General features: G+C 41.2%; 3 protein-coding genes and 1 long non-coding RNA gene across 5 annotated transcripts in view; all 4 read left to right on the top strand.

Annotated features, from left to right (window-relative positions):
- The window catches only part of LOC121135946, a 14,378-nt gene extending 5,497 nt beyond the window's left edge, over window positions 1-8,881 (top strand). The window contains exon 3 of the long non-coding RNA XR_005873062.1: window positions 5,541-8,881. This is a non-coding gene — a long non-coding RNA (uncharacterized LOC121135946). The remainder of the gene's footprint in view (window positions 1-5,540) is intronic.
- A 29,974-nt stretch (window positions 8,882-38,855) lies between these two features.
- On the top strand, window positions 38,856-82,683 carry LOC121135945 (carboxylesterase 1E-like). Its single transcript, XM_040735351.1, has 14 exons — window positions 38,856-38,995; window positions 42,483-42,690; window positions 45,189-45,336; window positions 54,533-54,666; window positions 57,345-57,498; window positions 59,123-59,227; window positions 59,881-59,985; window positions 61,019-61,057; window positions 62,761-62,901; window positions 67,806-67,886; window positions 68,497-68,644; window positions 81,011-81,142; window positions 82,032-82,104; window positions 82,318-82,683. The coding sequence occupies exons 1-14, from the start codon at window positions 38,944-38,946 to the stop codon at window positions 82,493-82,495; spliced, it is 1,698 nt and encodes a 565-aa protein (XP_040591285.1). The 5' UTR covers window positions 38,856-38,943; the 3' UTR covers window positions 82,496-82,683.
- Window positions 82,684-101,220: 18,537 nt separating this feature from the next.
- On the top strand, window positions 101,221-123,610 carry LOC121135922 (carboxylesterase 1E-like). Of its 2 annotated transcripts, none has more exons than XM_040735313.1 (14): window positions 101,221-101,386; window positions 102,554-102,758; window positions 105,302-105,440; window positions 108,078-108,211; window positions 110,870-111,023; window positions 112,647-112,751; window positions 113,421-113,525; window positions 114,564-114,602; window positions 116,624-116,764; window positions 118,339-118,419; window positions 119,031-119,178; window positions 121,945-122,076; window positions 122,959-123,031; window positions 123,245-123,610. In XM_040735313.1, exons 1-14 carry the CDS (start codon window positions 101,335-101,337, stop codon window positions 123,420-123,422), a joined length of 1,686 nt encoding a protein of 561 aa, XP_040591247.1. In that variant the 5' UTR covers window positions 101,221-101,334; the 3' UTR covers window positions 123,423-123,610. The 2 variants fall into 2 exon arrangements, with proteins under 2 accessions (XP_040591247.1, XP_040591246.1); XM_040735312.1 differs by having other exon boundaries at window positions 102,551-102,758.
- A 12,520-nt stretch (window positions 123,611-136,130) lies between these two features.
- LOC121135938 (serine/threonine-protein phosphatase 2A 56 kDa regulatory subunit gamma isoform-like) lies at window positions 136,131-137,780 on the top strand. The gene has a single exon (XM_040735331.1). It carries the CDS (start codon window positions 136,134-136,136, stop codon window positions 137,661-137,663), a length of 1,530 nt encoding a protein of 509 aa, XP_040591265.1. The 5' UTR covers window positions 136,131-136,133; the 3' UTR covers window positions 137,664-137,780.
- The last annotated feature ends 6,399 nt before the right edge of the window (window positions 137,781-144,179 follow it).

Raw genomic sequence — 144,179 nt, 5'->3', positions numbered from 1 at the left:
CCAGCAAGCAGGATGCTTAAAATATGAGGTAATATCCCACAAATCACCTGGAAAAGCATAAATAGAAATATGGGTTAATTTAAGAGTTTGCTAGAAATGAGCCTGAGCAATTGGCCAAACATTTATAATTCATATTCATCCTCTGAGCTGGTTTTCTGGAACGGGGCAGTTGGGACAGGAAATGTCTGTTTACAGGAACCCAGCTTCTTCCATTGTCATTATATAGGCTTCTAGTAAAAGGTTTATGAAACAAATTAAAGGTGTGCCTTTCAGTCTCAAGGCCTGTATTACAGGCATATGCATTCCAGCCTCAAAATCCAGATCAAAGGCATGTTGTCTTCTTTTCTCAAGACATTCATCACTCCATCCTCAATTATAGCTCATTCCAGATATAGTCAAGGTGACAACCGAGAGCAACCCTCACAGTATTGGAGCAATCATCCACTACTCCCAAGTCACAGAGATAGGTACCTTTATCATTGTTTTCCCAAAGGCTCCAAGTCACAGAGATAGGTACCTTCATTATTGATTTCCCAAAGGCTCTTGACTTTTTCTTTGGATATGGGATGGTTCTGTTGTTGTTGAGACAGGGTCTCTCTAACTAGCTGCGACTGTTCTGGAATTCACTATGTTGACCAGGCTAGTCTCAAACTCACAAGGCTCCACCACTTCTGCCTTGCAATTGCTGGCATTAAAGGCATGAGCCATTAAGTCAGAGATTTATTTTTTGACGTTGTGGACATAGGATACATTTTTTAAATGTTCTTTTCTTCATTTCCTTGGTAGGCTTTTCTTTGGAGGAATCGCTCTTTTCATACTTTATAAATTATATGTATGTATGTGTGTCTGTGTGGGGGTGTACACATGAGTGATGGTTTCTCCTGAATGCTCTGGTACTAAAGTTACTGGTGGTTGTGGGCTGCCTGATATTGGGTGCTGGGAACTGAACTCAGGTCAGTGTGCACTGGTAAACATTGGGCAGTTTCTGTTGCCACTCCCCCCACCACTTTTAAAGCTGATATACTACTTTGTTTTTATCTTATTCAGTTTTGTGACATGCATGATTATTTCTGGCCACCCTTATGTTTCACTTGTTAATGTATTCTTGTACCACTACAAAACTGATTAATGACTATACTTTCCTTCTTCTTTTGAAATATGTTCTCTTGTAACTGAGGTTATCCTGGAACTCTGACCATGTAACCTGAGATAACTGAGCTCCTGATACATTTGATCCCCACCTCCTTGGTGCTGGGATCCCATACATGCACCACTGTACCTTACTTGTAATAACTCTACATTCATTGGGTAAATTTTTCCCTCACTGTCCTCTTTCCAAAGTCTCTTGGGGATCTCAGTTCTTTCTCTTCCTAATGCATTTAATTACTGCTTTCTCATGACACTTCACATAAAACTAGTATCTGTGTTCATGCTAGGCATGACCACAACCAATGTGTTACAGTTCCCAGATCAGAATGCCTACCAGAGTCTATTCCCTCTCATTAAAAGTCATTGGCCTTTTGGCCCTCCTGGTCTCCAGAGCTAATTCCAGGACAGCCTCCAAAACAATACAGAGAAACCCCGACTCGAAAAAACAAACTAACAAAAAAAGTCATTGGCCTTTTGACTAAGACAGAAGGCAGTGTAGTCAACTAAGGGGCAGTTTGCATTTGTGTGGTTGTAGTTCTTCCTCTCCATGGTATGAATGTCACCATGATGGTAATTATTTAAATTATCTCACTATAAAGTTTAAAATTTCATATGTTTCTGTTCAAATGATTTCATGACCCACTCTTTCTCACTAATGTTCATCTGATTTCTTTGAAGATTTTTTGTGCTTTTTAAAAAGGAGATTTGTAGTCTCACCATATGAGGTACACAGCTGGTATTTCAGTAGTTTGGAGGCTAAATCAGGCCTTTATGAGCCTGAAGCCATCCTGGGCCACATTTCAAGACCACCCATACCAAGTAGAAAAAGAAAAGAAAGGGAGTCGACTCTTGCTTATAGATGATTTGAGTTTCCACTCTGTCAGTATTATCATTTTGCTGAGGGTCATACAATTATATCCCAAGTCCCATGATATGGTTACTTTGGATTCAAGTAATCTTTCCTTCCCAAGTACAGGGAAAGGCCTTCTGACTGAGAGAATATGCAGAATATGCCTTCCCAGGAGGAATTGGGATGGAATCCCGTTAGCTAGGCAAGACTGGCTTTGTAACAGATGCTGAAAGGCTGTCCTCTTGGGCACCCACCCAGACTTTTCATGTGAGCTACTGATGACTTCCTAAGAAGTTTATCTATATTAAAAAACAGTATTTGTTCACCTCTGTGTTCCTCTGCTCATCTGTCTCATAGCTTCTGGTTACCTTCTACATTTCCAATCTTTATTCCAATCTGTTGCTGTGCATGGCTTTGTTTATACAATGTGCCTTGGAAGCACAGAATTTGTATATCATTCCCATGCTGTTTATTTTTCTTGGACACATTAATATGTTCTGTTAGGGTTTCATGCATGCTAAGCGAACAATATGCCAACTAAACTATATCCCTAGACTGCATCATAAACCTTAAAAATGTTTCATCGTCAATGCATAGTGGCCTATATTTATATTACAGGAGAATATGGTATTATAAAAATGTATTTAAAATACACTAAAATTGAACATATTCTTACAATATAGCCTTTTGAAACTGAAGAAACAGAAAGTGTGAACAATCCTATTACAATTGTATTAATCTTTATGTCGCTATAATGAAATGCCTCAGGCTGGGTATTTTTATGAAGAAGATAAATTTATTGATCTCACAGTTCTGAAGGCTAAAGCATTAGTACCTTTACTGAGAAACTCATGAGGAAGGCATCACTCTAGGGAGCAGATGTCAGATAGGAAGTCAGAAAGATAAGATGATTTGCTTCTTGTCATAACTGTTTCTCAGACACTAACTCAAAGTAGGTCTCACAGAGGTGTCTCCAATGATCTTCCATTAGATATCAGTTCTACCAAGTCCACACACAGCCATACTGGGATTCACCCTTGCATGGTGCATGTAAAATATACAGCTCACATGATTTCCCTTGCAAGGCTTGGTAGAGAATGCTCATTGCTTAGAATTGACCGTCCCTTCTGTTTCCTCTTCAGCATTATAGACAGGATTACCTTACTGATGATGTGGTATGGAAAGTGGTTTGCTTGCAAATGTCCTTTGGAATGACAGTTTTCATAGAGTAGTGTTAGTTAATGAATGCCTTCACATTGTTAGTGCATTTTCCCTGAGCATCTGCTGCAATTGCTCTTTTCATGGTCATGAGTACTTCCAAACATGTACCCAGTCTTCTGTATTTGAAAGATTTCTAGACTGGCTTTCTTGAGAGCCTTTGTTATACACATCTGTCTGTGTTCTTTAAATATATAGTCCATAAATTCTATATTTAAGCCAGAAGCATATTTTAGTTTTGGTTGGGCATCTCCTTTATGCTGAAGTTCCTTTGGCTCAGATAATGAAGGAATGTACAAAGAATGTTTTGAGCTGTTTGGCACACTATTTTTGTTGATTTCTCTATTGCCCTACATATTTTGGATGTCTTTAGCAATTTCTAAAGAATGCATTCCATGTTCAGATAAGGTAGAACTTTCTACAAGAAGGAAATTTCACAAGGTTTATACCTGTTTCTAGAGGACAATAGCTCAGACTAAAACCTCAGGAACAAGATTTCTAGAATGGGAATCCTGGCCCAGTCTCTCTTCAGCAGTTTAAGCTTGTGTACCTTCCCTATTCTGATCTCAAATCATGAAGAGAATACCTACTCTAGAGTATTGTTGAGAAAATAGATTGTTAATAGCCAAACTGGCTAACTGTATAAAATATTGACTGTCTCGCCAAGCTAATGAACTATGATCCTGGAAGCAAGGTAACAGTTTTAAGTTTACATAAGTCTATGTGTCAGAGGAATATGCTGAGGGGACTACGTTTCTCCTGCATCCTAGATGGGATCCTGGGGTAGGAATAAACTGAAGGACAGACATACAGAAATGGAAAAAAATTTGATGTCTGTGCTCAAATGTCCCATATGTATAACATTTTTATCCTCTGGTTTCTTTCTCTTTTTATTTCTTCTTGTTTCCTCCCCTTCATCTCTCATCCCAAACCTCCTCTCTTTCCTTGTTACTGTTTACTTGTCTGACATGAGCCCATCTATTGAAAAGTTTAGAAGGCCAGTCTCTAAAATTTTCACTCACAATTCAAAGAAAAGATCCAAGATAAGCAAAGGAGCTAAAAATCTACGGGAAAGAGAATCTACATACAACATGATCCATGTCTATCCTTGTCTCTTTATAGTTCTCCATCCCACAACAAATGTTTCCAGGTTATATATGCTTACAACCAACAATTTCAGCCCTAGTGGTGTCCAGGACTAGAATTCTTATGCACAATAAAAGGCAGATAATATTCTTCACATGGGGGAATTCCTAATTGTCAACACAAAGGTAGGATTGTCTAGTGAGCTTCCAATAAACTGCTTAAGAGAGAAGAAGGTTAGCGAAGAGATTAAATAATCAAATTTCTATAAAGGCACACTAGTGTGCTACACTATATTTTTAGGTGGTTAGATAAAGAGCTAAAAGTTTATATATAGTCAAAATCTTGAGTAAGGCAAAGATTGTCTTTTTATTCAGCAGGCTCCTTTTCTCCCAGCATTGGGAGACATTGTAAAAACGTCCTCACTTTTGGTTAAATTCATATATTAATATTGATAGAATCTTATCTTTAAATTTGTTTTATATTCTCAACATTTAAAACACTAAACAGTCTTTTTCAAACAACAAATACCTACTGCAGAAAATAAAGGATGTACTAAAATTAATTCTCAAGTAAGAAACTGTGAGCAATGGTGTAGAAGGTCTTATTTCAGAGATACATTATTTGATCCCGAAAATGACTTGAAATTCATAGTTCCTCAACCATGAAGTTTAGTATACTGTGAACAATATTTAACCCCTCCACAAACATAGGACAGTCAGTCACCACAACAGAGGGAACATGGTTTTGGCTGTGGAAGGATCAGAATCTTAGTTGTAAGACAAAGTGTTCATATGCATCTCAGACTGGCCCCACAGTAGTCACACTCTTACCTTCTCCCCAGAGAGCTGGGATCAGATGTAAGCCACAGGGTGTAGATTTGCTATGACTCATGTGTTATGACATATTGTCATAGTGCTCAGAGGTATAGGAGAGAGGAAACAACTGTCTAACAAGTGAAACCCGTCTTAGCTTTCATCTGGATGCTTTTATATGCCGTATATATACATAGAGAATGGAAATGACCTGTTCCCTCTGCTTTCTTCTCTTCTCCAATCATGTAAAAACTCATTTTTCTATGTGGTGTCATGTTTACTTTTGTACTTCAATGGCTGAAATGCATATATATATATTATACATATATATATGTTATTAGGTGATATTAATTGGTTTCTCTGTTGCTGGGGTGATACACTGACCAAATGCACTTGGAGAACCACAGTTTTTATTTGGCTTACAGGTGATATTTCATCATCCAGTGAAGCAACTGAGGAACCTGAAGGCAGAAGTTGAACCAGAGACTGTGAAGCACGCTGCATGTTGTCTTGCTCCACCACTGAGTAGAGCACCATTTCAATTAACACAGTTACATCCTTCATCTTATCTTCCCTATAACTGTTCTGATTCACTCACATGCTATCTAAGGCTATGTCTGGGTTCTCGGTCTTACTGCAACTGGGGACTCTGTTGATGTCCAAGAACCATGTTGTCCCTAAGGCCATATGGATGCCTGGGATTTGGTCTACTACCTGAGGTTATTTTGGTGTCAGACGGCCATGCCACTGTTGGGGCCATGCTGATTTGAGTGGCCAGTCCTGCTACTGGAGGACATGATGACTCCGTGCCTGGGCTGCTCCCAAGGGGTCATAATTGGATCCATTGACCTGCAGTAGCCAGGGTCTGAGGTGATATCTGTGGCTCCTGTCTCTACCAAACTCAGTGAAGATGCCTGGATTCTGGACAGCCACCAGGGGCCCAGTTCACCACAAATTCTAAGTATCCTGCCTCCATTAGAAAGGGGTGGTTCATCACATCAAGTTCATCCTATTGGGTCATGCCTGTTCTTAATGAACCTTTCGCCTCCACCTTCTGTCACATAGGAGTTTCAGTGGAACTTTCATGCTCATCTCAAAAATATCAGGTATTTTCTCTACCTATGAATCCAGGTAGACAAAGTTCACTTTGTCCTCATGTTTTTGTTTTAGAATCAATAACAAGCATGCTCCTTTGCACATCTAGATGAGTTGGCACTATAAAAAGTTCCTTTGCAAAGAGGTTCACTCCCTGGGTCCATCTTTTGACTAACTTCATCCTCAGACTTTAATTTTGTGGAAAAGAAGGTACTAAATGCCTGAAGTTGGGGATATCCCTGTGTTTTGCTCCTTTGTGTGAGATGATTCATGTAAATTTGATGACTTCACTTTTCGCCAATGAGCATCTTTTGGTGTCCACAAGATGACTCCTTCTGTAATTCACATGTTGAATGCATAACTTAAAATCTCATCTATGGCCCTAGGCCTTAATTTCTCATATTCTCTTTTGCATTTGCAGTGACAGTAGGGCTCTGGCGTTTTCCTCTGCCCATCTCTTGATCAAGAATGCCTTTTCCTTGCCTACATGTATTGGTTTTGAGATGCTGTAGTTCAGCATTCCATTGCTGACACTGTCTATGCAGACCGGGCAAAAGGTTCCTCTCAAAAATTCAGGTTGGGTGTTAGGTTCCCTTTTGATCATTTTCTAGGATCATCCTGATGTTCTTCTATGTATCCAAATTTTTATCTTCTGTACCTCTCTTTTCCCTTTTGACTCATTAGTTATGTTCCCTTGTGAACAGTACAGGCAGATTGTTTTAACTGAAATTGAACCTGCCACAGTCTTTGGTCTTCTCATAAGTATCTACAGGACTTATGTGAGGTCTTTGAGCTTCAGAGTCTACATGGTCACCAGTTAGAAGTTGTTTCAGCATTCTTAGTTACTTCTCCTTGTGGTGTTTTTGAACACATTCCCCTGTGTCATAGGACCATTGATATCATGCATAAATGTCTCCTTATTATATCCTCTTCCTGAGAGTCTTTGACACCCTCTTGCAGCTCTAGCTGTAATCAACATTCTTCCTGGGGTTCCAGGTATTTTTCTTCATACCAAATCTATATTTCATCCTGTTTCTGTTTCAACCTCTTCCAAAGCTTGGTTGTCTCATGAGACTACACATAGATGGCTTGCTCTTCCTGGAGTTTTCTCTTTTGTCATTTTCCTGCAGTGTCAGGGCTCTTGATTTCATGATGCAGGTCTACACATGTGGCAACTGTGTAGAGTGACTATTGAATTGCTTTGTTTTGGTGTCTGCTGTTTGCTGTGGTGTGGATTTCTGATTTTCAAGTCAATGTGGCAATCAGGAAGACTCTGGTGGGTGCTCTTGTGTTGTTGTCCTCTTGATGGTTGAAGTATCATTTAATCCCCCAAGGATATGTTTCATTCACACTGGACATGTTGGTTCCAGTTCAGGAACAACTGGGTAAAGAGCTCAGAGTTCCTCTTTATCTGTGGAGTTTGCTTCTGTTTCTTTTCAGCATCAGCCACTACTTTTCTTTTGGTGAATCTATCAATTTAACCTTGTCTGTAAAGTGGCAAAGGAACAGAGCCAATATAGAAAACTACATGGAGTTCACACACTGGGTTTTGTTTTTGGGAGAAGTGAGACTCCAGGGCTACTGTAGATTCTAAAATTGTGAAATCACACTGAACTTTGGAGCCAGTGTTCTGAGGAAACCAGATGCTGGTATTCCAGAAATGAAATTGGGCCATTCTGCAGTATGCCTCAGCTGTTGCCCTGGTTATAGCCATCCAGGGTTTGTAGCTAGTTTTGATGCAGTTTCATAGTTCATGATAGCATTTTATGGTGAGTTGTTGCCCTGTACACTATTATCCAGGTCTAGGGTCTTGAAGTTTTTTTCCCATCCCTGGAGTTCCAGTGGGTCTGAGCCTGTCCAAAAGGCCGGAAAAAAACCCAAAGTCAATCAGAAGTCAAGTAGCAGAAGTAGCACTCATTCTCCAGGAAGGGAATAAATATTGGCAAGAACAGTGGACACACTTCATTTTATTCTTCTGAAGTATAATCTAGGAATGAGGTAGGTACCCTTGCAAGGATTCATACATGCCTCTTGTCTTCTCCTGAACAGAGAATTCTCAAAGAGATACATTTCTTCTTTTTTCCTTTCCTCTTGTGGTTGTATTTTCATGAAAATAGATCCTCCTCTTGTGGTCTTAAAAACTGATGATGGTAATAATATTTTATTACCTCAGTTGTCCCTACAAGGCAATGGGTCCAAAGATGAACAGTTTAACTACCAAGTTGTGCTTTGGTGTGAAACACTTGCTTACTAGGATGACTGTGTCCTATGCTGGACATTTGTTACAAAGTCAACCTTTGCCCATACCCAGGAAGCATAAAAGACAAGATGGCTCACCAAAATTATGTCTTTGTTTGTTTTTCCATTTTTAAGTGATCTGTTTTTACTTTATGTGCATTACCGTCTGGCCTGAATGTATATCTGTGTGAGGTTGGAAGATACCATGGAACTGTAATTGCAGGCAGATGTGAGCTGCCACATGGGTGCGAAGAATTGAATCTGTGTCCAGTGGAAGACCAGACAGTGATTTTCACTGCTGTGTCATCTCTCCAGCTCAGTTTTTGCCTTTATACTCCTTGGGGTAAGAATGCCCTGGGCCTTACCTAGCAAATTCTCTCTGGCTTGGTCCTAGCCAGTCTCATTTTAATAAAAGCCCTAACAAAAATCAAAACTTGAGTCACACTGGTGAATTTCTGAATGACCCCAGACCTTCAACATTTGGAGGCTCCAGTGAGATCTGGGCAGTCACACAGTTGCTGCCAGTTTTTTTTCTGACTGGCCTTGGTTCTCTGGGGACTCTCAGCCAAGGGGCTTATGTATTGGAAAAGCCTAGTTTGGGGGATTGTTGGGCAAGTCCCCAATACCTAAACTTCATAGAGGAGTGAATATTCAGGTCTTAAGGACTTACAGTCTGGAACAAAACATAGATCAGAGAGTCCAATGCTTGTGGATGCTGCAGGTGAATTCCTGGTCTGCGGCCCTAGAAATGTGAGAGGCCAAGTACTTGCACGATTCAACAGCAAGTTTTCAAATGCGAAATTTGTAAAAGGAGGCATCTGAAAGCCTCTGGAATTCTAGGTAATGATCCTGTCTGTGCTAACATGGAGTATTGATGCTAGTAGAAAAGCTGGAAGCAGCATTATTTCTAGACTCATAGGGACCCAGAGGACTCTGGGACTCTTGGATGGGTCTGGGTGATCAATTTTGGGAGAAGGGATGGCCTCCATTTGTAGTACCTTGTCTGTAATCTCTGTGTTCCTTTGCTTTTCTTAGTGTTACTTATTATTTTTTTAAAAAGTCAGAAGTGATGTGTCATAAGTTTTCACTCAGGAGATCCCGCTGACCCTGGTGAATCCTCACTTTAAGGAGTTCTAGAGAAATACTCAGAAGTATGGAAACAGGTCTATGTTAGCAAAACAATTACCTTTTGTTCCTTTGATTGGCCTTCTTTCCATGTGTCTATCCAGCTGCAGGGTTGTTCAGCCTTTCTTATTTACGGGTCACAACCTGTAGATTTTAGTTAACTAGGACATTTGGTGAACGGCACTATATTCTGACCCGAATGTTTATGTTAGAGGATTCCCCATCCATGATAAGGAAGTAGCAGTCAATTCTCCCCTAATGCTAACCCTTAATTTCAGAAGAAATACATGAAATTGAAGGGTAGGACAAAGTGTATTCCACAGTATTGTCAATCTCGCCAGAAGAAGAGGAAATGCTACCACCCTATACACTTGAAATATTGGCCACATAGAAACCATCCAATTGAGACACTCTCTGGCCCTTCTCACTTTCCCCAGTCACTTGTGAAGTCACCTTATTCCCCCAGGGCACGGATATGGTGGAGATATTTACCTCCAGAGTCAATGCTGAGCCTTGTGCAGTCAAGGAGCAGAATACCCTATCATCCCCAGTCTCCTGGCCATTGACTTCCATCTGACTGTAGGTTTCAGTGTCCCTCAGATTTTCTGTCAATAGCCTCATTCCCACCCACACATTTGTAATAGATTTTTCCAGGTCTACCCCTATAGAGGCATGATCCACTGCCCCAGGTATGTTTCAGCAGCATGTTTCCCTTCTTGTTCCTAATGTGCTTCCCCAACATGGGTCCCTTGATCCAGACACTGTCCTCTTGAGAGAAGCTCTGTCAGCAGAGACAATCCAGAGGGACAGGGGTGATATGAGAGAAATCAACAGTTATTGTTGAAACATGTGGTTATCCAAGAAGTTTTCTCTGTCCAACAGCTGGGATGGGACCTGAGTTCTGGTGAAGGTAGTGAGTCTTTCAACCACGGCCACCAGACTCTGTTAGGGGGATGTCTCTAGGTAACACCAAGATAGCTCACAAATTTATCTAAGGTAAGCCAGGGTTCAGATGAGTCCCATTTGCTTTTCCGAAGTGCCTCCTAGAGATCTTTCAGAGTTACACCCCAAATGACCTGGAGGTCATAGGAAATCAGAGGTCTATTAATATGGCCTTTGTTTCCCAGTCTGCGCCAGATAGAAAATAGGAAGTCAATTCAGAAAATAAAAGGGTTTCAAGAAATTTATTGTCAGAATTAGTTGAGATTGTTTCCTGTGTGTATAATAAGAAAAATACTCCAGAGGACAGACAGACTAGGAAACCAGCTATGGTGTGGTTGGCCACCTGCCAACCACAGGATAAGGCTTTGGGAAAAGGTACGAATGATGGTAGCAGACATAAAGAAAGAGAACACTTTTGTGGAACAAGCAATGTGCACAGGGTGAGGAGAGAGGCCATTGGAAAGACGAATGTCCAACATGTAGCTGATGTGCATGCCGTTGGGAAATGTTCTATTGGAAAATAAGTGCCTGAACTGAGAACACAGGTCTGCATCTGTGTTCCAGGTAGGGACAGAGACAGACTGATGCGGTGTGCGCTATGCCACACCCGGCTCCCAGGATTAGTCTGAGAGAATGGCTGAGTGCTCCCATTAACTTTCTGGATGACATGGGAACACTTGCTCAGTACTAGAACAGACAGGCAAGCCCATAAGTATGGACCATGGGGAAAAATCTGCTGATTTATACAAACCATTTACAGATCCTTAGAGGAAATTTGGCTATGCATAAAAACTACCTCATAGGAGGGGAAAGACTCTGCATGGAGGCAGTCCAGGGTTTCTGTTCTCATTATCTGGTTGCTCTTGGCTGGAATCTGTACTTTTCAATGTTGCAGGACCTCTAGCCCTACTGTTCCTTCTGATACTGTTGACTCTGCACCTTTAATGCCATGACGAGGTACATAAATTCATGCTTAGTAGCCAATAGGCTGAGGGTTCTTTGATCCCAATATGAACAGGTACCCACTGTAGTCAAAGATCTGACAAAATATCAGAGTAAAACTTTTATTTGACTTTGGTTCAAACTTCATCATGATAAATCCATCATGACATGACATATTATAAGTCTAAAATGCACTGTATCCATCTAATCTCATGAGCATTATCGCTTTACCTGGTCTGCCTAAAATAACTGAAGGATACTTTCATTAGACTAAAGTGGGACAAAAAGTCTAACACTGTAACAGAGCCTCATACCTTAGCACAACTGACTCCATGATGGAAGTATCATTCAGGGCCATACTATTCAGTATATGTTCACCAAGTGCTACAACAAAGCAAAAAGACTTAATCCATCATGTCCATATTTCTGGGAAAGCCTCTAAATGTATTAACTTGCTTTTTGTGTTCTGTAGTTCCACAATTAACTAACTGCTCTTGTACCTGAAGCATATCGACCCAAGCACTCGGGAGGCAGAGGCACGTGCTTAAAAACTCACCCTGAGAAAGACTGGCAGCTACTTTGGGATCCTGAATACCCAATGTGGTTACTAGTCAGGTAATAAATTCATTCTATATGTGTGAACCTTTGTCTGAGTAATTTTCTCTTGTGGATAGCTCACAATACAGAGACTATATTATGAGTAATTTTTATTTTAAATTATCATTCTTTGTGTGTGTGTATGTACACATATGCATGTATGTGTCACAGCATGTATTTGTGGATTCAAGATGAGTACATTTTTATTTGGTTTCATGACAGGGTTTCCCTGTGCAGTCCTAGCCATGCTGGAACTCATTTTGTAGACCAGGCTGGCCTAGAACTCACAGAGAACCACGTGCCTCTGTCTCCCGAGTGCTGGGGTTAAAGGCGCGCATCACCGCCAACCAACAGGATGTCAACTTTTATGAGCTGGGTCTACCATCCACTATGGACATGAGGGGTAGAACTCGGGTTCGTAGGCTTACCTGGCAAGCACTTTCATGCTAGCAATCCTGTTCCCCATATGACTTTTCTCCAATAAGGTACAGAATGGTTAATTCACTGAATGGAATACTGAACATGAAAAATAAAACACAGAGCTATGAAGAAACATGGGAGGAATAAGATGCTCCTGTGTGGTAGGCATGGTTGAACTTGTACTTCCAGGTTTCCCCTTTCACTGTCTTTTACTCTATTGTAACATTTGTGGGAAAGGTCTTCCTGCTCAGATACTTCCTTTGTGTCTAAATAGAATCATTATAAAAGTAGCCAATGAGGGTAGAGAGATGGTTCAACTGTTACAAGCACTTGCTGCTCTTTCTGAAGACCCAGGTTCAGTTCTCAGAACCCACCTCACGGCTCACAAATTCCAAGTTAACTGATGTCCTCTTCTGGATTCAATGAGCAGCAGGAATGGATGTGGTGCACAGACATGCATTCAGGCAAACACCCATACACATAAAAGAAAAAGTTAAAGATATGTTAAAGTAGACAACAGTCTTTTCCCATCTCATTATTACTTCCATTATTTTAAAGACAAGAACAAAACACAAACCATCAAAGTTCAAACATAGGGCCTACAGCTAAGGCCTGTCTCTAAAGGTCCAAATTCTGAAAACCACAGTCACCATAAATTACCATTTCTTCCATAGTTTCTTTTTTCAGTGATAAAACTAAACATTTATTAGAGAAAGTTAGTACATGTTACAAATCAGGTCACACAGTCTGGTAAAAGTGCCATCCTGTGTTCTAATACAGATGCTAAAAAAATTATCCAGGAAAATGCAACAATATCCTGGAGACTATCAGTTTACCAATTATATAACTTAATTATAAGGGAGAAGCACACCCCCCAAATATCTTAGGCAGTTTTCATGTAGTGAATAGCACTAAAACCAACAGTAACCAATTTCTAATTACCCAAGTCTTAGGACAAAAAGGAACAGCTTCCAAAGTACTTACAGTGGCTACTTTGGGAATGTGGCATTTCTGAATAAATGCTACTGACTCAACCATAGACAGTAAGTATTTTAAAATAGCATATTTTTAAAACAACTATTCAAGAAAGTAAGCTTCACAAAGGAATATTGTTTTGCTGTTGCTGACCTGTGTCCAAAATGATGCCTGGCTAATAGTGAGGGACCCGGTAGCTGTTGAATGAGTGAATTCCACATGAATTTCCCTTAAGTACGTAAGTTACAGTAAAACCAGGCTTGGAACATGTCTTACTATTTTAGGGAGGTCAGGGCTTAAGGCAAAGTTAGAGGTCTGAAATTCAACTGCTGGAAATCCTCTTTATTCAAGAAGTCTGTAGTATTCGGGAATCACTCCAGAAAACACATTCTTGACATCTCGGCAAAGCAGTCAGGACAAGACGTACATGAAGACTAATAACATCAGGTCAAAAAGGGGGAAAGAGCTAGAGATCCTTCCAGTGAATTTTAGACATAGAGCAAAAGATTAGCAGCCTACAACCCACACTGCCAGAGAAGCTAGGAAACAAGGAGGACCCTAAGAGAGACATACATGGTCCCCCCGGAGAGGGGGAAAGGGACAAGATCGTCTGAGCTAATTGGGAGCATGGTGGGAGGGGAGAGGGAGTTAGGAGAAAGAGAAGTGGAAAAGAGAAGGGGAAAGAAGGACATGAGGGAGCAGGAAGATTGAGTCAGGGGAAGAATAGAGGAGAGCAAGATAAGACATACCATAATCGAGGGAGCCATTATAGGTTTAAAAAAGAGAAATCTGGCACTAGGGAAATATTCAGAGATTAACAAGGTTGACCCCAATTAACTGACAAAGCAATAGTTGAGAGGCTACCTTAAATGACCTTCTCCAATAATGAGATTGATGACTACCTTATATACCATCCTAGAATTTTCATCCAGTGGCTGATGGAAGCAGAAGTAGACGCCCACAGCTAAACACTGAGTTGAACTCTGGAATCCAGTTGCAGAGAGGGAGGAATGATGAGCAAAGGGGTCAAGACCAGGCAGGAGAAACCTACAGAAACAGCTGACTTGAACAAGGGGTTGCTCAAAACCCAGATTGATAGCTGGGAAACCAGCATAGTACTGTTCCAGACCCCCTGAACATGGATGCCAGTTTGGAGGTCTGGTTAATCTATGGGTCCTCTGGTAGTGGATCAGTATTTATCCCTAGTACACCAATGGATGTTGGGAGCACACGCTACATAGAGGGATACTCTCTCAGTCTAGACGCATGGGGGAGGGTCTAGGCCCTGTTCCAAATGATAAGACAGACTTTGAAGATGCCCCATGGAAGGTCTCACCCTCCCTGGGGAACAGAAAAGGGGTGGGATAGGAGGTTGGTGGGCAGCAAGGGAGGAGGGGAGGTAGAACTAGGATTGACATGTAAAACAAGCTTGTTTCTAATTTAAATTAAAAAAAAGAAAAAGCCATGAGCCTCAATCATGTGTTACAGGTATGAGATGAAAGAAGGCAGATCTGTTTGACTTTGAAGTGTGGAAAATGAAACAGATGATGCTGATCACATGCATGAACCTCTGACGAAGCAGCTTCCAATCAAACGAGGTTTAAAGTCCTGGATATTTTAGCTTTAAATACTTTTCCCTTAACATCATATTCAAGGTTTTGGAAGGAGAACAGTGCTCAGACATCCAGTTGAACATTTAGAATAACTATTCCCTTTCTTTCTGTCTTCTCCTTTCCCCTAATACAGTCATTTCCTTTTCTTTCTGTCCTTTCCTCCTGTCTAGAATCAAGTCTCCTGCTCTGCTAATGTAAAACATCATTTGAAGTCCCTTTTTGCTTCATCCTGTGTTCCTGTCTGCCTTGGAAAAGTCGTCAGAATGCTGGGGAAAGAGTTCTTTAGAGCTTGTCCCAAAGGCAAAGAAACTATATTTATAAGATTCATTTCATCATGCTTCTGTTACTCTGACCTAAGTTCCTTTAAATGGGAGACTTATATTGCTGGGCTGACCACCAATCTGCTGACTGGTTGGATAAGCATGCTGGACAAATCCTGCCTGAGAGAGTGGGTTTGCTCTAAATCTGAACAGGGACCAAGACAACTCTCATCTCACTAATCTAAAGATGGTCTTAAACACTTCAGTTGGATTATAACAGACAATGAGTGATGGGTGTAGATGGTGTTTCTGTCCCACCTGGTCCCACCGCTGTTTAGCCCCAAATAAACACACTGAGGCTTGTATTAGAAACTGTTTGGGCAATAGCTTAAGCTTCTTACTGGCTAACTCTTTCTCTTAACTATTAACTCATTTCTAATAAACTATGTATTGCCATGAGGCTGTGAGTTACCTATAATCCGGCATGTTACTCCTTTGGCAGCTACATGGCATCTCCCTGTGGACTTCTCTCTCTGCCTAACCCCCCCTGAATTCTCCTACTCATAGCTCCACCTATACTTCCTTCCTGGTTACTGGCTAATCAGTGTTTTATTCATCAACCAATAAAGAAACATATATACAGAAGGACATCCCTCATTAGATGGGATCATAGTTCATAAGGCTGAACTACATGATACTATAATTCCTATGTTCAGAAATAATCAAGCATCAGGAGTACCATGTGGTTTAGTCTCATAACTGCCCAATAAATATTGTTGATTTGAATTGAATTAAAGAAGCTGGGCTTGGTGAGCAACATTTCTCATCCTTGCCCTTAGGAGGCTTAGGTACGATGATTGCTACAAATCCAAGGATACTCTAGACCACACAGAAAGCAACTGGCCAGTCAGAGTTACATAGTTGCTCCCAGTCTTACACCCAACAACAATAAGACAACAGCAAGAACAAAAACTAGCTCCCTGCTCCAAGGCAGCAAATATATTTTCTTCTGTAGAATATATGAAATGGCATATAGGAAAGACAGAACAAACTATAAAACAACCACATTATACCAATCAGTTTTCAACCAACACAGGAAGTTCCAAGATGAAGACAAATAGAATAGTGGAGCAGGCTCTGACATCTTGTAAATCAGCAGTGTCTGTTGTGGAAGTCCAGGCCTTAAGCTTCTTTTTGAGCATAGTCATAATGACACTGACTACAGCAAGTGTTTAGTATGTGGCACACTCCGTGATAATGTGTTTGGGTCTTTGTTTTTATTGTGAAAACTTTTTTATTAATTTACTTTTGTATTCCAATACCATTTCCCCCTCTCCCTCCTACCCTCCCGTTCCCGCCACTGCCCCTCTCCTTCCATCTGCTTCATGGAGAGGGTATGTCCTCCCCCAGGAAGTCTACTAAGTTTGTCCCATCATCCAGTTGAGGCAGGACCAAGGCACCTCTCCACCCACGACACCCCTGTGTCTAGGCTGGGCAAGGTATCTCTCCATATAGAATGGGCTCATCTAAGTCAGTTTGTGCATTAGAATTAGGTCTTGGACCCACTGCCACTGGCCTCATATATTGTCCCTGTCACACCATTTGTCAGCTGTATTAAGGGAATCTAGTTCAGTCTTGTACAGGTTCCCCATTTGTCAGACCTGAGTCAGTGATCTCTCACTAGGTCAGCTCAGGTCAGTCAGACCATGATGTTTCCCCATCATGGTCTTGATTCCTTTGTTCATATTATTGCTCCTCCCTCACTTCGATTGTACTCCAGGAGGTTGGCCCATTGGTTAGTTGTGGATTTCTGCATCTGCTTCCATCTGTTTCCCGAAGAGGGTTCTAGCTTCTCTGGGGTTATGGATTGTAGGCTGGGTATCTTTTGCTTTATGTGTGGTATCCACTTATGAGTGAGTACATATTATATTTGTCTTTCTGATTTTGTGTTACCTCACTTAGGATTTTTTTCTAGTTCTATCCATTTGCCTGCTAATTTTAGGATGTCATTGCTGTTTGAGTCTTACAAGGTGAAAAGGTGAAAATGAAAAATTTACCAAGGAGCATTTAGATTCACAGAGACACATTAAATGAATAAAGCCTTGGCAACATCTTCACTGTTATTAGAGTAACCAAATTCATAAGTATTATCTTTTAAAATCCTTTACTTGTGAGCAAACATTCACAGGAAGAGATCCATCTTTAGGCTTTCTTCCCATTCAATTGTCAGATTTTAAGGTTGCTTTGCTCCTCAATATAGCTTTTATGACAGCCTTCCTGACACGACTTCCTAGGAGCTCATTAGAAATTCAGAATCTCAGGCTTCCATCTAAAGGCATCAGCCATGCATTAAGAGAAGATTTCCAGGTGGCTCGTGTGCACATTCAGTGTGAAGCAATGTGTCTGAATTATAAACAGATTCTAAAGCAGTGATTTTCAGCCTCCTAACACTGTGACCCATTCATACAGTTCCTCATGTTGTGGTGAACCCAGTCTTAAAATTATTTCATTGCTATTTCAAAATTATAATTTTCCTACTGTCATGAATTATAATATAAATATATGGTATATAGGATATTAGGTATAAGATACCCAACCCTGAAAGACTCCTTCAATGCCCTCCTCCCAAGTGTCAAGACTGACAGATTGAGGAATGCTCATCTAAATTGATTCGGATATTGCTGATCAATATTTTTAGTAATAATTTTTTTTGGTTTTTCGAGACAGGGGTTCTCTGTATTGTTTTGGAGGTTGTCGGTCCAGCCTGGCCTCGAACTCACAGAGATCTGCCTGCCTCTGCCTCCTGAGTGCTGGGATTAAAGGCGTGCGCCACCACCGCCCGGCAGTAATAATTTTTTATTTAACTTTTTTTTGGTTTTATGAGACAGGGTTTCTCTGTATTGTTTTGGACGCTGTCAGTCCAGCCCGGCCTCGAACTCACAGAGATCCGCCTGCCTCTGCCTCCCGAGTGCTGGGATTAAAGGCATGCTCCACCACTGCCTGGCCTTTATTTAACTTTTTACACATGTTACTTCCAGTTCCCTCTCCCTCCCATCTACCTCCCAGTTCCCCCAACTCCTCCTCCCCCACTCCATCCCCTCCCCTGCTACCTAGGTTGGGTAAAGCCTTCCATAAGGGATTTTCAGAGTCCATCATGTAATCCCAGTCAGGGCCTAGGTCCTCGCCCATGTGTCCAGACTGAGAGAGCATCCCTCCATGTAGAATGCTCCCAGAGTCCATTTATATGCCAGGAGTAAATACTGATCTACTATCCAAGGTCCCATAGATTGCTGAGGCCTCCTTTCTGACACCCAGGTTCAGGAGGTGTCTGGATCAGTCCCATGCTGGCCTCTCAGTCTTCAGTCTGGGGTCCATGAGTTCCCCCTTGTTTAGGTCAGCTGCCTCTGTGGGTTTCACCAGCTGGGTCTTGATTCCTTTATCACTCCTCTTTGCAATTGGGTTCCAGGAGTTCAGTTCGGTTTTTAGCTGTGGGTGTCTGCCTCTGCTTCCATCAGCTACTGGATGAAGGTTCTAGGATGGCATATAAGGTAGTCATCAATCTCATTATCAGGGGAGGGCATTTAAGGTAGTCTTAATGCCAGTTGATGTCATTCTTGTAGATGTCTGAAAATCTCACTAGTGCCAGATCTCTCCTCCATCCCATATGGCTCCCTCTATTGTGGTATCAACATTAAGACCACACATTTGAAAATGTCCCAGGAATGACTCCAAATTACAATGCACTGTAATTAAAGGTAAAGAACAGATTGAGAAGTCAGTGGCCTTGAGTCGTCCAGACAATACAGTATGGATGTTCAGAGCAGTCTGTGTCCTGATGCTATTACCCAATCAAAGAACATAAACTAGCATACTGGCAGATTTTTACCTACTTCATTCATTCAAAAATATAGTCTTTCATTTAAAGGGACTCTCAGATTAGTCCACATTGGATATGAAATTCATTGAAGCCAAAAGTATATCCAAAAATGGACTTGATATTCAATACCTTGGAAAGATGTTTCACAGTCTGGGATGAAGTATCAGTTGATGAAGTATCTAGTATAAAAGCATGAAGATCTGAGAATCGATCACCAGCAAACATGGAAAATTCTCAGTGTTATGGTGACTGTCATCTCACTACTGGGAATGCAGTGTCAGGAAATCACTGGAGCTTAATTAATCTAACCCAATGTGTGTGACAGAGAGAGACCCTTTGAAAGGGATTGAGGAAGACAGCTAATGCCAGCCTATTTCTTCCACACTTAGAGGAACACAAACACATCCCTTCCCCCACAGACACAGTGCAATAATTTTCCGCAGACTCAGAGTGATAACTCAGTAAGTGAGGTTTTGTGGCTGCCAGGCACCTGGTGAACACTCCTATTTGCTCCACAAGTAAATGGTCAGATGGTACATGAAGTTCTACTTTTAGAAACTAGGGCAATTCAGAAAGGGCAGGAATCTCACCATCAGGCACTCGTCTTATAAAATACCTCTGGAGACTGAAAAATATGTAAATTATATGTGAGTGGACAACAACATAGGGCTAATAAAACAGCCATCACTTGGTGGAACAAAGTCACAGCATAACTGTGAGAATCAAAGTTCATGTGTCCAATGGAAACTCGGTCACCATTAATTTCTGGTCTTTAAGTCTCAGACATTTGGAATGACCAAATTGGAGAATTAATTTGGCTTATATTTATATATGAGAAAGACAATTACAGTGAGTAAGAAGATGAGATACAAGACCCATTGATTTACAACCAGGATTAGTAGCACTCTTCTTGCAGTATGTGACCCTGGCAGCCCAGTCAAGAGATTACAGGCATGCAGGGAATAGATAATGGAAAGAGGAGTGAATCTGGAAGCAGGAAGACGTGCTCTGGAATTATCTCCTTGTTAGACCTCAGATACTGAACATTGTGTCTCCACATTCTCATTTGTAACATTAAGGCAGTGGGATCCACCTTCTGTGGTTCTTGTGAGAATGTGTGCAGAATGTTCACCTTAGAGAGTAATACTTAATTGTAGTGATATTAAGTCATGAACTCTCCACATATTATATTGACTTCTGCTTGGACACTGTAATAGTTAATGGTGTCCTTGCTAGAATTCAGAATAACCCAGGAGACAAGGCTCTGATCACTCCTATAAGCAAATCTGTAGATTAGGTTAATTGGAATGGCAAAGCTCACCTTAACCATGTGTGTCTCTATTCCATAGTCTTGGATCCAGGACTGAGCAATATGGTAAACAAACCTAACCATGAGCATTCATCTCTCCCTGCCTCTCTACAGTGGATAAAATACCCCAGTCTCCTGCCGTCATTCCTGTCCTCAGAATGGCCTGCTGTCCATTGGAAAGCCCCTCTGTTGAAAGTCAGAATAAACCCTGATGATGGAAGTTTCAGTACTGTCTTTACCCTTTAGTCCCAAATAAAGTGCTTCTTCAGTGGCTCAGTCTTCTTATTGACTAGCTCTCTCTCAAGTGTTAACCTATATCTATTAATGTATGAATTTCCATGTGGTCTTAGGCAGCTACATGGCCTCTCTTACAACTCCTTAGTGACTCCTCTTTGCCTTCCTCTTCCCTAAATTCTCTTAGTCGGGTAGCCCCACCTATATTTCCTGCCTGGCTACATCCTGTCTATCCACTGACCAAAATAACTTATTCATCAACCAAGAAGAGAAATACATATTCACAGCGTACAGACAGACACCCCCTATCAAATCCTTTATATCTTTTGATGGTTTTGTCATCATAGCTTATCACAATAGCAAGATAAATCTGTAGTACACATTCCATGGTGAAATCAGATATTTGTATGAAATTCTCTATGACTTTTACAATGTATTCTGTTAAAGTTGATTAAAACTGGGAATATTGCCATGAGTGTCAGGACAGCTGGGCCGCATAGCAAGACTCTAAAAACAAGAACCATAACAGATCAGCTAACTAGAAAAAACTATCATGATGATACCATGTGCTTGATCTGGCTGTTGTTAGTGATGTAGGCAGGGGCTTCCTCGGGTACCCAGGGTGGTCCCCAACTCCTGTCAGAAAGCAATTACACCCTTCCTTAATCCCCTTGATACCTTAACTCTTAGCCTGTGGTAATTTTAATGCAATTGATCTCATTAGGCTCTTCGTTTTGAATGCTTGGTCTTCTGTCTAGCCTTCTGCTATATTTTACTTCTTGTCTCAAATTTTAAGCTCTCAGCTGCTCTTCTAGACCCATCACTGCCATGACGCTAGCTATCAGGATGGTCATGGACTCACCCTCTGAAAAGTAGGCAAATCTCTAGAGCAATGCTTTCTTTTATACATTGTCTTGATTCCTGTTCACCTTTCTAGCAATAGAAGAGTAACTTGAGAAAAAGTCTAAACCACAGACCCTTTTGTTAAGTAATTTTAAAGCATTATCTTAATAAGAAACTCTCGTATTTTAGGGATACAGGGACTAACACATTATGAAGATGAGGATATTGGGGATTATGGAGGAACAGTGATTCTCTCTCTCTCTCTCTCTCTCTCTCTCTCTCTCTCTCTCTCTCTCTCTCTCTCTCTCTCTCTAAAGATGCAGTTGTGCCAGTACTCACCATTTAGCCCTCTATCTGCAGCTCAATTCTAGGCTCAGATATCAATTCATTTCTGGTAGTTCAGTCTCTTCTGCCACATTGAATTTCTTAACTACAAAATGGAATAAACTCCAACAGCTCCATGGGTAATATGAATCCCAGTTAGATTTGAAGAAATCTCATTAAGTGTGACCCTGATTGCCAATCACACTGTGTCCCTGCCTCTGTTCTCACTCTATGCAGACTGACTCATCCTGCTTCTCTGCCAGTTTTCCTGACAATGCACAAATCTAAGGATGGTACTTCTCGACCTCAAAGGATCCCCACAGTTCAAGGACTTTGTCCACTAGCTCAGCATGGCAAAGAGGTCTATGCCAGCTGTCTTTGGCATTCCTGTGAAGCTTCTGCTTTGGACATTCTGGAGCTCATTGTGTACTGCTTCCTTAGTCAGGTGTACCTATTGTCAGGGCAGCCCAGACCTGAGCCCCAGACTCAGAGGGCTCAGTGGTGAGTCCTACCCCACTGCTTCCTTAGAGTCAGAAAATCACAGTCCAATCTCCTGTGCAGAAAAACAGAACCAAATCCTTTGGGCTGGAGCTCAGCTGGAGAGTGCTCAGCTGGAAGGCACTAAACCCAGTCTCCAGCAGTGCAGGAAAATAGGTGTGGGCCATCTTCCTATAATCTCAGCAATTGGTGGTGGTGGGGGGTATAAACAGGGCCATCAGGAGTTCAGCATCACCCTTATCAACATAGAACATTGGAAGTCAGCTAGGGTTTCATTGCCATAAATAAATTAAAATAATGAAGAGAATTCAAGGCCAACATGGGTTACATGAGACTCAGTGTCCAAAATAGCAGAACCTTCCTCTTACCTAGTATGTTGGTATAAAACAGAACATTGCTAAACAACTGCATTGAAATAACAAACAATTTGAAAAATACCCATCCACTGGATAGATATGAGTTGTGCATATGTGTAAAAATTTTAAAGTATTTTTCACCTGCTAGTGTACCTAAAAATTGAGTGGACTTTTGTAAATATATTTGCAGTCACCCAGAATGAAATCGTTCTTCTCCCTGGAATGCTTCTGTTCTTTCCAAGTCAGATCACCAACTGCTTACTATTCAACCTGTAATTTCAGTAACTTGAATAGGGTTCAGGGACTCCTTCATCTATGAAGTCTTTGGCTAAGTCTCCATTAATGCAAACTAGCCCCCAGTTATTGTTGTCCTATTATTCTATGATTTCTTACTTTCCAAGTTGAATGATGCACATAGTTCATTTTTTTCTTCCTTCTATCTCCCCATAGCCCTATATTTGAATGAGAAATTTTACCTACAGCCTGTCCACACCTCCTGTAATTACTTAAATATACAATATATGGTGATGTCCTTTAGGACAGGCACCTAATGATGATCCCCTCCCTCTCAGCATGTGTTTGGTTAGCACTAAAAACTTGTTCATCTCTGACTTCAGGAGTGAGTGCTCAGAATATAAAAGTCTCTATGAACTTAAAATGTTGAAGTGGAAACATTTTGCATTAGATATGAGATTTTCTTATCATTTTGATAAACCAGGTCCAGAGCTTTGGGGAAATATTTTGAGAGGATCCAGGAAAGGCCCTAATGGTTAGACAGAGCTGAAGAAAGCCAGCACCATTCTAAGTGAGACTGATTCCTATCATTATTCCTGTCAGATTCCCAGTCACCCTTGTATATGATCTGGGTCTAGGATGGAGACAGTGATGGAATTCAAGGAGTTTTCCTCATGGCCTCAAATATAGAGCTTCATTTCCTTTGATTTGTAACAGGCAGCTCTTTCATTATTCAATGTCCAGGTTTCCTCTTGGGGCACAACACGTTGATTTATTATTTAGTATTCATTTGTACATTTATTTATTTATATTTTTATTTTCAGAGATTGGGTTTCCCTGTGTAGCTTTTGGAACCTATCCTGGAACTTCTGGTGTAGACCAGATGGCCCTGAACTCACAGAGATCCACCTGCCTCTGCTTCCCAAGTGCTGGTATTAAAGGTGCACCAACACCACTGACCACCTAGCACCTTGGAATCTTTCAGAGTTTCACTCAACTCTGGAATTCAACCACTGGAAAAGAGCCCAGCTAAACCCACATGGCAAGTTTGAGGGAGGTCTGTCTCCAGGTTGTAGTTGTCTCCAGATGTAGGCCACGTTGTTGAACCCCAGTGTGACAAGGCACTGGGAGTACCACCCAGGGCAACACAAGGGGCATCTATCTCCAGGACGAGTCCATAGTGGGTACCAGGACAATGGTAGACACTGGTTCAGCCCAGGAGCGCTGACCCCTAGGGCAACAGGTCCCCACTTTGCCTAAGTCCTCTTGGCCAGGAGCACATATTGTCCTTGAGATGTAAGCCAAAGTCCAGCTCAGGAGAAACACCGGACAATCTTCCGGTGGGGCCATTGCTCTAGGTGCGTCTTTTGTCATGGCTGCCCAGTCTCAGTACTGGCCAATGGTCAGTGGAAAAGAGGAACAGGGCATCTTGTGAAGAAGGCAGCAGAAAACTCATGTGCTTCCATCTGCCAATGCTGAACCCAGTGATTCTGAGTGATGCTGTCACCCTTTGAGTGTCAACAAAGGAACTTGCGTGGAAACTGTCATACCCTCAGCCTACAGGGAATTGAGAGCAGTGGAAGATCCCAGCTGGGGCATGAGCAGATAGTAGACAGCAGCAGTCAGTGTCGACCACTGAGCAGGACTCAAGAGTGGTGCACAGAGCTGGTGTGGTCTCCACATGCTCCCTGTGGCCTAGAGGAAGCTGCTAGATCTACCCTCCACTTGCTTGCCTATGTTTGCTGCTGGCCTCACAATGGCAATGACTAAAGCCACAAGTGTGAAATCTAGAAACAAGCTGGTATAGCTATCCTAATAGCTAACTAATTAGATTTCAAACTAAAATTAATCAAAAGATATTTTTAAAAAGGTAATTTCATATTCATCACAGGAGAAATCCAAATCCATCAGGATGAAGTCTCAATTATGAACATCTATGCCTCAAATACAAAGGCATCCACATTCATAAAAGAAACATTACTAAAACTCAAATCACACATAAATAGCCCACACTAATAGTTGGAGACTTCAACGACCCTTTCTCAGCACTAGACAGAACCTTAACAAAGAAACAAAGAAAGGAATAGAAGTTATGACCTAGCTGGGTTTAAAAGACATCTATAGAACATTCCATCCAAATACAAAAAAAATATTCCTTCTTCTCAGCATCACATGGAACCTTCCCTAAAATCAGCCACATACTCGACAACATAGAAAACATGAACAGGTACAAAAAAAATTGGAATAACCCCCTGTATCTTATCAGACCACATGGTTTAAAGTTAAAATTCAATAACAAAACAAATTACAGAAAACCTACAAACTCATGGAAATTGAAAAATGCATGATTGCAACATTCCTGGGTCAAGGAAGAAATTAAAAAAAAATAAAAGTCTTCCTAGAATTCAACATACCCAAACCTGTGGGACACTTTGAAAGCAGCACTAAGAGGAAAGTTCATAGCACTAAGTATCCACATGAAGAAACTGGAGAATAGTAACACTAGAGAATTAACAGCACAACTGAAAGCCCTAGAACAACTAGAAGGAAACTCATCCTGGGAGGAGTAGATGCCAGGAAATATCTAAAAACAATAAAGTAGAAACTAGGTGAACAATACAAAGAATCAATGGAACAAAGTGTTGATTCTTTGAGAAAAAATCAACAGGATAGACAAACCTTTATCCAAACTTACCAAAAGGCGGACAGAGAACATGCAAATTAACAAAATCAGAAATGAAAATGGGGACATAACATTGGACACTGAAGAAATCCAGAAAATCAACATGTCATACTTTGAAAATCTATAGGAAATGGACAATTTTCTAGATTATATCAATTATCAAAATTAAATCAAGAACAGCTAAACAATTTAAATAGATGTATAACCCCTATGAAATAGAAGCAGTCATCAAAGTCTCCCAACCAAAAAAAAATGCTTAGGTCTAGATTATTTCAGTGCAGAATTCTACCAGAAATTCAAAGAACAGATAACACCCATTCTCATTAAAGTATTCCACACAATAGAAGCAGAAGGGTCATTGTCAAACTCTTTTTATGAGGCTACAATTACCTTGCTATCCAAACCACAAAAAGACACAACTAAAAAGAGAACTACAGACCAATCTCCCTCATGAAAATTGATGCAAAATACTCAATAAAATACTAGCAAATCGAATCCAAGAACACATCAGAAAAATCATTCACCATGATCAAGTAGGCTTCATTCCAAGATGCAGAGATAGTTCAACATACAAAAATCCATTAACGTAATTCACCATATAAACAAACTAAGAAAGAAAAATTCCATGATCATCTCACTGGATGCTGAAAAAGCCTTTGACAAAATCCAACATCCCTTCATGATAAAGGTCCTGGAGAGATTAGGGATAACTGGGACATACCTAAAGATGATAAAAGCAATATACAGCAAATCAATAGCTTTCCTCTCTTCTTCCCCTGACTCAATCTTCCTGCCCCCTCATGTTCTCCTCTCCCTTTCTCTTCTTTCCACCTCTTTCTACAAATTCCCTCTCCCCTCCCCCCATGATCCTCATTAGCTCAGGAGATTTTGTCCTTTTCCTCTTCTTCAGGGGACCATGTATGTCCCTTAGGGTCCTCCTTGTTTCCTTGACTCTCTGGTGGCATGGATTGTTGGCTGGTAATCCTTTGTTCTACCTCTAAAATTCATACATAAGTTAGTAGATACCATTTTTGCATTTTGTGACTGTATTACCTCACTCAGGATGGTTTCATCTAGTTCCATCCATTTGTCTGTGATTTTCAAGATTACATTGTTTTTTCCCATTGAATTGTATAAATGTACCACCCACATTTTCTCTATCCAGTCTTCACTTGAGGGGCATCGAGGTTGCCTCCAGTTTCTGGCTATTAGAAATAATGCTGCTAAGAACATAGTTGAGCAGATGCCCTTGTTGTATGAATGTGCAACCTTTGGGTATATGCTGAAGAGTAGAATTGCTACATCTTGAGTAGACTGATTCCATTTTCCAGAGAAACCACCATACTAATTTTCAAAGTGGCCACACAAGTTTGCACTCCCACCAGCAGTGGAGGAGTGTTCCCCTTTCTCCACATCCTCTCCAGCATAAATTGTCTTTGGTAGTTTTGATTTTAGCCATTCTAACAGGAGCAAGATGGTATCTCAGAGTTGTTTTGATTTGCATTTCCCTGATGGCTAATGATGTTGAGCACTTACTTATGTGTCTTTTAACCATTTATGATTGCTCTATTGAGAATTCTCAATTTAGTTCTGTACCCCACTTTGTAATTGGATTATTTAGTGTTTTGGTGACTAGCTTCTTGAGTACTTTGTATATTTTGGAAATCAGCCCTCTGCCAGATGTGTTGTTGAATATCTTTTCTCATTCTGTGGGCTGCCTTTTTGTCTTGCTGACTGTGTACTTTGCCTTATAGAAGTTTTTCAGTTTCAGGAAGTACCATTTATTAATTGTTGATCTCAGTGTCTGTGCTACTGGTGTTATGGTCAGGAAGAGATCTCCTATACCAATTTGTTCCAGGGTACCCCCTATTTTTCTTCTAAGAGGTTCAATGTGGCTGGGTTTATGTTTTTTATGATTTTTTTATTCTTTTTTTAAATTTAGATAAGAAACAAGGTTGCTTCACAAGTCAGTTCCAGGTCCCTCTCCTTTTCCCTCCCCTCCTCCCGTGCCCTCCCCCCATCCCCCCCATTATCCCCTCATTCCCCCAGGGAGGGTGAGGCCCTCCATGGGGGTGTCCATAGTCTGTCATTTCTTTTCCAGCAGCTGAAACAGAGCCACTCAGACACAGCCCCTCTGCCCTGATAAACCTGTGTTTAGTATGTGCCTGTTTCTTCCCCTGGGAAGGAAGGCTGGAGTGGAACCATGTCTTATTATAAAGTGCTTGCCTAGCATACAAACCCCTAGATACCAGAACTTCATAATGTGGGGGCAGGGTGTTCACTGATGAACTAACTATTCACGTGGCCGTATGGATGGCCTGGGCTTCCGTGCTGTGCTGTGAATAGGAAGGACACTGGTCTCTGTATGGAAACACAGCCATGAGTATACAACGGAAGTGATGGTCAGTTCAGTGGACAGCGTGCTTTCTGTTGATTACGTTAGTGAACTACACTAAAACACTTGAAATAGGACTGCTTTTACAGATTGACAGCCAGAAAACACTTATTCCCTCTTTCTGTTCCTTCTTTTAAAACAAAGAACATCAATAATATCTTTATTCTTTGAGAATGTCTTACAATATATGTTTCACACTTTGGCTCTTTTCCTCCAAATTCTCCCTCATCATCCCTCCATCTTTCTACCCACCCAACTCTATTTTCTTTCTCTGTCTTAAAGAAAAAGATGGAGTCCATTTCCTCTTGGCCCGATACTCTTAGCCATGGGGCATGTCCCGAAGCATGGTGGATATACCCAGGTACACTCTCTATTAGTTACTTTTCTGATGCTGTAATAAATACCACAAACAAGGAAGCTTGTAGTAGAGTTTCTTTGGGGTTATGGTTCCAGAGGGTTTGACACCACGGTAGCAGTGAAGCATGGCAGCAGACAGCAGGCATTGGGGGGACAGGAACAGGAAGCTGAGGGGTCACACCCTCAACCACTGCACCAAGCAGAGAGAGAAAATTGGGGGAGCCTTCAATTCTCAAAACCTTTCAGTGACATATGTCCTTAAACAAAGCCACACCTCCCCAAACACCATCATCTGGGTAGGAAGTATTCAGATGCCCTACATTTTGCTGGATTTTTCTCATTGAAAGCACGACACACTCCACTAAAGACATCTGATTTTCCCTCCCCTAGAAATGATCAATGTGAGTATCTTTTTGGCTACAGATAGGACTTCACGGCCACTTTCCCTCCTCTGTTCCGGGAATTTTGTCTCGCTTGAGTTTGTGCATGTATTGCAGATGCTGTAACACCTCATGTGAGTTCATTTGTGCACCTGCCCTGTTGTGTCTGAAAACACTGTTTTCTTGATGTTGTGTTAAACATCTAGCTCTCATAGTATCTCCCCTCTTCTGCAATGATCCCTGAGTTTTGGGAGCAGGGTGTGCTGTAGACATCCCAGTTAGTGATGGACATTGCAAAGTCCCTTATTCTCTGCACACTGGGCAATTGTGAGTCTCTGTGTTAACTACCATCTGCTGTAAGAGGAACCTTTTCTGTTGAGGGTTTTGAAAGGTTTCAGCATTACTCTGGCCTGCCCATTATCTGGCAGGATTCACTCAGACAGTTCTCTGAGAACCATGAGAATCAGTTTGGGCAGGTGCAAAGGACCCCTTTAAAGGTCAGACTCCTGCCCACTTATGCTGTCTCATCTCATCTTCTCTGTTACTCCTCACATCTCCTCTTCTTTTATTTGTTTATTTATTTATTTATTTTTCTTTTTATTTAATTTAAGTTAGAAACAAGTTTGCTTCACATGTCAAACCTAGCTCCCTTTCCCTCCCCTCCTTTCCTGCCCCCCTTCAATCCTCCCTCAACCCCTTCTCCACTCCCCACTCCACTCTCCAGGGAGGGTAAGGCCCTTCATGGGGGATCTCGAAAGTCTGTCATATGATCTGGGGCAGGGCCTTGGCCCTCCCCCATGTGTCTAGGTGGAGATAGCATCCTTCCACGTGGAATGGGCTCCCAAAGTCCATCTGGATGACAGGACTAAATGCTGATATTTTGCCTGAGGCCCAAAGGATTCTGAAGTCTCCTTACTGATACCCACGTTCAGGGGGTCTGGATCAGTACCATGCTGGCCTCTGAGCTATCAGTCTGGGGTCTATGAGCTCCCCCATGTTCAGGTCAGCTGTTTCTGTGGGTTTCACCTGCCAAGTCATAACCCCTTTGCTCCTCACTCCTCCCTCTTTGCAGCTGGGTTCCAGGAACTCAGTTCAGTGTTTCCCTATGGGTGTCTATCTCTAGGATGGCATACAAGGAAGTCTTCAATGCCGGAGAGGATTGGAGATTGGGGAACACTCCTCCACTGCTGGTGGAAGTGCCAACTCATACACCTACTTTGGAAATCCGTATGGACATTCCTCAGAAAAATGGAATCAGTGTACAAGATCCAGCAATTCCAACTCTTAGGCATATACCCAAAAGATGCACATTCATACAACAAGGACATCTGTTCCACTATGTTCATAGCAGCATTATATGTAATAGCCAGAACGTGGAAGCAACCTAAATGCCCTTTAACTGAATGGTGGATGCAGAAAATGTGGTACATTTACACAATGAAGTGCTTCTCAGCAGAAAAAAAACCACGGAATCCTGAAATTTGCTGGCAAATGGATGTCAGTAGTAGAAACCATCTTGACTGAGATAACCCAGTCACAAAAACAAGCATGGTATGTACTCACTCATATATGGAATTTAGGCCTGAAACAGGGGAGGGTCAGCCTACAAGCCCCAGTCAGAGATTCTGGGAAACAGGGAGGACCCTAAAAGAGATATGCATGATAACCCAGAAAACGGGAACAGGACAGAATCTTCTGAGGGGATTTGAGGGGATTGGGAGCATGGGGGGGGTGAGGAAGCTGAGAGAAAGAGGGAGGTGGAGAGGAAGACATGGGGGAGCAGGATAGTTGAGTAGGGGAAAGAATAGAGAAGAGAAGGATGAGAGATACCATAATATAAGGAGCCAGTATAGGTTTGAGGAGAGATCTGGTACTAATGAGATGTTCAGAGACCTACAAGGATGACACCAGCTGCAATCTAACCAATACTGGAGAGGTTACCTTAAATGCCCTTCCCTATAACATAATTGACAACTTCCTCTTCTCTTCTTATTATCTCTCTCTGTCTCTGTCTCTGTCTCTCTGTGTGTGTGTGCTTGTGTGTGTGTGTGCGCGCGCGTGTGTGTGTGTGTGTGTGTAGTGTGATGTCTGTCTCCCCCTTTTGCTTTAATAAACTAAAATTAATGCACTCTCCATGGCTCACGCTGTATTGCACCGGTTCCTATGCCTGGCTTCTGTCTCCTGCAACACTTTCTTTTTTTCTAATTTCCAATGTTAAACAAAATAACAAGTTGAGTGATGTACCTGTCTATGGGTAGAAAAGTATGCCATCAGGAGTTGTTTTATTGCTATATTTTGGTAGAATGCTTTTCTTCTATGGTCATTTAGTTCTTGGGTTCTTGACCTCAATGATACTGTCATATATATGTTGCATTTTGAAGAGCAGGCCTTAAATCCAATAAAAGTGATTGGATGTACCATAACATTTGTGCCAGTAGTGCAGCAGTCGGCATATCTTGCTGGCCAGTTGTTATTGTTGATTGCAAGTTTTGCAGCTTAATGAGCTGCATAATTAATTTTCTAGTAGCATATAGCACTATTGATTATAGCCAATGGGGATGAATCTTCTTGCTGAGTACCAGCTAGATTTCTTCATCTTCTATGATTGTATGTGATGTGCTCAGCAATAGGGTTTTGCCATGTAGTTTTGGAAAATAACTAATAGGTATTGGCTATAGTGTATAAAGTTTGTGGGGGTCTATGAGACCGCATTGGCCAACAGCTCAAAGAAATATAAGCCACCCATGCGCAGTGTGTTTCGTATTCTATAGTGAGGATGTCTAGTTGGGAGAATTTCCCACACATCTTTGATACCGCCATTCAAACTCCTTTTATATGTATACATTTTAGGAGGCTTCTACGGTAATAGGCTTCCATACAGATCCTTCAAAAGTCTGTTAGTGTTAGTGTTACTCTTGTTTGTATTCCCTCCTCTCTTGTGCCCTCCCACTCCACTATTCCAGAGGATCTAGTTTCAATTCTCAACATCCACTTGGTGGTTCTCAGCCTTCTGTAAATCAAGTTCCAGGTATCTGATGCCATTTTCTGGCTTCTGAAAGTATCAGGCATATACACAGCATATAAAAATACATACAGACAACAAAACACCCAGACACATACATTTAAAAATTAATTAATTTAATTTTGAGACTTTCATCCATAGGTACTGTATTTACACCATTTCTATCCCAAACTCTCTTACTCCTACTCCTACTCCTCCGCTGTTCTCCCCAACTCTCTCTCAAATTCATGGACTCTTCTTTAATTAATATTGTTAAATACACATACACTACCTCTTACACAAAACTTACTAAGCTCATTTATTGTTCTCATTTATCCACGTGATAAGTGCTGACCACTTGGGATTTGTCAGCCATCAGGATTGCTCATACCTGGAGAAAACAGATTCTCCCTCTCTCAGCAGTCATTATTTACCTGTAATCCTTCACCTAGGGGTGGGACCTTGTGAAGTTTCCTCCATCCACATCGGCATGTTGATTGATATGTTTATTCTACAGATCTTGTTTATGCACCCATGTTGTTGAGATTTCATGGGTGGAGCATTCCTGTCATGTCTAGAAGACCTGATCTTATAGTTGGCAGCCTTGCCTTCTGGTACTTATGGTCTTGCTGTCTGCTTCTGTGATGTTCCCTGAGTTTTACATTGTTGGTTGTACTGTAGATGTTGATTACTGAGAGCTGGGCTTTTAAGTCATCTGCTCTCTGTACTTTGTGCAGTTGTAGATCTCTGTAGCAGCTTCTGCTGCAAAGAAAAAAGCTTCTTTCCTAAGGTTTAAGAGCTACACATATCTGTGGGTATAAGGGTAAGGATTTAGAACACAGTTAGAAGATATATTAAGCCAGATATTGATGGCACATGACTTTAATTCCAGAACTCAGGAGGCAGAGCCAGGCAGATCCCTGTGAGTTTGAGCCCAGCCTGGTCTACAGAGTTGGGTTCCAGGAGAGGCTCCAAAACAATACAGAAAAACCCTGTCTCACAAAAGAAAGAAAGAAAGAAAGAGAGAGAGAGAGAGAGAGAGAGAGAGAGAGAGAGAGAGAGAGAGAGAGAGAGAGAGAGAGAAAAGAAACTATATTAATTTTAATTTAGGAAATGGCAGTCATAGTTTCTCTCCTAGGGCCTCTGATCTCTTCATCCATGGGTAGTTGGCCAGGTTTACAATAGCAGACCCAAATTACATTATCCTGAGCAGGCCTTATGACCAATTAGATAGTTGTTGGTTATTCCTAAAATATAAATATCCCTAGAGCACCACTAAGGATTCCTTTCCAGCTAATCATTGTCATGTTTCTCAAGCTTTACAAGCAGGCTGGAGTACTGATTGTTTTTCTCCCTTGACACCTTTCCTATTGCCTTCTAATTCTATAAGTGCTCAGGAAGGCTTCTGGGTTTGTTCCAGACCCATTGTTTCAACTTCATTGTCTGAATCATATGATGTATTTAACAATAGAGTTTTGCTGCCAAGTTTTGGGAAGCTATGACAACAGTCAATATTGTCTTGGTAGCCTCTTGCTCCTGCTAATATCACAACATATTTTGGGTAGGCTTCTTCATAAAGAAAAGAGGTTTTAGAATCACAGTCCCCAATGTTCAAGAGCATATTGATATCATCTGATTGCATCTTCTGAATACCTCATAGCATACAGTGTCATAATAATAGAGGCATGTTCAGAAGAAACTGAATAGAAGAATAGGGAATAGAATAGGTCTTATAAGAATTACATTAATCTTTTCCAAGGATGTTATCCCCAGTGATACAATTATCTCACATTGATTCAACAAAACCATCCTAGGTTTGGCCTGCAGCAATGAACACAGCAGGTATGATGTGATACAAGACAAATGCACATATCTGATTACCATATGTGCCAGTCCATGTCCCTTTTTGTAATTTTACAGGAAGCTCTATTCACCCTCTGATCTCATAATGTATGAGTCCATTTATCCAACAGATGCTTTTAGGCATATTTAAGTTGAATTTTTGTGAATGCATATGCCTCAAATTAAGTAATTTCCATGTTTGATCATTTATATTTTATCTTATTCTAATTTATAAGACCCACAATAATTTTATCTATCAATTTTATGACCTTGATTGACCCATAGTTCTTAATGTTTGCCAGAAGCTTTTGAGCCTTTAAATAAAATATGGAATCATAAAGAGAGTATCTATCCTGTATCTCAGTGGAGTCTACAACTATTCACACTTGTGTAATTAGCATCTGGTTCAAGGGATAGTGTGTGATGGGGACACACACTGTCTTAGTAGAGACAACCAGCATTCCTCTGCTCCTCTAAGGACATGAAGAAAAATATTTGCATAGCTGCATGGTGAGGTGAGTGGACAGGAGAAAGTCCTGGAAGTCAAGAACACAGATATGGAGACTGGTGAGATGTGAAGACCTGATATGAAAGTGTGGAAGGAGACAGACACAGTCAGTCACACCTCCGGTTACTAGGTACCATGGTCAGGGGATGGGAAGGGTAAGGAGGGGAGGAGAGGGGAGGGAAGGGGAGGGGAGGGTGTCTCTCCTCAGGGTTGTACAGATTAAAGAGTGAGGATCTCAGGCAACTCTGTTGGTGTAAAGACTGTCACCTTGCAAATATATATCCTAAATAGACAGGAGAGGTAAGGTTGCTCAGCATTCTAGGAATAGAGAAGGAGACCTCTGCTCTCAATGGACTTTCAGCATAATGTACTTAGGAACCACCATTTATTCATAGAAACCTATTTTTTGAACATTAAAGTCTACATTTATTTGTGTGTCTGTGTGCATGCATGTATGATATACAAACATGTGTGTATGAGTATTGTACATGTACATGTGGAGGCCATAGCATCAAACATCTGTCTCTATCACTATCCATGTTATTACATTGAGGCCGGGTATCTTAATGAACTACTTCAGTGTCTCAATTCCTCAGTGCTGGGGTAATAGGCATGCACAGCCTATCCCAGATTTTATATAGGTGCTAGGAATTAAAACTCAGATCCTCATACACACACAACAAGTGCTATAAACAGCCATTGTTTAAGTTTGTGCTGACTTGGGTGTCCCATGACTATTATGGTGATCATAGACACAACTGGGGGCAGGGGTAGTTGCCAAGGACTAGGTGTCCTGATATTGCCACATAAAAGACCCTGGCATGCTTCAGCAATTATTATCTGGGTCCCATGACTGCTCTGGTGACCACAGATCCTGTTTGACATCCTGCCAGCTGGGCGAGGCACCTGGTATGGGTTTTTTTCCTTAGGACAATGGCCTGGCCTTGATTTTCTTTTCCTAGGGGGTCCTGCTTAGGGGTCTTTCAATAGGAGTGTGCCACTTTATGCAAATTAGGATTTTCCCCAGGCTCCTCAGCCCTTTTACTCTGGAATAAAGTTGAGCTGGTTCACTGAAGTCTGTCTCTTGGAGAGCTGTTCGTGCTCATAGACAGAAAACAAAGCTTTCTGTATCCCCTCCTGCCTCTTCCCTTTCTCTACCAGGTGACCAACAGACCCAGAGGGAAAGAGGACCCCCCCACACAACTTCTTTTTTAGACAAAAGTAAAAGAGAAAACCCAGCCCATGCCAGAGTTTGGAGAGTAGATCTTACCTGGAAACTGATTCTAACTCTTCAACATTGGTTTGATCTGAGGAAGAAAACACATCTCTATTGGCCCCTGCTTTCTCCTGTGCCTTGCCTAACCCCTCAACCTCTCTGTCTTTGGCTTTGGCTACAGAACGGTCAATGTGATTGTGCATGAAATTAAAACATTTTGCATTATGAAAAGATTGCAGCAACCTCTAGAGTTAATCATGGGGTTATTCTGAACACTGCTATCCTGGACACATAACACTGAGCACACAGTTCTCTTCACTGCTGGCTCTCAAGAAATGTTTGGCAAAAAAATGTAAGGATGGATAAAAATAGAAAATGTAAATAAATAAAAACCCAATGTTAGAGTCAAAACATGGTTGTTTGAATAATTAGATACAAAGCATCCAGATTATTTGTTGTGCAATTATAGATGTTTGCTGCTATTAAAACATGGTCAGATTATACATGTTGTGTCAGCATGTATTTAGTTTATGAAATACCCTTTAAGTTATATAATTCAAGATTCATGGAGCAAGGCATGGGGGTGTTATAAGAGTCAGAGATTGAGGGAAGCCAAAGAGAAACACTTTATTCTGGAAATGACAGCATTGTCACACTCATGAACTCACAGCCTGCCTGCACAAGACATGTGCAAGGTAAAGGCAGTCAACACTCTATCCTTAAAGCAGAGGGGTCAGTGGAGTTTCCACTCCTAAGTGAACATCTTTGGACAGCTGATGGCTTCTGGGGGAGGCAGAGTCAGTTTCTTTAAGGGTATGATGACAGTGGATAGTGTAATACTCAGAAGTGTATGGGCAGCACAACTGGACTGAATGGGTATTTGAAATAAACAATGAGGGCATGAAGTTAAAGATGTAAAAAGGAGGGAGTGAATTTGGAGCGATAGGAAGAGGGGGATGAATATGATCAGAACACATTGTGTGAAGTTCTAAAAAATCTAATAAGGTATATTCTAAAGGTGCATAATGTACTTCATACTAATCATTATTTTTCCCCAGCATGTTTTCCTCTCTGGAAATAAAAGATTAAAACCAAGAGCAGTTCCTTCCATTAGTGTCAGGGCCCATAAAAATGGCTTGCCTTGTCTTGACTTAAGGTCAGTGAGCACCAAGGTTAAAGTCAAAAGACCTAAAGGTGTAAGACAGGGTTATTGTGGGTAATTTGGTGTTGGGTGTGCATGTCTTATCTTAATAATAAGAGCCTGGGTAGGAGGTGTCCTTACTCTTAATCCTCAAAGCCAGATAACGAGAGATTTAGTCAAAGGTGTGGTTACCAAGTGTTTGGAGAATTAAGGAAGAAAGTCTGTTTCTTCCTTGTATCTTGATAAAGAAGTCTTTTGCCATTTTCCCCTTTTTGGGGATTTAAGAATGTTGAAGAATAAACTTGGGGCATTTAGTATTCACTGAATTGCCATCCTGACTCTATTCTGTGTGTCTATCTTTTTCTTAGAATCTTTTCCTGCCTTTTCTCAATCCATACTCCCTGTGTCAGTTACCAACCAGGCATGTTGTCTGCATCTGACTAGAGTCCCACACAGATGGATTCCTACAAATTAGCAGTTGCTCCTCATTGTTACTTTTCCTTAGCCCCTATCAACCAGGATGATGTTTTTATTTAGTCTTTCATTTAAAATAGCTCCATTTTGGGGCCATTATAAATAACATTGTTATTTGTGTAGATTTTTTATATGGTTGGCATTTTTAATTATCTTGAGTACATGACTAGGCATAGAGTTTTTGCACCCTGAGGGAACACTCTACATTGGGTTTGTGGAGAACTAACAAACTTTGTCTTAAAGCAACCACAATAACCACAGTAATATATTGAAAGACATCGGCATCAAAGCACCGGGCACTGAACCGAACCCGCTGCCCAAGAACCAGGGCCAGACCACTGGCTGCAAATGCAAGAGGTGATTTATTGAGTATACAGGTGCCTGCGGATGCTACTGCCACTCAGGTGCAGAGCATACCGGGCTTGCAGGGAACACAAAATTTACAGAGTTTTAATGGTTACATAAGTATCAGCATAGCAACAGGCATTTCATTGGCTCATCTTGTGGGCAGGGGTAGTTCCCACGGACTAAGTTTCCTGGTATTACCTCTTGAAAGACCCCGGCATGCTTCAGCAATTATTATCTGGGTCCCATGACTACTATGGTGATCATAGACACAACTAGGGTCAGGGGTAGTTGCCAAGGACTAGGTGTCCCGGTATTGATACATAAAAGACCCTGGCATGCTTCAGCAATTATTATCCGGGTCCCATGACTGCTCTAGTGGCCACGGATCCTGTTTGACATCCTGCCAGCTGGGCGAGGCACCTGGTCTGAGTTTTTTTCATTAGGCAATGGCCTGGCCTTACTTTTCTTTTCCTAGGGGGTCCTGGGTAGGGGTCTTTCAATATAACTTGTATTTTCCCTTCAGGATACAAGTCTGTATTTCCATGCCAGTACCTAGAGACTCTCATCTCCACTTTGAGTGAAAATTCGGTTATATCAGACTAATATGAAATAAATCCCTCTTACAGAGTATTTACAAACATCATGAAAGAGGACTTGAACCATTTCCTTCAACCATCGGCACCTTGTAAAGGAGACCCTCTCAAGTGCACCCTCACACTGTACTCCTCTGTGGTGGAGCTCTCACATGTACTTCAGTATCTGTCTTCTGTTCAGACGATGGCTTGAGAAAAGGGTCTATGTCTTGGAATCATCTTCCCATCCACAACAGTTCTCAATGGTCTCTCACTTGGTAACTGCTTGTAATTTGTATGAAATAATGGATAGACAGGTAATTAGACACAAAGGTTTGGGGAAATGCAGTTAATTTGCTATAAGTGAATTAATTCTATAAAACAGCTGCTCTGAAAGCTAGTGAGTTCCCAGACCTTGGTTGTGTGTGATATCAGAATGGGCCACTTAGCAGAAATATTGCAAAGCTAATTTTTAGACTTCAGTAAGGATTGAAATTAAGATCACTACCATATTTGAGAAAGCCTAAAAATATCAGGATACAGAAGATGAGAGTTGTGTTCTGAATTCTGTGATGAGCAGCTCTGGGGTTGTGGTGGGTTCTAAGGATTCCTAATCTGTTATCAGGCCCCTAACCAAAGCTTCACTCTTCTGAAGGTATCATTCAGGTTTCAGGAAGCTCACAGAGCTCTGAGGTGAAAGAATTGCAGGGAAAAATGCATGAATAAAAGTTGTTGGAAAAGTTTCTGGCCACCTATAATCTGAGAGTTGGATTGTGACTATTCAAATAAAAGAGGGCTAACTGTGGGTGAGTGAATACACCGGTTAAACAGAGTAAACAAGGGGTTAGCTTAGAGACCTCACCCTGATCCCTGGGAGTGTCTTAGAAGAGGGCGGGATTTTTTGTCATCAAGGATTTTATAATTGTGCTTAATTCTCAAGATTTCTGAGTGGAGCAGTACTCCAGACATTCTCCATTATTACAGACCAGAGTTGAAGACTTCACAGGATTGCTAGCCTGTTTTTCCAAGATGTGGCTTCGTGCTCTGATTCTGATGTCTCTATCAGCCTGCATGGCATTGGGTGAGTTCTTTTAAATACAAAATATTTGCTCCACGTGGAGGCAGAAAAAGATGTGTGTGTATCAAAGGCAAGATAAATCTAATTTGGCAAGATTTTCACTCTCTCACTCTGGGTTCCCTTGAGGAATGGCCCAGACCATGGTTGCCCTGTACCTGAACACAGTGGGAATATGAGAGTGTAGTAACTGTGAATCCCAGGAACACATGACGGTGTAGAAAGACAACACGGACATCACAGTTTTACTACTTTAATGGACTGTAGGGCAGTTAAGATAGATTTTTTTGTATGTTCATTTGTTTGTAAAGTGTGTATTATGGTGGTTTTTAAAAATTGTAAGAATTGCATGGATAAATAATGACAAATCCCAAATGGAGTGGATTAAAAGAAAGGATATGGTCAGGTCAAGGCACAAGGATCTAATGACCATTGGGAAGGCATTTGTTATTAGGGGCTTTTAAGGGAAGTGATACATAACAAGGTGAAGGGCAAAGAGTGAGAACTAGGTTCATCCAGGAAACACATGAGTAGGGAATATTCGCAGGTTGCTCTTTAGGATCTCTTCTGAAAGCAGATGTGATACAGCATAAGCAGATGTAGGATTTGTTTGAATTCCAAGGGAAATTGGGAAATGCTGTCTGCTTTGATTGTGTGGTGTAAAATTCTAGGGAATGAAGTTAAAGGAAATGGTCCATGCTATGAAATCTGTAAAAAGGAAATGCCAAGGATACTGACACTGGATTAGATGGATGCTAAGAGCGACAGTTCCTACAGGGTAATGGGGTCCTAAGAGTGAAAGCATCAGATACACAAATTACATTTACACTCAATACATGGTGTAGCATTGAGGCTCAGTATACAGTCCTTCCATTTCATCAGCTGAGAATTTAGACTCACGAGAACATATACTCTCCCCAGAGTTACCTAAATTCATGCACTGATCTACCTCTGGTTCAGGAATCCAACCTCATCTTTTCTTGAGCTTATATTTCCTGTGGACATAAGATACTGAGAAAGACCTGGACTGAGTAACAGTAAAAAAAATATGGAGAAGAATGTTTCTGTGCTGCTGGTTATCCTGGCAATGCTACAACAATTCTATCTTTTGGAAGTTCATACTTTCAAATACTGCTAAGTGTTTATATTAATAGTACCTAGCAAGAGTTTTTGGAATATTAAAGGAATGTAAATGTAATTTTGGCATATAGGAGATGTGCTATGTGTGGCCATTTCATAAATATAAGTGGTAATATTTTTGTCACCCATGCTCATGATAACCAGACACACTTTACTCTGGCTGCTATCAGGAAAGCTCATCATTGAATTAATCCCCTTCCATACCTAAGTGATTTGTCACCTCACACTCAACAATTTTGCCAATCCCTCCTCTCCTACTGCCCAGGCTTCCATGGTGCATGTCCTGCTGACACCACTCTGATAGCTGCTGTCTCTCTAAGCTGTGTCCATGGTTGATTTCATCTTTGCATCTCTGTCTTCATTTACACCTCCTCACCTACCATGGAGTCAATGTATCTCATGCTGTGTACTTGCACTCAAGTGCGTCACTCTACCTGACCTCTAGTATACAGATGACCAAACCCAGTGACATTTTCCTTTCTTGTTTGTTTCTGTTTGTCTTACTATTTATGCCAGGCTAGCCTAAACTTGAGGTGATCCTCGGACCTCAGTCTCAGTGAAAAGCATGTCCCCTCACACCTGGCTGGTGGCATCTTTTATCAAGACACTTCTCTCACTGTGTTCATGTCATAAGGGGCCAGCACCATTCACTCACACTTCAGTACACTTTTTACCTTACTTTAGCCCCATGTCAGGACAGGTGACAAGTCTCCATTCCTTATCCATTTCTCCATATTTCTTCAGAGCAGTTTTTTCCTAATTATAAATGGGCCCAATCCTCAGAAAAAAGTCTTCAAGTTCATGAAAAATATTAACATGCACTGATTCCATCTGTGGGTCTCCTCATGTCTAGGTTCTGGTCACATGATCATAATTAACACAATGAGAAAAGGAGAAAAACATAGGATTGGCTTCTAATGACATCAGGCATGGCCCTAAGCTTGAGACTTGGATTTCCCCCAAAGAGTTTACAGTGTTAATGGCTCTCATCTCTATAAATCTCATCTTAGACTTTGGATGGGGTTATGCCCAGATAATCTAATGATCTTAAAATAAAAACACATATCATTAGTTAAATGCCATTAAATCAAAACATCATAAATTGGGCATCAACTGTACATCTCTACTCCAATCTTCATTTGGTTGTATTTACCAATAAATTAGAATTAGAAACAGAAACAATGAAAAATAACGCAAATGTACACACTATGGTGTTGGCTATTGGAATCATGTGTCAAGGATACCATGTTTTAAGCTACTTTCCCATGAAGACTCCCCAGTGCCACACACTATTTTTTCTGTTTTATAAGAGTCTGGAAATTTCTTTTGGGCACACGTGGTAAGGACAGGTACGTTTCACCCACAACATCTGTATACATTGATAGTCTGTCAACATGACCATTAACCAAAAGATGAAATATCATGATTTTTGATGGTGAGGTGTAGTCTCTTGAAGAAGGACCAGGTTGGTCCCGTCAAATCCCACAGAAGATAGAACAAAGGTAGGTGACAAAGTTGTAGGGACATGAGAAAAGTTTGCCTGCATTGTAAGAACGGAGCCAATGTTTCAGACAGGGTCAGATATCTAGTCCCTTTTACATTTAGATGGCCCTACACAGAATCTCCAGGGTATTTTAGAAGATCATTGTGTTCTTGGGACCATAACTGCTACTGGGGCGTACTAATCCATGGCATGAAACCTAATGTCATCCTCATCCCTACTTTGTACCTGTTATCCCTGGATTATTTTACTCTTCCTACAGAATTCTGCCAGCAGTGATATGCTACTCACCCTTCACAGCCATGCCCTGTGCTACTCTGTCTTCCTCATATTTCTTCTTGCTTAGCTATCCCTCAGCCTTTCATCTTTCCTGACTTACCTCAAGTACCAGTTCCCTAGTGGTGACACCAATGAGGAGGACTCTTTTCTTCTCTGACTCCCATGGCATCTATCTGGCTCGTCTCATAGGTTGCACACGTTTCATCTCAGCATGTGCTCGGCCATTCTAAGATAAAGGTAACTTCTTGTTTGTTGCCTCATCCAACAAGTGTCTCTGCCCAGGATCTTATTGGATAAGATTCTCCAGAGGCTTCTAAAAGGCACACCAAGGTCTTGTTTTTCTCAGTCTATCCTCTTTATGCGGTGTCCTTTTGAGATATGCTTTCTAGTTCCAATATCCACTCAATTTTCTATTTGTTGCTCTCACATAAAGGCAGTTTTCTTCTTAGTCCTTTTATGTCAGAAGCAAATGAGACCTATAAAAGTTCAAGGCCAAATCTTGAAAGTGCCCCACCTAGAACCCATATCTGAACTTTTCCTTCTGATGAATTTATGTGTCATCTCTTTGTCTAGCGGGATACCCATCCTCACCACCAGTGGTGGACACTGTTCATGGCAAAGTCCTGGGGAAGTATGTGAGCTTAGAAGGATTCGCACAGCCTGTGGCCGTCTTCCTGGGAGTCCCCTTTGCCAAACCTCCTCTTGGATCCCTGAGGTTTGCTCCACCACAGCCTGCAGAGCCCTGGAACTTCGTGAAGAATGTCTCCTCCTACCCTCCTATGTAAGCCACACTTGCAGTTAGGAAATCTGTCTCTGGATGCTGCAAGAAGGATTCAAAACAATTCTGTGGTTTACTATACGTTGTTTTGGTGTCTTTCACAAATACTATAGAATCATGTCTGAACCACAATAGCTTCCTGGAGTCCTCTGTTCAGCACATGTGCATTGAGCACCTGTTATGAGCCAAGTATGCTCCCGTATGAAGACACAAACTCAAACTCAGAGAATCATTGAGATAAGTTTTAGTACAACTGAGAGACTAGTGCAAGCACAGACATTAGCAAGTAAATAATGCAATGTGTTAGAATATGATAAGCAAGAACAAAAATTACTCCAATATTATCTATGCTGGTGATAACATTGATAAAAATTAGAGGGGACATGAAGAAGGGAATGCCCCTCCCAGATGTATCTCTCTGCCCAATAACAATCTGAACAGTGACTTGTGTGCCCCAAATATCCTCACCAGACGGTGAAAAGACGGCAGTTCTATATAGCCTCATAGCCACCCCCAGAGAAACCAAGACACTCACAAATATCACTTCAGATGAGGATACCCAAGGTTCCACCTGTGGCTGCCTTCTCTTATGATATCATATCTGTTGTTTTTACCTTCTGATCCCAAATGTAATACATTAGTACTGAGAACAAGTCAAGAAACATACAGAAGTAAATGTAAATAAACAAAAATCCATATGCAATATCCCTATCACAAGAGAACTGTTGTTACATCGTTAATATTACTTTTCAGTCATTTTCCTGTTGCCTATTTCCCAGACAATGGTTCATACCTCCCCAAAGCCTAGGTTGCTTTCAGTCTTACAGGTGTCATCAATTCCACTCTATCAGTAAGTATCACAGCCTGATATTTAATAGCAACACAAAATCCAACAAGAAAATGAAATATAACTGCTCAGTCTCTAATTAGGAGTCATGAAATTTTCTTTGGTGTTCTTGATGTTATATATCTTACAGCTAATAATTGTACATATTGATGGCTGTTTGAGGGTCAGTTCCAAGAAATTTCTGAGGAATGAGTAAGAGTCTTTTGTTAAGTTTCTGTCCAGGAATATCTAGGTCTGTCAGCTTCATCCATAGACATATGAGAACATTCATTCATAGACACCTGCCAGTGCTTGGGCTTATTAAAAGAATAATTTGTGGGCACTGGAAAGAGAATTCAGCAATTAAGAGCAATTACTGAGCTTGCAAAAGACCAGAGCTTAGTTCCCATCAGCAACATTAGGTGGCTCACAACTGCCTGTAAATCCAGCTCCAGGCCATCCAATGCACTCTTCTGACATTGATGGCAGTCTTACGCAATGTGTATACCCTCACATATACACACACATATGTATAAATAAAAAATTAATAATGTGTGACTCTTTGGGAAACAAGATACAATATAATAACTGGAACAACAATAAATATAATTTTTGTTGTAGAATTTATTTTAATACTAGTAAAGTTGAAATTCCCTTATTTTGATAATTTGAGTTATTACTATTGAACAAAATTGAATCATTGCTTTTGTTGACATAAGAAAGTCTCCAGAGAACAAGGTGGAAGATACCTTTTCTGCTATAACTTTAGTCTCTTGGCAACGTAGTCATCCTTTCACTCAAAGCCTCACTTATACATACTGAGGCCAGTGTGACTATCTGTGTCACATAAGTTTGGACAATGTTACTTATAATTTACTTAAATTAAAAGTACTTCACAGGCAGGATAATCCTAGCTGTGTGATCTTGGGCAGACTCTCAAACTTCCCTGTGTTTTTTTCTCATCCATAATCAAAGAGTAAAAATAAATTATTTACTATTTGTACATTAGGAGAATTTAAATCAGTGGTAGACACAATTGCTACCTTTTCAGCCCTGTAATCACAGAATATTGTAGTGATTCTTGGGGTAAGAAGATGATAAAAAGCCTGATATTCAACCCCATTAAGTACTCATCTCACATGGACCAGGAAGTTTGGGATCCAGATCAAACCATGAATTCACTCAAGGTCATCCAGCTCCTCAGTGGCTAAGGCAGGATAGAAGGCAGTTCTTCTGAATTTATCCCTCCTGACCTGCAGCGGGCTGTCATTTGAAGTAACCCTTCTGGTTAATACAAGTCTCCCAAGAGGTGGAGTATGGAGGAGCACAGACATCCTGCAGCCCACTGTACAAAGCACATCAGAGGGCAGAGCCCTGTACTGGTAGTGTGGGGCTATCATCTCCCAGAGCAGAGCAGTATATGAGCATTTCTGTCCTTGGCCCAGAGTTTCACAAACACTCTCTGGAAAGCGTGAGGCATCAAATTGATCTCCATCTTCAATGTTCAGAGACTTTTAGAGTCCCAAGTTTCCTACTGGTATTCTTAGATACCCTCTTGTCAATTGCATCTAAGTCTGGTCCAGTGAAAAGAGCTATGGAAAGGTCAAGTTTGCTAGGTGACCTTTTCAGCTTTGTTCTGGGGGAACAACTGCTATTTTTTTTTATCCCCTCACAGGTGTTCCCAAGATGCAGCACAAGGTCAGATAGTCAATGATCTGCTAACAAACAACAAGGAGAAAATTCATCTCCAGTTTTCTGAAGACTGTCTCTACCTGAATATCTACACTCCCGCTGACTTGAGGAAGAACAGAAACAGGCTGCCAGTAAGTGCGGAGCCCGGTGACTCAGTCTTTTGAGTTCCAGCATCTAGATCTTTGTGCGACTAGAAGACAGCAGCACCAGCAGGGCACAGGGCATGAGGGGCTGACCGACTGCAGGGGTCCTCTGACCACACCTTTCCTTGTTTCACACTTGTCCAACAACATCAGATTTGCTGCCCATCTGCAATTACATCCCCATCTTCCATACTCTCTTATGCTACTGAAAGGAAAAAGACTACTTTCAGTTTTCAGATATTACATTAGTATCTGACCCCAGAGCAGCCAAGACACGATTTACAATGATGTTAGTGTCATAAAGAATCTTAGAGAAAAATGAACAGCCTACGCCTTTCTATACAGATAGAGAAAATGAGGCTCTGGTAGTGAAGGGAGGGTGAACAGAAGGAAGGATCACAAGACAAGAGCTCAGGTCTTCTGCCTTTACACCTTTGCTCTTAGGCAGGGTCTGGCAAGGGGGATGTGTGCTGCCTTTCTCCCCACGTTACCTGAGACAACCTTTACTGCCAGATGGGAACTCTCATGGCCCATGATAACAGTGTGGAGGAAGGATTCCGGGGCAATCTCATGTCTGTTGCCAACTATCTGTGATTTTATTGTAGCTCCTTCCACTCCCTTGTTGTCTTTGGAATGTGCTGATGGTCTGGTGAGTCAGCATTTCCCATAGAAATTATGAGGCAGAAGCATGGCACACTGCCAGTTATAGGCCAGAGTTTTATATTTTTGGTTGTGAGCCTAGCCTTTAATGTCTGAGCCATCTCCCCATTCTTAGCCCAGAGTCTTAAGGAGGATTATTACAAAAGAAATGACACTTGAAGTGGAATAAGACAGGGTGTGAGAACCCACAGTCTCCTACAATCCTCTAGGATAGGACTCAAAATGAAGGAGGAGGCTGTGGTCATGAGAATAGTATTTGGTCCTAATAGTGCATAGTTTGCACAAGGAGGTGAGAATAAATCTCATTCCCACTCATTCATTTGCCTCTACTGTGGACTCAGTATGACTACACAGTCAGACTCTGGGTCAGAGGAAGTAGGAACATAGACCATTGTGGAGAGCCTTGCCTGCCAGGGCCTTGCCATGTGGCCTGCACTCATATCACAATATCTTGACCACGTCATTGCCCACCAGCCCTTGAGCTCAGTCTTTCGTCAAGATGAATTTAATTCAGTCTTTCCTTGGACATAATTAGTTCTATAGAATGGGAAATAGGATCTCCAGAAGCCAGAGGGTAGGACACTCCCTAGCAAGGAACACAAGACCTTGACCACAGGATCTGGGTTTGAATCCTTGGTCTACATTTCACTTGGTGAAGGACCAAAGCATGGTTTACCTTCTCCGCTTCTTCTCCTGAAAAAAAGAGCTAACTGTATGAACAATCGATGGTGAATATCTAGCCAATCCTGATTTCAGTAGGAAGGAGAGCAGCAGCAATGCACCAGAAAGAAAGGCTTATATTCTAGCTCATTGTTAATGGCCTAGAGTTGCAGGCGTTCCAATTCCTGTCTTGCAGCAGCCATGGCAGGAAAAGGGAGCTCAGTGTAAAGCCACTGGGGCCAGATGGCTGAGTCAGGTCCTACCAAAACTTTCATTAGGGTGGCATTTAATGCTTTCCTAATCTATTTTCCTAACTGTCAAGGTATACAGTGTAAATATCTACATTGTGGTTAGATAATTATTTTAAATTGCTCAGACTACTGTCGCTGAATATTTTGATATATTCATCAGTAATCTTATATAAATTATATATATATATGAAACATTATACAACATTGTAACTTTATCCTCTCTCAGTTCTATGACACATGAAATTTTAAACTCAGGAGTCATAAGTCAGAGGGTTTTGTGTGCTCCCTTGCTCTCAAGTCTACTCACAATCCTTGATGTGTTATAGGTAATCATGTAGTTAAATGACTAAAGATTTCATAGAGGATGTGGATGTGATCATTGCTTTGCAGGACAGGAGAGAACTTGAGGGTGCAGGGGAAACAGAGAGAGGGACCGTTGGGAAGGGATGCCATTGAGGATGTGTGTAGATCTTTTTTTTCTTTTATCATTTTTTATTTTAATTTTAAATAGCTTGTTTTACATGTCAATCCCAGTTCTCTCCCTCTCCCCTCCTCCCGCACTCCCCTTCCCCCCCAGCCTCCCACCCTATTGCCAATCCTTCCATATAGGGGATATCTAGAGTCTGTCATTTCACTCTGCATAGGATCCAGGCACTCCCCTAAGAGTCCAGGCTGAGAGAGCATCCCTCTTTGTGCTATGGGCACACGATGACTGTTTGTATTCCAGGGATAGAAACTGATCCACAGCTCAGGCCCCATAGGTTTCCCAGGCCTTCTCGCTGACACTCACATTTGGGGGTCCAGATCAGTCCCATGCTGGCCTCCCTGCTATCGGTCTGGGGTCCAAGAGATCTACCCTGTTCAGATCAGGTGTCTCTGCTGGTTTTGCCAGCCCATTCTTTGCCAAATATGCTCATTACTCCTCTCTCTGTCACTGGGTTCCTTGGGTTCAGTTCAGTGATTGTGTGTTTGCCTCTGCTTCCATTAATCACTAGATGAAGGTTCCCGGATGGTTATAGACATCAAGTTCATTATCAGGAATGGGCATTCGAGGTGGTTTCTCCACTATTGGTTAGCTTGCCAATTGGTGTTATCCCTTTAGATCACTAGAGGTCACTCTGATGCCTGATCTGTCTTCTAACCTATGATTCCCTCTTCCCCCTATTCTACCCCCACCCACTCAACTTCCTGTTCACCCATGACCTACTCTCTCTTTCTCTTCTCGCCCTCTCTTCTTCCCAGCTCCCACTCCCCCCCACCCCTTGCCGTGTTCCCCATCCATTCAGAGGATCTTGTCTCAATCCTCTTCTCTTGGGTACTATGCATATATGCATATCTTTTAGGTTCTTTCCTGTTTCCCAGACTCTCTATCAGTGGAAGTGCAGACTGGCATTATCCTGATCCATGTCTAAAATCCATATATGAGTGAGTACATACCATGTTTGTCTTTTTGCGACTGGGTTACCTCACTCAGGATGGTTTCTTCCAGTGCTATCCATTTACCTGCGAATTTCAAGATTCGATTGCTTTTTTCTGCTGAGTAATACTCCATTGTGTAAATGTACCACATTTTCTCTATCCACTCTTCAGTTGAGGGGCATCTAGGTTGCTTCCAGGTCCTGGCTATTACAAATAATGCTGCTATGAACATAGTGGAGCAGATGCCCTTGTTGTATGAATTTGCCTCATTTGGATATATGCCTAAGAGTGGAATTGCTGGGTCTTGTGGTAGATTAATTCCCATTTTCCTGAGGAACCTCCATACTGATTTCCAAAGAGGCTTTACGAGTTGGCACTCCCACCAGCAGTGGAGTAGTGTTCCCCTCTCTCCACATCCTCTCCAGCATAAATTGTCTTCGGTGTTTTTGATTTTAGCCATTCTGATAGGAGTAAGATGGTATCTCAGAGTTGTTTTGATTTGCATTTCCCTGATGGCTAAGGATGTTGAGCACTTTCTTAAGGGTCTCTTGGCCATTTAAAGTCTCCTCTATTATGGATTCTCTATTTAGTTCTGTACCCCGCCTTTTAATTGGATCCTTTGATGTTTTGGAGACTTGTTTCTTGAGTTCTTTGTAAAATTTGGAGATTAGCCCTCTGTCAGATGTAGGGTTAGTGAATATCTTTTCCCATTCTGTGGCCTGCCTTTTTGTCTTGTTGACTGTGTCCTTTGCCTTACAGAAGCTTTTTAGTTTCAGAAGGTCCCATTTGTTAAATTTTGATATCAGTGTCTGTGCCACTGGTGTTATGTTTAGGAAATGGTCTCCTGTACCAACTCGTTGAAGAGTATCTCCCACTTTCTCTTCTAAAAATTTCAGTGTGGCTGGATTTATGTTGAGATCTTTGACCCATTTGGACTTAAGTTTTGTACAAGGCGATAAACATGGATCTATCTGCAGTCTTCTGCATACCAGTACCCAGTTATGCCAGCACCATTTATTGAAGATGCTTTCTTTTTTCCATTGTACAGTTTTAGCTTCTTTGTCAAAAATCAAGTGTTCATAGGTGTGTGGGTTAAAATTAGGGCTTTCTATTCGGTTCCATTGGTCTACCTGCCTATTTTTGTGCCAATACCAAGCTGTTTTCAGGACTATAGCTCTATAATAGAGCTTGAAGTCGGGTATGATGATGCCTCCTGAAGTTCCTTTATTGTACAGGGTTTTTTGGCTATCCTGGGCCTTTTGTTTTTCCACATAAAGTAGATTAATGTTCTTTCCAGGTCCTTGAAGAATTGTGATGGAATTTTGATAGGGATTGCATTGAATTTGTAGACTGCTTTTGGCAAGATTGCCATTTTTATTATGTTGATCCTACCAATCCAAGAGCATGGGAGATCTTTCCATTTTCTGGTATTTTCTTTGAATTCTTTCTTTAAAGACACAAAGTTCTTGATATACAGGTCTTTCACTTCCTTGGTTAACATTATCCCCAGATATTTGATGCTGTTTTTCGCTATTGTAAAGGGTGATGTTTCTCTGATTTCTTTCTCAGTCACTTCATCATCTGTATATAATAGGGCCACTGATTTTTTTTTGAGTTTACCTTGTATCCTGCCACATTGCTGAAGGTGTTTATCAGCTCTAGGAGTAACCTTGCAGAGTTTTTTGGGACACTTATGTAAACTATCATATCATCTGCAAATAGTGAAAGTTTGACTTCTTCTTTTCCTATTTGTATCCCCTTTATCTCCTTTTGTTGTCTTATTGCTGTAGCTAGAACTTCAAGTACAATATTGAAGAGATATGGAGAGAGTGGACAGCCTTGTCTTGTTCCTGATTTTAGAGGAATTGCTTTGAGTTTCTCTCCATTTAGTTTGATGTTAGCTGTTGGTTTACTGTATATTGCTTTTATTATATTCAGGTACGTTCCTGTTATCCCTGATCTCTCTAGGACCTTTATCATGAAGGGGTGATGGATTTTGTCAAAGTCTTTTTCAGCATCTAGTGAGATGATCATGTGGTTTTTCTTTCGCGGTTTGTTAATATGGTGGATTACATTGATAGATTTGCTAATGTTGAACCATCCCTGCATTCCTGGGATGTAGGCTACTTGATCATGGTGGATGATTTTTCTGATGTGTTCTTGATTCCGGTTTGTGAGTATTTTATTGAGTATTTTTGCATCGAATTCATGAGGGAAATTGGTCTATAGTTCTCTTTCTTAGTTGTGTCTTTGTGTGGCTTGGGTATCAAGGTAATTGGAGCCTCGTAAAAAGAGTATGGCAGTGAGCCTCCTGCTTCTATTGTGGGGAATACTTTGAGGAGTATTGGAATTAGCTCTTGTTTGAATTTCTGATAGAATTCTGCACTGAAGCCATCTGGGCCTGGGCTTTTTTTGTTTGGGAGACTTTTGATGACTGCTTCTATTTCGTTAGGGGTTATAGGTCTGTTTAGATTGTTTATCTGTTCTTGATTTAGTTTTGGCAAGTGATATCTATCCAGGAAATTGTCCATTTCCTTTAAATTTTCAAATTTTGTGGAGTACAGATTTTCAAAGTATGCCCTGATGATTCTCTGGATTTCCTCAGAGTCCGTTGTTATGTCCCCATTTTCATTCCTGATTTTGTTAATTAGCATGTTCTCTCTCTGTCTTTTGGTTAGTTTGGACAGGGGTTTGTCTATTTTGTTGATTTTCTCAACGAACCAACTCTTTGTTTCATTGATTCTTCTCAGTGTTTTCCTGGTTTCTACTTGATTGTTTTCAGCCCTCAAATTGATTATTTCCTGGCGTCTGCTCCTCCTGGGGGAGTTTGCTTCTTTTTGTTCTAGAATATTCAGCTGTGCTATTAATTCTCTAGTATGACTGTTCTCCAGTTTTTTCATGTGGGCACATAGTGCTATAAACTTTCCTCTCAGCACTGCTTTCAAAGTGTCCCATAAGTTGTGTATGTTGTGTCTTCATTCTCATTGAATTCGAGGAAGTCTTAATTTCTTTTTTTATTTCTTCCTTTACAGAGGGATGGTGCAATTGTGTGTTGTTCAATTTCCATGAGTTTGTAGGGTTTCTGTGATTTATGCTATTGTTGAATTCTAATGTTAATACATGGTGGTCTGATAAGATACAGGGGGTTATTCCAATTTTTTTGTATCTGTGGAGATTTGCTATGTTTCCTATTATGTGGTCATTTTTAGAGAAGGTTCCATGTCGTGCCGAGAAGAACATATATCCCTTTTTGTTTGGGTGGAATGTTCTATAGTTGTCTATTAAACCCAGTTGGGTCATAACTTCTATTAGTTCTTTTGTTTCTTTGTTAATTTTCTGTTTGGAGGTCCCTTCTAGCAGTGAGAGCAAAGTGTTAAAGTCTCCTACTATTAGTGTGTGAGATTTTATGTGCATTTTGAGCTTTAGTAATGTTTCTTTCACGAATGTAGGTGCCTTTGTATTTGGGGCGTAGACGTTTAAAATTGAGACTTCATCTTGATGTACTTTTCCTTTGTTGAATATGAAGTGTCCTTCTTCATCTCTTTTGATTGATTTTAATTTGAAGTCTAGTTTGTTAAATATTAGGATTACTACACCAGCTTGTTTCTTGGGACCGTTTGATTGGAAGATCTTTTCCCAACCCTTTACTCTAAGATAACATCTGTCTTTGATGTTGAGATGTGTTTCTTGTATGCAGCAGAAGGAACGCTTCTGTCTTCATATCCATTCTGCTAGTCTGTGTCTTTTTATAGGCAATTTGAGGCCGTTGACATTGAGGGATATTAATGACCATTGATTGATGATTCTTGTTTGTGCTTGATTTATTGTTAGTGAAGTTATTTTGTGTAGTTTCTCCTCCCTTTTTCTTTTGGTGTTTTGTAACGTGGGATTATATATTGCCTGTGTCTTTGTGAATGTAGTTATCTTCCTTGGATCTAGGTTTTCCTTCTAGCACTTTCTGTAGAACTGGATTCATGGATACATATTGTTAAATCTGGCTTTGTCATGGAATATTTTGTTTTCTCCATCTATGGTAATTGAGAGCTTTGCTGGATATAGTAGTCTGGGCTGGCATCCTTGTTCCCTTAGCATTTGTAGGACATCTGTCCAGGATCTTCTGGCTTTCATCGTTTCCATTGGGAAGTCAGGTGTAATTCGGATAGGTCTGCCTTTGTATGTTACTTGGCCTTTTTTTAGCTGCTCTTAATATTTTCTCTTTACTCTGTAGGTTTGATGTTTTGATTATTATATGGCGAGGTGACTTCTTTTTCTGGTCCAGCCTATTTGGTGTTCTGTAAGATTCTTGTATTTTCATAGGCATATCTTTCTTTAGCTTAGGGAAGTTTTCTTCTATGATTTTGTTGAATATGTTTTCTGTACCTTTGAGTTGTATTTCTTCGCCTTCTTCTATACCTATTATTCTCAGGTTTGGCTTCTTCATGGGTTCCCATATTTCCTAGATATTTTGTGTTAAGGATTTGTTGGTTTAGAGATTTTCTTTGGTTGATGAATCTATATCTTCTAATAAGACTTCAACGTCTGAGATTCTCTCTTCTATTGGTGATACTTGCATCTGTAGTTCCTGATCGTTTACCCAGCTTTTCTATTTCCAGCATCCCTTCATTCTGTGTTTTCTTTATCATTTCTATTTCAGCTTTCAGTCCTTCGATTGTTTGAGTTGTTTCCTTCATTTTTTTGGTTGCTTCTTCTTGGTGCTCTTTAGATTCTTTGAGAGATTTGTTTATTTCTTGAATTTTTCCCCCATTTCATGGATTTTTTGTTTGTTTTTTCTTCTATTTCTTTAAGGGACTTCCTCCTTTCTTCTTTGACGGTCTCTAGCATCTTCATGAAATAATTTTTAAGGTCTGCCTCCTCTGCTTTGTCTATGTAGTGCTTTTTGGGTCTTGCTGGTGTTGGATCCCTAGATTCTGGTGGAGTCATGTTGGTCTTTCTATTGCTGAGTGAGCTCTTATTCTGTCTTCTTCCCATCTCTTCTTCCAGTGGGTGCTGGTGCGGTCTTTCCATCTCCACTGGTCTCCTTCCTTCCTGAAGCTGAAGCTGGGGATGCTGACATGGAGTTTGGGGTCTGGAAGGGCTCATGTCTTTCCTGAAGCTGAACTCGCCAGGGTTGGGGTCTTAGAATGGCTGATGTCTTTCCTGTGTGGGTGGGTCTTCTGGATGCAAGGAGGCCCCGGAAGATCAAGGGGATGGGTGTTGGGCGGGGGGGGAACGGGTCCATGCCTGAGACCCAATCTCACCTGAAGCTGGACTCGCTGGGGTTGGGGTCTTGGAAGGGCTGATGTCTTTCCTGTGTGGGTGGGGCTTCTGGATGCCAGGAGCAGCCCCAGAATATCAAGGGGATATGTGTTGCGCAGGAGGTCCTGCTGGAGACCCAATCTCACCTGAAGCTGGACTCGCTGGGGTTGGGGTCTTGGAAGGGCTGATGTCTTTCCTGTGTGGGCGGGGCTTCTGGATGCCAGGAGCAGCCCCAGAATATCAAGGGGATATGTGTTGTGCAGGAGGTCCTGCTGGAGACCCAATCTCACCTGAAGCTGGACTCGCTCGTGTGTAGATCTTAAGATAATCCCTCAGGTACATTAGTATTAAGAGAGCTGAAAATAAAATTTGAATATTGTCTCTGGCTAATTTTCAGGCATCAGAATGGTGCAGTGGTAGAGAGCATGTAACATCCCTGCCCCCCCCCGTTTCCTATGATAATGCTTCCTTTTTAAAAAAAAAAAAGATTTCTTCATTTAAAAAATATGTATGTATTGTTTGTCTGGATATATCCCTACAGGACAGAAAAGGGCACCAATCTTATTACAGATGGTTGTGAACCATCATGTGTCTGCTGGGTATTGAGCTTAGGACCTCAGAAAAAGCAGCCAGTGCTCTTAACCACTAAGCCATCTCTCTGGCCCTGATAATGCTTCTTACTTTGAAAAGACATGAATAGGCACTAAACAGGGTGGGTCTGTGGGGAAAAGTAGAGGAGGATAACTATGATGACCTCTAGTGTCTAGCCAGGCAAGATGAGGACAGAGACTACCTTTTGCAACTTGCCCCCACTCCTTGAATTTAAGTGGTGGTCTCCTCGAGCCAGGGTCGGGTCAAGGAATCAAACCAAAAACCATAAGATGAACTCCTTCTCAATTCTACTTTATGACCAGGATGGTTCATTTCTTTTTGTCCAGGTAATGGTGTGGATCCATGGAGGAGGACTGGTATTGGGTGGGGCATCCACCTATGATGGACTGGCCCTCTCTGCATATGAAAATGTGGTGGTGGTGGCCATTCAGTATCGCCTTGGCATCTGGGGATTCTTCAGGTAGGGTTTTCGACCCTCCTACCTACCTCATTAGACCTGCATTGGCCTTTTTTAAAAAAATAGCAACATACATGAAACTGATTGATGATATAAAGACAGATTTATTAGGCACAGAATCTGGGTGCCTATAGCCACCAAACAACCAGGGCTATCAGCAGATTTTAGTGGTGAAAGTCTCTACCTTAACATGCGGTAGTGGAGTAAAAGAACTTTAGTCTCTAGGATAAAGGGCAAAGCACATACGAAGGCAATGAGCTGGGGAGAACAGAAGGACAGGTAACGTTAGTTTTCTTTTTATTGCTGTGATAAAATATCATAACCAAGAGCAGCTTAGGAAAGAAAGAGTTTATTTGGCTTATACATTCCAGTCATAGCTGATCATTGAGGGAAGTCAGGGCAGGAATTTTTGAAAAGAATTAAAACAGAAACTATGGAGGAATGGCCTTAATGGCTAGCTTTCAAGGTTTATCCATCTTATATTTCATATATTGGAGGACAACCCACAGTAGCCTGGGACCACGTGACCATTGTCTTTAATTAAGACAATGCCTCCATCAGCTTGCCTACAGGTTAATGGGATGGAGGCATTTTGTCAATTGTCATTCTCTTTTTCCAGGTGATTGTAGCTTACTTCAATAAACAACAACAAAAATTATTAGCACATGTTTACTCACACAGGTACAAGCTCACTGTCTCAAGAAGTAACCTGATTCCCTTGAGCACACAGGTCCTAAAAGAATACAGTGGGCCCAGTTACTTAATTACCTTTCATTGGGTCTCACCTTCCATAGATTCTGTCACTGCATAATGGTGTTGTCTCCTTAGGGACCAAGACCCAAGCACATGAACCCTTGTCACTTCAACCATATCCAAACCATGGAATCTGCAAAATCAAAAAGACCTTAGTGATGTTGTCTTCTTGCGGATGTTTACTAAGTTTCTTCATGCTGTTCACAGTTTTGGCTTTCTTGAACCATATCCCTCTTCATTCCCCAGCCATACAGGTCCACTTCCTTCTGGGATCTCTTTCAGGAAGTTTGTTTCACTCACCAAACTTGTGCTTGCCTTGGGAGACCTACTCTTCACATTGCTGTAGGTGTCCTTCAAGTACTCATCCATTTTCCCCTGTGCTGCTCAGCTCACTGCAGTCCTCTGTGACAGCATCAGCACCAGTGTTTCCCTTGAATGTTTGACATCTTTTCACAGGAAACTATGGAAGGAATGGGCTCATGTTAGTGGTGCTGCAGTCAAGTTTTTTACTCCTTACACTGCCAGGCTGTACTCAAGGCCAACTATGACCTCTACCAGTGCTCACCCCAAGCTCAGGAGGCTCACTGCACCAGCCAAAGACTATTTATACTGGCCTCTTTGAGATGCTCCTGTTCATGGCTTTGACTGGTGGCTTCTTACCAGTACTTCCACACTCTGTCTCCAGGTTGTATCTGTATATCTGTCTTCCTTTCTACTAACACCCTGAGTGACCGCAGAAGTACTTAACACACTTCCCTGTTTGCAGTCTTCACCTTTTCTTTGAACCCCAGTTGATCCTCTTTAGATAACATCTCCACTCTGTTTGTGTGCCAGGCATATCCCACTTCACAAGACCTTTGTCACCTACTATTTGTTCCTTACAACAAAATCCTTGTTTGTTTCCAATAATATCCTCTGCATAGCTGCTGGCAGCTCCAACTTCCTGGGTCATCTGGACAAAAAGGCTTTTGGACTCCTCCTTTTCTCATGGCCCACATCCAGCATCCATTCTCTTTATTTACTTATGAGAGCCCTAAGTCTCTAGCCTGCTATAAGCCCTTAGTTTACATGAAAACTGTTCATTTACAGTGAGAGTGATCCACATAGTGTCCAGAATGCTCTGAGAGATGACTGAGTCATGTCACACTATTGATAATAACACAGAAACTCTCGCCAAGTCTCCCACTCTGGTTCTACCTGCATTTCCCAGCAACCACCCTCACTCTGTTAGCCCTAGGGATATTGTACCTGATGCTTCTCCCAACCTAAATTTCATTCTCTATGTCAGTGGTTCTCAACTTTCCTAACATTGTCACCCTTTAATACAGTTCTTCATGTTGTGGTGATGTCCTGCCCATAACATATTTTCATTGCTACTTCATAATTGCAATTTTGCTACTGTGATTAATCATAATGTAAATATCTGATATGCAACCACCAAAGGGATTATGACCCACAGTTTGAAAAATCAGTGCTTTAGATGCTAGTAAGACCCATATTAAGTTTACTTAGGTCTATACTAAATGTCTCTGTCTCAGTGAGGCCTTCCAGAGTCATGAGACTTCAATACTGCCTCATAAATTTACCTCATCCCTCTTTCTTTGTGATTAACTGTTTCCAGTGACATGATATACCCTTTGAATCTGTTGGTTTGTGGTCTTCAGTATAAAATGAATGTAGTCAGATTTTGTCTTCTAGTGTCCCAGAAATGCAGGTGGATAAATAGATGATGGATACTCAGTACATAGTTGCTGAAAGAAATAGTGAGAGGCCCACAAAAATCAATGTAGGGATGAAGGCCTGGTGAAGTCCTTTGTGTCAGGCATTAGAGTATAACCTAGTTCTGGAAGATTCATTGAGGATTCCCAGTCCATCCAAGGACCTGGGGGCCTTGCTATTCTATTTATACCCCTTATATTATCTTGCAGCACAGGGGATGAACACAGCAGGGGGAATTGGGGCCATTTGGATCAGGTGGCTGCACTGCGCTGGGTTCAGGACAACATTGCCAATTTTGGAGGAGACCCAAGCTCTGTGACCATCTTTGGAGAGTCAGCAGGAAGTGAAAGCGTCTCTGTTCTTGTAAGTATCCCTCGCAATACATGCCTAGTTTTGGTGAATTTGCTGATAGAACCTCTTGGAGACCAGTCATCTCCAAGGACCACAAGCATCTTTACTTTCAATACAGGAGTTCAGGAATCTATATTGTAGAACACCAGATGTGGAGGAGTTAAGGAACAAAATAACACTTTTGCTTCCAGAAAGTTCACTTTCCAAATTTGTTATCCAAAGTGATAAGCATATCCTTTTACAGCTTGGGACAATGACAACTCTATTCTTCGCACTTGGTTGTTTTTCTCCTTGTTAAATATTCAGCATCGAAGACTCACCACTTCTAATTTTAAATAGAGCTGAGTATAAACCACAAACAGGGAGAAGTAGTTTCTAGGCCACATGCTGTGGCCTCAAGTGCTGAAAGCAAGCATGGAAATCTGAGGTGTTCTTGTGAGTTGTCAATACCCAAGAGGGAGGAAAGCTGACTCTGGAGAAGAGGGATGGGTTTTGCTTGGAGTTTGGACAAGAAGAGGAATGAGTAGAAGTGAGATGGGCAAAACCTAGCAGGGGATGGAGGAGATGTAAATGTCTTGCTGATGTGGGGAATGGAACGTAGGGAAATTTTAAGAGAATCTTAGAAATAGAAAAATTTTGTGGCTCATAAAAACAATACTAAGTGCTAAGTCACTGCATCTATTGATCATCTAAAAACCTATATGTGTATTATCTGTTTATGTCATCTATCTTCAGCATTTATCTATACATCTGTCCATTGATCTATGCATCTATCTATAATCTATCAACCCATCTCTCATCATCTCTTTATCATGTCTCTATCCATTATCTGATTCCATATAGTCTTAGCTATAACCCTTTTTTGGCAGTGAAATTTTTCTTAATAATGTACTGTGATACAAATATCTCCCTAAACATTAAGCATTCTTACATCACACAACGAGTCACTATTGTACACTATTTTACATCAAAACTTAGAAATTGCTTATTTACCCAATATCCTAATACATGGATATTTAATTATTCCCATTGTTTCCACTATAAAAATGCAATATCAAATATCTTCTGTATCTCTGAAATTTCACACTTCCTGTCACCCTTCCCTCTTCCCCACTTCCTCACTTTCCCTATCCTGCTGTTGTCCCATAAGCTATATCCTCAGTCCTTTATGATGACCCCTTTCTTAAGGTTTAATTTCTGAGTAGTAAATATTATATCGCAGAATTTGTTGCTAGGAATTGCCATAACTGTCTGTCATGCAGTTTTGATCTTCATGATGGCATTTGTCATATACTTCTTGTTTTGTACACTCTGATTCCACTACACTGAGGATATGTGGGGATCTCAGATCCATGGTCTCAGAAGCAGGTCTAGAATGACAAGTTCCCCTATTCCCAAGAGCACTGCAGTCCCTAGGTGAATGGCTAGGGTAGAGGAGAGGGCAGAAGGAGACTTCAATGGCAATGAGAAATGGAAACCATGAATTTGAGAATTCAACAAGGGGTAGGTATTTGGGAGAGGTTGGAGGGAGGAATGTGAAGGGATTAAATTATGTAATATAATCTCATAAATTATTATAAAAGGGTAAACTGGCCATTTATGCATATAAATTCTTTCCTCCTGTCTTCCCCTCCAGGTGTTGTCTCCTCTGGCCAAGAACCTCTTCCACAGAGCCATTTCTGAGAGTGGTGTGGTCTTCACTTCCGGTTTATTCATGGAGGATGTGACTTCACTGACAGAAGTATGTCTCAACCTGGACAACTCCTGTGTCCTTTCGTCTGATTTCCTGAGGCCTGGGTGTGCGTGGCGGGGGGGACGTCTCGCTGCTTATGAGATTCAACTCAAGGGATTCCTGAAGTAAGAGTGGCTGAACAGGAAAGGATTTTCTGGTCTCATCTAAGCCAACATTCTGCTGGTACCTCACCTGGCCTACTCTGCATCACGTTACTCAGATGCCTTGCAGTTCTGAACACGTGGCATGTTGAGACGGGGTGCATGCCACCTGTATTAGTTCTCATACGCTGGGTGCTGGAAGCTAAAGCCAAATGATCTGAAAGTGAGCAAACATATCTGAACTAAATAGTGGAATCATGGATCCTGGCTCTTCACTTGTCTCTACATGGCTTCAATTGAGATATTTTTATATTTTGTTCATTTTTAAAGTTATAAGCAAACAATCAGATATGTAAGTGGCTTATTGATATCTGATATCACAATTATAATTAAAACTGAAAAAATAATTCATGGGCCCCAGAAACACCAACTTTTCTAGAGTGTTTTCAGACAGGCTTTCCTGTCTTTAGAGATGAGGCTTAGGATAGAACCCAGTGTCTACACCAATAGTGGATACTAACGTTGCTTTTGACCTCTGTGGCTGCCTGTTATCTCATGCAGAAAGTTGCTGTTATTTCTGGGTGCAAAACCACCACATCTGCTGTCATTGTTCACTGCCTGCGCCAGAAGACAGAGGATGAGCTCTTGGAGGTCATGCAGAAAATGGTGGGTGTGTAGTCTAGTGAAATCTACTCTCCAGGCTTGGACTCAGGCTTCATTCAGTCTTCTGTCATCTAAATCTGAAGTGCTGCATGCAAGGCTTTTTTTTAATTTGTATTTATTTGTTTATTTTTTACATATTGGGGGTAGTATCAATCAATGATGCCAAATGCAATTTTTGTACTTTCTTTTTTAAAATAATTTTAGTTATGTAAATTAAATATAATTACATCATTTCTGTCTTTCCTTTTCTCCCTCACGCCCCTCTTGCTTTCTCTCAAATTCTTGACCTCTCCTTCTTTAATTGGTGTGTGTGTGTGTGTGTGTGTCTATGTGTGTGTGTGTGTGTGTGTGTTAGAAATGAGCTTCTAGGATTCAGTTTTCTTTTGTGAGAATACACATGTTTTGAAGCCTTGAACAGGAAAAGGGATGGGTAGATGTGACTGGCTCTCTCCTGGGAAGATAAAAGTTAGCTTCACCTTGCACTTACATCCTATTTACTTAGAAACTATCTAGCACAACATTTGAGCAATAGTTCTTGTTTAAACTTTGTTGAATGGAAACTATTATGAATTCATTTCAAAAGATTAGCTGTTTCTGGAATATGGTGACACCATCTCATATCCAGATATCTGAACTTAAGAAATGACAATAGGGGTGTGGAAAAGAATGGGAGGCTCATCCCATCCTGCTAGTTCATATACTCAGATCAAACTCCCCTTGGTGCTGCCACACCCTCTCTGCTTTTTTTCTCTAAGGAAAATGAGGGTATTGTTGCCAAGAAGAAACTGGAAGGGGCATGGTTGTAGGAGGATGCAGGTACGGGCAAGCAGACATTCTCTCCAGAGCTCCAGTGATCCTGACTCTGGGTCACTCTCTGCTACTTCCTCTCCCTCACCATGCTCCACCCTGTATCATGCAGAGAGGACCCCATGTGGGGTTCTGTTACATCAGTCAATGAGGAACTAAGAGCCCAGCCCAAAAGATGAGATTTTATACCAGTAAGGCTGACCACAAAAATGTGTCTTTGTTTCCACAGGACCTCTTTAAGCTTGATTTACAAGGAGATACCAAAGAGGTAAGGATGCTTTACCGTTTGCAGCTATGCAGTGTTAGTCTTAAATTAACTATAGTTGGTAGGATTCCCCTTGGTGGAATCACGCTAATTTCTTGTGTGTACTGTTGATGCCTGGAGGAGCAAAGTCACTAGATAGTTAACACAATCAAGGAAACCAGGGGCTTGGCTGGCCCTGCTGCCCTGACTGCCAGTTCTGTGCTCCAAGTCAGCCATTCTTTTCCTTTCCTTATTTGCATTTCTTGCTCAATAACTGGTCCTGTGAGAAGAGATGACACCAGAACTTTCTACTATCAGAAAGAGGAGATTACTAGCCAAGAGTCTTGGGAGCCATGGTTGAGCACAAACCTCTCAGGATGACACAGCTCAGGAGGTTTGTAGGGAGGAGCCTGAGATTTCAATCCTGAGGCTACCACATTGCATGTTATACTATGGAAACTCCAGCAGGGCCCTCCATCTTGTTCCTCCTGACCGTGCACCTACCTCCCAGCCATGCAGTCTGGTAATCAGTTATGCAGCCTCCTACACCTCTGCCTACTCACTCCCTTAAGTGTCTGTGAGGCCAGAATGAGAGTCTTTTAGCCAGCTGGCAAAATTTAAGGCAGTGTTTATTAAGAGGCAAGATATGATTTTGAGCTGGTATGCAGCAGTGAAACAAAAAAAATCTGTCCCTCTTGAGGAATTCCATTCTGGAGAAAAAAAATATTGATCTATGTTTTGAATCTTGGCCATGGTTAAGATAGAAGAGAGAGTGGAGGTGAGTACCAGGATTCCTACTCTATGGTCTTCTACACCATGGCCCAGACATTCCTGTTTTTGACCTCCATGAAGTCAGTGTTGATGGAACAACATCCAAAAGAGGGGAAGGATATTTACCTATCTGAGGATGAGGTCATTCTGGGAAGTGATCATGTGGTACCTACATTTTGTGATAAAACTTTGGAAAAAGTAAGAAACCATCTAAGCTTCAGATGTATGTGTTTAAAATTCATGCGAAGATAATGAATTTGAAATGTTCATAGCATAGTACATGATTGTGAAGCTGAAGAAATGTAGTGTCTTGTTACATGGGGGGGGATAATGAGTTCTGCCCATTTGTGCATAAACTAATTCTTTTAAAAAAGATATATGTGATATAGTGTGTCTTTAACCAGGACTTCACCCATAATATTAGGATGTTGCCATTGTGGTGAAGGCACATGCATTCTGCATTTCCTTGAAGCAATGGATTAAGATCACTAATTCAATATTTATGACAACCTTGAAGATCTAAGGTATAATGAGTATAAGGAATAGTGAGGATTAATTTTAGGTAATGTGATACAACTGAAATATATCATACATGACACATGATTAGTTTGAGTTAAGGCTCCCCCTTCTCCTTCTTTGCAACCATTACCTTGCTAGAGACATATGTCTGTTATCAGGCCTTTGTGACTCTAGACGTTTAGCTCCCTTCTAAGGACACTGAGTTTCTGTGGCCACTGTCATGGGGTCTATGTTCCAGCTGCAGTCATGGGGTCTATGTTCCAGCTGAAGTCATGGTGTCTGTGTTCCAGCTGCAGTCATGGTGTCTGTGTCCCAGCTGCTGTCATAGAATCTATGTTTCAGCTGCAGTCATGGGGGTTTATGGTCCAGCTGTCCCCTTGGATAGGCAGAGCAGGAGATGCTGATCATCTCTGACACTGTTCTGCTCTTTTCCCCAGCTCTATCCCTTCATACCTACTGTGATTGATGGAGTGGTGCTGCCCAAGGCCCCAGAAAAGATTCTGGCTGAGAAGAATTTCAACACTGTGCCCTACTTAGTGGGGATCAACAAGCAAGAGTTTGGCTGGCTCCTGCCAACTGTGAGCATAAACAAAACTGTTTGACAGGTGCCCTTCTAAAGAGGATATTCAATGCTATAAGGAAAACAATATATTTATTTACCAGAGAGAGAGTCGCACAAGCTAGGAGTTAGAAGCATGGCTGGCTTCCAAGAGAAAAAAGGGAGGGTCCTTTTCCTTTCACTTCCTTTTATATCTACCTGTGTCAGTTTGCATGTCTCCGCCCTCATGGGCAGATAGCTTTGTGGGGTTCACTCCTACAATTCCCCTTTTAGTCTAAATAGAAGATTTAAATTTGATACAAACTCAAACATATACTACATATATACATAGAGGGTGATAATTAATTCATAATCTACTTATCCTAAGCTAAACATATCCATTCCACCTAAATTCTAAACTTATCTGAAAAGGATGCCTAAATCTGAACACCTCTTCCAATCTCAACCCTAATATAATTGCAAATTAACACTAACAGGTGCAAACTACCCTCTAATATTAATAGTATGGAGACGGGACATGGAATTCTCAAATTTACTTCCTGCTGAAGTTGGACGATGACAATCAAGCAGACCCATGGGAAGAAATTGTTAGTGTAACAAGAGTCTTAAGTAGGTCAATTAGTCTCTGTTTGGCAGGAGAGGCTTGACTGAAGTTCTGGATTAGAGTTCTAATTTTGATTGAAGCTCTTGTCTGAAGCTCTGATCAGATTGTAAAAGATGCACTGTATTAGTTCCTTGGTCTGGCGATGTGTAGAGTGATGTAGTTATAAGCTGGTTTTCAGGATGATTCTTGTCAGGTGGGGTTGATGATGTGGGGGCAGTTTAGATTTATCCAGTCAAATCAGGCGGAGTTGGGGAAGTGAATCCACATTCTTTTTCTTAAGCAGTTGAAGATCGTTGTGAAGAAATCCCTTTTTCTCTGGAAAACTGAAGTATTAATGTTAGCACAGAAATTTTTAACTTTTATGTGTATGAATACTGGGAAAGGCGACCCTAAGGAAGATAATACACATGAAGGAGATTAGAGTTATAGAAAAGAATCAAGTCCCAGATGACAGTCCCAATTTTTTTTTCTGTCTTATATCAATGGCTCTTTGATATAACACAGAAAGTCTGAATTGCATTTTAACAATATGCTTGGGTTTAAAGCAGGAAAGCCAATCCAACTCTAAAGCCAGCGTTAATTAGATGAATTGGAACTCAGTCATATTAAGAAGCGAAGGAAATAGAAATTACAATAACAAAATAGAGATATTTAGACATTGATAACACATTGTATTATTGCATGTTTGGTGGTCCTCTGGGTAGCTATCCTTTCTTCTTTAGGTGTCCATATACCTAGTAATTTTTTACTGTTCAGAATTAAATTTTCCTATAAAGACACAAACAGAACACTTCTCTTTCCTTTGATGAGGTCTCCTTATATATAGCAGACCTTGTAGATGAGCCGTCATCTTTCCTCCTCCTGAGACATTTTCTGTTCTGATCGAATCTTAATTAATTTAGATGGGACCCAAAGGTTTTCTTCTCCTGTGGAAACAAAAGCATAACCCCTTCCCCAGCGTAACACATATCCTGGTTTCCAGACTGAGGTCATAGCATCCTTAAAATACACCAGTTGGTTTAGTTCAGAAGTCTTCTCTGTAGTCCAGTGTCTTTCTGCTGCAGTTTGTCCTTTTTCATCAGCATTAAGAAAATTCAATGTTAGTAAAGCATTGTGTAACCTGTGTTTAGGGGTCTTTGTCACCCCTGGCTGTTTATAAAGCATCTCTTTTAAGGTTCAGTTAGATCTTTCAATCACTGCTTGTCCCGTGGGATTGTAAGTTATACCAGTTACATGTTTTATATTATAATATTGGAAAAATTTTTCCAAATTACTGGAGATATATGCTGGAGCATTGTCAGTTTTTATTGTTTTAGGTATACCCATAACATCCATCACCTCTAAAAGGTGTGTAATAACAGAATCAGCTTTTTCAGAGCTGAGGGCAGTAGCCCATTGGAAGCCTGAGAACATGTCTATGGTATGGTGTACATATTTCAAACTGCCAAATTCTGGGAATTGAAATACATCCATTTGCAAAAGTTCATTTCTGTGAATATCTTTAGGATTACAACCTGCTGGTAATGGAGTTTGATTGTAGAATGAGCAAGTGGGGCAATTTCTTACTATTTCTTTGGCTTGTTGCCAGGTGATAGAAAAATCCTTCTTTAAACCTTTGCTGTTAACATGGTGTTTCTTATGAAATTCTGAAGCTTCCAACACATTACCTATTAATAAATGATCAATTTCATCATTGCCTTGTGCCAGAGGACCTGGCAGACCTGTATGGGATCTGATGTGTGTTATATATATATAGGATGGGTCCTGTTTCTGATGGTTTCCTGTAATTGTAAAAACAATGAGGTTAATTCTGTACTATCAGGAACAAATTCTGCGGTCTCAATGTGCAAGACAACTCTCTCTGCATACTGAGAATCCGTGACTATATTGAGAGGCTCTGTAAAGTCCTTAAGCACCATTAGAATTGCATATAATTCTGCCTTTTGTACAGAGTTGTAAGGGCATTGAACTACTTTACTTAAATTTCCTGATTTATACCCTGCCTTACCTGATTTGTTTGCATCCGTGTAGAAGGTAAGAACTCCAGAAATAGGTGTTTGTCTCACGATACGTGGAAGAATCCAAATTCTTTTCTTTATGCATTTGATTCTCTGTTTTGAGATAGTTATTACTAATAGTTCCCAAAAAGTCACTGCAAGCTATTTGTCAATACTTATTATCCTTCCCTATAAGGAGGAAATTTCATCATTTGTTAAAGGTACAATAATTTCAGCTGGGTCTATTCTAGTCAGTTGACGAAGCCTTAACTTACCTTTTAATATCAAATCAGAGATCTTTTCTATATATGTTTTCAATTTGTTATTCTGTTTATGTGTCAGAAAAACCCATTCTAGTATGATGTCTTCCCTCTGCATTAATATTCCTGAGGGGTATTCTCTAGATTGTAAAATAACCATAATACAGTCCAGCTTTGGATCCACAAGGTCTACATGTGCTTCTAATATTCTCTTTTCTACCCATTCTAATTCTTTTTCAGCCTCAGCTGATAGTACTTGTGGGCTGTTTAGGTCTTTATCTCCTTTTAAAGCCATTTTCAGGTGTTTTAAATCATGCCCTTCTACACCGATAATTGTCTGTAATTGAGAGATTTCTCCTAATAGTTTTTGAAGATCATTAAGATTCCGGTAACGATCTCTTCTGATCTGTACTTTCTGTGGTCTAATTTTCTGAGCGTCTATTTTATAACCTAAGTAGTTAATATAATCTCCTCTTTGTATTTTTTCTGGGGCAATTTGTAATCCCCAGCAAGGCAAAGTTTCCTTTACTGCTTCAAACACCTTTTCTATAGTATTCTTATTTGAATCAGACAGTAATATGTCCTTACCAATTACTCATCCAACTGTGCACCCATAAGCTCTTTGTTCAAGCCTTACTTGTTGTCTAGGGCAGCTGTTCCTATAGTTATAAGTGGATCTCTCCTTGGAAACATACTTGGACATCACCTATCGCCTGTCACCTGAGAAAAGTTGCCTGGGAGCATGTAATTTCTTTTCTTTCTATCTTTCCTTCCTTCCTTCCTTTCTTACTTGTTTTGTTTTTGAGACAGTGTTTCTCTGTATTGTTTTGGAGCCTGTCCTGGAACTCACTCTGTAGAACAGGCTGGCCTCAAACTCACAGAGATCCACTTCAGCCTCTGCTCCTTAGTGCTGTTATTAAAGGAATGTGCCATCATATAGTGTTTTGTCTACATGTGTGCCTGCAGACAAGAATCAGACACCAGATGTTATTATGAATGAATGTGAGTCCTCATGTGGTTCCTGGGAATTGAACTCAGGACCTTTGCAAGAGCAACCAGTGCTCTTAACTACTCAGCCATCTCTCCTGCCCGTCATTTCTTTTCCTTAATGAATTCTGGAATTCCCTGCTTCTGGGCCTGTTGAAACAATAATTGTGCAGATGAAATTACCAAGAAAATCAAATCAGGAAATGAGTTGAGAGTTCATAAGCACCAGTCTGGGACACAGAAAGACACACTTGTATTTGGCCCTTCAAGTCTCATGGTTCCCATGGGTGCTCTCAGTGCTTCAAGGACAGTGTTCAGAGAGGTGATCTGACTGATTTGTTTCTCATAGATTTTCTTCTTTAGTGATCACAGAACTTATCAACAGTGGTTAAAGCAGGGCAGGTTTCCCTAGTAATAAAATTAACAGGAAAGGAATGATCAAACATGACCTGGACTCAAATCCCTGACACCAAGGCTGGGGATGATTTCTGTATGACGAGATATAATTGCCACTTTCTGTAGTGACTTATATAAGAGAGATGCCAGGTGCCAGTCTTCCCATCAGTGAGTTTTCCATGGAGTAAGTATAAATTTTGCTTGAAAGCACTGTACTTAGTAAGGCAGGTATAATAGGGGTTCATGGTGTCTTAAGTTGCTCAAACAATGCTGGAGTAGAATTTTTGATGGGATCAGCACATGCTGAAAGTATTACAGCTCTCACTGGCAACTTCAAATATCATCAATTAATCCAGCCATAATGGTTAGAATGGTTACTTCCTCAATCAGCAGGGTATGTAAGTACCCAGCCTGTTCCTCTATGATTGGGCTAAATGTTCTCCCAGTGCCTAGGGGAACATAGTAATATTAAATAAGTATGCAAGTATCTTCATCTCATTCCTTCAGTTTCTATATACAAATCCATTTATTTTGTTGATTTTTGTTAAACTCATGGGAGACCCATACCCAGGGATGAGGAGCTAGAGCCTTCATTCACAGTAGGGAGGATGGTTTTCCTGGTTGTCTTTTCTTGTTCATTTCTGAGCATTCACATTTGCTGCACTGTTTTTTTAAACAGCTAATGGAATTCCCACCAACTGATGTAAAACTGGACAAGGAGATGGCCACATCACTCCTGAAGAAGACCTCGCATTTCTTTGTAAGCATCTTATGATCCATGGTAACTGGCTGATGGATTGGCCTAAATTGCAAACATTTCTTTTTCTATTTATTTTTCAGTCTTCTCTCATACATTACATCCTGACTGCAGTTTCTCTTCCCTCCACTCCTCCCAGCAACCCCACCACATCCACTCCTCCTCCAATTCCCTTCAGCAAAAATCAGGCCTCGGCCTTCACAGGGGTATCAAGCAAACATGGAATAACAAATTAGAACAAGCCTAGACACAAACCCTCAAATCCATGCTGGACAAGGCAACACAGTAGGAAGAAAAGGGTCCCAAGAGCAGGCAAATGAGTCAGAAACACCCTCACTCCCACATTTAGGAGTCCCACCAGAGCTTCAAGCTAAACAATCATCACAAATAACAAAAGACCTAGATCACACACATACACTGTCCATGATTCTCTCTCAAGTCTCACCAGAGAAAGATTGAGACGCATTCTGACACTATACACATGTTTTCCAGTTATCACCTCAGGAGGAATTTATATAGGGCAAAGAAAACTCACAATCAATGAATCAGTCTCAATTGGCTGGAAAGGCCACACTGCTCAGCTGGTGTTGGTCCCTTTGTTCACTCATTTCAGGACATACCGGAGGATGGGATTCCAGCTGCCATTGAGAAGTATTCAATAGACACAGATGACCCAGTCAGAAATAGAGCCCGGTTCCTAGAGTTGATTGCGGATGTGATGTTTGGTGTGCCATCTGTGATTGTGTCTCGTGGTCACAGAGGTGAGTCTAACCAGAGGTGACTGACCAGCTTTGGTCTCTAACCTTCTGACCTCCTAGAATAGATATAGGTGGAAACTCATTGTAGTGAGGCCTTAAAATTTAGTGCAGGAAGAGTTGTATTCTGTTTAGTTCCTGGCAGTGGCAGGTTCTACGGGCAGGATGCAAATGTAAGCAGTTAATGTTTGAATTGATCCCAGAAACATCATTGTGGGAGATGAAGAGAGGCACAGGATGGAGGTGTCGGCCACTTAATGATGCACAGCTAAACACATGCCCCCTGTGGACAGTTGGAGCTGGAAACTCTAAGAATAATCAGATGAGTGGTCTTAGGGTTATTGCATCTGAGCAAGAGGGGAGGATTTTTATCCACCATTGCTCATCTGTCATTGGGGTGCTTTGATCTGCTGCACATGGGAAAAACAATTTATAGTGACCAGAGAAAACCTGGAGGCAAAAGGGTTCCAAATGTTACCAGTACTGGAGGTACAAGTCAGGTTCCTTTGCCCAAATAAAATGAGTGACATAAACATTGTGAGGGAAGAAAGACGTATTTGGGTCATGTATTCGGCATATGGTAAGTAGACTATACTGTTGTGTTCCTGAGGAAGGATTCATCATTTTGGGGAGTATAGTGAATCAAAGATGCTCACTTCATGGCATACAAGGAGAAAAGTCGGGGAAGGTATCACCCTTAGTGACACAATTTATTTTTAATATGAGGATACATTATTTGATTTTCATTTGTTGATTTCCCCTGCTGTAATTTTATTATATTTACTTACTATTTGTAAGTATTTGGGTAGTCTATATGGTTTCTCTCTGTAGGAACATGCTGTCCATGTATATTGCTGCACGTCTGACTTTCCTATTTGGCTTCCTTTGTTTTTTTTTTTGCCAAATGGTTCAGGCAAAAACTTCCAACACTATGCTGAATCAAAGCAGTATGCAAGGCAATTTTTAATCTTATTCCAAGGTTTAGAGGAAAATAGTTTCCCTGTTTTGACAATATTAGTTGTGATTCTCAAGGGAAATCATCACATTTCTTGAATGAAAAGTTTAATCACTAACTATTGTCCTCCAGATTGTCTGTTTCTTCGTAGTTCAGCTTTGGTAGAATTAATTGAACTAATAGTTCATCACCTTCTTCCAGGCGGTTCAATCTGTGTTCATACAGTTGTTTGTAATAACCTCTTATGAGCCTTTCAGTTACTGTGGCTTCTAGTGTGAGATCTTTTATTTATGATTTTATCTATTTTATTCTGTATTGATTTTTTGCCTGGTGGATCTAGCTAAATCTTGCTGATAATTTTTATCCTTAAATATCTTTTATACCTTTATACTTTCACAAATCTCTCTCTCTCTCTCTCTCTCTCTCTCTCTCTCTCTCTCTCTCTCTCTCTCTCTCTCTGCTCACTGCCACCTTTCTCTCTTGCTATTTAACTCAGTTCCTAACCAGTCTTGGTGAGATCTCTTCCACTGGGCTGTGTTCCAGCTCTCCCAGGTTTCTCTTCATTTGCTCTCTTCTCTAGCTTTAGGCCTGGTTTGTTCTCCACATACTTTATGTCGTTTATATCAGAAATCAGATCATTTATCAAGGACAGTTTATTTTAGCCACAGAGTATTTGTTTTAGTTTTGTTGTTAGCACTATTTTTGTCTTTTAAATTTAGGACTTGGAATCCACTTGCCACATGTATGATCACTACAGCTCTAGAGTGTCCTAAATTCCATTTATGTCTTTGACGTTAGTGTTAGCAGGTCTCTAGTTGTTTATTAGTATCTCTTTACTTCACCTTGAAAACTCCTCTAATTTCTGTAAGACATGTCTTCTCATGCTCAATTCCATATGTTTTTATTTGTTTGTTTCTCTTATTTCTGAATGTCAGCATTGTACCTTGTGGTTTTCCTGAGACTTGAAAGACAGACTATATCCTGCTTGCGTATATTTAAATTGCAATAAATTATACCACAGAGATGCTACTATACCCATGATCATTGCCATGCTATTCACAATGGTGAAGAAGTAGAAACAGCCTAGAAGTTCACAGATAGATGAATGGGGTGAATAAGCTGTGCTATATACAAAGTGGAAATTTGTAAGGAAAATAGTTATGATATTTGCAAGAAAGGGAATAGAACTGAAAGTCATCCTGCTTAAGTAAAATAAACTTGACTTGAGACAATATACATGATGTGTATCCCCTCATCTGAGGAGTCTAGACTTAAATTTGAATGTATATGGGCATGGAGGAGAGAGACTAGAATAAAACAATGAGACAAGAGGAGATCTTCAGGGAGAGGATAGAGGAAAAAGGACAATGTCACACATATGTCCTAAAAATGATGAGTAGGGGGTCAAGACTGGGCTGGTGAAACCCACAAAAACTGCAGACCTGAACAAGGGGGAGCTCTTGGACCCCTGACTGATAGCTTGGTGGCCAGCATGGGACTGATCCAGAACCCCTGAACATGGTTGTCAGCAAGGAGGCCTGGCCAATATAAGGGGCCTTGAATAGTAGATCCGTATTTGTCCCTGGCACACAAAAGGACTTTGGGTGCCCCTCCAACAATGAGGTATGCTCTCTTATCTTGAACTTTTGGGGAAGGGCCTAGGCCTAAACTATAAAGGGAAGCTTTTTCTTTGAGAGGAGCCTTCCCTCCATCCTGGTTCTGGAGCCGCATCAGTCCCAAATAAACACACAGGAGGCTATATTAATTAGGAAGCTGTTGGCCTTGCTTGTTTCTTACTGGCTAGCTCTGACTTAATTGTTAATCTAAGTATGTTTCTTACCGGACAATAGTTCCGTGCTTCCTACCCCATGGGGTTACATCTTGACTCTCCTCTTGTTTCTCCTACCCAGAGTCCTCCTGGACTCCTAGTCCCACCTATCTAGATTCCCTACTGGCCAGACAGTGCTTTATTGGCAAATGCGCAGGACTTCCCCAACATCTCCTCTTTTCTGTTTAAACAAAAAGAAAGGTCTTAACTTTAGCATAGTTACATTATATATAACAGAACAGTTATCAAGAACACAGTTACAACATTTTGTCTGTTAACATTTAGCAAGATTTAAAGAAAATATCATCCATCCCATCCTTGTGAGTCCAAAGTTCTATATGTAGCCTATCTTTTATCATAACTAAGGAAAACTGTAACTATCTGTCTTCAACTCCATCAAAGACCACAGAAGGATAATATATAAACACTAGGATTGACAGAAACATCTTGCTACCTGGACAGTCACCCGAAGTTCCTCTGTAATGTTGGGGCATCCATCTTCAGCCCATTGGCCACAATGCATCTGGAACACTTCTTAGCAAAGCAGGAAATTTCAAACTGTCCATCTGTGCTGGCAGTCTGTTAGTCACTTTTTTGTGTCCTGCAGAAAGTCTCTTAGACTTTCATGAAGCAGGAACCCTGAAGGAATATTTGAGTTCAGCAGTCACTTTCCTGTGGGTCCTGCGTATCCAGATTATACAGCAACAGTCAAGCAGTACAGGCAAGCGCAGTTTCTTGCCCAAATTGGCTAATCTTGCCATGTTGAAAACAAACTCCATAACAAGTTTCTTTGATGCCCATCTTCCTCTCAGATGTAATTAGTGCTGCCAGGATCACACATTTCTCATTGTCAAGAAAAACCCTAAACCATTTTAAATGCCATTATCTGAAGGTCTTTGAGAGGTTAGAAGACTGTCTATCTATCTCAAATATATTTTTGTATATCTAGAAAACCTAACTTACCTAACTATAAATTCTATTATAAGTAACTATCTATAGTCTGTATTCAATTATGCATTATGTTTTTTATCATTTTTTATTTTAATTTTAAATAGCTTGTTTTACATGTCAATCCCAGTTCCCTCTCCCTCTCCTGCTCCCGCACTCCCCTTCCCCCCCACGCTCCCACCCTATTGCCAAATCCTTCCACATAGGGGATATCTAGAGTCTGTCATTTTAATCTGGGTAGGGTCCAGGCACTCCCCTAAGAGTCCAGGCTGAGAGAGCATCCCTCTTTGTGCTATAGGCACACGAAGACTGTTTGTATACCAGGGATAGACACTGATCCACAGCTCAGGGCCCCATAGGTTGCCCAGACCTTCTCGCTGACACTCACATTTGGGGGGGTCCATATAAGTCCCATGCTGGCCTCCCCACTGTCGGTCTGGGGTCCAAGAGCTCTCCCTTGTTCAGATCAGCTGTCTCTGCTGGTTTTGCCAGCCCATTCTTTGCCAATTTGCTCATCACTCCTCTCTATGTCACTGGGTTCCTTGGGTTCAGTTCAGTGATTGTGTGTTTGCCTCTGCTTCCATTAATCACTAGATGAAGGTTCCCGGATGGTTATAGACATCAAGTTCATTATCAGGAATGGGCATTCGAGGTGGTCTCTCCACTATTGCTTAGCTTGCCAATTGGTGTTATCCCTTTAGATCACTAGAGGTCACTCTGATGCCTGATCTGTCTTCTAACCTATGATTCCCTCTTCCCCCTATTCTACCCCCACCCACTCAACTTCCTGTTCACCCATGACCTACTCTCTCTTCCTCTTCTCGCCCTCTCTTCTTCCCAGCTCCCACGCCCCCCCACCCCTCGCCGTGTTCCCCATCCATTCAGAGGATCTTGTCTCAATCCTCTTCTCTTGGGTACTATGCATATATGCATATCTTTTAGGTTCTTTCCTGTTTCCCAGACTCTCTATCAGTGGAAGTGCAGACTGGCATTATCCTGATCCATGTCTAAAATCCATATATGAGTGAGTACATACCATGTTTGTCTTTTTGCGACTGGGTTACCTCACTCAGGATGGTTTCTTCCAGTGCTATCCATTTACCTGCGAATTTCAAGATTCGATTGCTTTTTTTCTGCTGAGTAATACTCCATTGTGTAAATGTACCACATTTTCTCTATCCACTCTTCAGTTGAGGGGCATCTAGGTTGCTTCCAGGTCCTGGCTATTACAAATAATGCTGCTATGAACATAGTGGAGCAGATGCCCTTGTTGTATGAATTTGCCTCATTTGGATATATGCCTAAGAGTGGAATTGCTGGGTCTTGTGGTAGATTAATTCCCATTTTCCTGAGGAATCTCCATACTGACTTCCAAAGAGGCTGTACGAGTCGGCACTCCCACCAGCAGTGGAGGAGTGTTCCCCTCTCTCTATATCCTCTGCAGCATAAATTGTCTTCGGTGTTTTTGATTTTAGCCATTCTGACAGGAGTAAGATGGTGTCTCAGAGTTGTTTTGATTTGCATTTCCCTGATGGCTAAGGATGTTGAGCACTTTCTTAAATGTCTCTTAGCCATTTTAGCCTCCTCTACTGAGAATTCTCTATTTAGCTCTGTACCCCACCTTTTAATTGGATCCTTTGGTGTTTTGGAGACTTGTTTCTTGAGTTCTTTGTAAATTTTGGAGATTAGCCCTCTGTCAGATGTAGGGTTAGTGAATATCTTTTCCCATTCTGTGGACTGCCTTTTTGTCTTGTTGACTGTGTCCTTTGCCTTACAGAAGCTTTTTAGTTTCAGAAGGTCCCATTTGTTAATTGTCGATCTCAGTGCCTGTGCCACTGGTGTTATGTTTAGGAAGTGGTCTCCTGTACCAACTCGTTGAAGAGTATCTCCCACTTTCTCTTCTAAAAGTTTCAGTGTGGCTGGATTTATGTTGAGATCTTTGATCCATTTGGACTTAAGTTTTGTACAAGGCGATAAACATGGATCTATCTGCAGTCTTCTGCATACCAGTACCCAGTTATGCCAGCACCATTTGTTGAAGATGCTTTTTTCTTTTCATTGTACACTTTTAGCTTCTTTGTCAAAAATCAAGTGTTCATACGTGTGTGGGTTAAAATTAGAGCTTTCGATTCGGTTCCATTGGTCTACCTGCCTATTTTAGTGCCAATACCAAGCTGTTTTCAGGACTATAGCTCTATAATAGAGCTTGAAGTCAGGTATGGTGATGCCTCCTGAAGTTCCTTTATTGTATAGGGATGTTTTAGCTATGCTGGGCCTTTTATTTTTCCATATAAAGTTGAGTAATGTTCTTTCCAGGTCCTTGAAGAATTGTGATGGAATTTTGATAGGGATTGCATTGAATCTGTAGACTGCTTTTGGCAAGATTGCCATTTTTATTATGTTGATCCTACCAATCCAAGAGCATGGGAGATTTTTCCATTTTCTGGTATCTTCTTTGATTTCTTTCTTTAAAGACACAAAGTTCTTGATATACAGGTGTTTCACTTCCTTGGTTAACATTATCCCCAGATATTTGATGCTGTTTTTCGCTATTGTAAAGGGTGATGTTTCTCTGATTTCTTTCTCAGTCACTTCATCATCTGTATATAATAGGGCCACTGATTTTTTTGAGTTTACCTTGTATCCTGCCACATTGCTGAAGGTGTTTATCAGCTCTAGGAGTAACCTTGCGGAGTTTTGTGGGTCACTTATATAAACTATCATATCATCTGCAAATAGTGAAAGTTTGACTTCTTCTTTTCCTATGTGTATCCCCTTTATCTCCTTTTGTTGTCTTATTGCTGTAACTAGAACTTCAAGTACAATATTGAAGAGATATGGAGAGAGTGGACAGCCTTGTCTTGTTCCTGATTTTAGAGGAATTGCATTGAGTTTCTCTCCATTTAGTTTGATGTTAGCTGTTGGTTTACTGTATATTGCTTTTATTATATTCAGGTATGCTCCTGTTATCCCTCATCTCTCTAGGACCTTTATCATGAAGGGGTGCTGGATTTTGTCAAAGGCTTTTTCAGCATCTAGTGAGATGATCATGTGGTTTTTGTTTCGCAGATTGTTAATATGGTGGATTACATTGATAGATTTTCTAATGTTGAACCATCCCTGCATTCCTGGGATGAAGCCTACTTGATCATGGTGAATGATTTTTCTGATGTGTTCTTGAATCCGGTTTGTTCTTGAATCCGGTTTGAGTATTTTATTGAATATTTTTGCATCAATGTTCATGAGGGAAATTGGTCTATAGTTCTCTTTCTTAGTTGTGTCTTTATGTGGCTTGGGTATCAAGATAATTGGAGCCTCGTAGAAAGAGTTTGGCACTGAGCCTCCTGCTTCTATTGTGTGGAATACTTTGAGGAGTATTGGAATTAGCTCTTCTTTGAATTTCTGGTAGAATTCTGCACTGAAGCCATCTGGGCCTGGGCTTTTTTTTTGTTTGGGAGTCTTTTGATGACTGCTTCTATTTCGTTTAGGGGTTATAGGTCTGTTTAGATTGTTTATCTGTTCTTGATTTAGTTTTGGCAAGTGATATCTATCCAGGAAATTGTCCATTTTCTTTAAATTTTCAAATTTTGTGGAGTACAGATTTTCAAAGTATGCCCTGATGATTCTCTGGATTTCTTCAGAGTCTGTTGTTATGTCCCCTTTTTCATCCCTGATTTTGTTAATTAGCATGCTCTCCCTCTGTCTGTTGGTTAGTTTGGACAGAGGTTTATCTATTTTGTTGATTTTCTCAAAGAACCAACTCTTTGTTTCATTGATTCTTCTTAGTGTTTCTCTGGTTTCTACTTGATTGATTTCAGTCCTCAATTTGATTATTTCCTGGCGTCTGGTCCTCCTGGGGGGAGTTTGCTTCTTTTTGTTCTAGAACATTCAGCTGTGCTATTAATTCTCTAGTATGACTGTTCTCCAGTTTTTTCATGTGGGCACTTAGTGCTATAAATTTTCCTCTCAGCACTGCTTTCAAAGTGTCCCATAAGTTTGTGTATGTTGTGTCTTCATTCTCATTGAAATCGAGGAAGTCTTTAATATCTTTTTTTATTTGTTCCTTTACCCAGGGATGGTGCAATTGTGCATTGCTCAATCTCCGTGAGTTTGTAGGGTTTCTGTGATTTGTGTTATTGTTGAATTCTAATGTTAATGCATGGTGGTCTGATGAGATGCAGGGGGTTATTCCAATTTTTTTGTATCTGTGGAGATTTGCTATGTTTCCTATTATGTGGTCAATTTTAGAGAAGGTTCCATGTGGTGCCGAGAAGAATGTATAACCCTTTGTATTTGGGTGGAATGTTCTATAGATGTCTGTTAAACCCAGTTGGGTCATAACTTCTATTAGTTCTTTTGTTTCTTTGTTAAGTTTCTGTCCGGAGGTCCTGTCTAGCGGTGAGAGCGGAGTGTTGAAGTCTCCTACTATTAGTGTGTGAGATTTTATGTGCATTTTGAGCTTTAGTAATGTTTCTTTCACGAATGTAGGTGCCTTTGTATTTGGGGTGTAGATGTTTAAAATTGAGACTTCGTCTTGATGTATTTTTTCTTTGATGAATATTAAGTGTCCTTCATCTCTTTTGATTGATTTTAATTTGAAGTCTAATTTGTTAGATATTAGGATTGCTACACCCGCTTGTTTCTTGGGACCGTTTGGTTGGAAGATCTTTTCCCAACCCTTTACTCTGAGATAACGTCTGTCTTTGATGTTGAGATGTGTTTCTTGTATGCAGCAGAAGGAAGGGTTCTGTCTTCATATCCATTCTGCTAGTCTGTGTCTTTTTATAGGCAAGTTGAGGCCGTTGACATTGAGGGATATTAATGACCATTGATTGGTGATCCTTGTTTGTGTTTGATTTATTGTTAGTGAAGTTATTTTGTGTAGTTTCTCCTCCCTTTTTCTTTTGGTGTTTTGTAAAGTGTGTGTTTGCCTGTGTGTTTGTGAATGTAGTTATCTTCCTTGGTTCTAGGTTTTCCTTCTAGCATTTTCTGTAGAGCTGGATTCATGGATACGTATTGTTTAAATCTGGCTTTGTCATGGAATATTTTGTTTTCTCCATCTATGGTAATTGAGAGCTTTGCTGGATATAGTAGTCTGGGCTGGCATCCTTGTTCCCTTAGCATTTGTAGGACATCTGTCCAGGATCTTCTGGCTTTCATCGTTTCCATTGGGAAGTCAGGTGTAATTCGGATAGGTCTGCCTTTGTATGTTACTTGGCCTTTTTTAGCTGCTCTTAATATTTTCTCTTTACTCTGTAGGTTTGATGTTTTGATTATTCTATGGCGAGGTGACTTCTTTTTCTGGTCCAGCCTATTTGGTGTTCTGTAAGATTCTTGTACTTTCATAGGCATCTCTTTCTTTAGGTTAGGGAAGTTTTCTTCTATGATTTTGTTGAATATGTTTTCTGTACTTTTAAGTTGAATTTCTTCACCTTCTTCTATACCTATTATCATCAGGTTTGGCTTCTTCACGGTGTCCCATATTTCCTGGATATTTTGTGTTAAGGATTTGTTGGTTTTGAGATTTTCTTTTGTTGACGACTCTGTATCCTCTAATGAGTCTTCAACACCTGAGATTCTCTCTTCTATCTCTTGTATTCCATTGGTGATACTTGCATCTGTAGTTCCTGATCGTTTACCCAGCTTTTCTATTTCCAGCATCCCTTCATTCTGTGTTTTCTTTATCGTTTGTATTTCAGCTTTCAATCCTTGAACTGTTTGAGTTGTTTTCTTAACTTTTTTGGTTGTTGTTTCTTGGTGCTCTTTAGATTCTTTGAGAGATTTGTTTATTTCTTGAAATTTTTCCCCCATTTCATGGATTTTTTTGTTCGTTTTTTCTTCTATTTCTTTAAGGGATTTCCTCGTTTCTTCTTTGAGGGTCTCCATCATCTTTATGAAATAATTTTTAAGGTCTGTCTCCTCTTCTTCGTCTATGTAGTGCTTTTCGGGTCTTGCTGGTGTTGGATCCCTGGATTCTGGTGGGGACATATTGGTGTTTCTATTGCTGAGTGATCTCTTATTCTGTCTTCTTCCCATCTCTTCTTTCAGTGGGTGCTGGTGGGGTCTTTCCGTCTCCACTGGTCTCCTTCCTTCCTGCAGCTGAAGCTGGGGATGCTGACACGGAGTTTGGATCCTGGTAGGGCTGATGTCTTTCCTAAAGCTGGTCTCACTGGGGTTGGGGTCTTGGAATTGTTGACTTCTTTGCTGTGTGGGCAGGTCTCCTCAAGCTGTACTCACTGGGGTTGGGATCTTGGAAGGGCTGATGTCTTTCCTGAAGCTGGACTCGCTGGGGTTGGGGTCTTGGAAGGGCTGATGTCGTTCCTGAAGCTGGACTCGCTGGGGTTGGGGTCTTGGAAGGGCTGATGTCGTTCCTGTGTGGGCGGGTCTTCTGGATGCCAGGAGAGGCCCAGAAGATCAAGGGGATAGGAGATGGGCAGGCGATCCCGGCTGGAGACCCCATCTCACCTGAAGCTGGACTCGCTTGGCTTGGGGTCTTGGAGGGGCTGATGTCTTTCCTGTGTGGGCGGGTCTTCTGGATGCCAGCTGCATTATGTTTTAAAAGATCAATATAAGCACAATACTTAATCAAGAGGAGAAATATACACATCACAAAATTGACCTTGAATTTGTATCAATAAATGAAAAACCATACCCATACCATAATTCCCCTTTTTACCATTAAAAAAGAGATCGGCTGTTATCATTAGCCAATTATAAACAACCCCATTTAAATGAAAACAAAGATTTATAAACAAGATGGGAATTAGGACGTCGCTCATTCCAAACTGCTTCATGCTGGAAGGGGGCGCTCTTCATACCATGGGGATCATGACAAAATCAGAAACCTGTATAAGTCCTTATTTTCAGGGTCTGTAAAGCTGGATTATCTTAGCAGTTTCAGTTGTTGGAACACCTGGTCCATTGCTTACGGGGATCTTGGTTCGTCTAACCACAGAAGCCTGGAAGGAATCCTCAGCCTTGCATTTTCTGTAGAAACATAAATAAAAACTCCTTTTCTGAGTAACATATTTTTACACTTAAATTTTGAAGTCAAGGCACTTTCAAAAGATAGAAGTTGGATTAATTCAGCAGCATTTATAATCAAGTGTACTTTAGCAGCTGTTCTTTCCTGAGCAATCAAATAACTAAAAAACACAATAGCATACAGTGTCCAGACTCTCTGTGTATTTTCCATCTTTGCGTGGCTTATTATTTATCTATTATTACTTTATTTTACTTTTATTTATTTTTCTCTGAGACAGGGTTTCTCTTTGGAAATCTGCCTGCCTCTGCCTCTGCCTCTGGAGTAAATCCTACCGGCATGTGCCACCACAATGCCGGCTTTTTTATTTATTTACCACTTTGTCGTTTCATTTTCTCTCTCAATCTCACGTATATTTTTAAACACACTGTAAACCTTTAGAGGTTTTTCTTCATTAAAGTCTGACTTTACTGTAAACCTTTATGTTTTTCTGGCAACGTGACTTATCTGTAAAACTGCAGCTCTTTTAAACTGCCATTTCCAAGATGGTGGGCGTAGGCGTGACTTCAGCTGCAGGCTCAGTCCATGCTGACCTCCAGCAAAAGCGGCCACTTCCAGCTGTATGTACACACCTTTCAATCATTAGCAGAGTCTCTTAAAACAACCTTGTTGGCTGTTTTTTTTTTGTTTTTTGTTTTTTTTTTAATGCCGAGTCAGGAAGACTCCGGTAAGCTAGCCGCGTGAATCTCTGCTTGTCGCTAGCAAAACACCTGAGAAAAATGCTGCTATCAAAAATCTGTGCTTCTCTCCCTTCTTCTGTTTCTAAAATTCCTTTAAAGCTTTTGTCATTCTACGTGGAAATGGCAGACTCTGGATATCCCCATGGAGGGCCTCACCCTCCCTGGGGAATGGAGTGGTGAGATTGGGTAGGGGGTTAGCAGTGGTAGGTGGGGGGGGCAGGGGAAGATAGGAGGGGAGGGAGATGGGATTGACAGGTGAAGCAAGCTTATTGCTAATTCAAATTTAAAAAATTAGAATAAGTGCTTATGGGGAGAGATTTTATATATCCTTAAAGCTAACCACTCCCATGCGGGTGTGTTTGTGGGTACTTAGAACGTACAGAAGTAAATAGAGCTAGGGGGAGGAGACCCATTCTCTTAGGAAAGGCACAAACAAGTGGGTGGAATGGACATGAAGGGCAGTGGGGTAAAAAAAACTAATAAAACAAAATATGTATGAAATATCTCAATGAAACCCATAATTATATGCTAATTTGAAACATTAATTAAAAACATAAATAACACTTTCAGGCAAGCACTTCTATTTTCTTCACACTCCTATAAATGAGTGAGCAAAACGTGAGGAAATACTCAACCCCAGACTGAATAGAAGATGCTGAGTAGTTTGTAGCTCTTCTTGGAAATGAATGTGCACCAGAGCATTACAGTGAACATCTATGTGTTCTTTGGGTGGATGGTGCATCTTATTCATGAATGCCTGACTCAGGTACCATCTCTACTTCCTTTCTGAACAGCCCAAATACATCCAGGTGATGAACTGAAAGAGTTAATATGCTTTGCTGATGACCAGGGGTTCCTTCACAGGTAGAGATATTTTACCTTCCAAGTACATGCCTGATAATATGAACTCTCTTCCCAGATGCTGGTGCCCCCACCTACATGTATGAATTTCAATACCGCCCAAGCTTCTCATCAGAAATGAAACCAAAGACGGTGATTGGAGACCATGGAGATGAAGTCTACTCTGTTTTCGGTGCCCCAGTTTTAAATGGTAATGGTGCTTTGTTGCCTGGGAGCTTAATATTTATTTCCTCTACTCAGGGTAACAGGAATAAGCTAGCCTGACAGATGCCCAGCCTTTCTCCTGCTCACACTAGGAAAGGTATATGCTCATGGGCAGCCAACAATGCTTTCCATCATGATGCTTACCACTAATATAACTAAGAGAAATGTATCACCCAAGTTCCCCCGCCTGAAGACAAGAATTGCACTGCTTGACATATCAGAACATGAGTTAAGAAGAGTCAAGCTGTTGCTGTCTGTTAACCAGATGTAATTTGCATCCATCTGTCTGTATACGTATCTGTTTATCTACAAGTTGTACTTTCACTTATTTTATAGCTAAGAGTATATTCTAAAAACCCTTTGATGAACATCTTTAATACCTTAACTCTCAGCAGGTCATGTTTATTGGCCCATTTCAATGGCTGCTGATAACACACTGAGCATTTCCCAACTAGGTATGTTTTATGCTACATGCAATTCTAATATGTTTTCAAACAGTGAATATATGGTTTTGAAGAGGAGCTTGAGAAAAGACACATGTACCAAAAATACCTTCCTATAAGGACATCACTGAACTGCAGCATCCGTTGCAGAGTAGGGAAGAACTGGATGCTGGGTATGGAAAACAAAGTCAGACAGCTAGGAATGAACTGCATGACTTGCTGAGTCCTGGATCATTCATTCTCAAACTAAAAGTGCCCATCAGCTAGCTTGAATTTCTTACAATGAATAATTACATACAGTAATTTTTTTAGTTAGAACCCATATACTGCATTCATAACAAGCTATCTCTTGCTCATTAAATGCATATTAAGTTGATACATATACCATATATTATATAATATTATAGATATATATATTCTTATTTCTCACAGATGGTGTCTCAGCAGAGGAGGTCAACCTCAGCAAGATGGTGATGAATTTCTGGGCCAACTTTGCTAGGAATGGGTGAGAATAGTACAAAGACATTGCCAAGGCATTGGGCAAGGTGGGACCATGGGGAAGGAGTGGATTTTCGCTATATGTGTTGCTCTGAAAAACGTGTGCTCCAATTATTGTGCAAGAGCCTTTGGCAGAGATAAACTAGGAATCACTATAAGTGTCATATGAATGTGGGACCACATAGCAACTTTAAGAAATTATGTTTGATTCTGTCCTCAGGAACCCCAATGGGAAGGGGCTGCCCTATTGGCCAAAGTATGACCAGAAGGAAGGTTATCTGCATATTAATGTCACCATCCAGCAAGCCCAGAGACTGAAAGATAAGGAAGTGGCTTTCTGGACTAAGCTCAGGGCCAAGAAGCCACCACAGACAGTGCACACACTGAGCTATGAATAGGAAGCTCTTCCAGCCTCGGGAGACCACCAAAGTCAAGATGAAGCTACCCCATAGAAGATGTTTCATGGCCAAAGATGAGTCCTTCAGAAGACTGGAGAATTTTGTTATGGGAATGGGCAGGGGACAGAGAGGGTCATGGCTGTACCTGTGGCCTCAATTTGGAGAATAAATGTTCATTTTAAGATCAACTCAGTGTCTGTATCTCCACCTACCTTAGACTGAGAAAGACAAATAGAGATTATCATAGGAAGTGCCTTCATGTAGGCAAGTGCTTACCTCCAAATTTGGGAGGAGATATTTTTCAAGAAGAATATAATGTGAGCTTTGGCTTATCCTCCAACTCCAGCTGGGAGATATCACCAAACACAGGAGGAGGACACATGGGAGTTTACTAAAGTGTTAGAGGTGATGCGTGGCTAACATGAGAGTTTAAGCACACACCTAAGGAGGAGCTTGCTACCCCCACTCTCCTGGGTGTCTGTCAGGTGCTATGGAAAAACTGGAGGCAGGTTGTAAGACCTTGGAAGCCCATCTCCAGTTGGGTAGACATGTAGCCCTGATCAGACATGTACTTTGATGAATGCAGTCCTTCCATCACTGGAGAAAACACATCATTCTCTACTTCAGGGCCCTCATGAAAAACTACTAGGGCTTGAGAAAACAAGAAGAATCCATGTCCATCTTCGATACCCAGGGGAGAGTGGTAATAAACTGTCCTAGGTAGAGATCATAAGCAATCTCTATTGTTAAGGAAGACCAAAATCATTGAGAAATCCACATGTTTGATATTTAGGAACACACCTCACCCATGTTGAAGCCAGACTAACACTGTGTCAACCACTCTTGGGTGCTACCTCAAGTGATTAGATATTATGTATCAAATCAGGAGACCTCTGTGAAGAGCAGGTCTGAAGTTGAGGATTGAGAAAGACATGAAGGCAACTCTCCATTAACCAGCCTTCCCAGAAACATGCTAGAACAGTGACAACCCCTGGGAGGTGTAGAGGAGATGCCTCAAAGTCCAGTTTGCTCACTGCATTTCCTTCCTGTGTGTGTAGGATTGCTCTCAGGATCCTCTGTGGTGTCATAGTTGTCGTAATTTAGTTTGTGCTTGTCGTGGAAGGTCTTTGAGTCTCCATCAATTTTAAAGATAATTTGGCAAGCCTGCGTAGTAATTATTTGCTTCAGGACTTACATTATACCATGCTATGCTTTTTTTATTTTATTTATTCATTTTAATTATTCATTTTTGTTTCCAGAGTGTCTGTAACAAGGGTGCTATAATTTTGATGAGTTTGCCTTTGTAAGTAAGTGGACACTTTTCTTTTGTGAGATTTTAGTGATTTTTCCTATGTCCTGAAGTCTTTTAATCTTTTGAGATTATAATGTAATTATATCATTTCCCCATTTCCATTACTCCCTGCAACCCTCCCATAATATGCCTCCTTTCTGTCTTTCAAATGCATGCCCTGTGTTTTCATTTTTCTTACATACATATATGCATATGTGTATCCCTAAATGCATAAACACAACCTGCCCAGACTGTGTAATGTTACTCATATGATTTCATGGTTGACCATCATTTGGTCTGAATATCCAATTGTTGTGCTCTTCCCTGCAGAATACTATTCCCCTGCTCTCCAATTGGCTTGGATGCATCTTGATTTTAATAGTCTGGTTCCATTATGCAAATGGAATAAAGACTTTTAGAAGCAAACCACACCAGGCTTCCTGACTCCAGTAGAGAACATCCTCCTAATAGAAAATGGGTTTTTCTCTACCACAGTTCCAGGGCTGCTGGTCCTAATACATTGTAGAACTGGACGTGCGATTTTCTTTTATGTGTGGAATCTAGTTTCAGGTGTCTGTGCATGACTGCATGTGTATGTGCAGAGTGTGTGTTGTGGAGAACAAGAACAGTAGAGATGGGGCCATGATAAATAAGGAAGAGATCCTTAGAAAGATGAGATAATAGAGTGCTCTGTGGCCAGGATTGACCAAAGGCTTTCTCTTACTCCCTCATAATATGGAGAATTAACATAGCTCTTTGTACTGGCTGGTTTTGTGTGTCAAATTAATAAGTTTGAGTCATCAGTGAGGAAGGAACCTCAGTTAAAGAAATTCCTCCATGATATTCAGCTATAAGGCATTTTCTCAATTAGTGATCAATGGTTGAGGGCCCAGGCAATGGTGGGTGATGCCATCCCTGGGTTGTTTTTAATTATAGAAAAATCCAATAAATATTCTTCTATGACTTGTAGTCTATTGCTTCTAACATTCATAGATAAAGTTTCCCTATAAGAATATTTTCACAGTGTCAGAGTATTTCTTATCCATATTTCTTGTAATTACTAAAAAGTTGCAGCTGTGAGACCTGGTGAATACCAATTACCAACAATGTATATTTTAGCAACAATAATGGGGTAATCAGTATTCTGTTGAACCCTGTAGGCTGTGTTGAGAAAGACACAAAATATTGTTATGACAATACTGATGAAGTCCCTAATATGAATATATCCCCTAGAAAAACTGGGAAGGATTCAATTGAAGGACATTATTAAAAACATAAATCAGATGTGGCTATCCCTGTAATCTATCACTAAGAAGCTCAAGGCAGGAGGATCTTTTTCAGAATAGCTTCATGTAGACAAAACAGAGAAAAAGTATAGCATATCAAATCTTACCTGATACAGAGACATTGGAAGCTTGAGGAACAATGCAATTTTAAATCAGTGTTTCTGTGTTCTTCCATCTAGAGAGTTGTGTTTAAAAATTAATAAATGATGCTGGTACAGTTCCATATTGGAAAGGTGACCTTAAGGAATACTGTACAATATACATAAAACAAAATTTATAGAGGTTGGAGTTGTAATTCAATTCTAGTGTATATATCACATGTAAATGTCATGTACAATCTCTAACATCATTAACTCTCAAGAAGGTGTCCAACTTTAGGATTGAGGAGTAACTTAGTGATATGGTACCCTTCTCCGATGAGCAGAGGATTATATTCATAGATATATTTTTTTCTTTCTCTTTCTTTTTGTTGTCTTTTACAATTGAAACATTCTTTTTTATGATTTCAAAAAGTGCTATTGTTTTGCAGTTTTACAAAGTGTTTTATTCATACAAGTTAATGAATCACAATGTCCAACAGGGTAACTACTAAGTTCATCTTTCATTTTAAATGTGCTTGCTTAGATGACTGAGGCCTCTTTTGGACATCTGTTACAAAGTCGAGTCTTTCCTGCTCTAAGACACCATATGTGTTAATTACACTCCCCCACATTCTACCATTTTGACTTTTACCTATATAATTATTTGACTAAAGTAGCCAGGGCCTTACCTGGAGATGAAGAACTTTCTCTGTTTTGAACTTCGCCAGAGGGATTTTTGTTGTTGTTGTTGTTGTTTGTTTGTTTGTTTGTTTGTTTTTTAGTAAAAGACTCTGTTTCACTAAAACTAAAACTTGAGTCACACTGGTGAACCCACAACACACATGGATAGTACCATAACCCCAAAGGTCTGGATTGATGCTTTGACCTGGTCGCTCCCACCAGGCCACAAGACACTGGGATAGGTGTAAAGAAGGGAGACCAGGTAGACTGGATTCAGCCATTTCAGGTTTGGGACATCAAGGTCCAGTGGAGGATGAGGCAGCTTACGAGGGACCAACAGAAGGTGGTGTAAAGTGCGCAGAGTTCTCCAGAAGAGAGAAAGTTGTGTTATGTGTGCACCTGCCCCGACCTGCACCTGATCAAGGACTGTTTTATTGTCCTATTGAGAGGACTAAGACACAGGCAGTCATAGACTCTGCATATACAGAAGGCTCATTTGTACAGTGAAATATAGAAAACAGAATGACTATGACTGTCACATTAAAATGTACTGTCATTTGAAGGGTTATTACAGACAATTAGATATTTCTCACAGCCTGACTACATTTGACTTGGTTCTAATACTGAAGTATCTTGGTAAATGAAGGGCCTTCCTATGTTTCTCAGTTATAGGACACTCCTCCTTCTGATCCATGCATAGCCTGGTGTTTGTGGAGTAAACCTTTATATTTAAGTGGCACTTGGTATGTGCCTTTTTGTTTTCATCCTTGAACTGAGGTTTTCCCCTGAGAGGTGTAAGTGAGCAATCATTGGGTGATTTCCTCAGGGATCACATTACTTCCTGAAAATAAGAAGTCTTGGTAAATAACCTATGTCAGGTTCTTTTGCCTTTTCACCATTGCAAAGAGGGAAACATGGAATAATGTTAGGCATGAACTCTACCACAGCCTTATACAACTAGCCCATTGTTATCATAATTTCATTTTAAATAGAACATTCTCAACAAAGATTATACTATCTTATTCAATGGATCAAAATTTAGTAGTCACTTCACCTGCACTTCTCACTGTCCAGCAGGGGGCAGCACAACAATACGTAAAACACATTGTGACCTGCTCCTGGTCTGCAGTTGATGAATAACTGCAGAACTTTGACAGAATAGGAACTTTGGTAAAGATGTAAGTTAGAAACACACAGCTGATCTGAACAGGGGAGAGCTCTTGGACCCCAGACTGACAGCGGGGAGGTTAACATGGGACTGATCTGGACCCCCCCCAAATGTGAGTGTCAGTGAGAAGCCCTGGGACCTAAGGGGCCTTGAGCAGTGGAACAGTGTCTATCCCTGGAATACAAACAGTCATTGTGTGCCCATAGCACAAAGAGGGATGCTCTCTCAGCCTGGACTCTTCGGGGAATGCCTAGACCCTACCCGGAGTGAAATGACAGACTCTGGATATCCCCTATGTGGAAGGAATTGGCAATAGGGTGGGAGGCTGGGGGGGAAGGGGAGTGCGGGAGGAGGGGAGGGAGAGGGAACTGGGATTGACATGTAAAACAAGCTATTTCAAATTAAAATAAAAAATGATATAAAAAAAGAAACACACACACACTCACTCACATACACACACTCACACACACTCACACACACTCACTCACTCACACACACACTCACACACAGACACACACACACACACTCACACACACACACAAATAGCCTTTCCTCTGTAGCGTCTAGAAAAAGAAAGGGTATGACCTGAAAATTGATTCACAGATAAAATGGAAAGTGGGGGCAGTTTTTGTTTGTCTGTCTGTCTGTACTTTGTGGTGAAGTTTTGAAGAAACTCAGTGAAGACAGAGGAAGTGTGTCTTTCTCAGGTTTCCAGTCCCCACTACTTTTTTCTGCTAACCTTTAGAGTGTGATCTTTTGCTCAATTCTGTGACTTTACTTTCCCTCTCAGTCACTGGTCAGAGCCAAAGTCACAGCTTCCTCCATTGGCCCTGGGCAGATGTGGAGAGAGCCAGGTCACACTTGACCCTGCACCTGTGATGGGCCTTTCCGGGGGCAGCTGCTGCAGGGAGCCTGTCTTCATGATGAACTTCTTTTCCAGCAGCTGAGACAGAGCCACTCAGACACAGCCCCTCTGCCCTGATAAACCTGTGTTTAGTATGTGCCTGTTTCTTCCCCTGGGAAGGAAGGCTGGAGTGGAACCATGTCTTGGGATAAAGTGCTTGCCTAGCATACAAACCCCTTGATCCCAGAACTTCAAAATGTGGGGGCAGGGTGTTCACTGATGAACTAACTATTCACGTGGCCAGAATTATGGGCTGGGCTTCCGTGCTGTGCTGTGAATAGGAAGGACACTGGTCTCTGTATGGAAACATAGCCATGAGTATACAATGGAATTGATGGCCAGTTCAGTGGACAGCGTGCTTTCTGTTGATTACGATATTGACATACACGCAAGCACTTGAGATAGGACTGCATTTACAGACTGACAGCCAGAAAACACTTATTCCCTCCTTCTGTTCCTTCTTTTAAAACAAAGAACATCAATAATATCTTTATTCTTTGAGAATGTCTTACAATATATGTTTAACACTTTGGCTCTTTTCCTTCAAATTCTCCCTCATCATCCCTCCATCTTTCTACCCACCCAACTCTATTTTCTTTCTCTGTCTTAAAGAAAAAGATGGAGTCCATTTCCTCTTGGCCCGATACTCTTAGCCATGGGGCATGTACCGAAGCATGGTGGATATACCCAGGTACACTCTCTATTAGTTACTTTTCTGATGCTGTAATAAATACCACAAACAAGGAAACTTGTAGTAGAGTCTTAGGGGTTATGGTTCCAGAGGGTTGGACACCACGGTAGCAGTGAAGCATGGCAGCAGACAGCAGGCATTGGGGGGACAGGAACAGGAAGCTGAGTGGTCACACCCTCACCCACTGCACCAAGCAGAGAGAGAAAATTGGGGGAGCCTTCAATTCTCAAAACCTTTCAGTGACATATGTCCTTAAACAAAGCCACACCTTCCCAAACACCATCCTCAGGGTAGGAAGTATTTAGATGCCCTACATTTTGCAGGATGTTTCTCATACAAAGCACGACACACTCCACTAAAGACATCTGATTTTCCCTCCCCTAGAAATGATCAATGTGAGTATCTTTTTTGGCTACAAATAGGACTCCTCTGTTCCGGGACTCTTGTCTCGCTTGAGTTTGTGCAGGTATTGCAGATACTGTAACACCTCCTGTGCGTTCTTTGTGCACCTGCCCTGTTGTGTCTGAAAACACTGTTTTCTTGATGTTGTGTAAAACATCTAGCTCTCATAGTATCACCCCTCTTCTGCAATGATCCCTGAGTTTTGGGAGCAGGGTGTGCTGTAGACATCCCAGTTAGTGATGGACATTGCAAAGTCCCTTATTCTCTGCACACTGGGCAATTGTGAGTCTCTGTGCTAACTACCATCTGCTGTAAGAGGAACCTTTTCTGTTGAGGATTTTGAAAGGTTTCAGCATTACTCTGGCCTCCCCATTTTCTGGCAGGATTCACTCAGACAGTTCTCTGAGAACCATGAGAATCAGCTTGGGCTGGTGCAAAGAACCCCTTTAAAGGTCAGACTCCTGCCCACTTATGCTGTCTCATCTCATCTTCTCTGTAACTCCTCCCATGTCCTCTTCTTTTATTTGTTTATTTTTTTTATTTAATTTAAATTAGAAACAAGTTTGCTTCACATGTCAAAACTAGCTCCCTTCCTTCCCCTCCTTTCCTGCCCACCTTCAATCCTCCCTCAACCCATTCTCCAGTCCCCACTCCACTCTCCAGGGAGGGTGAGGCCCTTATTGGGGGATCTCGAAAGTCTGTCATATGATCTGGGGCAGGGCCTTGGCCCTCCCCCATGAGTCTAGTTGGAGACAGCATCCCAAAGTCCATCTGGATGACAGGACTAAATGCTGATATTTTGCTTGAGGCCCAAAAGATTCTGAGGCCTCCTCACTGACACCCACGTTCAGGGGGTCTGGATCAGTACCATGCTGGCCTCTGAGCTATCAGTCTGGGGTCTATGAGCTCCCCCTTGTTCAGGTCAGCTGTTTCTGTGGGTTTCACCTGCCAAGTCATAACCCCTTTGCTCCTCACTCCTCCCTCTTTGCAGCTGGGTTCCAGGAGCTCAGTTCAGTATTTCCCTGTGGGTGTCTATCTCTAGGATGGCATACAAGGAAGTCTTCAATGCTGGAGAGGATTGGGGATTGGGGAACACTCCTCCACTGCTGGTGGTAGTGCCAACTCGTACACTCACTTTGGAAATCCGTATGGACATTCTTCAGATAAATGGGAATCAGTCTACCACAAGATCCAGCAATTCCAACTCTTAGGCGTATACCCAAAAGATGCACATTCATACAACAAGGACATCTGTTCCACTATGTTCATAGCAGCATTATATGTAATAGCCAGAACCTGGAAGCAACCTAGATGCCCGTCAACTGAACAGTGGATAGAGAAAATGTGGTACATTTACACAATGAAGTGCTTCTCAGCAGAAAAAAACAACGGAATCCTGAAATTTGCTGGCAAATGGATGGCACTAGTAGAAACCATCTTGAGTGAGGAAACCCAGTCACAAAAAGACAAGCATGGTATGTACTCACTCATATATGGAATTTAGGCCTGAAACAGGGGAGTGTCAGCCTACAAGCCCCAGTCAGAGAATCTGGGAAATAGGGAGGACCCTAAAAGAGATATGCATGATAACCCAGAAAACAGGAACAGGACAGAATCTTCTGAGGGGATTTGAGGGGATTGGGAGCATGGGGGGTGAGGAAGCTGAGAGAAAGAGGGAGGTGGAGAGGAAGACATGGGGGAGCAGGATAGTTGAGTAGGGGAAAGAATAGAGAAGAGAAGGATGAGAGATACCATAATATAAGGAGCCAGTATAGGTTTGAGGAGAGATCTGGTACTAATGAGATGTTCAGAGACCTACAAGGATGACACCAGCTGCAATCTAACCAATACTGGAGAGGTTACCTTAAATGCCCTTCCCTATAACATGATTGACAACTTCCCCTTCTTTTCTTATCATCTCTCTCTGTCTCTGTCTCTGTCTGTGTGTGTGTGTGTTTGTGTGTGTGTGTATGTGTGTGTGTGTGATGTCTGTCTCCCCCCTTTTGATTTAATAAACTAAAATTAATGCACTCACCATGGGTCACACTGTATTGTGCCGGTTCCTATCCCTGGTTTCTGTCTCCTGCAACACTTTCTTTATTCGTTTTTTTCTAATTTCTAATGTTAAACAAAATAACAACAAGTTGAGTGATGTATCTGTTTATGGGTAGAAAAGTATGCCATCAGGAGTTGTTTTATTGCTATGTTTTGGCAGAATGCTTTTCTTTTATGGTCATTTACTATGTAGCCTCCGGTTCTTGGCCTCATTGATACTGGCATATATACATTGCATTTTGAAGAGCAGGCCTTAAATCCAATAAAAGTGATTGGATGCACCATAACATTTGTGCCACTAGTGCAGCATTAGGCATATCTTGCTGGCCAGTTGTTATTGTTGATTGCAAGTTTTGCAGTTTAATGTGATTCATAATTACTTTTCTAGTAGCATATAGCACTATTGATTATAGCCAATGGGGATGAATCTTCTTGCTGAGTACCAGCTAGATTTCGTCATCTTCTATGATTGTATGTGATGTGCTCAGCAATAGGGTTTTGCCATGCAGTTTTGGAAGATAACTAATAGGTATTGGCTATAGTGTATAAAGTTTGTGGGTGGTCTATGAGACCGCATTGGCCAACAGCTCACAGAAATATAAGCCACCCATGCGCAGTATGTTTCCTATTAGCAGAGGATATCTAGTTGGGAGAATTTCCCACACATCTTTGATACCGCCATTCAAACTCCTTTTATATGTATACATTTTAGGAGGCTTCTACGGTAGTAGGCTTCCATATAGTTCCTTCAAAAGTTTCTTAGTGTTAGTTACTCTTGTTTGTATTCCCTCCTCTCTTGTGCCCTCCCACTCCATTATTCCAGAGGATCTAGTTTCAATTCTCAACAACCACCTGGTGGTTCACCGCCTTCTGTAACTCAAGTTCCAGGTATCTGATGCCATTTTCTGGCTTCTGAAAGCATCAGGCATATACACGGCATATAAAAATACATACAGACAACAAAACACCCAGACACATACATTTAAAAATTAATTATTTTAATTTTGAGAATTTCATCCAAAGGTACTGTATTTACACCATTTCTATCCCTCACTCTCCTACTCCTCCACTGTTCTCCCCAATTCCCTCTCAAATTCGTGACCTCTTCTTTAATTAATATTGTCAAATACACACACATTACCTCTTACACAAAACTTACTAAGCTCATTTATTGTTCTCATTTATGCATGTGATAAGGGCTGACCACTTGGGATTAGTCAGCCATCAGGATTGCTCATACCTGGAGAAAATAGATTCTCCCTCTCTCAGCAGTCATTATTTACCTGTAATCCTTCACCTAGGGGTGGCACCTTGTAAAGTTTCCTCCATCCACATCGGCATGTTGATTGATATGTTTATTCTACAGATCTTGTTTATGCACCCATGTTGTTGAGATTTCATGGGTGGAGCATTCCTGTCATGTCTGGAAGACCTGATCTTATAGTTGGCAGCCTTACCTTCTGGCACTTATCGTCTTGCTGTCTGCTCTTCTGGTGTTCCCTGAGTTTTACATTGTTGGTTGTGCTGTAGATGTTGATTACTGAGAGTTGGGCTCTTAAGTCATCTGCTCTCTGTACTTTGAGCGATTGTAGATCTCTGTAGCGGCCTCTCCTGCAAAGAAATAAGCTTCCTTTGTAAGGGTTAAGAGCTACACACATCTGTGGGTATAATGATAAGGATTTAGAACACAGCTAGAAGATATATGAAGCCAGATATTGGTGGCACATGCCTTTAATCCCAGCACTCAGGAGGCAGAGGCAGTCAGATCCCTGTGTGTTCGAGCCCAGCCTGGTCTTCAGAGTTGAGTTCTAGGAGAGGTTCCAAAACAATACAGAAAAACCATGTCTTACAAAAGAAAGAAAGAAAGAAAGAGAGAGAGAGAGAGAGAGAGAGAGAGAGAGAGAGAGAGAAAGAAAGAAACTATGTTAATTTTAATTTAGTAAATGGCAGTCATAGTTTCTCTCTTAGGGCCTCTGACCTCTTGATCCATGGGTATTTGGCTAGGTTTACAATAGCAGACACAAACTACATTATCCTGAGCAGGCCTTATGAACAATTAGATAGTTATTGGTTATTCCTAAAATATAAATGTCCCTATAGCACCACTGAGGATTCCTTTACAGCTAGTCATTGTCATGTTTCTCAAGCTTTACAAGCAGGCAGGAGTACTGATTGTTTTTCTCCCTTGATATCTTTCCTATTGCCTTCTAATTCTATGAGTGCTCTGGAGGGCTTCTGGGTTTGTTCCAGACCCATTGTTTCAACTTCATTGTCTGAATCATATGATGTATTTAACAATAGAGTTTGCTGCCAAGTTTTGGGAGGCTATGACAACAGCCAATATTGTCTTGGTAGCCTCTTGCTCCTGCTAATATCACAACATATTTTGGGCAGGCTTCTTCATAAAGAAAAGAGGTTTTAGAATCACAGTCTCCAGTGTTCAAGAGCATATTGATATCATCTGGTTGCATCTTCTGAATACCTCATAGCATACAGTGTCATAATAGTAGAGGCCATGTTCAGAAGAAACTGAATAGAAGAATAGGGAATAGAATAGGTCGTATAAGAATTACATTAATCTTTTCCAAGGATGTTATCCCCAGTGACACAATTATCTTACATTGATTCAACAAAACCATCCTATGTTTGAGCCTGCAGCAATGACCACAGCAGGTATGATGTGATAAAAGACAAATGCACATATCTGATTACCTTATGTACCAGTCCATGTCCCTTTTTGTAATTTTACAGGAAGCTCTATTCACCCTCTGATTTCATAATGTATAAGAGTCCATTTATCCAACAGATGCTTTTAGGCAAATTTAAGTTGAATTTTTTTGAATGCATATGCCTCAATTTAAGCAATTTCCATGTTTGATCATTTATATTTTATCTTACTTTAATTTATAAGACCCATGATAATTTTATCTTTATCAATTTTATTACCTTGATTGACCCATAGTTCTTAATGTTTGCCAGAAACTTTTGAGCTTCTAAATAAAATATGGAATCATAAAGAGAGTATCTATCCTGTATCTCAGTGGAGTCTGACAACTATTCACACTTGTGTAATTAGCATCTGGTTCAAGGGATAGTATGTGATGGGGGCACACACTGTCTTAGAAGAGACAACCAGCATTCCTCTGCTCCTCTAAGGACATGAAGAAATATTTGCATAGCTGCATGGTGAGGTGAGTGGACAGAAGAAAGTCCTGGAAGTCAAGAACACAGAGATGGAGACTGGTGAGATGTTAAGACCTGATATGAAAGTGTGGAAGGAGACAGACACAGTCGGTCACAGCTCTGGTTACTAGGTAACATGACCAGGGGATGGGAGGGGAAAGGAGGAAAGGGGAGGGGAAGGAAGGGGAGGGAAAGGGGAGGGTGTCTCTCCTCAGGGTTGTACAGATTAAAGAGTGAGGATCTCAGGCAACTCTGTTGGTGTAAAGACTGTCACCTTGCAAATATATATCCTAAACAGACAGGAGAGGTAAGATTGCTCAGCATTCTAGGAATAGAGAAGGAGACCTCAGCTCTCAGTGGACTTTCAGCATAATGTACTTAGGAACCACCATTCATTCGTAGAAACCTATTTTTAGAAACATTAAAATCTACATTTATTTATGTGTGTGTGTGCGTGTATGATATACAAACATGTGTGTGTGAGTATTGTACATGTACATGTGGAGACCATAGCATCAAACATCTGTCTCTATCACTATCCATGTTATTACTTTGAGGCTGGGTATCTTAATGAACTACTTCAGTGTCTCCATTCCTCAGTGTTGGGGTTATAGGCATGAACAGCCATTCCCAGATTTTATATAGGTTTTAGGAATTAAAACTCAGATCCTCTTACACACACAACAAGTGCTCTAAACAGCCATTGTTTAAGTTTGTACTAACTTGGGTGTCAGATATCACAATAACTCAATTCTTGTGATTCCAGAGCCATTGTATGAAGCCAACTCAGATTTACCTACTGAGAATTTGATAGTTTATAGAACCTGGTGACACAAAGGGAAGGTGAAGACAATACTCTCTAGAATCAATTGGTCCTGGACCTTGCATCTAAAAGAGGCATGGCAAGTAGAAGGCAGTTTGAACCTGTGTCAAGATGAAGGGTGCCACCTTGGCACATTTCCACTGCTCATGAGCCGGCGAAGCACTTTGTGCTTCCATTGCACCCTGCTCTCCCTTACTCAACAGTACTTTGGGACTTGGTATGGCTCCGGAGTTTGTTCCACCTCTAAGGTATAGGGTAAATGAGCTCCGGAGAGAATCCATGCCTGCAGATATCACCACCCTATGTTAATTCATCCCAGCACGCAGCTCAGCAAAGATGACTTTAGCTAGCTTTAACCATAACTCATTGCCTCTCAGAACCTGTTGGGTACCATAATGGAATGAGGGGTGGAAACCTCTGACTAATTAATTCCCTGCCCCTGTGGCTTGGAACATCTGGAGAGAAGCTTTGCTCAGCATAAACAATGCTCGTTCCTTTCTCCTGCTCATCCATTGTTTATATGGGAGCAACGCTTTCTTTCCATTTAAAAGGTGTTGTTTCCTTTTCTTTTTCTCCATATTCTTTTTCTTTTCTGTTTCTGGTTTTGTCGCAGCCATAAATTTTAATTTTATTTTTAAAATGTACCTATTGCAGTCCTCAAAGCCTCATGCAGTGTGAGTAGGTTCTATATCTCTAAGCTACAATTCCATTCCTATTGATATGAATTGTGTCCAGTTTCAGTGGTGGCCCAATGATGCCTGTCTCTGGTAAACATTTTGTTTTAAATAGCAGAGAGAGAGAGAAATATGAGCCATTGAACTATTAAGCATGAACAACTTACTTTCTGGAATCTTACACATTGGTTGTCTTTGAAATTTCACAAGTGAAAAATGATTTGTGTGTGTGTGTGTGTGTGTGTGTGTGTGTGTGCATGGGAGAGTGTGAGTGAGAGAGCGAGACTGACAGAGCGAGACAGAGAGAGAGAGAGAGAGAGAGAGAGAGAGAGAGAGAGAGAGAGAGCTTGAGAGCTTGCTGGGGTTGGGTGTGTGTCAGGACTGTCCTTGCACTGAGGCCTATTGTTGGTCCTGCAGCCACTTAGTCCCAAATAAACACAAGAAGCATATATCCCACTGCCCTTAAACTCCATGTAAGTGTTTGATCCATCATTTAACTGTTTAGAGCTCTTTTAGAAGAGCCTTGCTGTTTTTGCAGTTAATACTGAGATAGGAAACCTCTCTTAAAGAGTAACACCTCTGCTTGCCTCTAGCAAACAGAGCCCACCTGAGAAAATGCTGCTACTGAGAAGCCATGCTTGATTCTGTTCTTTTGCACTCAGAATCCCTTTTAAAGATTTTGTCAGGTTTGACGTGGAAATTCTTGCCAAACTTTGGGGAGCCACATGAGGATGGAAGTTTCTGTCCCACCCAGTCCTGTAGCTGTTTAGTCCCAAATAAATACACAGAGACTTATATCAATTATATTTGATCAGTGGCTCAGGCTTCTCATTAGATAGCTCTCTTTTAATTTGAGCTCCTAGAACAGTGTAAGGTTAAGAGCATCCAGAGACATCTGTACTACCATGTTCTTCAAAAGTCTTAGAATTCCAGGCCACTTCCAAGGACTTTTCTGCTAAGGTCACATAGTTCCACATGGGATTCTGTAAACAGTGCCATAAGGAAAAGGCATTAATAGAGATTAACTCACACTTAAGAGGAAAGAGATGTGTCAGCTATAGTCAGAGTGACACAGAAAAATTAGACATTGTGAAGAACTTTGTGCTGTGGTGTCAGACATGGGAAATCCCTACTTTGTCCATCATTTTTGCCACATGATGAGACAGGAAGGCTAAGCGTAAATGCTTGTAAGCTTTACATGTGACAATCTATGTTTTCCAAATGCTCTGGAGTCGCAAAAGCACCTGTGATGTGAGAACAGCCCATGTGCATCTCAGATGTTTTGTTGAGAAATCACTGCATAAACCTCATTCAGTGCCAAGGCTGTTTGCTGGGTTTCAAAGGCCAGTTGTATAGGGCAAACAAAATATTGTCCCTCCTACCAGTGAGTGTGTGCATGCACTTTGAAACAGCCTTGTTGTCCAAACAAGAGGCTGACACAGAGTGTTGTTTGTGTGTTGAGATGGGGGAATACTATTAATCCACTATTTAAGGCCAAATTTCCTGTTGGAATGCATTGCTGGTTACTTAGAGGTCACAGTCTCTTGTAAACTTAGTGGCTTTTTGTCTAAACCCAGCAATACAGAACTCCCTCCATCCCCAGCAAAGCTTTTGCTCTACCTCCCCTTATCTGGAGAATGTGCTTGGGCCTGGAGGACTGATCTTATCTGAAAGATGTCTCTAAACCAGATGCATGATTCATCTTTAACTTGAACCTGGGCACAGATTCCTGCTAAGAAGACTTGCTCTAGGAGTTCTGCTATAGTACTTAATGTCACATACTAAGTCTTGTGATAGGAGTGTGCCTCTTTATGCAAATTGTGATTTTCCCCAGGCTCCTCAATCCTTTTACTCTGGAATAAAGTGAGCTGGTTCATTGAAGTCTGTCTTTGGAGAGCTGTCTGTTTGTGTTCATGGATAGAAATCAAAGCCTTCTGTATCCCCTCCTGCCTCTTCCCTTTCTCTACCAGGTGACCAACAGACCAAGAGGGAAAGAGGACCCACACACACAACTTCTTTCTTAGACAAAATTAAAATAGAAAACCCAGCCCATGCCAGAGTTTGGAGAGTAGATCTTACCTGGAAACTGATTCTAACTCTTCAACATTGGTTTGATCTGAGGAAGAAAATACACCCCTGTTGGCCCCTGCTTTCTCCTGTGCCTTGCCTAACCCCTCAACCTCTCCGTCTTTGTCTTTGTCTACATAACGGTCAATGTGATTGTGCATGAAATTAAAACATTTTGCATTATGAAAAGATTGCAGCAACCTCTAGAGTGAATCATGGGGTTATTCTGAACACTGCTATCCTGTACACATAACACTGAGAACACAGTTCTCTTCACTGCTGGCTCTCAAGAAATGTTTGGCAAAAAAATGTAAGGATGGATAAAAATAGAAAATGTAAATAAATAAAAAAGCAATGTTAGAGTCAAAACATGGTTGTTTGAATAATGAGATACAAAGCATCCAGATTATTTGTTCTGTAATTATAGATGTTTGCTGCTATTAAAACATGGTCAGATTATACATGTTGTGTCAGCATGTCTTTAGTTTATGAATATACCCTTTAAGTTATATAATTCAAGATTCATGGAGCAAGGCATGGGGGTGTTATAAGAGTCAGAGATTGAGGGAAGCCAAAGAGAAACACTTTATTCTGGAAATGACAGCATTGTCACACTCATGAACTCACAGCCTGCCTGCACAAGACATGTGCAAGGTAAAGGTAAAACACTCTATCATGAAAGCTGAGGGGTCAGTGGAGTTTCCACCCCTGAGTGAACATCTTTGGACAGCTGATGGCTTCTGGGGGAGGCAGAGTCAGTTTCTTTAAGGGTATGAAGACAGTGGATAGTGTCATACTCAGAAGTGTATGGCCAGCACAACTGGACTGAATGGGTATTTGAAATAAACAAAGAGGGCATGAAGTTGAAGATGAAAAAAGGAGGGAGTGAATTTGGAGCGATAGGAAGAGGGGGATGAATATGATCAGAACACATTGTGTGAAGTTCTAAAAAATCTAATAAGGTATATTCTAAAGGTGCATAATGTACTTTATACTAATCATTATTTTTCCCTAGTATGATTTCCTCTCTGGAAATAAAAGATTAAAACCAAAGTGCAGTTCCTTCCATTAGTGTCAGGGCCGATAAAAATGGCTTGCTTTATCTTGACTTAAGGTCAGTGAGCACTAAGGTTAAAGTCAAAAGACCTAAAGGTGTAAGACAGGGTTATATTGGGAAATTTGGTGGTGGGTGTGCATGTCTTATCTTAATAACAAGAGCCTGGGTAAGAGGTGTCGTTACTCTTAATCCTCAAAGCCAGATAACAAGAGATTTAGTCAAAGGTGCGGTTACCAAGTGTTTGGAGAATTAAGGAAGAAAGTCTGTTTCTTCCTTGTATCTTGATAAAGAAGTCTTTTGCCATTTTCCTCTTTTTGGGGATTCAAGAATGTTGAAGAATAAACTTGGAGCATTCAGTATTCACTGAATTGCCATCGTGACTCTATTCTGTGTTTCTACCTTTTCTTAGAATCTTTTCCTGCCCTTTCAAAATCCATACTCCCTGTGTCAGGTACCAACCAGGCATGTCGTCTGCATCTGACTGAAGTCCCACAAAGATGGGTTCCTACACATTAGCAGTTGCTCCTCATTGTTACTTTTCCTTAGCCCCTATCAACCAGGATGATGTCTTTATTTAGTCTTTCATTTAAAATAGCTCCATTTTGGGGCCATTATAAATAACAGTATTGTTTGGATAGATGTTTTTATATGGTTGGCATTTTTAATTATCTTGAGTACATGACTAGGCATAGAGTTTTTGCACCCTGAGGGAACACTCTACATTGGGTTTTTGGAGAACTAACAAACTTTGTCCCAAAGCAACCACAATAATATATTGAAAGACCTCGGCATCAAAGCACCGGGCACTGAACCGAACCCTCTGCCCAAGAACTGGGGCCAGACCACTGGCTGCAAATATAAGAGGTGATTTATTGAGTACACCGGCACCTGTGGATGCTACTGCAACTCAGGTGCAGAGCATACCGGGCTTGCAGGAAGCACAATATTTATAGAGTTTTAATGGTTACATAAGTATCAGCATAGCAACAGGCATTTCATTGGCTCATCTTGTGGGCAGGGGTAGTTCCCCCGGACTAGTTTCCTGGTATTACCTCATGAAAGACCCCGGCATACTTCAGCAGTTATTATCTGGGTCCCATGACTACTGTGGTAATCATAGACACAACTGGGGGCAGGGGTAGTTGCCAAGGACCTGGTGTCCTGGTATTGCCACATAAAAGACCTTGGCATGCTTCAGCAATTATTATCCAGGTCCCATGACTGCTCTGGTGACCACAGATCCTGTTTGACATCCTGCCAGCTGGGAGAGGCACCTAGTCTGGGTTTTTTTTCATTAGGCAACGGCCTGGCCTTGCTTTTCTTTTCCTAGGGGGTCCTGGGTAGGGGTCTTTCAATATAACTTGTATTTTCCCTTCAGGATACAAGTCTGTATTTCCATGCCAGTACCTAGAGACTCTCATCTCCACTTTGAGTGAAAATTCAGGTGTATCAGACTAATATGAAATAAATCCCTCTTACAGAGTATTTAGAAATATCATGAAAGAGGACTTGAACCATTTCCTTCAACCATCGGCACCTTGTAAAGGAGACCCTCTCAAGTGCACCCTCACACTGTACTCCTCTGTGGTGGAGCTCTCACATGTACTTCAGTATCTGTCTTCTGTTCAGACGATGGCTTGAGAAAAGGGTCTATGTCTTGGAATCATCTTCCCATCCACAACAGTCCTCCATAGTCAATCACTTGGTAACTGCTTGTAATATGTATGAAACAATGGATAGAAAGGTAATTAGACACAAAGGTTTGGGGAAATGCAGTTCATTTACTATAAGTGAATTAATTCTATAAAACGGCTGCTCTGAAAGCTAGTGAGTTCCCAGACCTTGGTTGTGTGTGATATCAGAATGGGCCACTTAGCAGAAATATTGCAAAGCTAATTTTTAGACTTCAGTAAGGATTGAAATTAAGATCACTACCATATTTGAGAAAGCCTAAAAATATCAGGATACAGAAGATGAGAGTTGTGTTCTGAATTCTGTGATGAGCAGCTCTGGGGTTGTGGTGGGTTCTAAGGATTCCTAATCCTTTATCAGGCCCCTAACCAAAGCTTCACTCTTCTGAAGGTATCATTCAGGTTTCAGGAAGCTCACAGAGCACTGAGATAAAAGAATTGCAGGGAAAAATGCATGAATAAAAGTTGTTGGAAAAGTTTCTGGCCACCTATAATCTGAGAGTTGGATTGTGACTATTCAAATAAAAGAGGGCTAACTGTGGGTGAGTGAATACACAGGTTAAACAGAGTAAACAAGGGGTTAGCTTAGAGACCTCACACTGATACCTGGGAGTGTCTTAGAAGAGGGCGGGATTTTTTGTCATCAAGGATTTTATAATTGTGCTTAATGCCCAAGATTTCTGAGTGTGTCTCCTGCACAGCAGTGGAGCCAATACTCCAGAACTTTCTCCATTATTACAGACCAGAGTTGAAGACTTCACTGGATTGCAAGCGTGTTTTTCCAAGATGTGCCTTTGTGCTCTGATTCTGATGTCTCTATCAGCCTGCATGGCATTGGGTGAGTTCTTTTAAATACAAAATATTTGCTCCACATGGAGGCAGAAAAAGATGTGTATATATCAAAAGCAAGATAAATCTAATTTGGCAAGATTTTCACTCTCACCCTGGGTTCCCTTGTGGAATGGCCCAGACCAGGGTTGCCCTGTACCTGAACACAGTGGGAATAGGAGAGTTTATTAACTGTGAATTCCAGGAACACATGATGGTGCAGAAAGACAAGGAGTCAAGCCTTTGCCTTACAGAGGGACACAGACATCACAGTTTTACTACTTTAATGGACTGTAGGGCAGATTTTTTGTTTGTTCATTCGTTTGTAAAGTGTGTATCACGGTGGTTTTTGAAAAATTGTAAGAAATGCATGGATAAATAATGACAGATCCCAAATGGAGTGGATTAAAAGAAAGGATATGGTCAGGTCAAGGCACAAGGATCTAATGACCATTGGGAAGGCATTTGTTAATAGGGGCTCTTAAGGGAAGGGATACATAACAAGGTGAAGGGCAAAGAGGGAGAACCAGGTTCATCCAGGAAACACATGGGTTGGGAATCTTCGCAGGTTGCTCTTTAGGATCTCTTCTGAAAGCAGAGGTGATGCAGCATAAGCAGATGTAGGATTTGTTTGAATTGCAAGAGAAATTGGGAAACGCTGCTGCTTTGATTGTGTGGTGTAAAATTCTAGGGAATGAAGTTAAAGGAAGTGGTCCATGCTATGAGATCTGTAAAAAGGAAATGCCAAGGATACTGACTCTGGATTAGATAGATGCTAAGAGTGTATCTGATGCTTTCACTCTTAGGACCCCATTACCCTGTAGGAACTTGTTTGTTCCCTCACCCAACAAGTGTCTCTGCTCAGGATCTTATTGGATACGAGTCTCCAGATGCTTCTATGAGGCACACCAAGGTCTTGTTTATCTCAGTCTGTCCTCTTTTTGCAGTGACCTTTTGATAGATGCTTTCTAGTTCCAATTTCAGCTTACTTTTCCATTTATGGATCTCACATGAGGGTACTTTTCTCCTTAGTCCTTTGATGTCACAAGCAAATGGGACCTATAAAAGTTCAAGTGGTTTATTCACTGCCACATCTTGAAAGAGGCCAAACCCACCTAGAACCCATATCTGACCTTTTCCTTCTCATGAATTTATGTGTCATCTCTTTGTCTAGCAGGATACCCATCCTCACCACCCGTGGTGGACACCGTTCATGGCAAAGTCCTGGGGAAGTATGTGAGCTTAGAGGGATTCGCACAGCCTGTGGCCCTCTTCCTGGGAGTCCCCTTTGCCAAGCCTCCTCTTGGATCCCTGAGGTTTGCCCCACCACAGCCTGCAGAGCCCTGGAACTTCGTGAAGAATGCCACCTCCTACCCCCCTATGTAAGCCACTCCCGCAGTTAGGAAATCTGCCTCTGGGTGATGCAAGAAGGATTCAAGACAATTCTCTGATCTACTATACATAGTTTTTGTGTCTTTCATGAATACTATAGTATCATTTCTGAACCACAATAGCTTTCTGGAGTCCTCTGTTCAACACATGTGCATTGAATGCCTGTTGTGAGCCAGGTATGCTCCAGTATGAAGACACACTAATGAACGAGACTCAAACACCTAGAATCATTGAGCTGTATTTTAGCACAAGAAAGAGACCAGAGAAATTTTCAGAACTTAACAAATAAATAATGCAATATGTTAGAATATGATGAATAATGAAATGAGATATTCCAGTGTTATCTATCCTAGTGTTATCTCTTTTTGCTGAAAATTGGAGGAAACATGAAGAAGGGAGTGCCCTCCCATATGTGTCTAGCTGACCACTAACAATCTGAACAGTTGTTTCTGTGCCCCAAATATCCTGATCAGATGGTGAAAAGATGGCAGTTTTATATGGCCTCATAGCCACCCCCCAGAGAAACCAAGAGACTCACAAATATCACTTCAGATGAGGATACCCAAGGTTCCACCTGTAGCTGCCTTCTCTTATGATATCATATCTGTTGTTTTTACCTTCTGATCCCAAATGTAATACATGAGTACTGAGAACAAGTCAAGAAACATACAGAAAAGTAAATGTAAGTAATATCCCTATCACAAGAGAACTGTTGTTACATCATTAATATTACTTTTCAGTCATTTTCCTGTTGCCTGTTTCCCAGACAATGGTTCATACCTCCCCATAACTTAGGTTGCTTCCAGTCTTACAGGTGCCATCAATGCCATTGAATCAGTAAGTATCACAGCCTGATACTTAATAACAACACAAAATCCAACAGGGAATATATCTACTTAGTCTCTGATTTGGTGTCATGAAATTGTCTTTGGTGTTCTTGATGGTATAAATGACTCTATGATCTTACGGCTAATAACTGTACATATTGATGACTGTTTTAGGGTCGGTCCAACAAATTTCTGAGTAATGAGTAAGAGTCTTTTGTTAAGTTTCCCTCCAGCAATATCTAAATCTGTCAGCTTCCTCCAAGGACATATGAGAACATTCATTCACAGACACCTGCCAGTGCTTGCAGTTATTAAAGGAATAATTCGTGGGTACAGGAAAGTGAACTTGGCAATTAAGAGCAGTTACTGAGCTTGCAAAAGACCAGAGATTAGTTCCCATCAGCAACATTAGGTGGCCCACAACTGCCTGTAAATCAGCTCCAGGCCATCCAATGCACTCTTCTGACCTAGATGGGCAGTCTTACACAATGTGTATACCCTCACATGTACTTACATATATGCATAAATAAAAAATGAATAATGTGTGACTCTTACGAAAACAAGATATAGTATGATAACTGGAACAATTAATATAATGTATAAATAAATATAATTTATTGTTGTAGAATTTATTTTAATACTAGTGAAGTTGAATTTCCTTCATTTTGATAATTTGAATCATTAGTTTTGAATTAATTTGAATTATTGCTTTGTTGACGTAAGAAAGCCTCCAGAGAACAAGGGTCTAGACATAACTTTTCTGGTTTTACTTTAGACTCTTAGCAACTAAAGTTGCTAAGTAAGCTGATAGCCTTACTTAGATATACTGAGGCCAGTATGACTTCCATCTGTGCCACAAAAATGAATAATGTTACTTATATTTTACTTAATTAAAAGCACTTTACAGCCTGCATCATCCTAACTGTGTGATCTTGGGCACTCTCAAATTTTCCTGTCTTTGTTTTCTCATCCATAATCTGAGAATAAAGATAGAATCCATGTGTACAGATGATATGCTGTTTGTTCATTAGGAGAATTTAAATCAGTGCCAGATACATTTTTTACCTTTTCACCCTTACAATCTGTTATCACAGAATACAGTAGTGATTGCTGGGAAAAGAACATGATAAAAAGCCTGATATTCCATCCCCTTAAGCACTCACCTCACAGAGACCTGGAAGTTTGGGTCCCAGAGAAAAGTTTGAATTCACTCATCAATGAGTATGGCAGGATAGAAAGCCTTTCTTATGAGTTTCTCCCACAAAGTTATCACTCCTGACCTGCAGAAGTTAGACATTAGAGGTAGCCCTTATGGTCAATACAAGTCTCTGCAGAGGTAGAGTTTGGAGGAGCACAGATATCCTGCAACCCACAGTACAGAGCACATCGGAGGGCAGAGCCCAATCCTGGCAGTGTGGGGCTATCATCTCCAAGAGAAGGCACTATATGAGGATTTTTGTCCTTGACTCAAAGCTTCACAAAGGCTCTTTGGAAAGGGTGAGGCATCAAGTTGATCTCCATCTTCAGGGTTGGGAGTCTTTTAGAGTCCCAGGTTTCCTACTAGTATTCTTAGATACCCTCTTGCCAATTGCATCTAAGTCTGGTCCGGTAAAAATAGCTCTATTCACAATGTCAAACTGGCAAGGTGAACTTTTCAGCTTTGTTCTGGAGGAGCATCTGCTATTTTTTTTTTAATCTCCTCCTAGGTGTTCCCAACAAGCAGTAGAAAATCAGACGCCCATAATAAACAGCACGGAGAAAATTCATTTCCAGTTTTCTGAAGACTGTCTCTACCTGAATATCTACACTCCTGCTGACTTGAGGAAGAACAGAAAGAGGCTGCCAGTAAGTACGGAGCCCGGTGACTCAGTCTCTTGAGTTCCAGCATCTAGATCTTTGTGCAAATGAAAGACAACAACAGCAGCAGCTGGGCACAAGGCACAAGGGGCAGACTGACTGAAGGTTTCCTCTGACCACACCTATCCTTGTTTCACACTTGCCCAACAACATCAGATTTGCTGCCCACCTGCAATTACAGCCTCATCTTCCATGCTCTCTTATGCTTCTGAAAGGAAAAAAGGCTGCTTTCAGTTTTCAGCTCTAACACTAGGATCTGACACATAAAGACAAAATTTACAATGATGTTAGTGCCAGAAGGAATCTTAGAGAAAAATGAACAGCCCAAACCTTTCTATACAGATAGAGAAACTGAAGCTTGGGTAGGGAAGGGAGGCCACAGAAGGGAACACAGGACAAGAGTTGGGGCTTCATCCTTTACACCTGTGCTCCTAGGCAGGGCCTGGCGAGGGGGATGTGTGCCACCTTTCTTCCCACTTTACGTTTGACAACCGTTACTGCCATGGTATCTCTGATGGCCCACGATAGCCGAATAAAGGCAGCAATTAGGGGCAATCTCATTAGCACTTCTCATGTCCGTTGCCAACTATCTATGATTTTATTGTAGCTCCTTCCACACCCTAGTTGCCTTTGAAATGTACTGATGGCCTAGTGAGTCAGCATTTCCCATAGAAATTAAGGGGCAGAAGTAGGGCACACTGCCAGATACAGGCCAGAGTCTTAAGGAGGACTACTATAAAAGAGATGATCCTTGAATCAGAATAAGACAGTGTGTGAGAACCCACACAGTCTCCTACAATCCTCTAGGATAGAATTCAAAATGAAGGAGGAAGCTGTGATCATGAGAATAGTATTTGGTCCTAATAGTGCATAGTTTGCACAAGGAGGTGAGAATAAAGCTCATTCCCACTCATTCATTTGCCTCTACTGTGGACTCAGTGTGACTACACAGTCAGATTCTGGGTCAGAGGATTAGGAACATAGACCGATGTGGAGAGCCTTGCCTGCCAGGGCCTTGCCATGTGGCCTGCACTCATATCACAATATCTTGACCATGTCATTGTCCACCAGCCCTTGAGCTCAGTCTTTCCTCAAGATGAATTTAATTCAGTCTTTCCTTGGACATAATCAGTTCTATAGAAGGGGAAATAGGATCTCCAGAAGCCAGAGGGTAGGACACTCCCTAGCAATGTACACAAGACCTTGACCACAGGATCTGGGTTTGAATCCTTGGTCTACATTTCACTTGGTGAAGGACCAAAGCATGGTTTACCTTCTCAGCTTCTTATCCTGAAATAGGACCTAACTGTATGAACAATCGATGGTGAATATCTAGCCAATCCTGATTTCAGTAGGAAGGAGAGCAGCAGCAATGAACCAGAAAGGCTTATATTCTAGCTCTTTGTTAATGGCCTAGAATTGCTGGGGGTCCAATTCCTGTCTAGCAGCAGCTTACTGAATTGTGTTCATTAGCCATGGCAGGAGATGGCAGCTCAGTGTGAAGCCACTGGGGCCAGATGGCTGAGTCAGGTCCTATCACAAACTTTCATTAGGGTGGCATTTAATGCTTTCCTAACCTATTTTCCTATCTGTCAAGGTATACAGTATAAATATCTACATTGTGGTTAGATAATTATTTTAAATTGCTCAGACTACTGTCGCTGAATATTTTGATATATTCATCAGTAATGTTATATAAATTATATATATATACACATATATGAATCATTATACAACATTGTAACTTTATCCCCTCTCAGTTCTATGACACATGAAATTTTAAACCCAGGAGTCATGAGTCAGTGGGTTTTGTGTGCTCCCTTCGTCTCAAACCTACTCACAATCCTTGATGTGTTATAGGTAATCATGTAGTTAAATGACTAAAGATTTCATAGAGGATGTGGATGTGATCTTTGCTTTGCAGGACAGGGGAGAACTTGAGGGTGCAGAGGAAACAGAGAGAGGGACTGTTGGGAAGGGGTGCCATTGAGGATGTGTGTAGATCTTAAGACAATCCCTCAGGTACATTAGTATTAAAAGAGCTGAAAATAAAATTTGAATACGACCTCTGTATAATTTTCAGACATCAGAATGGTGGAGTGGTAGACAGCATGTAACATCCCTGGCCCCCTTGTTTCCTGTGATAATGCTTCCTTTCTAAAAAAAAAAAAAAAGATTTCTCTTCATTTAATATATATATATATTGTTTGCCTGGATATATCCCTACAGGACAGAAAAGGGCACTAATCTTATTACAGATGGTTGTGAGCCATCATGTGTCTGCTGGATATTGAACTCAGGACCTCAGAAAGAGCAGCCAGTGCTCTTAACCACTAAGCCATCTCTCTAGCCCTGATAATGCTTCTTACTTTGAAAAGACCTGAATAGACACTGAACAGGGCAGGTCTGTGGGGAAAAGTAGAGGAGGATGACTATGATGACCTCTAGGGTCTAATCAGGCAAACTGAGGACAGAGACTACATTTTGCAACTTGCCCCCACCCTTGAATTTAAGTGGTAGTCTCCTCGAGCCAGGATCTGGTCAAGGAATCAAACCAAAAAACATAAGATGAGCTCCTTCTCAATTCTACTTTATGAGCAGGATGGTTCTTTTCTTGTTGTCCAGGTAATGGTGTGGATCCATGGCGGAGCACTGATAGAGGGTGGTGCATCCACCTATGATGGACTGGCCCTCTCTGCATATGAAAACGTGGTGGTGGTGGCCATTCAGTATCGTCTTGGCATCTGGGGATTCTTCAGGTAGGGTTTTGGACCCTCATACCTGCCTTAGTAGACCTGCATTGGCCTTTTTTTTTAAATAGCAACATACCTGAAACTGATTAATGATATAGAAGACAGATTTATTAGGCACAGAATCTGGGTGCCTTTAGCCACCAAACAACCAGGCCTATCAGCAGACTTTAGTGGTGAAAGTCTCTACCTTAACATGCGGTAGTGGAGTAAAAGAACTTTAGTCTCTAGGATAAAGGGCAAAGCACATACGAAGGCAATAAGCTGGGGAGAACAGAAGGACAGGTAACGTTAGTTTTCTTTTTATTGCTGTGATAAAATATCATAACCAAGAGCAGCTTAGGAAAGAAAGAGTTTATTTGGCTTATACATCCTAGTCATAGCTGATCATTGAGGGAATTTAGGGCAGGAATTTTTGAAAAGAACTAAAACAGAAACTATGGAGGAATGGCCATAATGGCTAGCTTTCAAGGTTTACCCATCTTATATTTCATATATTGGAGGACAACCCACAGTAACCTGGGTCCACGTGACCATTGTCTTTAATTAAGACAATGCCTCCATCAGCTTGCCTACAGGTTAATGGGATGGAGGCATTTTGTCAATTGTCATTCTCTTTTTCCAGGTGATTGTAGCTTACGTCAAGTTAACAACAACAAAAATTATTAGCACATGTATACTCACACAGGTACAAGCTCACTGTCTCATGAAGTAACCTGATTCCCTTGAGCACACAGGTCCTAAAAGAATACAGTGGGCCCAGTTACTTAATTACCTTTCATTGGGTCTCACCTTCCATAGATTCTGTCACTGCATAATGGTGTTGTCTCCTTAGGGACCAAGACCCAACACATGAACCATTGTCACGTCAATCATATCCAAACCATGGAATCTGCAAAATCAAAAAGACCTTAGTGATGTCGTCTTCTTGCGGATGTTTACTAAGTTTCTTCATGCTGTTCACAGTTTTGGCTTTCTTGAACCATATCCCTCTTCATTCCCCAGCCACACAGGTCCACTTCCTTTTGGGCTCTCTTTCAGGAAGTTTGTTTCACTCACCAAACTTGTGCTTGCCTTGGGAGACCTACTCTTCACATTGCTGTAGGTGTCCTTCAAGTACTCATCCATTTTCCCCTGTGCTATTCAGCTAACTGCATTCCACTGTGACAGCATCAGTACCAGTGTTTCCCTTGAATGTTTTGACATCTTCTCCCAGGAAACTATGGAAGGAATGGGCTCATGTTAGTGGTGCTGCAGTCAAGTTTTTTACTCCCTACACTGCCAGGCATTGCTCAAGGCCATCTATGACCTCTACCAGTGCTCACCCCAAGCTCAGGAGGCTCACTGCACCAGCCAAAGACTATTTATACTGGCCTCTTTGAGATGCTCCTGTTCATGGCTTTGACTGGTGGCTTCTTACCAGTACTTCCACACTCTGTCTCCAGGTTGTATCTGTATGTCTGTCTTCCTCTCTACTAACACCCTGAGTGACCCAAGAAGTACTTAACACACTTCCCTGTTTGCAGTCTTCACCTTTTTTTGAACCCCAGTTGATCCTCTTTAGATAACATCTCCACTCTGTTTGTGTGCTGGGCACATCCCACTTCACAAGACCTTTGTCACCTACTATTTGTTCCTTACAACAAAATCCTTGTTTGTTTCCCATAAGATCCTCTGCATAGCCACTGGCAGGTCCAACTTCCTGGGTCATCTGGACAAAAAGGCTTTTGGCCTCCTCCTTTTCTCATGACCCACATCCAGCATCCATTCTCTTTATTTACTTATGAGAGCCCTAAGTCTCTAGCCTGCTATAAGCCCTTAGTTTATATGAAAACTGTTCATTTACAGTGAGAGTGATCCACATAGTGTCCAGAATGCTCTGAGAGATGACTGAGTCATGTCACACTATTGATCATAACACAGAAACTCTCCCAGTCAGATTCTACCTGCATTTCCCAGCAACCACCCTCACTCTGTTAGCCCTAGGGATATTGTACCTGATGCTTCTCCTAACCTAAATTTCATTCTCTATGTCAGTGGATCCTAACATTGCCACCCTTTAATACAGTTCCTCATGTTGTGGTGATGTCCTGCCCATAAAATATTTTCATTGCTACTTTATAATTGCAATTTTGCTACTGTGATTAATCATAATGTAAATATGTGATATGCAACCACCAAAGGGATTATGACACACAGTTTGAAAAATCAGTGCTTTAGATGCTAGACAGACCCATATTAATTTTACTTAGGTCCATACCACATGCCTCTTCTCAGTGAGGCCTTCCAGAGTCATGAGACTTCAATACTGCCTCATAAATTTACCTCATCCCTCTTTCTTTGTGATTTTCTGTTTCCAGTGACATGATATACCCTTTGAATCTGTTGGTTTGTGGTCTTCAGTATAAAATAAATGTAGTCAGATTTTGTCTTCTAGTGTCCCAGAAATGCAGTTGGATTAATAGATGATGGATACTCAGTACATAGTTGCTGAAAGAAATAGTGAGAGGCCCACAAAGATCAATGTAGGGATGAAGGCCTGGTGAAGTCCTCTGTGTCAGGCATTAGAGTATAACCTAGTTCTGGAAGATTGATTGAGGATCCCTAGTCCATCCAAGGACATGGGAACTTTGCTATTCTATTTATACCCCTTATATTATCTTGCAGCACAGGGGATGAACACAGCAGGGGGAATTGGGGCCATTTGGATCAGGTGGCTGCACTGCGCTGGGTTCAGGAAAACATTGCCAATTTTGGAGGAGACCCAAGCTCTGTGACCATCTTTGGAGAGTCAGCAGGAAGTGAAAGTGTCTCTGTTCTTGTAAGTATCCCTGGGAATACATGCCTAGTTTTGGTGAATTTGCTGATGGAACCTCTTGGAGACCAGTCATCTCCAAGGACCACAAGCATCTTTACTTACAATAGAGGAGTTCAGGAATCTATATTGTAGCACACCTGATGTGGAGGAGTTAAGGAACAAAATAACACTTTTGCTTCCAGAAAGTTCACTTTCCAAATTTGTTATCCAAAGCCATAAGCATATCCTTTTACAGCTTGGGACAATGACAACTCTTTTCTTCTCACTTGGTTGTTTTTCCCCTTGTTAAATATTCAGCATCAAAGACTCACCACTTCTAATTGTAAATAGAGTTGACTATAAACCACAAACAGGGAGAAGTAGTTTCTAGGCCACATGCTGTGGCCTCAAGTGCTGACAGCCAGCATGGAACTCTGAGGTGTTCTTGTGAGTTGTCAATACCCAAGAGAGAGCAAAGCTGACTCTGGAGAAGAGGGATGGGTTTTGCTTGGAGTTTGGACAAGAAGAGGAATGAGTAGAAGTGACATGGGCAAACCCTAGCAGGGATGGAGGAGATGTAAATGTCTTGCTGATGTGAGGAATGGAACTTAGGGAAATTTTAAGAGATACTTAGAAATAGAAAAATTTTGTGGCTCTTAAAAACAGTACTAAGTGCTTACTCACTGCATCTATCAATCATCTAAAACCGATGTGTATTAACTGTTTATATCATCTATCTTTAGCATTTATCTATACGTCTGCCCATTTATCTATGCATCTATCTATAATCTATCAATCCATCTCTCTTCATCTCTTTATCATGTCTCTATCCATTATCTGATTCCATATAGTCTTAGCTATAACCCTTTTTTTGGCAGTGAAATTGTTCTTAATAATGTACTATGATACAAATATCTCCCTAAACATTAAGCATTCTTACACAACACAATGAGTCACTATTGTACACTATTTTACATCAAAACTGAGAAATGGCTTATTTACCCAATATCCTAATACATGGATATTTAATTATTCCCATTGTTTCCACTATAAAAATGCAATATCAAATATCTTCTGTATCTCTGACATTTCACACTTCCTGTCACCCTTCCTTCTTCCCCACTTCCTGTCTTTCACTATCCTGCTGTTGTCCCATAAGCTATATCCTCAGTCCTTTAATCCTGACCACTTTTCTTAAGGTAAGTTCTGAGTAGTAAATATTATATTGCAGAATTTGTGACTAGGAATTGCCAAAACTGTCTTTAAGGTAGTTTTGATCATCATGATGGCATTTGTCATATACCTCCTGTTTTGTGTACTCTGGTTCCACTACACTGAGGATATGGGGGGATCAAAGATCCATGGTGTCAGAAGCAGGTCTAGAGTGACAAATTCCCCTATTCCCAAGAGCACTGCAATCCCTAGGTAAATGGCTAGGGTAGAGGAGAGGGCAGAAGGAGTCTTAAAAGGCAATAAGAAATAGAAGCCATGAATTTAAGAATTCAACAAGGGGTGGGTTTTTGGGAGAGTTTGGAGGGAGGAATGTGAAGGGATAAATTATGTAATATAATCTCAAAATTTATTATAAAAGGGTAAACTGGCCCTTTGTGCATATAAATTCTTTCCTCCTATCCTCCTTCCCTCCAGGTGTTGTCTCCTCTGGCCAAGAACCTTTTCCACAGAGCCATTTCTGAGAGTGGTGTGGTCTTCACTTCCGGTTTATTAATGGAGGACGTGACTTCGCTGACAGAAGTATGTCTCAACCTGGGCAACTCCAGTGTCCTTTCGTCTGATTTCCTGAGGCCTGGGTGTGCTTGTGTGTAGTGGTGGTGTGTGTGTGGGGTGTCTTACTGCTTATAAGATTCAACTCAAGGGATTCCTGAAGTAAGAGTGGCTGAACAGGAAGGGATTTTCTGGTCTCATCTAAGCGACATTCTGCTGGTACCTCACCTGTCCTCCTCTGCATCACGTTACTCAGATACCTTGCAATTCTGCACACGTTGCATGCTGAGACAGGGTACATGCCACCTTTATTAGTTCTCATATGCTGGGTGCTGGAAGCTGAAGCCAAATGATCTGAATGTGAGCAAACAGATCTGAACTAAATAGTGGAATCATGGATCCTGGCTCTTCACTTGTCTCTACATGGCTTCAATTGAGATATTTTTATATTTTGTTCATCTTTAAAGTTATAAGCAAACAATCAGATATGTAAGTGGCTCATTGATATCTGATATCACAATTATAATTAAAACTGAAAAAAATAATTCATGGGCCCCAGAAACACCAACTTTTCTAGAGTGTTTTCAGACAGGCTTTCCTGTCTTTAGAGATGAGGCTTAGGATAGAACCCACTGTATACACCAATAGTGGATACTAACGTTGCTTTTGACCTCTGTGGCTGCCTGTTATCTCATGCAGAAAGTTGCTGTTATCGCTGGGTGCAAAACCACCACATCTGCTGTCATTGTTCACTGCCTGCGCCAGAAGACAGAGGATGAGCTCTTGGAGGTCACTCAGAAAATGGTGGGTGTGTAGACTAGTGAAATCTACTCTCCAGGCTTGGACTCAGGCTTCATTCAGTCTTCTGTCATCTAAATCTGAAGTGCTGCATGCAAGTTTTTTTTTTAATTTGTATTATTTGTTTATTTTTTTTTTTTACCTATTGGGGGTAGTATCAATCAATGATGCCAAATGCAATTTTTGTACTTCTTTTTTAAAATAATTTTAGTTATGTAAATTAAATACAATTACATCATTTCTGCCTTTCCTTTTCTCCCTCACACCCCTCTTGCTTTCTCTCAAATTCTTGACCTCTCCTTCTTTAATTGGTGTGTGTGTGTGTGTGTGTGCACGCATTCGTGAGTGTGTGTTTGTGTGTTAGAAATGAGCTTCTAGGATTCAGTTTTCTTTTGTGAGAATACACATGTTTTGAAGCCTTGAACTGGAAAAGGGATGGGTAGATGTGACTGGCTATCTCCTGGGAAGATAAAAGTTAGATTCACCTTGCACTTACATCCTATTTGCTTAGAAACTATCTAGCACAACATTTGAGCAATAGTTTTTGTTTAAACTTTGTTGAATGGAAACTATTATGAATTCATTTCAAAAGATTAGCTGTTTCTGGAATATGGTGACACCATCTCATATCCAGATATCTGAACTTAAGAAATGACAATAGGGGTGTGGAAAAGAATGGGAGGCTCATCCCATCCTGCTAGTTCATATACTCAGATCAAACTCCCCTTGATGCTGCTACACCCTCGCCGCTTTTTTCTCTAAGGAAAGTGAGGGTATTGTTGCCAAGAAGAAACTGGAAGGGGCATGGTTGTAGGAGGATGCAGGTACAGGCAAGCAGACATTCTCTCCAGAGCTCCAGTGATCCTGACTCTGGGTCACTCTCTGCTACTTCCTCTCCCTCACCTTGCTCCACCCTGTATCATGCAGAGAGGACCCCATGTGGGATTCTATTACATCAGTCAATGAGGAACTAAGAGCCCAGCCCAAAAGATGAGATTTTATACCAGTAAGGCTGACCACAAAAATGTATCTTTGTTTCCACAGAAATTCCTTAAGCTTGATTTACAAGGAGATACCAAAGAGGTAAGTAGATGTTTTACCGTTTGCAGCTATGCAGTGTTAGTCTTAAATTAACTATAGTTGGTAGGATTCCCCTTGGTGGAATCACGCTAATTTCTTGTGTGTACTGTTGATGCCTGGAGGAGCAAAGTCACTAGATAGTTAGCACAATCAAGGAAACCAGAGGCTTGGCTGGCCCTGCTGCCCTGACTGCAAGTTCTGTGCTCCAAGTCAGCCATTCTTTTCCTTTCCTTATTTGCATTTCTTGCTCAATAACTGGTCCTGTGAGAAGAGATGACACCAGAACTTTCTACTATCAGAAGGAAGAGATTACTAGCCAAGAGTCTTGGGAGCCATGGTTGAGCACAAAACCTCTCAGGATGACACAGCTCAGGAGGTTTGTAGGGAGGAGCCTGAGATTTCAACCCTGAGGCTACCACATTGCAATTTATACCATGGAAACTCCAGCAGGGCCCTCCATCTTGTTCCTCCTGTCCGTGCACCTACCTCCCAGCCATGCAGTCTGGGAATCAGTTATGCAGCCTCGTACACCTCTGCCTACTCAATCCCCCTGATGATCCTATCGCTTCCCTTAAGTGTCTGTGAGGCCAGAATGAGAGTCTTTTAGCCAGCTGGCAAAATTTCAGGCAGTATTTATTAAGTGGCAAGATATGATTTTGAGCTGGTATGCAGCAGTGAAACAGAAAAAATATCTATCCCTCTTGAGGAATTCCATCCTGGAGAAAAAAATATTAATCTATGTTTTGAGTCTTGGCCATGGTTAAGATAGAAGAGAAAGTAGAGATGAGTATCATGATCTCTACTCTATAGTCTTCTACACCATGGCCCAGACAGTCCTGATTTTGACCTGCATGAAGTCAGCGTCAAGCGGGGAAGGATATTTGCCTGTCTGAGGATGAGGTCATTCTGGGAAGTGATCATGTGATACCTACATTTTGTGATAAAACTTTGGAAAAAGTAAGAAGCCATCTAAGCTTCACATGTATGTGTTTAAAATTCATGCAAAGATAATGAATTTGAGAAGTTCATAGCATAGAGCATGATTGTGAAGCTGAAGAAATGTAGTGTCTTGTTACATGGGGGGAGGGATAATGAGTCCTGCCCATTTGTGTCTCACTAAATCCTGCATAAACTAATTCTTTTTAAAAAGATATATGTGATATAGTGTTTCTTTAACCAGGACTTCACACATACTATTAGAGTGTTGCCATTGTGGTGAAAGGCTCACACATTCTGCATTTCCCTTGAAGCAATGGATTAAGATCACTAATTCAACATTTATGACAACCTTGAAGATCTAAGGTATAATGAGGGATACGTCACTATAATAGTATAAGGAATAGTGAGGATCAATTTTAGGTAATGTGATACAACTGAAATATATCATACATGACACATGTTTAATTTGAGTTAAGGCTCCCCCTTCTCCTTCTTTGCAACCATTACATTGCTAGAGACATAGACATGTCTCTTATTGGGCCTTTGTGACTCTAGACCTTTAGTTCCCTTCTAAGCAACCTGATTTTCTGTGGTCACTGTCCATAGTCAAAGGGTCTATATTCCAGCTGCAGTCATGGGGTCTATGTTCCAGCAGCAGTCATGGGGTCTATGTTCCAGCTGCAGTCATGGGGTCTATGTTCCAGCAGCAGTCATGGGGTCTCTGTCCTAGCTGCAGTCATGGGGTCTATGTTCCAGCAGCAGTCATGGGGTCTATGTCCCAGCTGCAGTCATGGGGTCTATGTGCCAGCTGCAGTCATGGGGTCTATGTGCCAGCTGCAGTCATGGGGTCTATGTCCCAGCTGCAGTCATGGGGTGTATGTTCCAGCTGCAGTCATGGGGTTTATGTTCCAGCTTCATTCATGGGGTCTATGTTCCAGCTACTCTCATGGTGTCTATGTCCCACCTGCAGTCATAGAGTCTATGTTTCAGCTGCAGTCATGGGGTTCTATGATCCAGCTGTCCCCTTGGATAGGCAGAGCAGGAGATGCTGGTCATCTCTGACACTGTTCTGCTCTTTTCCCCAGCTCTATCCCTCCCTACCTACTGTGATTGATGGAGTGGTGCTGCCCAAGGCCCCAGAAAAGATTCTGGCTGAGAAGAATTTCAACACTGTGCCCTACTTAGTGGGGATCAACAAGCAAGAGTTTGGCTGGATCCTGCCAACTGTGAGCATAAACAATATTGTTTGACAGGTGCCCTTCCCCCTACCAATTACTCATCCAACTGTGCATCCATAAGCTCTTTGTACAAGCCTTGCTTGTTGTCTAGGGCAGCTGTTCCTATTGTTATGAGTGGATCTTTCCTCAGAAACATTCTTGGGCATCACCTATCACCTGTCACCTGAGAAATGTTGCCTGGGAACATGTAATTTAATTTTTTTTCTTTCTTTCCTTCCTTCCTTCCTTCCTTCCTTCCTTTCTTTCTTTTTTTCTTTCTTGTTTTGTTTTTGAGACAGTGTTTCTCTGTATTGTTTTGGAGCCTGTCCTGGAACTCACTCTGTAGAACAGGCTGGCCTCAAACTCACAGAGATCAACCTCAGCCTCTGCTCCCAAGTGCTATTATTAAAGGAATGTGCCACCATATAATGTTTTGCCTACATGTGTGCCTGCAGACAAGAATCAGACACCAGATCTTATTATGGATGAATGTGAGTCCTCATGTGATTCTTGGGAATTGAAATCAGGACCTTTGGAAGAGCAACCAGTGCTCTTAACCACTGAGTCATCTCTCCAGCCCGACATTTCTTTTCCTTAATGAATTCTGGAATTCCCTGCTTCTGGGCCTGTTGAAACAATAATTGTGCAGATGAAATTACCAAGAAAAACAAATCAGGAAATGAGTTGAGAGTTCAGAAGCACCAGTCTGGGACACAGAAAGACACACTTGTATTTGGCCCTTCAAGTCTCATGGTTCCCATGGGTGCTCTCAGTACTTCAAGGACAGTGTTCAGAAAGGTGATCTGATTGATTTGTTTCTCATAGGCTTTCTTCTTTAGTGATCACAGAACTTATCAACAGTGGTTAAAGCAGGGCAGGTTCCCCAGTAATAAAATTAACAGGAAAGGAATGATCAAACATGGCCTGGACTCAAATCCCTGACACCAAGGCTGGGGATGATTTCTGTATGACGAGATATAATTGCCACTTTCTGTAGTGACTTATGTAGGAGAGATGCCGGGAGACAGTCTTCCCATCAGTGAGTTGTCCATGGAGTAAGTATAAATTTTGCTTGAAAGCTCTGTACTTAGTCAGGCAGGTATAATAGGGGTTCATGGTGTCTTAAGTTGCTCAAACAATGCTAGAGTAGAATTCTTGATGGGATCAACACAGGCTGAAAGTATTACAACTTTCACTGGCAACTTCAAATATCATCAATTAATTCAGCCATAATGGTTGGAATGGTTACTTCCTCAATTAGCAGGGTATGTAAGTACCCAGCCTGTTCCTCTGTCATTGGGCTCTCTGCTTCTACTTTACCATTGTCTAAATGTTCTTCCAGTGCCTAGGGGAACATTGTCCCTCTAGCCAGATAAATAAGTATGTAAGTATCTTCATCTTATTCCTTCAGTTTCTATATACAAATCCATTTATTTTGTTGATTTTTGTTAAACTCATGGGAGACCCATACCCAGGGATGAGGAGCTAGAGCCTTCAACGCACAGTAGGGAGGATGGTTTTCCTGGTTGTCTTTTCTTGTTCATTTCTGAGCATTCACAATTGCTGCACTGTTTTTTAAACAGCTAATGGAATTCCCACCAACTGATGTAAAACTGGACAAGGAGATGGCCACATCACTCCTGAAGAAGACCTCGAATTTCTTCGTAAGCATCATATGATCCATGGTAACTGGCTGAGGGATTGGCCGAAATTGCAAACATTTCTTTTTCTATTTATTTTTCAGTCTTCTCTTACATATTACACCCTGACTGCAGTTTCCCTTCCCTTAACTCCTCCCAGCAACCCCAAACACATCCACTCCTCCTCCAATTCCCTTCAGAAAAAGATCAGGCCTCGGCCTTCAAAGGGGTATCAAGCAAACATGGCATAACAAATTAGAACAAGACTCAGCACTAACCCTCATATTAAGGCTGGACAATGCAACACAGTAGGAGGAAAAGGGTCCCAAGAGCAGACAAATGAGACACCCTCACTCCCACTGTTAGGAGTACCACAGGGGCCTCAAGCTGAACAATCATCATGTATAAGCAAAAGACCTAGCTCAGACTCATACATGGTCAATGATTCTCTCTCCAGTCTCACCAGAGAAAGATTGAGACTCATTCAGACAGACTCTATACACATGTTTTCCAGCTATCACCTCAGGAGGAGTTTATATAGGGCACAGAAAACTCACAGTCAATGAATAGGTCTCAGTTGGCTGGAAAGGACACACTGCTCAGCTGGAGGTGGTCCCTTTGTTCATCCATTTCAGGATATACCGGAGGATGGGATTCCAGCCGCCATTGAGAAGTATTCAATAGACACAGATGACCCAGTCATAAATAGAGCCCGGTTCCTAGAGTTGATTGCAGATGTGATGTTTGGTGTGCCATCTGTGATTGTGTCTCGTGGTCACAGAGGTGAGTCCAACCAGAGGTGGCTGACCATCTTTGGTCTCTAACATTCTGACCCACTTGGACAGACCATGCAGAAGCTCCTGTGGTGAGGTCTCAAAGTTTAGTGCAAGGAGAGTTCTATTCTGTTTAGTTCCTGGTAGTGGCGAACTCTATGGGCAGGATGCAAATGTAAGCAGTTAATTTTTGAATTGATCCCAGAAAACATCATTGAAGGAGAAGAAGAGTGGCACAGGATGGAGGTAACAGCCAGTTAATGATGCACGGCTAAATACATTCCCACTGTGGACAGCTGGAGCTGGAAACTCTGAGAATAATCAGACCAGTGGTCTTACCATTATTGCATCTGTCCATGTATATTGCTGCATGTCTGACTTTCCTATTTGGTTGCCTTGTTATTATTTTTTTGTTTTTTGTTTTGGTTTGGTTTGTTTTGTTTTGCCAAATGGTTCAGGCAAAAACTTCCAACACTATGCTGAATCAAAGCAGTATGCAAGGTAATTTTTATTTTATTCCAAGGTTTAGAGGAAAATAGTTTCCCTGTTTTGACAATATTAGTTGTCATTCTTAAGGGAAATCATCACATTTCTTGGATGAAAACTTTAAACTTTAATCACTAACTATTGTCCTCATAGATTTTATTCTCAAAAATTTTTTATACCTTTATTCTTTCACAAATCTCTCTCTCTCCCCCTCTCTCTCTCTCTCTCTCTCTCTCTCTCTCTCTCTCTCTCTCTCTCTCTCTCTCTCTCTCTCTCTCTCTCTCTCTCTGCACACTGACACCTTTCTCTCTTGCTATTTAACTCAGTTCCTAACCAGTCTTGGTGAGATCTCTTCCACTGGGCTGTGTTCCAGCTCTTCCAGGTTTCTCTTCATTTGCTCTCTTCTCTAGCTTTAGGCCTGGTTTGTTCTCCACATACTTTATGTCGTTTATATCAGAAATCAGATCATTTAGCAAGGACAGTTTATTTTAGCCACAGAGTATCTGTTTTAGTTTTGTTGTTAGCACTATTTTTGTCTTTTAAATATAGGACTTGGAATCCACTTGCCACATGTATGATCACTACAGCTCTAGAGTGTCCTAAATTCCATTTATGTCTTTGACGTTAGTGTTAACAGGTCTCTAGTTGTTTATTAGAATCTCTTTACTTCACCTTGAAAACTCCTCTAATTTCTGGAAGACATGTCTTCTCATGCTCAGTTCCATATGTTTCTATTTGTTTGTTTCTCTTATTTCTGAATGGCAGCTTTGTACCTTATGGTTTTCCTGAGACTTGAAAGACAGACTATTTCCTGCTTGTGTATATTTAAATTGTAATAAATTCTACCACAAAGATGCTACTATACCCATGTTCGTTACCATGCTATTCACAATGGTGAAGAAGTAGAACCAGCCTAGAAGTTCACAAATGGATGAATAGAGTGAATAAGCTGTGCTATATACAAAGTTGAAATTTGTAAAGAAAATAGTTATGATATTTGCAAGAAAATGAATGGAACTGCAAATCATCGTCTATAAGTAAGATAAACTTGACTTGGGACAATAAACATGATGTGTATCCCCTCATCTGTGAAGTCTAGATTTAAATTTGAATGTATATGAGCATGGAGGAGAAAGACTAGAATAAAACGATGAGACAAGAGGAGATCTTCAGGGAGAGGATAGAGGAAAAAGGACAAGGTTACACATGTGTCCTAAAAAATGATGAGTAGGGGATCAAGACCGGGCTGGTGAAACCCACAGAAACTGCAGACCTGAACAAGGGGGAGCTCTTGGACCCCTGACTGATAGCTGGGTGGCCAGCATGGGAATGATCCAGACCCCCTGAATATGGTTGTCAGCAAGGAGGCCTGGCCAATATATGGGGCCTTGAGCAGTAGATCGGTATTTGTCCCTGGCACACAAATGGAATTTGGGTGCCCCTCCCACAATGAGGGATGTTCTATTAGCTTGGAATTTTTGGGAAGGGCCTAGGCCTAAAGAAAATGACAGACTCTAGATATCCCCAGGGAGGGCCTCATTCTCCCTGGGGAATGGAGTGGTGACTGGGTAGGGGCTTAGGGGTGGTAGGCGGTGGGGGGGGGACAGGGGAAGATAGGAGGTGGAGGGACCTGGGATTGACAGGTGAAGCCAGCTTCTTGCTAATTCAAATTTTAAAAAGTAGAATAAGTGCTTATATATCCTTAGCTCTAACCACTCCAATGCGGGTGTGTTTGCGGGTACGTAGAATGTACAGGAGTAAATAGAGCTAGGGGGAGGAGACCCATTCTCTAAGGAAAGGCACAAACAAGCGGGTGGAATGGACATGAAGGACAGTGGGGTAAAAAAACTAATAAAGCAAATTATGTATGAAATATCTCAATGAAACCCATAATTTTATGCTAATTTAAAACATTAATTAAAAACAAATAACACTTTCAGGCAAGCACTTCTATTTTCTTCACACTCCTATAAATGAGTGAGCAAAAAATGAGGAAATACTCAACCCCAGTCTGAATAGAAGATGCTGAGTAGTTTGTAGATCTACTTGGAAATGAATGTGCACCAGAGCATTACAGTGAACATCTATGTGTTCTTTGGGTGGGTGGTGCATCTAATTCATGAATGCCTGACTCAGGTACCATCTCTACTCCCTTTCTGAACAGCCCAAATACATCCAGGTGATGAACTGAAAGAGTTAATATGCTTTGCTGATGACCAGGGGTTCCTTCACACGTAAAGGACATTTTACCTTCCATGTACATGCCTGATAACATGAACTCTCTTCCCAGATGCTGGTGCCCCCACCTACATGTATGAATTTCAATACCGCCCAAGCTTCTCATCAGAAATGAAACCAAAGACGGTGATTGGAGATCATGGAGATGAAATGTACTCTGTCTTTGGAGCCCCTATTTTAAATGGTAATGGTGCTTTGTTGCCTGGGAGCTTAATATTTATTTCCCCAACTCAGGGTAACAGGAATAAGCTAGCCTGTCAGATGCCCAGCCTTTCTCCTGCTCACACTAGGAAAGGTATATGCTCATGGGCAGCCAACAATGCTTTCCATCATGATGCTTACCACTAATATAACTAAGAGAAATGTATCACCCAAGTTCCCCCGCCTGAAGACAAGAATTGCACTGCTTGACATATCAGAACATGAGTTAAGAAGAGTCAAGCTGTTGCTGTCTGTTAACCAGATGTAATTTGCATCCATCTGTCTGTATACGTATCTGTTTATCTACAAGTTGTACTTTCACTTATTTTATAGCTAAGAGTATATTCTAAAAACCCTTTGATGAACATCTTTAATACCTTAACTCTCAGCAGGTCATGTTTATTGGCCCATTTCAATGGCTGCTGATAACACACTGAGCATTTCCCAACTAGGTATGTTTTATGCTACATGCAATTCTAATATGTTTTCAAACAGTGAATATATGGTTTTGAAGAGGAGCTTGAGAAAAGACACATGTACCAGAAATACCTTCCTATAAGGACATCACTGAACTGCAGCATCCGTTCCAGAGTAGGGAAGAACTGGATGCTGGGTATGGAAAACAAAGTCAGACAGCTTGGAATGAACTGCATGACATGCTGAGTCCTGGATCATTCATTCTCAAACTAAAAGTGCACATCAGCTAGCTTGAATTTCTTACAATGAATAATTACATACAGTAATTTTTTAGTTAGAACCCATATTCTGTATTCATAACAAGCTATCTCTTGCTCATTAAATGCATATTAAGTTGACACATATATCATATATTATATAATATTATATATATTCTTATTTCTCACAGATGGTGTCTCAGCAGAGGAGGTCAACCTCAGCAAGATGGTGATGAAATACTGGGCCAACTTTGCTAGGAATGGGTGAGAATAGTACAAAGACATTGCCAAGGCATTGGGCAAGGTGGGACCATGGGGAAGTGGTGGATTTTCCCTATAAGTGTTGCTCTGACAAACGTGTGCTCCAATTATTGTGCAAGAGCTTTTGTCAGAGATAAACTAGGAATCACTATAAGTGTCATATGAATGTGGGACCACATAGCAACTTTAAGAAATTATGTTTGATTATGTCCTCAGGAACCCCAATGGGAAGGAGCTGCCCTATTGGCCAAAGTATGACCAGAAGGAAGGTTATCTGCATATTAATGTCACCACCCAGCAAGCCCAGAGACTGAAAGATAAGGAAGTGGCTTTCTGGACTGAGCTCAGGGCCAAGAAGCCACCACAGACAGTGCACACACTGAGCTATGAATAGGAAGCTCTTCCAGCCTTAGGAGACCACCAAAGTCAAGACGAAGCTACCCCATAGAAGATGTTTCATGGCCAAATATGAGTCCTTCAGAAGACTGGAGAATTTTGTTATGGGGATGAGCAGGGGACAGAGAGGGTCATGGCTGTACCTGTGGCCTCAATTTGGAGAATAAATGTTCATTTTAAGATCAACTCAGTGTCTGTACCTCAACCTACCTTAGACTGAGAAAGACAAATAGAGATTATCATAGGAAGTGCCTTCATGTAGGCAAGTGCTTACCTCCAAATTTGGGAGGAGATATTTTTCAAGAAGAATATAATGTGAGCTTTGGCTTATCCTCCAACTCCAGCTGGGAGATATCACCAAACACAGGAGGAGGACACATGGGAGTTTACTAAAGTGTTAGAGGTGATGCGTGGCTAACATGAGAGTTTAAGCACACACCTAAGGAGGAGCTTGCTACCCCCACTCTCCTGGGTGTCTGTCAGGTGCTATGGAAAAACTGGAGGCAGGTTGTAAGACCTTGGAAGCCCATCTCCAGTTGGGTAGACATGTAGCCCTGATCAGACATGTACTTTGATGAATGCAGTCCTTCCATCACTGGAGAAAACGCATCATTCTCTACTTCAGGGCCCTCATGAATAACTACTAGGGCTTGAGAAAACAAGAAAAATCCATGTCCATCTTCTATACCCAGGGGAGAGTGGTAATATAAACTGTCCTAGGTAGAGATCATAAGCAATCTCTATTGTAAAGGAAGAGCAAAATCATTGAGAAATCTACATGTTTGAGATTTAGGAACACACCTCACCCATGTTGAAGCCAGACTAACACTGTGTCAACCACTCTTGGGTGCTACCTGAAGTGAACAGATATTAAGTATCAAGTCAGGAGACCTCTGTGAAGAGCAGGTCTGAAGTTGAGGATTGAGAAAGACATGAAGGCAACTCTCCATTAACCAGCCTTCCCAGAAACATGCTAGAACAGTGACAACCCCTGGGAGGTGTAGAGGAGATGCCTCAAAGTCCTGTTTGCTCACTGCATTTCCTTCCTGTGTGTGTAGGATTGCTCTCAGCATCCTCAGTGCTGTCATACTTGTCGTAATTTAGTTTGTGCTTGTCGTGGAAGGTCTTTGAGTCTCCATCAATTTTAAAGATAATTTGCCAAGCCTGTGTAGTAATTATTTGCTTCAGGACTTAAATTATACCACGCTATCCTTTTTATTTTATTTATTCATTTATTCATTTTAATTATTTACTTTTTGTTTCCAGAGTGTCTGTAACAAGGGTGCTATAATTTTGATGAGTTTGCCTTTGTAAGTAAGTGGACACTTTTCTTTTGTGAGATTTTAGTGATTTTTCCTATGTCCTGAAGTCTTTTAATCTTTTGAGATTATAATGTAAATATATCATTTCCCCATTTCCATTACTCCCTGCAACTCCTCCCATAATATGCCTCCTTTCTGTCTTTCTAATTCATGCCCTCTGTTTTCATTTTTCTTACATACATATATGCATATGTGTATACCTACATGCATAAACACAACCTGCCCAGACTGTGTAATGTTACTCATATGATTTCAGGGTTGACCATCATTTGGTCTGAATATCCAATTGTTGTGCTCTTCCCTGCAGAATACTATTCCCCTGCTCTCCAAATGGCTTGGTTGCATCTTGATTTTAACAGTCTGGTTCCATTACGCAAATGGAATAAAGACTTTTAGAAGCAAACCACACCAAGCTTCCCCTGACTCCAGCAGAGAACATCTTCCTAATAGAAAATGGGTTTTTCTCTACCACAGTTCCAGGGCTGCTGGTCCTAAGACATTGTAGAACTGGACATGTGATTTTCTTTTATGTGTGGAATCTAGTTTCGGTGTCTGCGCATGACTGTATGTGTATGTGCAGAGTGTGTGTTGGGGGGAACAAGAACAGCAGAGATGGGGCCATGATAAATTAGGAAGAGATCCCTAGAGAGATGAGACAACAGAACGCTCTGTGGCCAGGACTGATCAAAGGCTTTCACTTACTCCCTCATAATATGGAGAAGAAACAGCTCTTTGTACTGGCTGGTTTTGTGTGTCAAATTAATAAGCTTGAGTCATCAGTGAGAAAGGAACCTCAGTTGAAGAAATTCCTCCATGATATTCAGCTATAAGGCATTTTCTCAATTAGTGATCAATGGTGGAGGGCCCAGGCCATGGTGAGTGATGCCATCTCTGGGTTGTTTTTAATTATAGAAAAATCTAATACAGTGTTCTTCTATGACTTGTAGTCTATTGCTTCTAACATTCATAGATGAAGTTTCCCCATAAGAATATTTTCACAGTGTCAGAGTATTTCTTATCCATATTTCTTGTAATTACTAAAAAGTTGCAGCTGTGAGACCTGGTGAATTACCAACAATGTATATTTTAGCAACAATAATGGGGTAATCAGTATTCTGTTGAACCTTGTAGGCTGTGTTGGGAAGACACAAAATATTGTAATGACAATACTGATGAAGTCACTAATATGAATATATCCCCTAGAAAAACTGGGAAGGATTCAATTGAAGGACATTATTAAAAACATAAAGCAGATGTGGCTATCACTGTAATCTATCACTAAGAAGCTCAAGGCAGGAGGATATTTTTCAGAATAGTCTCATGTAGACAAACCAGAGAAAAAGTATAGTATATCAAATCTTACCTGATACAGAGACATTGGAAGCTTGAGGAACAATGCAATTTTAAATCAGTCTTTCTGTGTTCTTCCATCTAGAGAGTTGTGTTTAAAAATTAATAAATGATGCTGGTACAGTTCCATATTGGAAAGGTGACCTTAAGGAATACTTCACAATATACATAAAACAAAATTTATAGAGGTTGGAGTTGTAATTCAATTCTAGTGTGTATATCACATGTAAATGTCATGTACAGTCTCTAACATCATTAACTCTCAAGAATGAGTCCAACTTTAGGATTGAGGAGTAACTTAATGATATGGTACCCTTCTCCGATGAGCAGAGGATTATAGTCAGGGATATATTTTTTCGTTCTTTTTCTTTATGTTGCCTTTTAGAATTGAAACATTCTTCTTTCATGATTTCAAAAAGGGCTATTATTTTGCAGTTTTACAAAGTGTTTTATTCATACAAGGAAGTGAATCACAATATCCAACAGGGTAACTGCTAAGTTCGTCTTTCATTTTAAATGTGCCTGCTTAGATGACTGAGGCCTCTTTTGGACATCTGTTACAAAGTCGAGTCTTTCCTGCTCTAAGACACCATATGTTTTAATTACACTCCCCCACATTCTAACTTTTTGACTTTTACATATATAATTATTTGACTAAATTAGCCAGGGCCTTACCTGGAGATGAAGAACTTTCTCTGTTTTGAACTTGGCCAGAGGGTTTTTTGTTGTTGTTGTTGTTGTTTGTTTGTTTGTTTTTTAGTAAAAGACTCTATTTCACTAAAACTAAAACTTGAGTCACACTGGTTAACCCACAACACACATGGATAGTACCATAACCCCAAAGGTCTGGATTGATGCTTTGACCTGGTCCCTCCCACCGGGCCACAAGACACTGGGATAGGTGTAAAGAAGGGAGACCAGGTAGACTGGATTCAGCAATTGTAGGTTTGGGACATTAAGGTCTAGTGGAGGAAGAGGCAGCTTACGAGGGACCAACAGAAGGTGATGTAAAGTGCTCAGAGTTCTCCAGAAGAGAGAAAGTTGTGTTATGTATGCACCTGCCCCGACCTGCACCTGATCAAGGACTGTTTTATTGTCCTATTGAGAGGACTAAGACACAGGCAGTCATAGACTCTGCATATACAGAAGGCTCATTTGTACAGTGAAATATAGAAAACAGAATGACTATGACTGTCACATTAAAATGTACTGTCATTTGAAGGGTTATTACAGACAATTAGATATTTCTCACAGCCTGACTATTTTTAACTTGGTTCTAATACTGAAGTATCTTGGTAAATGAAGGCCCTTCCCATGTTTCCCAGTTATAGGACACTCCTCCTTCTGATCCATGCACAGCCTGGTGTTTGTGGAGTAAACCTTTATATTTAAGTGACACTTGGTATGTGCCTTTTTGTTTTCATCCTTGAACTGTGGTTTTCCCGTGAGAGGTGTAAGTGAGCAATCATTGGGTGATATCCTCAAGGATCACATTACTTCCAGAAAATAAGAAGTCTTGGTAAATAACCTATGTCAGGTTCTTTTGCCTTTTCACCATTGCAAAGAGGGAAACATGGAATAATGTTAGGCATGCACTCTACCACAGCCTTATACAACTAGCCCTTTGTTATCATAATTTCATTTTAAATAGAACATTCCCAACAAAGATTTTACTATCTTATTCAATGGATCAAAATTTAGTAGTAACTTCACCTGCACTTCTCACTGTCCAGCAGGGGGCAGCACAACAATACGTAAAATACACTTTGTGACCTGCTCCTGGTCTGCAGTTGATGACTAACTGCAGAACTTTGACAGAATAGGAACTTTGGTAATGATGTAAATTAGAAACACACACACACACTAACTCACACACACACACACTAACTCACACACACTCACTCACACTCACACACACTCACTCACACACTCACACACAAACTCACTCACACACACACACACACACTCACCCACACACACAAATAGCCTTTCCTCTGTAGCGTCTAGAAAAAGAAAGGGTATGACCTGAAAATTGGTTCACAGATAAGATGGAAGGTGGGGGCAGTTTTTGTTTGTCTGTTTGTCTGTCTGTACTTTGTGGTGAAGTTTTGAAGAAACTCAGTGAAGACAGAGGAAGTGTGTCTTTCTCAAGTTTCCAGTCCCCACTACTTTTTTCTGCCAACCTTTAGAGTGTGATCTTTAGCTCACTTCTGTGAATTTACTTTCCCCTCTCAGTCACTGGTCAGAGCCAAAGTCACAGCTTCCTCCATTGCCCCTGGGCAGATGTGGAGAGAGCCAGGTCACACTTGACCCTGCACCTGTGATGGGCCTTTCCGGGGGCAGCTGCTGCAGGGAACCTGTCTCCATGATGAACTTCTTTTCCAGCAGCTGAAACAGAGCCACTCAGACACAGCCCATCTGCCCTGATAAACCTGTGTTTAGTATGTGCCTGTTTCTTCCCCTGGGAAGGAAGGCTGGAGTGGAACCATGTCTTGTTATAAAGTGCTTGCCTAGCATACAAAATCCTGGATCCCAGAACTTCAAAATGTGGGGGCAGGGTGTTCACTGATGAACTAACTATTCACGTGGCCGGAATGATGGGCTGGGCTTCCGTGCTGTGCTGTGAATAGGAAGGACACTGGTCTCTGTATGGAAACACAGCCATGAATATACAATGGAAGTGATGGTCAGTTCAGTGGACAGCGTGCTTTCTGTTGATTACATTATTGACGTATACTCAAGCACTTGAGATAGCACTGTTTTTACAGAGTGACAGCCAGAAAACACTTATTCCCTCCTTCTGTTCCTTCTTTTAAAACAAAGAACATCAATAATATCTTTATTCTTTGAGAATGTCTTACAATATATGTTTAACACTTTGGCACTTTTCCTCCAAATTCTCCCTCATTATCCCTCCATCTTTCTACCCACCCAACTCTATTTTCTTTCTCTGTCTTAAAGAAAAAGATGGAATCCATTTCCTCTTTTCCCTATACTCTTGGCCATGGGGCCTGTCCCGAAGCATGGTTGATATACCCAGGTACACTCTCTATTAGTTACTTTTCTGATGCTGAAATAAATACCACAAACAAGGAAACTTGAGTGGAATTTCTTTGGGGTTATGGTTCCCGAGGGTTGGACAACACGGTAGCAGTGAAGCATGGCAGCAGACAGCAGGCATTGGGGGGACAGGAACAGGAAGCTGAGGGGTCACACCCTCACCCACTACACCAAGCAGAGAGAGAAAATTGGGGGAGCCTTCAATTCTCAAAACCTTTCAGTGACATATATCCTTAAACAAAGCCACACCTTCCCAAACACCATCATCTGGGTAGGAAGTATTCAGATGCCCTACATTTTGCTGGATGTTTCTCATTCAAAGCACCACACACAGCACTAAAGACATCTGATTTTCCCTCCCCTAGAAATGATCAATGTGAGTATCTTTTTGGCTACAGATAGGGCTTCACGGCCACTTTCCCTCCTCTGTTCCAGGACTTTGGTCTCTCTTGAGTGTGTGCAGGTATTGCAGATGCTGTAACACCTCCTGTGAGTTCATTTGTGCACCTGCCCTGCTGTGTCTTAAAACACTGTTTTCATGATGTTGTGTAAAACATCTAGCTCTCATAGTATCTCCCCTCTTCTGCAATGATCCCTGAGTTTTGGAAGCAGGGTGTGCTGTAGACATCCCAGTTAGTGATGGACATTGCAAAGTCCTTTATTCTCTGCACACTGGGCAGTTGTGAGTCTCTGTGTTAACTACCATCTGCTGCAAGAGGAACCTTTTCTGTTGAGGGTTTTGAAAGGTTTCAGCATTACTCTGGCCTCCCCATTATCTGGCAGGATTCACTCACAGAGTTCTCTGAAAACCATGAGAATCAGTTTGGGCAGGTGCAAAGGACCCCTTTAAAGGTCAGACTCCTGCCCACTTATGCTGTCTCATCTCATCTTCTCTGTAACTCCTCACATCTCCTCTTCTTTTATTTGTTTATTTTTCTTTTTATTTAATTTAAATTAGAAACAAGTTTGCTTCACATGTCAAAACTAGCTCCCTCTCCTTCCCCTCCTTTCCTGCCCCCCTTCAACCCTCACTCAACCCCTTCTGCAGTCCCCACTCCACTCTCCAGGGAGGGTGAGGCCCTTCATGTGGGATTTCGAAAGTCTGTCATATGATCTGGGGCAGGGCCTTGGCCCTCCCCCATGAGTCTAGGTGGAGACAGCATCCCAAAGTCCATCTGGATGACAGGACTAAATGCTGATATTTTGCCTGAGGCCCAAAGGATTCTGAGGCCTCCTCACTGACACCCACGTTCAGGGAGTCTGGATCAGTACCATGCTGGCCCCTGAGCTATCAGTCTGGGGTCTATGAGCTCCCCCTTGTTCAGGTCAGCTGTTTCTGTGGATTTCACCTGCCAAGTCATAACCCCTTTGCTCCTCACTCCTCCCTCTTTGCAGCTGGGTTCTAGGAGCTCAGCTCAGTATTTCCCTGTGGGTGTCTATCTCTAGGATGGCATACAAGGAAGTCTTCAATGCTGGAGAGGATTGGAGATTGGGGAACACTCCTCCACTGCTGGTGGAAGTGCCAACTCGTACACCCACTTTGGAAATCCGTATGGACATTCCTCAGATAAATGGGAATCAGTCTACCTCAAGATCCAGCAATTCCAACTCTTAGGCGTATACCCAGAAGATGCACATTCATACAACAAAGACATCTGTTCCATTATGTTCATAGCAGCATTATATGTAATAGCCAGAACCTGAAAGCAATCTAGATGCCCGTCAACTGAACAGTGATACAGTAAATGTGGTACATTTACACAATGAAGTGCTTCTCAGCAGAAAAAAACAATGGAATTCTGAAATTTGCTGGCAAATGGATGGCACTAGTAGAAACCATCTTGATTGAGGAAACCCAGTCACAAAAAGACAAGCATGGTATGTACTCACTCATATATGGAATTTAGGCCTGAAACAGGGGAGTGTCAGCCTACAAGCCCCAGTCAGAGAATCTGGGAAACAGGGAGGACCCTAAGAGAGATATGCATGATAACCTAGAAAAGGGGAACAGGATAGAATCTTCTGAGGGGATTTGAGGGGATTGGAAGCATGGGGGGGAGTGAGGAAGCTGAGAGAAAGAGGGGGTGGAGAGGAAGACATGGGGGAGCAGGAAAATTGAGTAGGGGGAAGAATAAAGGAGAGAAGGATGAGAGATACCATAATAGAAGGAGCCAGTATAGGTTTGAGGAGAGATCTGGTACTAATGAGATGTTCAGAGACCTACAAGGATGACACCAGCTGCAATCTAACCAATACTGGAGAGGTTACCTTAAATGCCCTTCCCTATAACATGGTTGACAACTTCCCCTTCTTTTCTTATCATCTCTCTCTGTCTCTGTCTCTGTCTCTGTCTGTGTGTGTGTGTGTTTGTGTGTGTGTGTGTGTGTGTATGTGTGTGTGTGTGATGTCTGTCTCCCCCCCTTTTGATTTAATAAACTAAAATTAATGCACTCACCATGGGTCACGCTGTATTGTGCTGGTTCCTATCCCTGGCTTCTGTCTCCTGTAACACTTTCTTTTTTCTTTTTCTAATTTCTAATGGTAAACAAAATAACAACAAGGTGAGTGATGTATCTGTCTATGGGTAGAAAAGTATGCCATCAGGAGTTGTTTTATTGCTATGTTTTGGCAGAATGCTTTTCTTCTATGGTCATTTACTATGTAGCCTCCGGTTCTTGGCCTCATTGATACTGGCATATATATGCTGCATTTTGAAGAGCAGGCCTTAAATCCAATAAAAGTGATTGGATGCACCATAACATTTGTGCCACTAGTGCAGCATTAGGCATATCTTGCTGGTCAGTTGTTATTGTTGATTGCAAGGTTTGCAGCTTAATGAACTACATAATTACTTTTCTAGTAGCATATAGCACTATTGATTATAGCCATTGGGGATGAATCTTCTTGCTGAGTACGAGCTAGATTTCTTCATCTTCTATGATTGTATGTGATGTGCTCAGCAATAGGGTTTTGCCATGCAGTTTTGGAAAATAACTAATAGGTATTGGCTATAGTGTATAAAGTTTATGGGGGTCTATGAGACCGCATTGGCCAACAGCTCAAAGAAATATAGGCCACCTTTGCGCAGTATGTTTCGTATTCTATAGCAGAGGATATCTAGTTGGGAGAATTTCCCACACATCTATGATACCCCCATTCAAATTCCTTTTATATGTATACATTTTAGGAGGCTTCTACGGTAGTAGGCTTCCATAGAGATCCTTCAAAAGTCTGTTAGTGTTAGTTACTCTTGTTTGTATTCCCTCCTCTCTTGTGCCCTCCCACTCCACTATTCCAGAGGATCTAGTTTCAATTCTCAACATCCACTTGGTGGATCACAGCCTTCTGTAAATCAAGTTCCAGGTATCTGATGCCATTTTCTGGCTTCTGAAAGCATCAGGCATATACATGGCATATAAAAATACATACAGACAACAAAACACCCAGACACATACATTTAAAAATTAACTAATTTAATTTTGAGAATTTAATCCATAGGTACTGTATTTACACCATTTCTATCCCTCACTCTCTTAGTCCTACTCCTACTCCTCCACTGTTCTCCCCAACTCCCTCTCAAATTCATGACCTCTTCTTTAATTAATATTGTTAAATACACACACTACCTCTTACACAAAACTTACTAAGCTCATTTATTGTTCTCATTTATGCACGTGATAAGGGCTGACCACTTGGGACTTGTCAGCCATCAGGATTGCTCATACCTGGAGAAAACAGATTCTCCCTCTCTCAGCAGTCATTATTTACCTGTAATCCTTTTCCTAGGGGTGGGCCTTGTGAAGTTTCCTTCATCCACATCGGCATGTTGATTGATATGTTTATTCTACAGACCTTGTTTATGCACCCATGTTGTTGAGATTTCATGGGTGGAGCATTCCTGTCATGTCCAGAAGACCTGATCTTTTAGTTGGCAGCCTTGCCTTCTGGCACTTATGGTCTTGCTGTCTGCTTCTGTGATGTTCCCTGAGTTTTACATTGTTGGTTGTGCTGTAGATGTTGATTACTGAGAGTTGGGCTCTTAAGTCATCTGCTCTCTGTACTTTGAGCGGTTGTAGATCTCTGTAGCAGCCTCTGCTGCAAAGAAAGAAGCTTCTTTCGTAAGGGTTAAGAGGTACACATATCTGTGGGTATAAGGGTAAGGATTTAGAACACAGTTAGAAGATATATTAAGCCAGATATTGCTGGCACATGCCTTTAATCCCCGCACTCAGGAGGCAGAGGCAGTCAGATCCCTGTGAGTTCTAGCCCAGCCTGGTCTACAGAGTTGAGTTCCAGGAGAGGCTCCAAAACAATACAGTAAAACCCTGTCTCACAAAAGAGAGAGAGAGAGAGAGAGAGAGAGAGAGAGAGAGAGAGAGAGAGAGAGAGAGAGAGAGAGAGAAACTATATAAATTTTAATTTAGGAAATGGCAGTCATAGTTTCTCTCCTAGGGCTTCTGACCTCTTCATCCATGGGTATTTGGCTAGGTTTAACAATAGCAGACACAAATTGCATTATCCTGAGCAGGCCTTATGACCAATTAGATAGTTGTTGGTTATTCCTAAAATATAAATGTCCCTATAGCACCACTGAGGATTCCTTTCCAGCTAATCATTGTCATGTTTCTCAAGCTTTACAAGCAGGCAGGAGTACTGATAGTTTTTCTCCCTTGACAACTGTCCTATTGCCTTCTAATTCTATGAGTGCTCTGGAAGGCTTCTGGGATTGTTCCAGACCCATTGTTTCAACTTCATTGTCTGAATCATATGATGTATTTAACAATAGAGTTTTGCTGCCAAGTTTTGGGAAGCTATGACAACAGCCAATATTGTCTTGGTAGCCTCTTGCTCCTGCTAATATCACAACATATTTTGGGCAGGCTTCTTCATAAAGAAAAGAGGTATTAGAATCACAGTCCCCAGTGTTCAAGAGCATATTGATATCATCTGGTTGCATCTTCTGAATACCTCATAGCATACAGTGTCATAATAGTAGAGGCCATGTTCAGAAGAAACTGAATAGTAGAAGAGGAAATAGAATAGGTCTTATAAGAATTACATTAATCTTTTCCAAGGATGTTATCCCCAGTGACACAATTATCTCACATTGTTTCAACAAAACCATCCTAGGTTTGAGCCTGCAGCAATGAACACAGCAGGTATGATGTGATAAAAGACAAATGCACATATCTGATTACCATATGTACCAGTCCATGTCCCTTTTTGTAATTTTACATGAAGCTCTATTCACCCTCTGATCTCATACTGTATAAGAGTCCATTTATCCAACAGACGCTTTTAGGCAAATTTAAGTTGAATTTTTGTGAATGCATATGCCTCAATTTAAGTAATTTCCATGTTTGATCATTTACATTTTATCTTATTCTAATTTATAAGACCCATGATAATTTTATCTTTATCAATTTTATTACCTTGATTGATCCATAGTTCTTAATGTTTGCCAGAAACTTTTGAGCTTTTAAATAAAATATGGATACATAAAGAAAGTATCTATCCTGTATCTCAGTGGAGTCTGACAACTATTCACACTTGTGTAATTAGCATCTGGTTCAAGGGATAGTATGTGATGGGGACACACACTGTCTTAGTAGAGACAACCAGCATTCCTCTGCTCCTCTAAGGACATGAAGAAATATTTGCATAGCTGCATGGTGAGGTGAGTGGACAGAAGAAAGTCCTGGAAGTCAAGAACACAGATATGGAGACTGGTGAGTTGTGAAGACCTGTTATGAAAGTGTGGAAGGAGACAGACACAGTCGGTCACAGCTCTGGTTACTAGGTAACATGGCCAGGGGATGGGAGGGGAAAGGAGGGAAGGGGAGGGGAGGGAAGGGGAAGGTGTCTCTCCTCAGGGTTGTACAGATTAAAGAGTGAGGATCTCAGGCAACTCTGTTGGTGTAAAGACTGTCACCTTGCAAATATATATCCTAAATAGACAGGAGAGGTAAGGTTGCTCAGCATTCTAGGAATAGAGAAGGAGACCTCTGCTCTCAGTGGACTTTCAGCATAATGTACTTAGGAACCACCATTTATTCGTAGAAACCTATTTTTAGAAACATTAAAATCTACATTTATTTATGTGTGTGTGTGCGTGTATGATATACAAACATGTGTGTGTGAGTATTGTACATGTACATGTGGAGACCATAGCATCAAACATCTGTCTCTATCACTATCCATGTTATTACATTGAGGCTGGGTATCTTAATGAACTACTTCAGTGTCTCCATTCCTCAGTGTTGGGGTAATAGGCATGCACAGCCATTCCCAGATTTTATATAGGTGCTAGGAATTAAAACTCAGATACTCTTACACACACAACAAGTGCTCTAAACAGCCATTGTTTAAGTTTGTACTGACTTGGGTGTCAGATCTCACAATAATTCAATTCTTGTGATTCCAGAGCCATTGTATGATGCCGACTCAGATTTACCTGATGATAATTTGATAGTTTATAGAACCTGGTGACACAGAGGGAAGGGGAATACAATACTCTCTAGAATCAATAGGTCCTGGACCTTGCATCTAAAAGAGGCATGGCAAGTTGAAGGCAGTTTGAACCTGTGTCAAGATGAAGGGTGCCATCTTGACTTCGGGCAGAAGATGGCACATTTGCACTGCTCATGAGCCGGCGAAGCACTGTGCTTCCATTGCACCCTGCTCTCCCTTACTCAGCAGTACTTTGGGACCTGGTATGGCTCCGGAGTTTGTTCCACCTCTAAGGTATAGGGTAAATGAGCTCCGGAGAGAATCCATGCCTGCAGATATCACCACCCTATGTTAATTCATCCCAGCACGCAGCTCAGCAAAGATGACTTTAGCTAGCTTTAACCATAACTCATTGCAACTCAGAACCTGTTGGGTACCATAATGGAATGAGGGGGCGCTTCTGCTGCTGAGGAGGCGGTGGCGGCGGGCGGAGGCAGGGGCGGTGGAGGAGGCGGCCTGCACCAGCCATGCTGAATAAAAACAAGAAGGAGAAAGAACCACCAAAACCGGTGAAGAGTGGAAAAGATTCAAAAGAAGGACAAGAAGCAGCAGAGTCAGAGATAGCCACTAGGAAAAACAGCCTGGTGGCTGTCCAGTCTTCGACATCTGCTAAAATAAAAGTCCCAGTCCCTCAGTCAGTTGTCATCCCTGTTAAGAAAGACAAACAGCAGAATTCTTCACGGTTTAATGCCAGCAATAACAGAGAACTGCAAAAACTCCCATCTTTAAAAGATGTCCCTCCTGCGCATCAAGAGAAGCTCTTCATCCACAAGCTTCGTCAGTGTTGTGTCCTCTTTGACTATGTTTCTGACCAGCTGAGTGGCCTGAAGTGGAAGGAGGTGAAGCAGGCCGCGCTGAGTGCGATGGTAGAGTACATCACCCACAACAGCAACGTGATCACAGAGCCCGTGTACCCAGAGGTTGTCCACATGTTTGCAGTTAACATGTTTCGAACCTTGCCACCCTCCTCCAATCCCACTGGAGCAGTATTTGACCCAGAAGAAGATGAACCAATGTTGGAAACAGCCTGGCCTCATCTGCAGCTTGTTTATGAATTTTTCTTAAGATTTTTAGAGTCTCCAGATTTCCAGCCCAATATAGCAAAGAAATATATTGATCAGAAGTTTGTATTGCAGCTTCTAGAGCTCTTTGACAGCGAGGATCCTCGGGAGAGAGATTTTCTAAAAACTACCCTTCACAGAATCTATGGGAAGTTCTTAGGTCTGCGTGCTTACATCAGGAAACAGATAAATAATATATTTTATAGGTTTATTTATGAGACAGAGCATCACAATGGCATAGCAGAATTACTGGAAATACTGGGAAGTATAATTAATGGGTTTGCCTTACCGCTGAAGGAAGAACACAAAATTTTCCTGTTAAAGGTGTTGCTGCCCTTGCACAACGTGAAATCCCTGAGTGTCTACCATCCCCAGCTGGCGTACTGTGTTGTGCAGTTTTTGGAGAAGGACAGCACCCTCACTGAACCAGTGGTAATGGCACTTCTCAAATACTGGCCAAAGACTCACAGTCCAAAAGAAGTAATGTTCTTAAATGAATTAGAAGAGATTTTAGATGTAATTGAACCATCAGAATTTGTGAAGATCATGGAACCTCTTTTTCGACGGTTAGCCAAGTGTGTTTCCAGCCCTCACTTCCAGGTGGCAGAGCGGGCGCTGTATTACTGGAACAATGAATACATCATGAGTTTAATCAGTGATAATGCAGCGAAGATTCTGCCCATCATGTTTCCATCCTTGTACCTCAACTCAAAGACCCACTGGAACAAGACAATACACGGCTTGATATACAATGCCCTGAAACTCTTCATGGAGATGAACCAAAAACTCTTCGATGACTGTACCCAGCAGTTCAAAGCAGAGAAACTGAAAGAGAAGCTAAAAATGAAAGAGCGAGAAAAAGCATGGGTTAAAATAGAAAATCTAGCCAAAGCGAATCCCCAGGTACTGAAAAAGAGAGTGGCGCAGGAGTGTTGAGGCGTTGCTTGAATGTTTGATGAAGTAGGGTGATCGGGCTCCACCCCAGGAAGGGAGGCGTCGTCACTAACACTGTATGTGCAAATGTCCACAATAAAACACTTCCCAACTTTGTAACCTTCCTCTTGTAGAAGTACTTATTTGCCACCCATCATTTTTACCACAAAATTGACTTTTTTCTCTCTTCTTTTTAAAAGTAAGATATGTGGTAAAAAGAAAACCAGGATGTAACCTCTTAAGACTGTAATGTTCTTTCTTGCTCAAATGTCATAACTGCTGTCACTTGAACCATCTTTCTCTTTTATTTTCCTGTTTGAAACAGACGAAGTGTTGAGTAGATGAAGTGTGCTGATAAACTAACTGACTTCTGTCCTGGTCACACTAACCTCTCCGACCCTAGCTGATGCCCGTATGCTCTCACACGGGCGGGCGAGACACAAATGGTCCTGTCTGCTGGGACTCCTGGCAACACAGCAGCCTCCGTTCCGTGCCAGCTCTTAGGCTGCCAGACAGGACCTGGGGCAGCTTGGCAGCCGTGGTCCTCTGGTGTTGCGTCTGCCGGACTGGATGGTCGGTGTTATTGGGGCTCTCCTTGCTCTGTGTGTGTCTGATTTCGTCAGCCACTTGATGAAATGTCTGACCTTTTCCACACTAAGATCTCTCAGGCTTCTCTCAGCTCTCCAGGGAAGAAAATGTCTTACCTAACCATGTATTTCTTTTTGGTGAGAAGTGTGTATAAATTATTATATAAGTTGGATGTGGATTTTTTAATCTTTGTCATTTAATAAAAACGATACATGAAGATAAAAAAAGAAAACCTCTGACTAATTAATTCCCTGCCCCTATGGCTTGGAACATCTGGAGAGAAGCTTTGCTCAGCATAGGTGGTGCTCATTCCTTTCTCTTGCTCATCCAATGTTTATATGGGAGCAACGCTTTCTTTCCATTTAAAAGGTGTTGTTTCCTTTTCTTTTTTTTTCATATTCTTTTTCTTTTGTGTTTCTGGTTTTGTTGCAGACATAAATTTTAATTTTATTTTTAAAATGTACCTATTGCAGTCCTCAAAGCCTCATGCAGTGTGAGTGGGTTCTATATCTCTAAGCTACAATTCCATTCCTATTGATATGAATTGTGTCCAGTTTCAGTGGTGGCCCAGTTATGCCTGTCTCTGGTAAACATTTGTTTTAAATAGCAGAGAGAGAGAGAAATTCGAGCCATTGAACTATTAAGCATGAACAACTTACTTTCTTGAATCTTACACATTGGTTGTCTTTGAATTTTCACAAGTGAAACATGATTTTGTGTGTGTGTGTGTGTGTGTGTGTGTGTGCATGGGAGAGAGCGAGTGAGAGAGCGAGACAGAGAGAGAGAGAGAGAGAGAGAGAGAGAGAGAGAGAGAGAGAGAGAGAGAGAGAGAGAGAGAGAGCTTGAGAGCTTGCTGGGGTTGGGTGTGTGTCAGGAGTGTCCTTGCACTGAGGCCTATTATTGGTCCTGCAGCCTCTTAGTCCCAAATAAACACAAGAAGCATATATCCCACTGCCCTTAAACTCCATGTAAGTGTTTGATCCATCATTTAACTGTTTAGAGCTCTTTTTATTATTATTATTTTTTTTTATTTTCCATTTTAAATTTAGATAAGAAACAAGGTTGCTTCACAAGTCAGTATGAGGTCCCTCTCCCTTTCCCTCCCCTCCTCCCGTGCCCTCCCCCCCATCTCCCCCCCCCGTTATCCCCTCATTACCCCAGGGAGGGTGAGGCCCTCCATGGGGGTGTCCATAGTCTGTCATTTCATATAGGGCAGGGCCTAGACAGAAGAGCCTTGATGTTTTTGCAGTTAATAGTGAGTTAGGAAGCCTCTCTTAAAGAGTCACACCTCTGCTTGCCTCTAGCAAACAGAGCCCACCTGAGAAAATGCTGCTACTGAGAAGTCATGCTTGATTCTGTTCTTTTGCACGCAGAATCCCCTTTTAAGATTTTGTCAGGTTTGACATGCAAATTCTTGCCAGACTTTGGGGAGCCACATGAGGATGGAAGTTTCTGTCCCACCCAGTCCTGTAGCTGTTTAGTCCCAAATAAATACACTGAGACTTATATCAATTGTATTTGATCAGTGGCTCAGGCTTCTTATTTGATAGCTCTCTCTTAATTAGAGCTCCTAGAACAGTGTAAGGTTAAGAGCATCCAGAGACTCCTGTACTACCATGTTCTTCAAAAGTCTTAGAATTCCAGGACACTTCCTAGGACTTTTCTGCTAAGGTCACATAGTTCCACATGGGAGTCTGTAAACAGTGCCATAAGTAAAAGGAATTAATAGACATTAACTCACACTTAAGAGGAAAGAGATGTGTCAGCTATAGTCAGAGTGACACAGAAAAATTAGACATGGTGAAGAACTTCGTGCTGTGGTGTCAGACTTGGAAAACCTACTTTGTCCATCATTTTTGCCACATGACGAGACAGGAAGGCTAAGCTTAAATGCTTGTAAGGTTTACATGTGGCAATCTATGTTTTCCAAATGCTCTGGAGACACAAAAGCACCTGTGATGTGAGAACAGCCCATGTGCATCTCAGATGTTTTGTTGAGAAATCACTGCATAAACCTCATTCAGTGCCAAGGCTGTTTGCTGGGTTTCAAAGACCAGTTGTATAGGGCAAAGAAAATATTGTCCCTCCTACCAGTGAGTGTGTGCATGCACTTTGAAACAGCCTTGTTGTCCAAACAAGAGGCTGACACAGAGTGTTGTATGTGTGTTGAGATGGGGGAATACTATTAATCCACTATTTAAGGCCAAATTTCCTGTTGGAATGCATTGCTGGTTACTTAGAGGTCACAGTCTCTTGTAAGCTTAGTGGCTTTTTGTCTAAACCCAGCAATACAGAACTCCCTCCATTCCCAGCAAAGCTTCTGTTCTACCTCCCCTTATCTGGAGAATGTGCTTGGGCCTGGAGGACTGATCTTATCTGAAAGATGTCTCTAAACCAGATGCATGATTCATCTTTAACTTGAACCTGGGCACAGATTCCTGCTAAGAAGACTTGCTCTAGGAGTTCTGCTATAGTACTTAATGTCACATACTAAGTCTTGTGATAGGAGTGTGCCACTTAATGCAAAATAAGATTTTCCCCAGGCTCCTCAATCCTTTTACTCTGGAATAAAGTGAGCTGGTTCACTGAAGTCTGTCTCTTGGAGAGCTGACTGTTTGTGTTCATGGACAGAAATCAAAGCTTTCTGTATCCCCTCCTGCCTCTTCCCTTTCTCTACCAGGTGACCAACAGACCAAGATGGAAAGAGGACCCACACACACAACTTCTTTCTTAGACAAAATTAAAAGAGAAAACCCAGCCCATGCCAGAGTTTGGAGAGTAGATCTTACCTGGAAACTGATTCTAACTCTTCAACATTGGTTTGATCTGAGGAAGAAAACACACCTCTGTTGGCTCCTGCTTTCTCCCCTGCCTTGCCTAACCCCTCAAATCTTCCATCTTTGTCTTTGGCTACAGAACAGTCAATGTGATTGTGCATGAAATTAAAACATTTTGCATTATGAAAATATTGCAGCAAACTCTAGAGTGAATCATGGGGTTATTCTGAACACTGCTATCCTGTATACATAACACTGAGAACACAGTTCTCTTCACTCCTGGCTGTCAAGAAATGTTTGGCAAAAAATGTAAGGATGGATAAAAATAGAAAATGTAAATAAATAAAAAAGCAATGTTAGAGTCAAAACATGGTTGTTTGAATAATTAGATACAAAGCATCCAGATTATTTGTTCTGCAATTATAGATGTTTGCTGCTATTAAAACATGGTCAGATTATACATGTTGTGTCAGCATGTCTTTAGTTTATGAATATGCCCTTTAAGTTATATAATTCAAGATTCATGGAGCAAGGCATGGGGGTGTTATAAGAGTCAGAGATTGAGGGAAGCCAAAGAGAAACACTTTATTCTGGAAATGACAGCATTGTCACACTCATGAACTCACAGCCTGCCTGCACAAGACATGTGCAAGGTAAAGGTAAAACACTCTATCATGAAAGCTGAGGGGTCAGTGGAGTTTCCACCCCTGAGTGAACATCTTTGGATAGCTGATGGCTTCTGGGGGAGGCAGAGTCAGTTTCTTTAAGGGTATGACGACAGTGGATAGTGTCATACTCAGAAGTGTATGGCCAGCACAACTGGACTGAATGGGTATTTGAAATAAACAAAGAGGGCATGAAGTTGAAGATGTAAAAAGGAGGGAGTGAATTTGGAGCGATAGGAAGAGGGGGATGAATATGATCAGAACACATGGGGTGAAGTTCTAAAAAATCTAATAAGGTATATTCTAAAGGTGCATAATGTACTTTATACTAATCATTATCTTTCCCCAGCATGTTCTCCTGTCTGGAAATAAAAGATTAAAACCAAAGAGCAGTTCCTTCCATTAGTGTCAGGGCCCATAAAAATGGCTTGCCTTGTCTTGACTTAAGGTCAGTGAGCACCAAGGTTAAAGTCAAAAGACCTAAAGGTGTAAGACAGGGTTATTGTGGGAAATTTGGTGGTGGGTGTGCATGTCTTATCTTAATAACAACAGCCTGGGTAGGAGGTGTCCTTACTCTTAATCCTTAAAGCCAGATAACAAGAGATTTAGTCAAAGGTGTGGTTATCAAGTGTTTGGAGAATTAAGGAAGAAAGTCTGTTTCTTCCTTGTATCTTGATAAAGAAGTCTTTTGCCATTTTCCACTTTTTGGGGATTTAAGAATGTTGAAGAATAAACTTGGGGCATTCAGTATTCACTGAATTGCCATCGTGACTCTATTCTGTGTATCTACCTTTTCTTAAAATCTTTTCCTGCCCTTTCTCAATCCATACTCCCTGTGTCAGGTACCAATCAGGCATGTTGTCTGGATCTGACTGAAGTCCCACAAAGATGCGTTCCTACACATTAACAGTTGCTCCTCATTGTTACTTTTCCTTAGCCCCTATCAACCAGGATGATGTTTTTATTTAGTCTTTCATTTAAAATAGCTCCATTTTGGGGCCATTATAAATAACAGTATTATTTGTGTAGATGTTTTTATATGGTTGGCATTTTAAATTATCTTGAGTACATAAATAGGCATAGAGTTTTTGCACACTGAGGGAACACTCTATATTGGGTTTTTGGAGAACAAACAAACTTTGTCCCAAAGCAACCACAGTAATATCTTGAAAGACCTCGGCATCAAAGTACCGGGCACTGAACCGAACCCTCTGCCCAAGAACCGGGGCCAGACCACTGGCTGCAAATACAAGAGGTGATTTATTGAGTATACCCGCACCTGCGGATGCTGCTGCAACTCGGGTGCAGAACATTCTGGGCTTTCAGGGAGCACAATATTTATAGAGTTTTAATGGTTACATAAGTATCAGCATAGCAACAGGCATTTCATTGGCTCATCTTGGGGGCAGGGGTAGTTCCCACGGACTAAGTTTCCTGGTATTACCTCATGAAAGACCCCGTCACACTTCAGCAATTATTATCCGGGTACCATGACTACTATGGTGATCATAGACACAACTGGGGGCAGGAGTAGTTTCCAAGGACTAGGTATTCTGGTATTGCCACATAAAAGACCCTGGCATGCTTCAGCAATTATTAGCCGGGTCCCATGACTGCTCTGGTGACCACAGATCCTGTTTGACATCCTGACAGCTGAGTGAGGCACCTGGTCTGGGTTTTTTCATTAGGCAACGGCCTGGCCTTGCTTTTCTTTTCCTAGGGGGTCCTGGGTAGGTGTCTTTCAATATAACTTGTATTTTCCCTTCAGGATACAAGTCTGTATTTCCATGCCAGTACCTAGAGACTCTCATCTCCACTTTGAGTGAAAATTCAGGTGTATCAGACTAATATGAAATAAATCCCTCTTACAGAGTATTTAGAAATATCATGAAAGAGGACTTGAACCATTTCCTTCAACCATCGGCACCTTGTAAAGGAGACCCTCTCAAGTGCACCCTCACACTGTACTCCTCTGTGATGGAGCTCTCACTTGTACTTCAGTATCTGTCTTCTGTTCAGACGATGGCTTCAGAAAAGGGTCTATGTCTTGGAATCATCTTCCCATCCACAACAGTTCTCAATGGTCACTCACTTGGTAACTGCTTGCAATATGTATGAAATAATGAATAGAAAGGTAATTAGACACAAAGGTTTGGGGAAATGCAGTTCATTTACTATAAGTGAAAATTCTATAAAACGGCTGCTCTGAAAGCTAGTGAGTTCCCAGACCTTGGTTGTGTGTGATATCAGAATGGGCCACTTAGCAGAAATATTGCAAAGCTAATTTTTAGACTTCACTAAGGATTGAAATTAAGATCACTACCATATTTGAGAAAGCCTAAAAATATCAGGATACAGAAGATGAGAGATGTGTTCTAAATTCTTGATCAGCAGCTCTGGGGTTGTGGTGGGTTCTAAGGATTCCTAATCTGTTATCAGGACCCTAACCAAAGATTCACTCTTCTGAAGGTATCATTCAGGTTTCTGGA

Source organism: Mesocricetus auratus, unplaced genomic scaffold (assembly GCF_017639785.1).
Source record: "Mesocricetus auratus isolate SY011 unplaced genomic scaffold, BCM_Maur_2.0 Super-Scaffold_100045, whole genome shotgun sequence".
Classification (NCBI taxonomy): Eukaryota; Metazoa; Chordata; class Mammalia; order Rodentia; family Cricetidae; genus Mesocricetus; species Mesocricetus auratus.
This window is presented reverse-complemented; position numbering and strand designations above follow the sequence as displayed.

Bases quoted from the DNA above. Each gene is read 5' to 3' on its own strand.
- LOC121135938 (XM_040735331.1), top strand. From the start codon at position 136,134: ATGCTGAATAAAAACAAGAAGGAGAAAGAACCACCAAAACCGGTGAAG.
- LOC121135945 (XM_040735351.1), top strand. From the start codon at position 38,944: ATGTGGCTTCGTGCTCTGATTCTGATGTCTCTATCAGCCTGCATGGCA. The intron at 54,667-57,344 runs GTAGGGTTTTCG...ATTATCTTGCAG, and splicing joins GGCATCTGGGGATTCTTCAG to CACAGGGGATGAACACAGCA. The intron at 68,645-81,010 runs GTGAGTCTAACC...CTCTCTTCCCAG, and splicing joins TGTGTCTCGTGGTCACAGAG to ATGCTGGTGCCCCCACCTAC.
- LOC121135922 (XM_040735312.1), top strand. From the start codon at position 101,335: ATGTGCCTTTGTGCTCTGATTCTGATGTCTCTATCAGCCTGCATGGCA. The intron at 105,441-108,077 runs GTAAGTACGGAG...CTTGTTGTCCAG, and splicing joins AGAACAGAAAGAGGCTGCCA to GTAATGGTGTGGATCCATGG. The intron at 123,032-123,244 runs GTGAGAATAGTA...TTATGTCCTCAG, and splicing joins GCCAACTTTGCTAGGAATGG to GAACCCCAATGGGAAGGAGC.